Raw genomic sequence first — 134,248 nt, 5'->3', positions numbered from 1 at the left:
TGTAAACTGTTGGAGTTGTAGAGCCAGCTGCAAATTCGTTGCGCGCTTCGAATACAAGCATCATGCTCCGGCCACTTCCCTATGTCCTTCAGCATAAGGTTGATGGTATGGGCAAGGCAAGGCTGCCATGCAATGGTAGGGAACTCATGACATATAATTTTGCAGGCTTTTTTATAGTTCGAACCATTATCCGTGACAAGCTGAATCACATTGTGAGGCTCCACTTTCATGACCACTGCTCGTATCTCCTGCACAACATTGCCAATGTGATATGCGTATGGTCCTATATTTTATGCCAAGGTGAGAACAATGCTTCGATACATGGACATACCTTCAACAAGTATTGATGGTCCTGTATTTTGTCGGACGCATTGATGGACTTCAAGAAATACATGGTGCCACCGCTATACACCAAGAAATTAATGACCGAGTTACGCATAGGCCCCGTCCACGAATCACACATGATCGTGACTCCACATTCATCCCACTCGTTCTTCCACTTCTCTATCTCTTTCTCTATCTCCTTCACATTTTCATCCAAATATTTTCCATCTATCTCCCTCCCTGATGGTATTTTGATTCCAACACCTGCGGTCATAGAAGAGAAAGCATTAAGATCACAATGAAGGATATGTAATGTAGCTCAAAATATACATTGTTACCTTGTTTCTGGGTCTCCACGATCGCAGCTTTAAAGTATGGGTCATCGACTTTCCGGCCGGGAATACCGACAGCATGGCACGCCTTCGCCCATGCCCTCCCTAGAAGCTCTCTTGATGTCCTCCCCTTGACAGTCCATGGGCCGGTATCAATCCTTTGCTGCCGTGGACCACTGCTCAACCCTAGATGGTAGTCCCTAACCCTCTCGGGGACTTGTGACTGGCTCCTTCTGAACATCGAAGGCAGCGGTCCACCACTGCCTCCAACACCACCACCCGATCCGCCACCCCTATCATATCGTGGCCCAGCTTGCTGCATAAATTCATACTCTTGGCGGGACTGGTGTAAGGCCGCTTGTAGTTCTGCATCCTCGTCGAGCCCCTGGCCTTCCTCTTTCTCTAGATCAATGTGCGGCCTCCTTGCAGATTGGTCCCTCAGGAGCTTTTCTCGGGCCCTTGCTTTAGCTCTAGCCTTGTTCCTGTCCAACTGCTCACTAAAGAAGGCCTTAACTTCGGCTGGAACCGGAAGGGCAGTCCTTCACATCTTTCCCCCTATGTGCCAAATGCTCTTTGAACCTTGTTGCTCCTCCCCCACTCTTCTCCTCCCTGCAATACTTGCATTTGAAACCACCCCTGATCTTTTGGCCATGCTCCCACACTAGGTCTGGCATTGTCCTACAATTACAGAAAAATAGTAAGGTGTAAGTTCATGAATAACACATGAAGTAGCAACTCATGTTCTTTTTGATGAATACCTACTAACAACCCATGAATATCACATAAACTAACAATTCATTAAAACTACCAATTCATACATTGAGACTAACATGAAAAAATTCATACATATCAACTAACTGATTTTTTCTATGCTTTCTATGTCACTTGGTCTCTAGAATCTCAAATCAACTAACTTAGATCGACATCAACAAGCATCAACATAAAAAAAACCTTCTCATACCCTTAGTTCCCGGAGCCGAGGCGAAATCCGGTCGGTTTCACCGGTTTCCGCCGAACCGCACCGAAATCCGCCCGGATTACGGATCCATTCCGACAGCGTCCTCCAGGGAACGGTATCCGCTACACCACCGCCCGGATTTCGCACGCCTTTCCGCCGAAATTTCGGTGCGGGGAGGCGAAAATCGCGCCGGCGGCGGAGGGGGACCAGAGAGGGAGAACGTGGTGGGAAAAAGAGCTCGGGCGACCGTCACCCCTCACGCTGACGAGCAGATAAGTATACCTTGTTAACGGGTTAACGGGTCCACTCATCGTTAACGGGTCCGAACTCATTTAGTGATTTTAACCAATCAAATCAACTTATATTTGAACGATTTCAAGTGATAGTCGCTCAAAAATGCACCTAGTTTTTTTATCATAATTTTTTCATATTTTTTTTACAAATTTTTTTGAATTTTGAATTTTGAAACGAAATTCACCGAAAAGTAGCGAAATTTCTCTTCCCGGTAACTAGCGGAAACGGAATTTTTTCCGGAATTTCGCCAAAATTCCGCCGAAATTGTGAACCTTGGGTCACGGTCGACCGTAGAATCAAGACTGGGACATATATGCATGATTGCAGTTATAGCAGGCCGGTAGGCCTTGGATCTCCATGCCCCTTGGTTGGGCCGTCGACAGCCGGACACGTGAAGACGCTCATGGACAGTCGGCTGCCTGCCTGCCCCCAATTCGCACAGTTGGTAGAGACGGACTGACCAGGAAAGGGCCGGGTGGCAGCCAGAGCAGCTGATGCACCGCACCTGCACCTGCACCTCCACATGCACGCACGATTCAGCATCGCGTCCAACCCCACCGCATTATCCATTCTTAATTATATCCACCGCCGTACGATATTTATTTTTTTAGGCAAGTACGACACTCACACTGTCTCTCTGATGACTCGCACTGATCTAGTACTAGCAGCAGTCAGCTCATCTCATCTCCTTCCTAATAAGACTACTACGTACGTATCTGCTACTGTACTAGCTAGGAGTAATATATAATCCATCCACCAGTGCAGGCTCTGGCTCTCCCTCCCTCTCTTGGATGATCTAGTATAAATCAGGCGGCGCAGGCAGCAGGCCAGCAGCAAGCAAGCCACTCTACTTGTAGCTAGCTAGCTAGCTAAGAAGAGAAGGAAGAAGAAGATTGCTCCTCTATCTAATGAGCATGAGCATGATGAGATGCCGGTGCCAGCAGCAGCAGGCGACGACTGTCGTCCTGCTCCTCCTGGCCGTGAGCGCGAGCGCGAGCGCGAGGCCTCTGACTCTGACGACTCTGGGTAGTGCTAGTGCCAACGCCAACGCCAACGCTAACGCCAACGCCACCAACGGCCTGTCCGTCTACTTCCACCTCGACTCCTGCCCGCAGCTGGAGACCATCGTCCGCTCCCACGTCGACGCCGCTCTCCGCCAGAACGTCCGCCTCACCGCCGGCCTCCTCCGCGTCTTCTTCCACGACTGCTTCCCGCAGGGATGCGACGCCTCCATCCTCCTCGACAACGGCGAGCGCAACCTCCCGCCCAACGTCGGCCTCCAGCAGGAGGTGCTGCAGCTCATCGAGGACGCCCGGGCCAAGGTGCACGCCCAGTGCGGCGCCACCGTCTCCTGCGCCGACATCACCGTCCCTCGCCACGCGCGACGCCGTCAACCTCCGCCGGCGGCCCCGCCTTCACGGTGCCCCTCGGCCGCCTCGACAGCCTGGCGCCCCCCGCCTCCGACAACGACGTCTTCAAGCTCCCGCCCCGCCGCCCACCGCCACCGTCGACGACCTCCTCACCGCCTTCACCAACGCCGGCCTCTCCGACCCGGCCGACCTCGTCTCGCTCTCCGGCGCCCACACCGTCGGCAAGGCGCGCTGCAGCTCCTTCGGCGCCGTGTCCGGGCCCGCAGGCGACGACGTCACCAGGTGCATCACGGAGACCTGCTCGGCGGCCGGCAGCGCCGACCGGCTGCGCGACCTCGATTTTCTGACGCCCACCGTGTTCGACAACCTCTACTTCGTCGAGCTGACGCTCAAGAAGAACCAGGGGGTGATGCTGCCGTCGGACCAGGCGCTGGTCACCGACTCGCGCACCAGCTGGCTCGTCCAGGGCTTCGCCGACAACCACTGGTGGTTCTTCGACCAGTTCAAGACCTCCATGGTGAAGATGAGCCAGCTCAAGGGGCCCCAGGGGAACGTCGGCGAGGTCCGCCGCAACTGCTTCAGGCGCAACGCCGCCGCCGGCGACGAGGGCCTGATGCTGACCGCATCTGCCTGATCCGATCCCTGCTACTTGTACTGTTTCTTGTGTGTTTTATTTATGCATCCACGTATAACGACGACCACGACGACAGTAGTACTTACTCCATAAGACAGATGATCGAATAAGGAGTACTCCTAATTCATAATTAAGATTTGGGTGGCCGTGCACCACGTGGTGGCAGATCTCGACTACCTCGTAGCTTGCTAGCTAGTCGATCGATCACCATGATATGATATGCATGCATGTCGGCATCGATCAACATCATCTCTCATTTTAATTATATCTTGAAATAATAATTAATATGGATCGGTCACCATACCTTGTAAAAGCTACTGTACTTTTTTCGTCATCAATATATAATCAACTATACATAATAACGGGGCAAGTGTCCCAGTCCCAGTCCCAGGATCGATAGATCCATTTTTTTGCGACGGTGTTTTAGCATGTTTTTCATTAAAAAAACAGTTACAGACATAAATTTGATGCGGCCAAACAAAACTTGACCAACACAAGAGCACAAAAAACTAAAAAACACAAGAGCACAAAAAACTAAAAATAGAGAAACACTAAAAAACGCACATACAAGCGAAAACCTACACAAAAATCACAGCCAGCATCGATAGATCCATCATATTCATATATATCGACGATCTATATATATCTCCAAAAGGTAAAGCAGCTTAGTCGATTCCTGACTTTTCTTTTTCGTTTTTATATAAAAACCGCATGCACAGCACAGGGACCTTGACTTTTTCATTCTGAGAGCAATGCAAAGTATGGCTATGGTGCCGCCGAGACTGATGAGTGCCTCCTCCATGACCAAAGCAGCTGTCAAGAATCTCAAGATCAAATTTATACAAAATAATTTGATCAAACAATTTCAAATTTGATCATATTTATATAAAATAATATTAATGTTTATGTTTCTAGATAAATTAAATATGAAAAATGTATTACATGACTAAATTCTAATGATATTTATTTTTAAACATATATAAATGTTAGTATTTTTTTATGAATTCGATTCGATCAAACTGTTTGTGTCGGGTACCATAACTATGGGGCACCCTAACCCTGGGCTAAAACACGCGCAAAACATAATTCGAAACCCGGGCCGGATCCTTCCCGAACTCGGACGCACAAAGCCTCTTTAGGTACGGAAAGCCCAAGACGCGCTTGGCCCACGGTCCAGCACCACGATCCGGCCTCTCTAAGGCCTCGCTGACCGAAGACGAAATCTCCGCCTCGCTCGAGGGTCGCCCGTCGGGACCCTTCGATGAGAGGACAGACTCCGCCTCGCTCGAGGCTCCCTCGGCTGAGCCCTCCACGAGGTCTCGGTGTGGGGGAAATCTCCGCCTCGTTCGAGACCACCTTCGGCGGGCGGAAGCTGCGGCTCAATCACCCCGCTGGACGGGACGCATTTACTCGCCAACCACTCCGCGGCGGGGGGCGGGTGGCGGACGGTGTCAGGTGACGTCAGCTGGCGTTGCCCATCATGCCACACAGCGGACGTGACCGGCGTCTCATCAGCCTGCACCCGCCACTGCGCCGCTATTCCCGGCGCGGGGCGGGACTGTGGAACTCTGTGCGGACTTGTCTGACACCCCCCGCCACTGTGCCGCCTACCCCTTATACTTTTCCTCTTCACACTACTTTCAGAGGGCATGAGCGGCGACCCTCGAACGCAGTACGGCTCTTGACCAGGGCAAGACTTGGGCGGCGGCACCCACGACGCCTCACCTCATCCGACGTGGGATTCTGCGCACTTCTACAGCCATCACCACGCCGATTGACTGGCGCCACAGGACAAGGATGCGCTCCGGGCATGGGCGGGAGGATTCGCAAGGACGATGGCCACGACCTGCGCCATGCCCCACTGCGCTCGGCGACAGGGAGGACCAACTGTTCTCCTCCGGACCAGGGGGGAGAAGTAGACGCCCTCACTGATCCCCATGCATGTAACCCTACTTCCTTGAGTCTATAAAAGGAGGAAGGGGGAACGGATCGAACAAAGACGACGAGAGCTCACACTCATTCCTACACACTCACACCCCACCCGATATTGGCACTTGCCTCAATCAAACCCCTACGCACCAAGGGATTTGGGAGCTTTCCTCCCTCTCTTGCCATAGCTTGTACCCCCTACTACGAGCACTTAGGTGCGAGTAATACAGTGCATGCCCCTCTGCTGGACGTACGGTCTCGTCGGCCGGAACCAGGATAAACCCGGTGTTATTATGTTTCTTCTTGCACCAACCATCTGGAGCAGGGGCGCGCAGCATACTCACTAGTTGGTGCTAGACCGCGAGGTCCGGACACCGACAGTTTGATTCGAGGAGGAGGGAGAGAGAGAGTTGTATTAATTCTTTTTAGGACAGAGGGAGGAGTAGTATGTGAAAGCTGCATTTACAGACAGTAGAAACAGCATGCATGGATTGGATTGGAACAAGAGAAGAATGCAAGGCAAGTGGGACTAGATATTTGGATGCGTGAACCGGATTATTAGGCCACATGCGTATGGAACGGAAGATGCGCGGAAATATGCCTGCCATATGCCAACCGCGCGCGAATCCAAAGCAGCACATGCATGCATCCATAAAAATCAATCAACTTTTTACAGACTGCCGCTGTCCATTTTGCTTTTGCTTTTGCTTTGCTCATTGGTAGATGATCAAATAAATTAAACGTACACATGGATGCATGCATGCCAGCCAGCCACAGCCGGCCATGTAGATGAATGAACACAAAGAGTACGCGATCTTGACTTTTGTCGGGCCAGGTAGGCAATCCTAGCTCCTCTTTGTAGTACTTCTTTAGTAGTAGTGCTAGTACAGTAGTAGGAACGCATGCAGAGACGACTGACCCGCGGGTACAGTCCAAGTCAAGATTAAGTAACAACCACATGCATGTGCTGCTGCTGCCTGCTCCTACTACTAAGCACTTTGTTTTGTCATGATCAGGTGCGAGTGGCCGGGCACGCATCATCCAAGTTGCATTATATAAATATTGGTGGAAACCCATGCAGGAAATAATAAAGATCATATCGATCGATCGAGCATTTCCGGGGATGCATGGGGAAGAAATTAAGGAAGGAAGGTTCAATGCAAGGAACGAATTGAAGTTAATTACGTATTAGTAGCAACTTGCCAACTTGTGGATCAATCAAATCGGACACAAGTCAGACCGATGATGCCTAGGCCCCATGGACAGACTCAGACTACTCTTCGATCTACTATGTATGTTACATGGTGTGTATGTAAGGGGAAGGAAGGAAAGAAGGAAGGAAGGTTGAGTGCATCCAAGAAAGTTACTCTAGCTATATGCATGCATGACAGTGACGTATTACCAACTTGTGGATCGATCAAATCAGACAAAGTCAGACCGATGATGTCTACTCCATATATGTCGTAGGCCGCCATGGAGGCATGGGCCCATCATTATCAAATCACTACTAGAAAAAGAGTCATTCATCCGTGGCGTTAGTACCGGCTGCATTTTCAACCGGTACTAACATATGATTTTAGTACCGGTCGTATAAAATAGTGCCTCAGGGAGTATTTAGTACCGGCTAAGAGTACGAAACACAGATCCTCCGACAACGTCTAGATTTTTTGGAGACAATTTAGTACCGGTTGGTGGCTCCAACCGGTACTAAATTGCATAGATTGAATTTAGTACCGGCTGGAGCCACCAGCCGGTACATAAATTCTCAAATTAGTACCCGTTGGAGAGGCAACCCGGTACTAATATCAACCACGCCGACACTCCACACATTTATCTCCTCCTCTCCCACTAGCCTTATCCACACCGGCCGGCTCCTTCCTCCCACCCTCCTCTCTCACTACCGAAGGGGGCAGCGCGAGGGGGCCTTCCCCAGCGGCCGCCGGCGCGCAGGGGGGAGCAGAGGCCTTCCCCGGCCGCCGTCGGTGCGTGGGTGGCCTAGAGGCTGCGGCACCGCCGGCCACCACTGGTGTGCGGGCGGCGCGGAGCGCGCCGACCACCAAGGGAGCGGGCTGCCGGCGTGCGGGGGCCATCCCTAGCCCCCAAGGAATAGGAGGCGCGGAAGGCTTCTCCGGCAGCCATCGGAGTGCGGGTAGCGCGGAGGCCGCTGGCGGGGTGCGGCACCGCCGGCCACCGGCTGCGCGCGGGTGGCACGGAGGCCACCGGCGCCCAAGGGATCCGGGCCGCCGACGTGCAGGGGCCTTCCCCGGCCTCCAGGAGCAGGGGGCGGCGCGAGGCCACGCGGAGGCCACGGGCGCCCAAGGGAGCCGGGCCGCCGACACGCTGGGGCCTTCCCGGCCTCCAGGGAGCAGGGGGCGGCGCAAGGGAGCCTTCCCGGCGGTCGCCGGTGCGCGCGGTGCGCGGAGGCCGACCTCGGCCGCCGCCGGCCAGCGGGGGAGCGGAGGCTGCCGCCCACCAAGCGCGCACAGGAAGCTCCATGTGATTATGCGATTGTGAATGTTTTGATTGTTGTGAAACTCTGACTATGTGAAATCTATGATTGTGGTTCATGTATTCTTGTGAAATCCATAACTAGTTCATATGAAATCTGTAACTATTTCATGTGATTATGATTTTTTTGTGATTCATGTGATTGTGAATGCGATCTGATTGTGAATGAAGTGGTAGCTGGTGCTGTGTGGAAAAGAAAAGAAAAGAAAGTGAGAAAAGAAAAGGTAAAGAAAAAATAGCTACGCGTGACGTAACAAGCAATTTAGTACCGGTCGATAACGCCGACCGGTACTAAACACTCCATTTAGTACCGGTCGCTCCGACCGGTACTAAATGTTAGCCTATTTAGTACCGACAGGCCGGCACCGGGTGAGGAACCGGTACTAACTATGGTTTCCCGCCCGTTACTAGTGTGGAGTTTTCTAGCAGTGTATCCTCTAGAAGTAGAATTGATATGTAACGTAACGGCCTACAAATAACGCACTACGCCTTGGTTTCTCTTCATTCATCGGCCCGTCTTGTTCTTTCTTGATCGATCCATCTCTCTGCTGCTAGCTGCAAGCAAGCCAGCAGCTAGGCAGCAGAATTAATAATAGTCATGTCCAGCTTCAGCTCCAGCTCCAGCAGCACAGCGGCGGCGGCCGTCCTCCTCCTTGCCGTCTCATTGGCTGCCGCCGTGACCGTGAACGAGCCCATCGCCGACGGCCTCTCCTGGAGCTTCTACGACTCGTCCTGCCCCTCAGTGGAGGGCACCGTGCGCTGGCACGTCGCCGAGGCGCTCCGCCGCGACATGGGCATCGCCGCCGGACTCATCAGAATCTTCTTCCACGACTGCTTCCCGCAGGTATAGCTAGCTAGGTTTATTTGGTTGTTCATGATCGTGCGTGCATGATGGCCATCGCCATGCCACTAATTGATCATAATTAACGTGCGTGAGCAGGGCTGCGACGCGTCCGTCCTCCTGTCTGGGTCCAAGAGCGAGCAGCTTGAGATCCCCAACCAGACGCTGCGCCCCGAGGCCCTGAAGCTCATCGACGACATCCGCGCCGCCCTCCACCGTGCCTGCGGCCCCAAGGTGTCGTGCTCCGACATCACCACGCTCGCCACCAGGGACGCCGTAGTCGCCACCGGCGGCCCCTACTTCGACGTGCCTCTGGGCCGCCGCGACGGGTTCTCGCCGGCGTCGAGCGACCTCGTCGGCACCCTACCGGCCCCCTTCTTCGACGTGCCGACGCTGATGGAAGCGTTCAAGAACCGGAGCCTGGACACGGCGGACCTGGTGGCGCTCTCCGGCGCGCACACCGTGGGGCGCGGCCACTGCGCCTCCTTCAGCGACCGCCTCCCGCCCAACGTCGACGACACCATCGACCCGGCATTCCGGGAGAAGCTGACGGCCAAGTGCGCCAATGACCCCAACGCCACGCAGGTGCTGGACGTGCGCACGCCCAACGCCTTCGACAACAAGTACTACTTCGACCTGATCGCGAAGCAAGGTCTGTTCAAGTCGGACCAGGGGCTCATGGACCACCCGGCCACCAAGCGCATGGCCACGCGCTTCTCCCTCAACCAGGGCGCCTTCTTCGACCAGTTCGCCAGGTCCATGGTCAAGATGAGCCAGATGGACGTGCTCACCGGCAACAAGGGGGAGATCCGCCACCTCAACTGCGCCGTGCCCAACGCCGCCGCCGCCTCATCACCAGGAGTACTAGTCCTCCGCACCGACCAACAAGACGACGGGCTAGCGGCCGATGCCTAGCTGATTATTGCCTATTTTGGTTTATATTATTGTTAGTATATATAATATTAACAAGGTGTTTGTTATGTCATTGTTGCAAGCAATAAGGATGTGAGGAGCATCATCTAGTGCAGTGCAGTGCATGGCCTGGGTCATGGCTCACAGACACTAGCAGGTAGTAGGGCAAGAAGGGAGGGAGGGAGGTTTGGGTGATGGGCATATGCAGTCATATGTCCTGAACAACGTCTTTATAATAGTATTTTGGGTTGAAGATGCTGCAGGTCTGCTTGTTCTGAATATACAACTTTACTATTTTACAGCATCTCCAGCAGTTTGTCAAATCGAGTTGTCATCTTTGATTTTTGGCAAAAACGTTAAAAATACTCCTCCAACAGTTTGGCAAAAGACTTGGTAATTTTTGGCAACTTGGGAAAAACCAGCCTCCAGCGCGTAAATATACGCGCGCGGCGCGCGGTTGGCATCGTGGTTTCTAGTCAGGTGGGAGGGTGAAAAAAGAAATAAATAACAGAGAAGGGTTCCTGATGTAAGTTAGATCTGAATTTGGCAAGTGAATTATGCCAAACTATTGGAGATAAGCTCTTTTTTTACTTGGCATATCTTTTTAGAAGTTGGCAAAACACAAAATATGCCAAGTAAAATATGACAAACTCTTGGAGATGCTCTTAGTTACTCTACTAGTTCTACTAGGTGTGTTCTACTAGTTAGTTAGAGCAAGGTTAATAATACAACCAGTTGTTGGCTGTAAGAATTTTTATAACCTATCTTTCAGCCAAATAATATAGTAGTTTATTCCTTCATCATTAATATAAGGCTTACACGTCCCTCTCACAAGATTTCTTGGTTCTTCTGTCCAAGCTGGCCGCAAGCTTGCAGCTCACCTCTCCTCTCCTCCACCTCAGCATTTAATCTTCTTACATTGTTATAATATATACTTGCTCTTACACTAGACAAGGGCACCATGCTGGCATGGCGTCGCATTACATGCAACTTGCTCTCATCTGAACGAGAGCCCAAATAGCTTCCCAAACAGCATGCGTAGTTGCCGAACGGATTGTACTTGCTTGTACAAGACGGATGATGGTGGCGTTGGAGAAATGCACAGTATGTAAGTTGTGCCTCAACACCCATTAGCCATCAGCATGGTCATTAATACAGCTGAGGAATGTTGAGTAATCTATTCTGTCTGTGATGAGTGAATTTTCAACCGTGCGGTATGATCGTGCGCTTGGTCTTTGGATGACAGGTACACGGGCGTCGAGTGTCGACGGAGAGTTGCCGTGGAGGAGCTCGGGCCGGGTGACAGTTGTGGCGTCCACTCCTGGATCGAGGACGCAAGCGGCGACGGAAGACGGGTTTCTTGGTTTGCGCCACAAAACCAAGGAGGCGGACGGCGGTTGAAGATGCCAAATCGTGGAGGCACGGGCGTCGGTCTCGGGACTGACGGAGGCGACGGGCGTCGACGGCGTCTAGGACCTCAGCGTAGGTGCGTCGTTACAGAATAGTAGTTGTGCACAAAAGTAAGGTTTAACGAGAAGTAAATGCTGGAAGTGCTGGAATGAAATAGATACTTAGATGCCTCCTAACTTATAACAGATAAATAGGGCATACAGACTATCTATCCTATTCCTTAGCGCATCAAGCGTCAACTTTTCGAAAAACCCAAAAATTTTGCAGTTAAGCACTCAAGTAATCACCCCCAGTGCAATTAGCTCTGATGCCAGCTGTCACAGAACAGTCCAAATAATACCGATCAAGTGCACTAATTACCCATTTCACTTAATCCTCCGATACTGCACTTCACCAGTACACCCAGACTGCCTGCTATAACCAGGATCGATTACACGGGAACTCTCGCCAAAAGACGAGCACAGGTGATTACAAGCAACAAAAGTTTTCAAACTTAACTTACAACCAGAGTTAAACAAAAGTCTCCAAATTAATTTACAATAAAATTTTATAAGCCAGGGTTACATATCGTATAAAGAGTTCAAACGCAGCGGAAAAATATAATCAGTTTGAAACAAGCTTCAAAGTACAGTACGGTAGATAACGTCGATGATGAAAGAAAAGCTTCACATCTTGCCCACTGATGTGAGGCTCACTTGCCTGCACTTCACGGAGAAGGCGGAACCCACTCGACCGTCCAACCTGGAGGAAGAGGCTGACCAATCCAGGATGCACCGATTTCCTCGAAGTCTTCCGGCATACAGCCTGCTCAGAAGGGTTACAACCAAACCCTGAGTACTCTAATACTCAGCAAGACTTACCCGACTATTGGTATATATTTAGCCGACTCCTAAATATGCACGGCTTTTGGCTCTGGAGTTCTTTTACTGAAAAGCCACTAGTACTGGATCCTTACTTTCAATATTTTAGCTCCACTTAGTTTGATAAATAACACTAGATTTGCCTAAATAGCTAATACACACATGGTTATTCATATTATCTTTTCCAGAACATAACCATACATCCACCTTTCATCTTTCTGTCTTTTCAATCCTTACTACGATGCGACGTATTGACCAAGGCTCTCATATCCGCGAGTCACGGCGAATCGATCCGATTTAACCTTGCAAGGTGGACCTAACTCACACGCCAAGTGCGACCCCGGCGGGTCACACCGAGCAACTGTTCCCACGATTACCCTGAAGCCTGAATCAAGCCCGCCAGCACCCGGATGATGAGCCCCGCACGTGCGAACACCCGGTGAACCCGTGGGCCACTTCACCATCCGTCATCCCTACCCAGCACCGCAGGTCGAGACTCAGATTCCAACGCAATTTAGGTAATTAGCTTACCGGTTTCGACTACCTCCTACTCCCAGCATGCGGTTAGTACTGTTCAATCCTCAGTCAAAGGGCCAACAACGGAACGGTCCTCAATCGACACAGGCGGAGACTCAACTTTCCTTTAATCAACAACCATGTCCAACTTTTCCTCCGCCCGGTCTCCAATTTTCCTTCTCATTGCATTATTTCTCATAACACTGCCTGAAGCAACAACCCTATATCTCGCAGGTGACAGGAAATCACCCGTCTTCTACCGAGTTTACTTAAGCATAGCGGTGCTAGCGATAACTGCACTAGTAAAGACACTAGGTATTCAAGATTATGCATCTATGGTTCCAATCAATTCCTTGAACGTAAATGCACAATACTTTAAATATAACATGGAATAATTAAAATAAGGGATATGCTCCGGGGCTTGCCTTGCAAGTCAGCGGGGTTAGCGACTTCTTCGGAAGTGGGTTCGACGGCGTTCTCCTGCTACTCTCCCGCTTGCGGCTCCTGGATTGGTTCAGCGACCAACTTGCAGACGGCTTCGCTCGCGGTGTCTTGATTTGCTTCGGTAGGCGGAGCTTCGACTTGGGAATCGGGCTCGTGCTCCATCACGATCACCTCCTCCTCCCCGGTGGGTCCCTCGGGCGGTAACTCGATATATTCGAAGCTGACGTCCGCGACTTCGGATTCTAGTCGTAATGAAATGCAATGTTAGTGCATGAATGCAAACATTTGAAAGAATTGAATTGAAATTTTAAACCCCTATAATGTTTGTAATTCAACAATAAACACAGTTGAAAACTTCTTTCTCAATTTACTTCTAATTAAATATGTCTAAACAAGTCTTTAAATTTTAATTGAGATTATTTGATTCATTTTACTTAAGAAAACAAAACCTAAATTGCTTATTTATTAAACAGAGAATAATTTAAGAAATCTAACAAAATTTATTTCATAATTTTTGGAGAAGAAAACAATTTTTAACACTAAAAACAAAATTAAAACAATATTTAACACAAAATCCCCTTCTCTTTCTTTCCTTTTCAACCAGGCCCTTCCTTTTGCACTTAACCCCCTCCACTTTTACTTTCTTCTTCACTCCGGTCCTCCCCTGTTTTTGGGGCTGGGCATGCGCGCAGGGCAGAGCCCTCGGCAGCTCGCCAGCGGCGGCCGGCCACCAGGCGCGCCCCGGAACCTCCTACTCCCCGCGACCAAAACCATCAAGAAACTCCCTCACTTCCCTTGCCTACAGCCGCCTGCCATGGCCGGCACCGAGCTCAAGCTCGGGCGGCGGTGGCCGGCCACTCACGGCCCTCCCCGGCCAAATACCCCAAGCCGAGGAGCACCCCCTATACGCGGTGAAGCTACCCCAGCCAACTATTGGGCCCTGGAGGCGCCGGAGCAAGGGGCTCCGCGGCGACCCCTGGCGGCCGCGCCCGCCCACGACGGCGCGCGCGTTCCGGCCACCCACAACCACAATCAGGCCAGCACGTGATTTCTACACCTTCTACGACCTCTAGAACACCTCCTAGGAAACTCAAACACGACCCAAAACCACGGGAACTTAGAGCATACCGGTGACCTAGGAATTCTGCGCGACGGCGAACAGAACGGGGATGGCGGCGGCGCTGCAACGGCTGTGGTCGATGGCGAAGGCTAGGAGCACTCAAAATCTATCAAGGGGAAGCTGATGATGCGGCGTGTGCGAGGAATCGAATCAAGAACGCTTGAGGGCGACGAAATAGGCGAGGAACAGAGAGCTCGGGTTGGGGAAAAAATGAACGGGAGGATGACGATGAACCGCTGTCTGAGCAGTATTTATTCCAACTCTTATCGCCTCTGAATTCTCCAGTTCTCCACCTCATGCCTGCCTGTTCGCTGCTGGCTCAAGTTTGAATCGACGCGTGTCTTGGCTAAATTTACTGCCGCCAGGTTCACTGGACCTGAGGAACTCGAGCTCTGTTATGTCCCTGTCTCGAATCAAGGAGAAAAACGAGGTCGAACACAGCTAAACGATTTTACCACGCGAACTCTATTAACGCTAATGATGAGCTTAAGTCCATAATTATCGGGTTAAGCACATGATTAGCATCGCAATTAGCACAGGGGTGTTACAGAGGAGGTGACAGGCGTCGGGCGGCGTCTAGGGCCATTAGAAGGCCGAGGCGGGAACGGCGTCTAGGGCCACGGCGTGGAGGCGGGAATCTTCCCGCGCGTGAAGTTTTGGCGGTTTTCTCAAAACCGGCCACCTACCCGGGTTTCGCGGACCCTCCAAAACCGCGGACCGGATCTTCGTCAACGTGGAGGCATCGCAGGGAAGACTTCGGGTCGAAGAAAGAAACTCCACCGTTGATTGAGGACATGTACAGGGCTGCTGCAGACCCGACCGGTCTGACCGGTCCCTTGGACCGGTCTGGCCGCGGCAGCCGGGTATTTAAGTCGCCCCTTCTCCAGGTCATGGTGGTAGAGTCTCTTGAGTCCTTTTTGGTTTTTTCCTTCCCCTTCCCCCTGCTCCAGGTTAGGGCCAAGGTCTCCAACGCAAAGGAAGGTTAGATTATAGCTAATCTCTCCAATCTAGAGGGTGGATGATGGTGTGGTCGGCTCTAACCTTTGTATAGGTGAATTCCTTCCGTGATTTATGAATGAAATTGATTTGAGATTCACCCATGTGTGCTGAGTTTTTCGTCCTCCCCTTCCCTTTGTGTTTTGGACTTGATTTCTCCTCTTTTGATGTGTTTCGTGTTTGGATTAGTCAAGTTCTTCGATTCGTGGTTTGATGGACTCGTTGTGACGATTCTAATCTATCTAGCCTAGTGCCAATCCCGCTGGAATCTCGAGTTCTCACGAATTTGAATTTTTGGGTTCTTGAGAAAACCCCACCCCTTTTGATCTTATCCCGAAATTCTCTTGCTATGAAGATCTTTAGGGTGAGATCTCTTGTAGATATGTTCACGGGGTAGGTACGAAGCTTTCCTCCAAGTTTCGTTGGATTTGGACTTCGTTTGCTCAAGATTTGCCGTTTGAAGCTTTGTTTGCGATCTGTCTGGGTGCAACCGGCCTGACCGGTCTCTGAAACCGGTCTGGGTTTTTGAACTCCAGCCCGACCGGTCTGACTGGTCGGAGAGAGCGGTCTGACCGGTCCAAGTCTGCCAGGTCTGCAGATTTTTTCGTTCGCTTCCGTGGTTTCTCTCGCACGTTCTAGGGGTGTTTTGTGTTGGTTTAGTTCTTCCATAGCTATTCCAAACTTCACCTAGAACTCTTGAGGGCTTGTGGTGATTTTGGGATATAGGCCGACGGATCAATTTTGAGAGAAATTTTGATCGGCTTCCTTTCACCCCTCTCTGGTCGCCGGTTTCGGTCACACCAATATTATTGGGAGCAACTGAGAGTAAGTACTACTAATAAGCTAGCCCTTGATCTTGATGGATTGGACGAAGACGACGACAACAACAGCAACGACATAGAAAAGGATGAGCTTGGTTTTATTTATAGCTCGATCTGCCACGGGCCCTTCCTCCCATAATCTCTCCAGCCAGGAGGCCTAGCTGGATTGGATCCAGCAGCGCAGGTGTGTGTTACTGGGCTTGCTTGGGCCTCTGAAGAATGGACTCGGACTCGACAACTAATGGCCTGATTGGTTTGCTGGTTCAGTTTGGCCGAGCACTGCTTCCTCGATACCCCAAGTCCGGATTCTTCCTTGCAGCCAAAATGCTTCTCACAAAGCAAACGTATCTTGTTTACAGTTTACCATTTTACTACACACTTCAACTACTTTATCTGCCTTTCTTTCTGAATGCAAAATGCAGAAATGTACAGGTGCACACTAGGAAACGAACGTACCAGCAGAATTCAGAAGTTGTGAGATTAGATTCTCAGTTCAACTTGTTGGCAGCGCATGCCATGAAGGCTGCAAGAGCCAGGGAGCCACAAGGGACACAAACTTTTAAAAAATAGGAGCACAAGGACATTTTGCCTATTGACCAAGAAACATGCGGCGTGCATGATACTGCACTAGCCTACAAAAAACAAGGGGTCGATACCAAAAACATGCACATTGACCAGCTCACATGGCCAACTTCTTTGAACAATTCTAGAACCCTTGAATACTTAAAAATCGTCACACTGGGACTCCACGAGAATTTATGCAGAGTTGACTCAGCCAAAGGCTAATCCAAAGATCGAGTGATAAAATGAAGCAACCTGGCAAAAATATAAACTTAAAGGTCACAACTCCATCTAAACAACCTATGTGGCCACTGAAATTGTCTTACTGACATCTCTAATATGGAAAGCATTTTTGAAGAACAGTTCTATATAATATAATATGTACAAAACTTTGGTATGGAAAACAGCAAAGTATGGCACCAAATGCTCTGCTGAAACACAGCATCATTTCACAAAAAAAAAGGTACGATAAGTATCCAAGATACTATCAAAATTTGACTCCATGACCAAGTAAGATTAGGTTGGCTCATACAGCTCATTGCAACTGCCACCATCATGAAATATGATGAAACAACTAGAAGTAGTATAAAGTTCTTTACTCTGAACTAAGAATGTCAGTCAGCTAGCTTCTACGGTTCTACCCCTCAACTCAATATTGACAACCTTGTCATGGACAGAGCATGCAGTTCAAATGCCCATCTGAAATTAGAAGTCTACAAAAGCCACAAGGATGGAGAAAAGAATGAAGACAATGGTATAGAGTAAGCCAACAAAAGTAAAGGCGAAGTGATCAATGAAATGCTGTTCCTATGGTTTGCAGGTAGTATAAATTTGTAGCGCACAAAAAGAGGGGATCATATTTGCAGCATCGCTTCAGAATGTCTCAGCAGGTCCATTTGGGCAGTTTAGAACACACATGCGCTTCAGTGTTCCACATAAACATTACTAATAATTAATTACTAATAACCATGAACATAAACCAATCCCTGAAGCGACTGACATTACCACCAATTCAGCCCAGATGAAAAGAATGGAACAAATATTACTACGAAGCACTGCCAAGTAAGGATTCACAATCTACAAAGGTTAAAATGAAATAAAAAAAGAGAGAAAGAAACCGATTTATCCAAAGGCCACGCACGCCTCTATGCAGACATATGCATAGTAGCTGCTAAGAAAAGCTACCTCATTTCGATCAGTGAAGCCGTGACAGTTGACACGATTTTCCATCAAGGGGAAGCGGCATCACTCTGTGCCATGGGGCCTGCTCAAGCAGTCGAGGATTTCTGTGCGGGTGCGCACAATCCGGTGGAACATGTCCCTGACCTGGCGCTCAAGAGGGTCGAGGCCGTCCTTGAGCGATCGGCACAGCTGCACCAGCTCCTGCGCGGCCTCTTGCAGCTGAGCATCCTTGTCCTCGGGTAATGGGAAGTCGGCGGTGTCAGTGACGTCCATGAGGTGCCTGGAGCAGAGGTCAATCTGGTGGATCTCCTTGAGCAGGCCGCACGAGTGCTTGCGGTCCTTGTTCTTGGACTCGTCGATGATGCGGTCGTAGAGCGCGGTGACGGGTGCAGACCAGGGGAAGGTCCTGGGCACCGAGAAATGCACCTGGAGGCCGCGGTCCTGGCAGGGGATTGCGGCGACAAGCGCAAAGGCGACGATGAAGAGGACGGCGCCCATGGCGTAGACAGCGGAAGCCAGGCCTCCTGTGGCGGCGATGTCGTGCGGGCGGGGCACCGGTAGGCCCCCGCCGATGGCCTGCAGCTGGCGCGCGGCGGACCAGGCCCGCGAGACGCTCCAGGACAAGGACCTGAGATGGGAGGCGGAGCCTGAGCCTGAGCTGCCGCCGCTGCTGGTCCGGCGGTGGTGTCCCGGGGGCTGGGGGCGGGCGTCCTTGGTGGCGCGTCCGAAGGAGCGGTTGTGATGGCCGACGACGCCCCCGGCGGTGTCGTCGAGCATGAGGATGGTGAGGTCGGTGAGCGCCTTTCGGGCGCGGCGGATCTGGGCCTCCCCTGGCGGCGCGGCGGGGGCGGAGAGGACGGCGGCGGCGATGGCGAGGTGGTTGCGGCACTGGCGGAGGAGGTCGAGGCCGTCGCGGACGGCGTTGCAGAGGTCGAGCGCCTTGACGGCGCGGTCGAAGAAGTCGGCGAGGAGGCGGTCGAGCGGGGGGCGGGCGGCGGCGGCGGCCCCGGGGCCGAAGAGGAGGGCGCGGAAGTCGTCGAGGCAGAGGAGGAAGGCGTCGAGGAGGAGGGTGGTCCAGGCGAGGGAGAGGAGGTCGGGGTCGTCGGCGAGGAGGTCGGTGAGGAGGTCGGCGGCGCGGCGCTGGAAGGCGTCGGCGGCGTCGAGGTCGGAGTCTCCGGCGGCGTGGATCTGGTTGTGGTCGCGGCGGAGGGAGCGGCGGAAGGAGGAGGAATCGGTGGGCGGCATTGTGGCTCGGCTGCTGGGGATTCTGCTGGTGGATGGAGCTGGAGCCTGGAGGGGAGGGCCGCGGGTTTGTGTAGGAAGGCTTTGCTTCGCGTAGCGAAATGGCAGGCAGGCGAGGCGGAGGCGGAGGCGGAGGCGAGGAAAGTTTGTCTGTCCGCCTGGCTGCTCTGCTCTCAACTCTCCTGACAGACAGACAGTAAATTGCTGGCTCCACCCTGGCCTCGCCTGTCTCCTTGCTGGCCCTCTTCCCTTTTACTAGTACTACCATATTAAGGCCCTGCTTAGTTCTGTTTTCCAAAAATTTTGGAAATGGAATCTTGACATTTAGAAGTACTAAATAAAATTTATTTATAAAATTTTTTACACGGATGGGTTCTAAATCGCGAGACGAATCTAATGAGTCTAATTAATCCATCATGAGAGATTATTTACTGTAGCACGATGTTATCCAATTATGACATAATTAGGCTTAAAAGATTCGTCTCGAAATTACACCCGGGGTTATGGAATGAGTTTTGTCAGTTATTCACACTTAAGATTTCTAATTAGTGGTCAAACATTCAAAATTAATGTAACGCTGGAAATTTTTTGGAACTTTAAGGGGAACTAAACACGGCCTAATAGTACTTCTTTGACATATAATTTACTTTGTTCGACTGGTCATGGTGGTGGCTGACGGCTGACGCTACTATTGACTGATTGCAGCGAACGGAATGCATTTGGTATTAGATGAACTAATAATACCATAATTTTCAAAATGATAAAGCCTAGGTTTTTTGGAAAGCCAGCATTATATTGAACTAATTTAACTGATTGTATGGCCCGGATAAACCCCAAAGCCTCATCGACCCAAACACAACCCCTATACTGATCAGCTACTTTAGCAGTTACATGAGCTGCATGATACAAGTCCCGGACTCAATGTGTTTTTAGTCTTGAATAATAACTCCAAATATACCCTTCCTGATATTACTAGTAGGATACTCTCTCCATTTTTATTTACATGTCGTATTATATTTGTTTTAAGTCAAATTTGACTAATTTTAATCAAATCTATAGAAAAATATAGCAACAAATATGACATCCAACTTATGCACTATCAACGTATACATATAAGTTTGGTTAAAATTTGCCACGTTTGATTTAAGATAAACTTAATATGATATGTAAATAAAAAGAGAGAGAGTTGAGAGTACATGGCTGCATGGTGGGGTGGGCCACGACACGCTCAAGCAAAATTATGGACAATAGGTCAAAGTCACGTGACACTACAACATTGATTGATTGGGTGTGTAACCAAGCGCGAATACAGCACGTGCCATGCCAGCTACTACTGGATGGAGCCCGACAAGGCATCAACATCAACACCAAGTGAGTATCCAAGCTTAAGCCAAATTTCGGTCACCTGCCTGATTTTTTTTTGTTTTGTTTATTCGTTTTATTTTATTTGAACCCAATGGGATATTCAGATGTTTTTTTTGTTTATATATGCATCTGGCATTGCCAGGATAGGCTGCTGCAGCCTGCTGCGGAGGGTCCATCAGGATTGAGATTACAATTAAGGAGGCTGCTACGTGCACTGGACCCATGGGCTGGCAGCCATTCTTCTTGTTGCTCGCTTAGTTGCTTGCTTACGCAAGGCAACCACCATCCAATCCAACTCCTTATCACCCCAGCTCACCACATCTGTCGCTGTATCAACTTGTTACAACTATCATATCATGGCCTAGCACTAATCTAGGGTCTTGTTTAGATGCATCCAAAATTTTAAAACTTTTTTAAATTTTGGAACTAAACAGGCCTTTGTAAAATTTTGGATGTAAAGATTTGGTTCCATAGTACCTCCACGCAGCTCAATCATTCCAAACACCAACCAAATTTTCAGATTTTCCCAGCGCAAAGGCACTACATATATACAAAGTCATTTTCAGGCTTCACAAAGCACACCTCACCAAACAAGACAGACTTGAATGCTCTGCTTATCACATACTACAGACACTAAACACTCTCACACTGCTACCTCCTGCTCTAATTGCTACCCTTCCTTCCTACCCATCTCATCTTCTATTCACAGGCCAGCTTCGTGTCAAAGCTGGTCAAACATATGGCGAAGGCCTGGAAAGCTGACAGCGGGTACCGGTAGTCCATGGTGAACATATCCCTTGCAACTTTGCCGAACTGCAAGATCACCGTGTCGTGGCTTGACGGACCCGACGCCGCCTGGGGCTGCGCCGAAGCCCCTGCTGAAGCTGGCGAAGCTATCAGCTGGAAGTTCTTGACTGATGCCACCGTCACGCGCCCACGGAAGTTGAGGCACCAGCATTGCAGCTGCTCGTGCCACCTCGGCGCCTTGTTGCGCAGAACCAGGGGCCTCTCCCTCTCCTTGTCTGCATCGTCACCTCCTCCACCGCACTCGGAGTACCGACAGCTGCTCAAGTCCATGGAGCTATCTGCGATGGAGTATTTGGACAAGGAACTTGCTGTGCTGCCCAAGGACTCGTCGAATAACCTCGGAAGGAGCTCTTTCGGTTGCCCTGGCACAACACCGCCAGCCTCTACAGCTGACTCTGGGATGGAATGCATAGTGCATAGCATCCGCCTTGGCCCCCGGGTGCCAAGCACATTCAGCTCATAGTTCACCTGTCCGATGGGGTAGCTACCCACTGGAACTTTTGGTGAGACTTTCCTGGAAGAGAACCGACGGCTAGGGGGCCGTTCCTGTGAGCAGAGCCTCCCAGCGTTGAATGGAGGCAGTGTGTCATAAATGATGAATTTGGTTCCAAGGAAATTTGACCTGCGCGCCATAATTTAAATTATGTCAGGTTTCAATTGGCGACCAAATTCATCCAGATCACATAGATCATGGCTAAGGAAAAATTCACCTCAGCTTCCCAATGTATCCAGTACTCGATCGTGAGAAATTTTTTGAATCCATAGAAATGGCATAGTCCGTGTGCGTCGTCCTCCGGCTCCTTTTGGCAGCTAGTAGGAACTTCCCGTTCTCATCAAGCACAGCTACAAGATCCAGCACAAATTATCAGTGTGTTGCATCCCTAGTACCATCTGATGAAACCATTCTATTTTGTTCTTCATATAGTATCAGAATGTAACTTAAAATCTTTCCGCCAAATATTTCTTTTACACCATTGTCACTGTGAATGAAAGCAGACACAAGCAACCAGAGGGAAAACTCAGTAGATCATTTTGCATGTAATTGACCGGAGCAGCATAACTTTTAGCTGAAAGAAAAAAAATTAGATACTGGAATGGAAAAGATATGCATGAATACTTGATCCAGGGAGATTGGCCAAGCTGGAACAGCACCATTTAAGAGGTGAAGCATTACGATTTGGTCATCAACATACCAAACTATGTTCACATGAACCACATCATTTCAGAATCCACAAGTGGAACTGTGGAAGGCACAAGAGCAATAGTCCCAACATGACTAGTGTAGAAAGTGAAAGAAGCCTAATTCTATTAAACTATTCATTGATTGATTTATACTGAACCATTAATTTAGATGCTTTACTCTGCTTCTAATCAATTCTAGTCACCCCCTGAATTTTCCAGTTCAGAACAGACAAATGTGTAGCTGAAATTTTCCATCATACTGAAAATGACCCATGGTTCTCCTTCAAGCACAAAATCGAAAATCGATGGTACGGACAGGAGTTTCAACAAACAAACAAAAGACTGTTGACTTCAATTTTCTAATGTGAAGACAAAAGCTTGACATTTACCAGAGCTAAGGCACAAGTAGAGACGGTACGTCAGTTTTGATTTGTCCCTTTTTATGAAACATTGGATCACTCCATCTCGTGGTCCAGGCTGAGCAAGAAAAAATCAAAGAAGCAAATTACAGATGAAAAGGCATATCTCAAAACTATTATCAAACCTAAATAAAATACTTAAATTCAAAGTTTCCTTGTTAATTAAGCAATAAATCTGAATAGCTATAGTTAAGGCCTTACTAATATTAGGCTATACGAGAGAATTTTATGAAAGGCAATGTGCATTCAGAGATACTGAAGCTACTCATTACCTGCTTAAGTGATACTGGAAATGTGAGCTTTGCGCAAATTTCTGGACTTGTCACTATATCCTTACACATGTCCCTCCAGGTTGTACAAACAGAGGCACAAGAAACAACATCCTTACGGGATGGCCAGCTACTCTCATCTTCCTCCAACCTTTTCATCACATCGCGGAGTAACTCAGGAGGAAGGCTAGCCCATCTGCTTTGCTGAATTACCATAGGCCCGTCTTGCAGGTCACTTCCAAGAGACTTCCCTCTGTGATGAATTCTCACCTCAAAGTTACGCCTCGATATATAACCAAAGCTTTCTCTTACATCACGAACCATACTCCGAAAAGACATCTCCGGATAAGGGAAACGTCTGAAATAACAAGAGACACTTAATGCCCACGAAAAGAAATGCACAAGTTGAAACTCACAAGTAGTGTGTTTATCACAATCTCCTAAAATAAGCACACAAGTAGTGCTGTAAACACTACACTGCACGAAAGAGCATAGGTTATACATTCCCTTACATTCTTTCCTACACGTGCAGAGGCAATCAAAAAGTCAAAGTCGCCACCTTCATAAATATTGGCATGTACTGCCCTTAGATTCAGTGATAACCTAGTGAAATTGGTGAGCGTCACCAACAATCATGTGATGTCTCACTCTGGAGTATTCCATACCAACTTGAATAATCTAGAAGTTTGCCTATGGTCGTTGGACTATCATACAATTATGAGTTGTTCTTGTCGTGTACTTCATACAAAGATCACCATTGGGATTTGAGGGCACAACCTCTACGATGGGGAAAGGCCAACATAACACTTTTATATTAGACCTAGCTATAGAAAACAACCACGGTCAGAAAAATTAACCCTTTCTTTTATTTGGTTCCAAGCCTTAATTTGCAAGCTGTGGATTAAGCAGTATGTTATATAGGCCTCGTGTTAGTACGCATATGTTCAGGACACAGATAGGTAAGGTGAGGACCTTGCTAGAGTCTGAGGAACGGTGTATAAAAAATGTTTTTTTTCAAGCCTACATAGTATCTGGTAAAGGAGACAGCTTTGGCCAAATCAAGCAACGAAACGCAGGGAACAAAAGTGTCAATCCAGCAATCAGCACCGTAGGGGGGGAAAAGGGATCTGCGGAAGACCAACTGAGCCTTAAGGGCTGGAATTCGTCCAGCGTTTCCTGCGGCTAGCGGATAATTTAGGCGTAAATAAAATCAAAGGTTTAGTGCAAGGGTGTGAGAGAGTTTTCTTACCACCGACACGCAAAACCGAGTGGCCAGTGGGCAGCGGCGCAAATCGGAAACCTCCTGAAAAAGATCCGGCTGCTCTCCAAACAAGAAGCTCAAAAGATGCGGTCTTGGAACCGGGAACGAGAAGGAAGAACACTTGCAATTGCTGGATCGCGAGAAGGGAAACTGATCTATCCCTCTGCGCATGCGCGTGTGGTGATGGCTTTATTAGTAGTTGGGCCTTGGGGTGCGCGTGATGGTGGGTGGGCAACGCGAGTGGGATGCCAGAATCGGGGCCTTGTTTAGTTGCGTAAAGATTTGGGTGTAAAATACTGTAGCACTTTTGTTTGTATTTGATAATTATTGTCCCGCCATGGGTTAACTAGGCTCAAAAGATTCGTCTCGCAATTACAATCTAATTGTGTAATTAGTTATTTTATTTAGCTACATTTAATACTTCATGCATGCGTTGAAATATTCGATGTGATGGGGAATCTTGTAAAGTTTTGGAATTTTGAAGGGAACTAAACAGAGCCCGGATTTAAGGGGAGGGGAGGGGAGGGGAGATGAGGAAGAAGAGATGGGTGAGGTGAGGACAAAATCGCGTGAAGAAAGAGGAGGGGCCCCGCCACGCCGGAGAGACCGCATTTGGGTGTGTTTAGTTCCTACCAAATTTCCAAATTTTCCATCACATCCATCACATCTCCTATCACTTCAAAACATTAAATATAGCAAATAACCCATACATGAAGTACTAAATGTAGTTAAATAAAAAAACTAATTGCATAGTTTTGATGTACGTTGCGAGACGAATCTTTTGAGCCTAGTTAGGTCATGGTAGGATAATATTTACCACAAACAAACGAAAAGTGCTATAGTGACTAATGTGACTTTTTCTCCCCTTTTCCCCTCGTCTAAACACAGCCTTTGTCCTCTGCCCACTTTTTTCCAGCTCTCCTTTCACGGTCCGGCTTGTCTGACTTGCTGAAGCAAAGGCAGCAAAAACTACAGTAAATTGTGTCTGACTTGCTGAAGTAAGTATGCTCATTAGATTCATCTCGTGATTTACAGCTCATTCATGGAAAAAATTTTGTAAATAGATTTCATTTAGTACTCCATACATGTGTCAAAATATTCGATGTGATTTTTTTTACATTTACGGAGTTTACGAGTAAAGATCTGTTTGGTCTCAGTTTGTTTTCAGGTTTCATAGAGATCACTTTTTTTACCCTACTTAATTCAGTCTAATCCCCATTTTCTTTTTCTAATTCAGTCGTTACGGAAAGGAAAGAAACTGGAGCAACGTACCCCCTGACTAAAGTGGGGCAAAACAGCTGATCCATCATCACTGTACTGTACGAGTATCCGATGAGTGATGGTAGGGGTACAGTACATGTATGACTCTCGGCATACAGGCTGCTGCTACGAGTCTGAGGATGACATGACATCGATTGTGAATGACAATCTTTTTGATACAGTTGGACAGACATCCCATTTAGGGGTGTTTAGTTGGTGAAAAAATTTGGATTTGGCTACTGTAATATATTTTGTTGTTATTTAACAATTAATGTCTAATTATGTATTAATTAGCATCATTAGATTCATCTTGTATGAATCAGTTATACTATGTAATTAGTTATTTTTTCAACTACATTTAATACTCCATGTATGTGTCCGAAAATTCGATGTGACGGGTACTGCGCAAACATTTTGGGAACTAAATGCAGCCTTACATGTAGGAAAAAAAGAGAGGAAAATTTGCATTTGGATGACTTTTAATATGGCAAGAGCAGCAAGCAGAGCAATACGATACACGGCCGCTACAGAAAACAAAAGAGATTCCGCTTTCCAGTAAAGTGCTCCATGCACTTTGCAGAGCATAATCCGACGTGGAGAGCATTGCACACACAGCGGGGAGAGCTAGGGATGTCGATCCGATAAATATCTGGAAAGCGCATGGCTGCCCAAGCACCATGATGAATCCTGCCTGCCCTTCTGAATCCCAACAATTTGCCCTGAAACTCTTAATTCCACCACGTACTCGAGTCCATCTTGAATGAAATCATGTCGCTCATGATGAGACCATGACAACGGCCTTGGCAGTTTTCCTACCGGTCCATCCAGAATTCCAAAGATAAAACGGTGAAATTCAGAAATTATTGTTTGCCGATGGAGAGAGAGTGGAGCTTTAAGCAATGAATTCAGGACTTCATTCGTGTTCCTGCAGGGGTGTCATTTCATTTGGTTCCCAGAGGAGATCATTATTCGCATCTGACGGCAATATAATTGCAGCAGTGAAGGCATGTGGTTTTGTGTAAGGGTTTTTGTGTGTGTAAAAGACACTCTCAAAACATTGATTTGTCCGCTGCACATTCTATTCCTTGATATAGTATGTAAGGCACCTTGAGTTATAAATTTTGTACGCTGCACATTGAATCCATTAAACAACTCATTTGCAGTATTGGAAGTGAGAGAATGAGACCTACAAAAATTAAAATGCCCCTGGCTTCAATGACTCAGTTAGCTCCTCCACTGGGACTCCTTGGAGGCCTTATCCATTCGCAGGAACGGCCGCCGCCGCCCTTCACCTGGGGGCCTGCGTGCACAGTTCGCTGCCGACTGCGCCGCCCCACGGCGTCGGCGGCCGGCCTCCACGTGCATCTGCCAAGGCGCCGGCCTTCGCGCGGAGCCCGCGCGCGTCCGCGACGGCACCGCCCGCGCCTGCGCCGACGTCCGCCCGCGACTGCGTCGCCCACGGCCGCCCGTTCGCCCGCGAGGAGGCTGCGACTGCGCCGCCCACGGCCGCCTGCCCGTCCACCCATGAGGAGGCTGCGACCTCGCCGCCGTCGCGCGGAGCCTCCGGCCTTACTCCCGCGAGTCCGCGACCCCTCCGCCCGCCAGTCCGCGACAGTACCACAAGGAGGCCGCGACCGCACTGCCGTCCGCCTGTGCCCGCCTGCGCCTGCTCCTCGAGGCCGGCGGCGCGTGCGGGAGGAAGGACGCCGCCACCGCGCTCTACGCACTCTGCGGCGGGGCGCGCGAGAACCGGGGGCGCGCCGTCGAGGCCGGCGTCGTGCGGCCGCTGCTCGACCTCATGGCCAACCCGGAGTCCGGCATGGTGGACAAGGCCGCGTACGTGCTCCACTCCCTCGTGGGCTCCAGCGAAGGCCGCTCCGCCGCCGTCAAGGAGGGCGGCATCCACGTCCTCGTCGAGATGGTCGAGGCCGGCACCTCGCGGCAGAAGGAGATCGCCACGCTCTCCCTCCTGCAGATCTGCGACGACAACGCCGCCTACCGCACCATGGCCACTCGTGAGGGCGCCATCCCGCCCCTCGTCGCTCTCTCCCAATCGTCCTCCGCCCGCCCCAAGCTCCGGGCCAAGGTACACACCCACATTCCCGCATCAACAAAATGGAACCCCCAGATCATCTCGCCCACTCGAGCTCAGGCCAATACTACGGCCCGCAAACTAATCCGTTTTCCAATTTCATCAGGCGGAGTCGCTGATCGAGATGCTGCGGCAGCCGCGGAGCCCAAGCCTCCGCGTGAGGCCATCGGCGGCGGTCGTTGCGGTGGAGTGACGTCTTCCCCTTCGCAATCGGGCGATCCCACCCCCACCTTGGTCGTTCGAATGTTGTCAGCTTCCTTCCTCCGCTTCTTCTTTGGTGAGACGAGCCGGTGTCGGCCGGCGCGCGCGTGTAAATAGCAGGCAACGTGCTTGCATCCGCCATCGAATTTACGTTTCCTCAAGCGAAATGTCCTCCGAAGAGTCTAGCCTCTCTGTAATTGCCTTTCCTTTCTTTGCCAAAGTTTCCACTTCCCAGCCTCGTTGCTTCCTCGCCGCCGGTGGGTGCGTGCCGCGAAGCTGCAAAAAGGAGCTTCGTGTTCGCGCGTATCCTTCCCGTGCGTCTTGGATCGTGCTAGTCTCAGTGTGTGACGTGTGCGTGCTGCGTCAACAACGAATCAGAAAAGTTGGCTGGTCTCCGATCCTGTGATGGGTGCGAGTGACTCGGGCGAGACTATTTCAACAAGTCGGAATGCTCTTTTAGACAGCAACAGGCATTTTAGTCTTTTTAGAATATTTTCTCTCACCTTCCAGATTGCAAATGAGTAGTTTAATAGGACCAATGTGCAGCGCACAAAATTTACAATTCACGGTGGGCTGCAGACTATTTCAACAAGTAGAGTGTGAAGCGCACAAAATAGTATTTTCGGAGTGTCCTGTAGACAAAAAAAAAACCTTTGTGTAACTATCAGCTATTCGTATAAGCTGAACAGGTACACCAATGCATTCATTTCATTTCAATGGTTCGAATGTTAGCTCATGACAATGACAAGTGACAGCAATCCACCTTGCGATTACGAATCCTGATATTTTTCAGTGGGGGATGCAATTCCTGATTTGTGACTTTTTTGCGAACGTGACTGAGCACATATTTCATTAAGAAGAGGAAAAAAACGATACAAAGAGCCCGTCCACGAACCGCAGTTCATGACCCAAGGCCGAGCAGGAGTACAGAAGCGGTTCTACACAGCTACAAGCGTGCGACCATGGTAACGACCAAAATGAGCTAAATTCTGGAACCCACAACGAGAGAGAAAAGGCGTCAGTGAACTAAAACCAGCCTGAACCCAGGCTAAAGCCTCCTCAAAAGCCCTGGTAACTACCTCCTCTACCGAATGGGCGACATGATCGAAAGTTCTTTGGTTACGCTCTTTCCAGATGATCCAAAAGGTTAAGATTGCCAAGGAATCAAAACACCGGCGATCAACCTTGTTAAAACGTTTGCGACCCGCTTGCCACCAATCAGCGAAGTCGACGTACGGCTGATGAGGGGTCACTGCATGCCAGTTAGCTCGCAAGAGAATTTTGTACCAGACCTGTCGCGAGAAAGAGCAACCAACCAGGAGGTGCGAAATGGTTTCGGAGTCCTGGCAGCAGAGAACGCAGGTATCATCCTGCTGAAGATTGCGCCGTTTGCGCCTCTCGGCCGTCCAACATCGATCATGAATGGCCAGCCAACCAAAGAATTTGCACTTCCCTGGAGCCCTCGCCTTCCATAGGATTTTGGCACCTGCAATTGAATGTTGAACAATGAAAAAGGCTCGGTACGCGGAGGCAGTAGTGAAGATATGGTCCGCGGTCCATTTCCAATAGGAAGTGATCGGGCGTGTTGGGCTGTAGGTTCGTGGACTCGACCAAGTCCCAGATCAACAGATAGTCCAGGATGACTTGTACTGTCAGAGCGCCGGTGATGTCCCGCACCCAGGATCGCTGTGAGCAGCCTGCTGCCACAGACCTGCAACGGCGCGCTTGTGAGCCCACCGCATTGTGGAGGCAAGGTGCGAGCTCAGCAATGGAGTGACCCTGCAACCACCGGTCCTGCCAAAAAAGTGCCCGGGTGCCGTCACCCACCTGGACCGAAATGGAAGCTTCAAACATGGCAGAGACGATGTACTCATGCTTAACCGGCAGGTGCGACCATGGCCTGGAGTTATCAGTTTTTTGAAGCCACATCCAACGCATGCGGAGAGCGTAGCCAAAGATTTTTAGGTCCACAACACCCAGGCCGCCGAGCTCGGGTGGGCGACACACTTTCGGCCAGGCAACTGAGCAAGAACCCCCTTTTGCCGAGGAGTTGCCAGTCCAGAGGAAAGACCGTCTTAGCTTGTCGATGCATTTGATAGCCCAGGGCGAAATCTCAATGGCCAGTGCCGTGTGAACCGGTCTAGCGGATAATTTTGATTGAGTAAAATGCAATGTGGATCCTTAAACTAGTCGATCTGTTCTGTTTAGGTCCATGAACTTCAAAAATACATTTTTAGGTCCACGATCTATTCAAGCGTGTCACTTGAGGTCCAAAACACCTCTGACCAGCGTTAACTGCCTACGTGGACCGCCACGTCCGATCAAACGTGGCCACTGGTCGCCATGCGTGCCTCGCCGCCCTGCTGAGCCGCTCGCCGCTGTGCCGGTGTCCTGCCCAGCTCCCCCTCCGGCGGACCCCAGCTCCCCTCCCTCCTGCTCCGGCGGACCTCGGCTCCCCTCCCTCCTCTCCTCTCTCCCCACGCGACGCGCGCAGGAGAGCAGCGCACGGCGTGCGCGTGGGAGGCGCGCGGAGCAGGGCCTGGCCGCCTAGCTGCGCGAGCCAGGAGGGGCGCGAGAGGGAGGCCCAGGAGAGTGGCGCGAGGCGGCGCGGGCCTGCAGCAGGGGAGCGGCGTGCGCAAGGAGCAGGAGAGGCACGGCCGAGGCGCTGCGGACCCTCTCCGGAAGAGCTCGCCGCCGCGACGACGTCCTCATCGGCGTTGGTGTCCAGCGTGCGGGTTTGCCGTCCGCGCTCTCCAGCCCGTCCTCAGGGTCCTCTTCGATGCCGCCCGCCGCGCAGCGCCCTGCCGCCTGGTCCGGGTCCGAGCCGAGCTTGGGGAAGTCATCAAGGACGAGCGCAACGGCGAGGCCGCCCGCCCCGGGAGTGCCACCGTGGCCCCCCGCTCCGGGAAGCAGTGCCACCGTGGCCTCCGCGGTCGCGCGCTCCACCTCGTCGGTCTTCAACGCGTCCGGGTCCCCGACGAGCTTGGTGGCGCGGTCGCTCCACCTGCGCCACCCGCGTCGAGGTCGATGCCGTGGAGCTCGTCGTCCGCGGCGTTGGCCTTGTCGCCGGGCTCCACCGCCATGGCGCCGTGCCCCCCCCCCCGCCCCGGGAGCGCGCGCAGCACCGGGCCCGTTCTCGGTGTCCTCCTCCCCGTCGCCGAAGAAGGAGGCAATGCCCACCGCGCCGCGCCCTGTCCCCTGGTTCGTGTCCGAGCCGAGCTTGGTGAACGCGTCTACGACAAGTGCAGCGGCGAGGCCCCCTGCCGCACCGGACTCGCCCTTGTCATCCCCCTCCGCCGCACGCGCACACGGACCCCAGGTGGTGGCTGCGACTCTAGGCTCGGGCGGCACAGACTCCTCATTGGGCAGCAGCTTCCTCCCCTTTTCCCTCTCCCTCGTGCGCGGCCGTGGCACGGCGGCGGTGACCTACTGTGCGCAGGGCCATTGCGGCGAGCTGCTGTGCGCGGTGGCCATGGCGGCAACGGCCGGATCCGTGTAGGGCCATGGCGGTGGTGGCCGGTTCCGCGCGGGGCCATGGCGGTGCACCGCGTGGCTCCTCCGCCTCCACGCTGGCTGCCCCCGCCCTGGCCGCCCGCAGCGCCGCGCCGGCCGCTCGTCGCGCCGCCACCGCGCCGGCTGCCCACCCCGCCTCGCACAGACCGGCCGGCGAGTTGGAGCATGAAGGGGAGAAGGAGGCGAGCCAGCGGAACCAGCATGGCAACCAGTGGCCACGTTTGATCGGACGTGGCGGTCCACGTAGGCAGTCAACGCTGGTCAGAGGCGTTTTGGACCTCAAGTGACACATTTGAATAGATCGTGGACTTAAAAATGCATTTTCGAAGTTCATGGACTTAAACAGAACAAGCCAACTAGTTTAAGGACCTCCAGTGCATTTTACTCATTTTGCTTTGATCAGAACAGCACGGCCCACTTTGTTGATCAGATATGCTTTCCAAGTAGGAAGACAATTGGCGACCTTGTCAACCAGTGGCTGCATGTCAGATTTCTTCAGCCACGAAATTGCCAGGGGAATGCCAAGATACTTGACCGGGAAAGGGGCCAGCTTCCCAGGGAAAAAACGGTATAGGTTTACCGTGTCATTCAGGTTGCAGTGCGAGATGAGGCACTTATTTCCATTTGTTCTTAAACCAGAAGCTTGCCCAAAAATTTCCAGGACGACCCTGGTAATTATCAAGTCTTGCTGCTTGGGAGCCACAAAAATGAGCATGTCATCAGCGTATAAGAATGCCCTTTCTTTCACCTTGCAGTCCAATGAGCCCAGCAAACCTGAGTTCTCGGCCATCCGTATCAAGGCATTGAGCGATTCCATTGCAATGACAAACAAAAGTGGCGAGAGTGGGTCGCCTGCCGCAAGCCCCGAGCATGGCAAATCCGACGACCAGGAGCACCGTTGAGGATGATTCTTGTGCTGGCTGAGGAGAAGAGCATCGACATCCAGTTAATCCAGCGACGGGAGAAGCCCATGTGGTCAAGCAATTGAAATAGAAACGACCAGCTGACTGTATCGAAGGTCTTTGCTATGTCAATTTTCAAAAGTGCAGAAGGTCTTTTGTTCCGGCGCAATAGCTTCGCTGAAAGTTGGACTGCACGAAAATTCTCGTGGATAATACGACCTGACTGAAAGAGTGGTGCTTCAGTGCCCATGTCTCATTCTCCCAAATAGGAAGATACTAAGTAGATAACTAGCATATATTAGCATTCATGGTGTTGTTACTCCTACTACTTGCATAGAGTTGTTGTGTGCTTGAGTTGAGTTGGCGTGGTATAGCGCGAGTTGATGTCCCAATCCGGTTGGTGTTTGCTAACTGTAGTTTTGTAGTGGTAGCCGTAAATTGTAGTTGTAGATTGTACAGTTTTTAGAGCCAGTTTACATATAAACAAGGTCAATCCTCTTCTCTTTTCAAATAAAACTGCTAGTATATATGCACTCAGGTTTTTACTTCCTCCACCTTTTACTAGCCTTTGTAGTAGCTCTGTGGGTTTTTACTTCGGTTTTGCGCAGGAAGGAGATAGAGATGATAGCCACGAGGCAGGTCATGCCTCTGCCGAAGGGCAAATGCAACGCAGGAACATAGCAGAAAGGCGGCTGTGCCAGCAGCAGCTGAGTGTGTGTTTACATCAGATTAAAAGGGCTACATAGATCATAGATGGAGGATAAGAAAGCAAAAGACATTACAACGCCACAAAGGCAACCTTTTGACACATCCATCTGACTGACGATAATATCTTTGGCAGATATTTTCTATCCCGGTTGCACATGCTTAACGGACGACGGTCAATAATCATATGGTCAACACGGCATAATACAATCACTTACTTAAATGCAAAACGAAATTAGGGCATCATATAGCACCTTGTTTTAGTTCGATGGTTAAGACAAGCAGCTATAAAAGATCACAAAGATTGATCAGGAACATATATACAGCAGTGTCACTGCTATAAAAGGGAGAGGCAGAGCATCACCCAACTGCTGGTTGTTGCATCAAACCAAACTGTCCAAACAAATCAAATGTGGTTGTTGTTGTCGAGTGCAGATAGGTTGCCTCTCGCTCTCATGTATTAATCATGCTTTTTTTCTCTTTATTGGAAAAGAAGTTGTGTTTTGACCTGTTACAGTTTTTTTAGTGAACTTATAAAGCCTAAGTTTGCACAAGCAAGATTAATGCTGGCAATCACCAAAGAAATTGTTTCATGAGTGCTGCTGCCGCTACAAAGTTGGACACGATTGTGATCTGTGGAAAGCACACTGAAGAAAGTTAACACGAGTGATCCAGAGCGAAGATGGCCCTACAGATAACATTGAAAAGGCGATGATCCTCTTCACCACCCCAACATGCACTGCATTCTTATCACCACTTAAATAAAGATCTTTTGTGCCAGCATGCGCGCGCGCGCGAGAAGCATATCGAAATATATAATAGCCAGCTTTCTTTGATGGCCCACGATTGCTATGCTTGTTAAGTGTATAGTTCGTTGGAGTATCCAATGATTATGAATGAATAATTACCAAAGAAGACGCGATCGAGATGACATCCTGCAATCTAAGTGCCGAGAATATCTAATACTCCTATATGTTTGTGTAGGGAACGAATAATATAATGGTTCCTTTTGATTTGTTCATCTTACTTTCTTGCGCATACTAGTACACTAGTGACAGTGTTTATTTAAAGAAATTGTATTACTTTAGTTCGGCCGGGCAAAAGCAAAGTCATGTTCTTTTTAACCTATTATAATTGATTTCAGTAGAATCAGATGCCGACACATTTTTGGATTCATTAATAATGTTCCACGCACGAGAGGAACACCTTATTTACCAGATATATATAACTAAAGGATCAATTAGATCTGTGCCATTGTAATTATAACATATTTGAAACGCGCCACTACTACTTCTTGAGTAACTACGCCCGTGCCATTACAATTTACCCGCTATTGAGAATACACATTATGTATGTTGGACACCGGGTCGGGCCCCAGCTGCAGGCGTATATGGGCTGGGGCGCCCCTTCCCCCACAGTATTTCTATATGGACGATTTTGCCCCAGCGAGTGGATAAACCACCCCTAGCTCTACCTCCATTCACGCTTCTTCTACCCCACCCTCCATCTGCCTTTAAGCTCCCCCACGTGGTGGCAGGGACACCTCCATACACCTGCTGGGTCCAGCCCTATGTCCAGCGTACATAATGAATAGTAGGTAAATTGTAACAGGACAGGTGTAGTTACTCGAGAAGTAGTGATGCGCTTCAAATACGGTAGAATTATAATGGCACAGATTCAATTAACTATTTTTTTGTCTAGAAGGTCTGCTGAAGTGTATCTTTTTTATTTAACCATCTAAACTTATGATAGGGTGCTATTTAGAAGGTCTCCTGGAATTGCTCTTATCGGCTATATATATGGCTAACCGTGGGTAGTACTTGCATGAATAGTTTAACGAAGTGAAATAGGGAATGCATGCATGTTTGATTTTGAGTGTGAAAATGACACTGAAGTTACATTGTTTCACATTTGGATCAAACATTGCTGTCGGTTCAAGTGAATGAAAATGACAGCGAGCTTTATCCTTATCGCGGGGTATCAAGATTGCACAGCTAGCAGCTAGCTGACATAGCTCCTGATAAGCACTAGCCGGCCGGTTGAGTGTTTACTCTTCCGGATAAACAACAAGCAATGAAGCAGTTGAATTTGTGGATACTCCTCCGAGGAGGAGGGTGGCTGAATGAACAGTACACGCTGGTTTTTACTGTTCCGGCTGGATAGGTGGAAGGAAGGTTTTTTTTTTACGAATTGACGGAAGGAAGGCCGGCTTATGCCCCAGCCGTTCATCTGCACGTGGGCTGCCGAACGGCTGGCTGTCCAGCCGTTCCATTCCCAGCCCAGACAGCCCGTTCGAGCTCTCTAGAGAAAACTCAAGCTCTACTAATTAGACACGTCAAGTGTTTCGCCCGGCCAAAATTCAAGCCGAAGCCTCTCCTTTAATCTTCTCTGCCACTGTAAAAGAAAGCACTTTTGTACTGCTAAAAATACGTGCACTACGCTCATTCCAAATCTCCCAGCGAATGACAAGTGATTTTAAACCTTTGCGCGAAACTCCTCTTATCACAACCATCTCTGACCACCACTCGCGGACCGAATTTGTGCATGTCTAGTTTGTCAGGTGCAGAGACGGCTCCCCAAGCCAAAAGGATAAGGCGGCCAAATGCGCCTGGTGAACCTGCAATCGACAAAAAGGTGATTTCCTGTCTCCGGACAGCTACGGCAAAGTGAACAGGTTGGGTTATGTGGTCAGCCCCTTGCGCTCAGTCTATCTGCCATCCAAATTTTATCTTGTACCGCTAGCCATCTAAAGAATTTGCATTTTGGTGGTGCCCAGGCCGACCAGATGATATGGTTGAAGTTGGTGCTCATTGCCCCCTGGAACTGTGCGTGGTAGGCGGAGCTTGTTGAAAACTGGCCAGACTCGTTAAATTTCCAACAAATTATTTCTTGGATGTGCGGTGTGAGGTTCACCCTTTGGTCTGTTTTCCAGGCCTGCACAAATTCTATGATGAGCTGCACGGAGAAGGATGAGTGTAACAGGTCAAAATCCTTTATCCAAGTATTTCTAGCCAGTGCTTCATATAGCGTTCTGTTTTTTCTTTCTTGGAGATAGTGTATACAGAGATGGTGCCATATCCCTTAGGCTCCGTTTGGATGTCGATATTGGAGGGTGTGGCATTGAATTGGGTTCAATATCAAATCAGTCATGGTATTGAAATGAACCACAATTCCAATTCTGTTGTTTGGATTAGCTGAAATTAGCTTTTGGAATCTTAGGAAGCAGTCCAATTTCAATTCCTGTTCGGAAGACAAAAGGGTGAAATTGAAACTTGTGTAGCCAGAAAGAGAAGATGGGGGCACCGGCCGGGAGGAAGAAGGGGGCGCCGGCGCTGAGGAAGAACAGAGGGCGCGCCAACCGCGGCCCCACCGCCGCGAGGGAGCCTGACTTCCCGCGCCGCCGCTACCGCTGCCGCTGCGAGGGGGGCCGTATCTGCGCCGCTGCCGCGAGGGGGGCCGGACCTGCGTCGCCGCCGCCGTACGAACCCCACCCCGGCGAACCTCCGCCGCCGACGCCGACGTACGAGCCCCATCCCCAAACCTGCGCCGCCCCCGCTCGTTGATGGGAGGGGCCGTTGCTGGGGAAGGGAAGGAGGGAGGAAGGGGCCGGCGTGCGGGGAGAAAGGCGCTCGAGAGGAGAGGGAGGGAGGGGACAGGCGCGCAGGGTGAGCCGGGGACCTCATGACCAATTCAGCGCAAAACCGAGGGGAAGCGCTCGGTATTGTGAGCTAGGGAGTGCGGGAGCGGGGAATACCAATCGGTATTGCGTTGCGTTCCCACCTCCCAATGTCCTGGACATCCAAACAATGGAATTAGAGGGTACTCAATGCCAATGCCTGATTATGAGTCTCAATACTGACATCCAAACGCAGCCTTAGATGTATGCCCTGCATCCAAGCACTATTCTAAAAGGCTATTTTCTTCCCATACTCAATTTTGACGAATGCCCCGCATCCAAGCATTATACCATATTGATGTATCTGCTGAGAAATCTAGCTGGATGGGACGACGACAACAATGATTGCTCTCTGTCGTTGTGTGTGTGTTGTGTGTGTGTGTGGGGGGGGGGGGGGGGGGGGTACTAGAAATAGATCAGGAAGTGTCATGCATGCTGGGTGACTGGGTCAGAAACCGTACGTTGACATACTAGGCAAGAAGTAAACGGAAACTGCAAATACACAGATGGATTATGTGGTCTTCAGAGCACGTCGATCCATCGTCTCGCTCTGTCGTCATGCATGCATGCTGCGCTGCGTCAGTTGATGACTATACTGGAGTTTTGTTCTTTTTTTTTTAGGGCAACCCCCTTTTGTTCTTTGATAAGGAATAATAATAACAGTAAAAAATTTAGTTGCCACAAGTTTTTTTTTTAGCAACCATACCTGTATTAGTAAAAAAAAAAGTTGCCACAAGCTGGGTGCGTGCGTGACGCTTAATTACCGTATAGGCAGGCCCCAGCCCAAGTTAGTCACAAATATTGAGGGTAATGAAGGCTGCCATGAGCAACAACAATCTATATATCAGGCCCACATACTAGTATTCCTCTAACGGGCCGAATAGCGTGCACGTCAGCCTGCCTACTCAGGGTCCGTCCCGATAACTCTCATTTCATTCCATCTCTGCTGCTTGCATTGCTATGTGACTCATCACTGAATCAGCAGCAGATCATGCATGCGTGTCATACAAAATCAATTCAATTCATTGTGAATTAGTATTTGTGATTTGTTTGTGAATAGAATAGACATCGTCTGGAGTATCATGCATTCTATCTGGTTCATCCCATCCATCCCCTACCTTACCTCGCTCGATCCAGCGGTCTTGCCAATATAGGAGTACTTAACTTGCTAATTGATGAGTATCCGTTCCGCGGGCAACTAGCTAGCTAGGCTAGTTGATGATCGGTATCGATGGGCGGCAAGCTGCAGGTGGTGCCGTGGTGGGCAGCTCGGCGACCTTGGCTAGGTCGTCGAGGTCGGCGGCCTGCTTGTGGTTGGCGTCGCGCCCCTTGCCCCAGAGCACGGCGTAGAGCCCCGCGACGATGAGCACGGCGCCGAGCGCGCTGCCGAGGTGCAGGCGCTCGGCGAGGAGCAGCGAGCTGAGCACGGCCACCAGCAGCAGCATGAGCGGGTTGAAGACGGAGGCGAAGACAGGGCCGCGGCGCTTGACGCACCAGGAGAGCACCACCAGCATGACGCCCGAGGCGAGGACGCCCGAGTAGACGACGCAGAGGAGCCTGACGTCGAGGCCGAGGCGCCACCGCCGCGCGCTGTCCATGCCCCGGTCGTAGCTGCAGAGCGCGAAGGCGACGGACTGCAGGGTGCTCATGGCGCACATAATGGCGGTGCTCGAGTAGGGGAAGGGGTACTCTTTGCTGAGCTTGGCCTGGAGGATGAGCCACAGGGCATAGAAGCAGCAGCTGCTGATGCAGAGCAGCGAGCCCACGACGCGGTTGGTGGCGGCGGCCGGGTGCGGGTGCGGGTGCAGGCTCAGGTGCAGCCCATTAGTGTTGAAGGGCAAGGGCGGCGTGATGTCGGCGCCCTTGTACAAGGTGAGCAGCATGGCCCCGGCGACGCCGAGCAAGGTGCCGGCGAGCTTGGCCTGGCCGGACATGGTGCGGATGGCGAGGCGCTCGTAGCGGAAGATGAGGGCGAGGAGGAAGGTGACGGCGGGGATGAGGTTGGTGGTGGCGGTGGCGAACGTCGCGCTCGTCAGCTTCATGCCGGCGATGTACAGGTTCTGCGTCAGCGAGCCCCTGCATATGCATTGCATTGCATTGCATTGCATGCATTAAGACTCTTAGAGCAGAGCATTGCATCATTAATTGAAGGAATTAACTGATGATGAAACTCTCTCCTCTCTAGCTACTAATTAATAATTAAGCAAGTAGATCAGATGCCGGCCGGCCGCCAACCTGCACCTGCTTTAGCTTTGCTTAATTTCCCCGGAAAGGAAAAGAATATAATATAATAGTGGTTTGGCTGCTGCCTGCCAAACTAACTCAACTAGGAGGGAGAGGGAGAGGGAGAGGGAGTATCTATCTATCAGGGGAAAGGCCGGGGAAACCCACCCGGTGAGGCCGCAGATGAAAGACAGCACCACCACTCTCCACGTCAACTTGGTTCGGTTCCTCCTGATGATCATCAGGAACAAAATAATAAATCATTTTTTAAGAAAAAAGAGCCCACGTACGTACGCACGCAGCGGCACCTACCTCTCGATGAAATATGCAAGCGGCGCTAGGAAGGCGGAGGCGAAGAGGTAGCGGTAGGCGACGAGCACCCTCATGTCCATGCCGTCGGACACGGCGAGCTTGTACAAGATGTTGACGCCGGCGAAGACCACCTGCACCGCCACCATCGCCGCCACCGCCTTGGCCACATCATCATCGCCGCCGCCGCCGCCCATTATTATATTAATAATTAGCTAGCTAGCTAGCTAGATTGCCAACAAATATATAATCGATCGGAGGAGGTGCCGTGATGGTGATGAATGGGTCGTTGGGACACTAGCTAGTATATATAGGAAGCAGGCAGGCAGGCAGCTAGCTGGGAGAGACAGGCAGAGAGAGAATAATGCATTGGTCAGCGTATGCATCTGCTAAGCTAGCATGGCAGCAAAGAGCGACATGGACACAATACAAAGAATTTGCACGTGCACGTCCGTACGTTCTCTCTAGCGTACCCGTAACAACTTGTATATATGCCACTGCATGCAGTGCAACTCTGAAGGAACATGCCACACTTGGAAGGCCAATCACCAAACTAGCTAGCTAGTAGCTTACAATGCAATGCAACCTCTCTAAATTAAACAAAAGATGCATTTGCGTATTCTAATGGCAAATCTGGCCATCGATTCTATACGTGGATCATGCATGGTCGTCTTTAACTCTACTCTTTTCTTTTTCTTTTTCTTTTTTTTAAAAAAAGAGAGAACACCGTACCATCTGCTGCATGCATCCATGTCCGTCCATCTCGCCACTAAAATTTGAAAATCCGGCCGGACAGGCTGCTTTTCAATGTCACTTTGGACGACCTCTCTTTCTGAGTCTCTACAATAATGCGTACTATATATATGTGTGTCCTAATATATATATGCGTGTAAACACTTGTTGCATGTTTTATTTGTGAACCGGATTGAATGGATTATTTTTTACATATATAGACTAGTAGAGGATCTAGTAACTAATAGGCTTTTACCCCCGGCCCACGTGTAAATAATGCCAATTACTCTACAACGGTATATATTATATAATAAAAGTTTATGAAAGTGTACATCTCTTTATTTGGCTCCTTATTCTCTCCATCGTCGTAGCTAATTCCGGCCAGCTATATATAATCACCGCACCAAAAGTTTCTTTCGCATGCATTTACTAATCAGCAGTCGTCATCCTGTTGGTGCTATATATGATATGATGGATCTAGTGCCGGCCAGTTCGTTCCCTGCAAGTTCCTAACTAATTCAACTGCATGAATTGCTACTCTGTTTGTACTTTGCTAGGTGTCCATTTCCAGTTTAATTCAACTCTTGTGTACCTTTCATTTGGGTCTCTTTCCTTTCCATTCCACTCGATCGATCAGATCCCAATTCCCATAAGCCCCAGCCCCAGGTATTTGAATCATCTATCATGCATGAACAGCGAAAAGGAACAGATAGATGTATCATGTCTGCCTCTTATTAACTCTAGTCGTGCATGGTAGACAACTACTACTCACATAATCCATGGATCAATCTGTAGAAATAAAGGAAGGCGCTCGCTGGCTGCTTTTTTTCTTTTTGTAGAATGGAATAAACGATGTGAGCCATGATGATTAAGCTTTGAAAGGCCATGGAATACGTACCGAGGCGTGCATCTGTGTCAACTTAAAGAAAGGAAAGTGTCAGACACAAATTAAAATCAAACATGGATCAATCTGTAGTGGAAACATTTCATCATGAAACAGGAAAAAGGTTGTGCATACAAGGAACAGATATATACCCTGTTTGGAACATTGGGACTTTATAGTACTACTCCACTATGAATAAAATTATATGCCACATGCATGCATACCGATGGAACAAAAATCTTGAAAGTAAAACAAAAATCTTATTTATTCCACAAGGATTGCAGATTTATTATTAACATGTGGACCACCATGATGCTGCTTGTTGTATAGCACGAGCTGTGCAGCAATAATAATACTTTTATAGCTTGTGCTACCTAATTTAATTTAATTTAATTTCCTGCAATACGTACGATATGTGATTCTTCTCTTTAGCTTTAGCACTTTGAAAGCTATAGCAAAGCAAACTGTTGAAGCAGTGATATGTAGGGGCTTGGAGCTGATGAGTATATATACTACTAGCTCCCCCCGGGAAAAGGAAAAAAAAAAGCAGAGCGTTTCTACTTATATTTGTTTATTATTTTCTCTCTCTTAATTTTGAGTGAGCTGGCTATGTTGACATGAGATACTCACAAACGCACACATACTCATCCCTATGAATTCTCAAACACAAATCATACTCGTATGAACATCTTTGAAGGCTGAGCTGTCAAATCTTTAAAATTGACAAAGTCACCATAGGTATCTTGCTATCAACGGGCACGTCACCTACCATTAAAAAGTACAACGATGTTAAATCCTAGAATATGTACTTCCATGGGGAGTCGAATCCAGGATCTGAGATGCAATTTGAGGCTCATGTAATCACTATGCTATAGGCCCTTTCGTCGATTGTATCCAACCTCTGACTCTTGTTGGTTTCCTTTTCATTTGGAATAGCTTCATTCAGTGGTCACAATGATCAGAACAGGAGAGCAGAGGTAGGTGCAAGGTTGAGTGGTGCGGCATGGACAACAGGAGAGGAGATGAAACAACACTACCGTTCATGTTTCGCTTTTGCTGTGCCAGGGTCAAACACCTTGCGTTGCGAGCTGAGCTTGATCGCAACAACAGCAGGCTAGCTAGCTAGGTCGAGATGATGCTTGCTTTGTGACCCATGTGCCGGATTGAATTGAATTTAGATTTTGTTTGTTTGAGATGCACTTTTCTGAAAAGTTGTTGTTAGCTTTTCTTCCGAAAAAAGCTAGAAATAAGTCCATTTTATCCTCCGAACTTGTCAAGAAATTCGGATTACCCCCTCAACTACGAAACCAGAAATGGAATGTCCTCCAACTCTTAAAATCGAGTAAATAACCCCCCAGGATGGTTTTGTAGGTGGTTTTCGCTGACGTGGCGCTAGGCCCCACATGTCATTCCTTCCCCTCTCCTCTCCCCTACTCTGGTTAGCCACCGCCGCCGCCCTTTCTCCGCCGTCGCCTCCCTCCCTCCCTCCGCCACGGTGCGCCACCACTACCCGCCCGCGCCTCCCTCCCTCCCTCAGCCCCGCCACGCCGCCGCCGCTGCCTGGTAGCGCGCCTTGATCTGCTCCGCCCCACCGCGCCCCGCTGAGCCGCTCCGCTGCTGCCCACCCGCACGCCGTTGAGTTGCTCCTCCCGCTGCGCCATGCTCCGCTGCTGCCTAGCGCTGCGCCATGCTCTGCTGCTGCCTGGCGCCGCGCCCTGCTCTGCTCCGCCCCGCCCCGCCCCGCTAAGCCGCTCCGCTGCCCCCAGTGCCGCCCGCCGGGGCTCCTCCCGTTGCCCGCAGCCCGCCGGGGCCCCTCCCGTTGCCCGCAGCCCGCCGGGGCCCCTCCCAGCGCCGCCCACCGTGGCCCCTCCCGCGAGGAGCGGCCACGGCGGCGCGCGCAGGCTTGCAAGAAGGAGGAGAGGCGGCACGTGGCCGGCACAGGGAGCAGCGGCGGGGCTACCTTGCGGCGACGCTGCAGGGAGGGAGGCAGGGGAGGAGAGAGAGAGAGGAGAGGATGATAGGTGGGGCCAGCGAGCTGACATGTGAGGCCCACCTGCCACGTTAGCGAAAACCACCTACGAAACCAGCCAGGGGGGTTATTTACCTGGTTTTAAGAGTTAAAGAACCTTTCTTTCCTGGTTTCGTAGTTGAGGGGGATAATCCGGATTCCTTGACAAGGTCGGAGTTGGGGTAAAATGGACTTATTCCAAAAAGCTAATAATAGCTTCTAGATGATGCTTTTAGCTTTATGGAATTAAAAAGGCTACAAAAAGTTAAGAAAACTGAACTTTGCAGATTTATATGTAAACTCAGTTGTTGTAAGTTTTTTTATTTTCTGAAAGCCGCATGAGAAGTTACATGTAAACTGAACTTTCACAGGATGTACACTCAACTTCTTCTTCGTTTACCTGCATCGTTTACATATCATCATCGATCAAAGCAAAATGATCGAGGAGACAGCAGGGAAACAGATCGGAGGAGCTCGAGCTCCATGCCTACTCCATGCAATGCAAGGCAATGGATCGACGTGATGGATAATGGATTATCAGGTCAGGGCACGAGCTCCATCCATCGGGCGGCGCTAATTAGCGCGCGCCACGAGGAGTACCGGCGCTCGATTTCAGACAGCAGGTAATTTTCAATTTAAAAAAAGTTTCTCTCTCTATAATTTTCTACATTTAGAAAGTTACTTGCAACACATGTATGTATAACTTTTTTCAACACAGCTATTAGATGATAATTTTGCAGCACAACTTTTATGATACTTATAACTTTTACGCATAAATTTTTCCAACCAACTTATAGGACAATTTTTTAACACGACACTACAAATTTTACGCATATTTTTTTAGCCTCCTTACTAAATGATAATTTTGAACATAACTTCCACGAAACTTCTCGGACTACAACTTTGATGCATAAGTTCATCATACAGCTTGTAAAAATAAAACTTGTCGATATAAGTTTTCAACACAACTTCTATGAAAAGATAATCAAGATGATTTTTTACGTACAAGTTCATCATACAACTTGTAAGTACAATGTTCGATATAATTTTTTAGTACAATATTTCTAAAATCTTTGTCAAGAGAATTTACACATAGTAGAAAGTAAAGGAAGAAACCTGAAAAGAAAAATAGAAAGAATGATAGCCGCTGCCATTTACGGGACACGGTGGGAAAAAAATAGAAAAGAAAAAGAGAACAAAACATTACATGGGCTGTCACGTCGTTGGGCAGGACAAGGACAGCCGCGTCGCGCGCCGGCTGCAGCGTCGCGCGCCACGAAGCGCTGTAACACGCGATTGCTGTTTTGGATTTGCGCCATCGATCCCGTGATCCCTAGCTTTTTTTTCCCTCGCCCACCTTTCTTTCTTTCTCTGCCAGTTTGGGGAAAACAGTCTCTGGACTCTGGGAAGATTCCTATCGATCTGGCCTGTCTCGTGGACAAGAGAAGAAGAAGAAGCACTTGTTCGATTCCAACTTTCCAAGGCCATCCATCCACGGTTCCACTTCCACTTACCTTCGATTTTTTTCCTTCCTTCCTTTCTTTCCCATCCATGAGCTGAACCAATTAGGCACATGCTTCCTTTGCTTTTTTTTTAATCTGCTGCTAGCACTACCAGTGAATATTTCTAAAGAGATAGCTTTAGATAGGAGCGCTTGGAGACTAGCTATCAATGTGCCTGAACCTTGAACTTATTTCTTTCTGGTTTCATCTCTAGCCTACCCCAACTTGCTTGGGAAAAAAAGCTATGTTGTTGTTGTTGTTGTTGTTGTTGTAATCTGCTGCTAGCACTACCAGTACCAATACTGGTGCAGTCTGGTTTATATATACTCCTCCATCCAGAAAAAATAAGTCATCCTTGAAATTTTAGAACAAATTAACATGAAGATAAAATAATTATGTTTATCCCTATTTATTATTCATATTTAACATAATTGATTTTTATATGCATATATACTTTCTAAATTGAGTAAGATGACTTGTTTCACGGGACATTTTGAATCCTGACTTACTTTTTGCGATGGGACCATGCGTCATGCGTGGTCACGACAGATTCATCATCCTAAGGCTATCTCCAACAATGAAGACCCAAAAGCGAGACCCATTCCATGTTTTAGGTCATGCACAGTAAATGGGTTCCACCCCAAAATCTCGGCATCTCCAACAGCGAACGCAAAATTCTCTCCTCCATGGGGGAGCTCGGCCCCGGCGGCATGGGGGAGCTCGGCCCCGGCGCCATGGGGGAGCTCGGCCCGGCGCCATGGGGGAGCTCGACCCCGGCCGCCATGGGGGAGCTCAATACTGGCCGCCTCGCGGTCAGCGGCGACGACGGCCATAGCGAGCTCGGCCCCGGCGGCCTGGGCGAGCTCGGCGGCGGCGGCCAGGAGGATCTCGACCTTGGCGCAGCCATGGAGGGAGCTCGACCCCAGCGGCCTGGGGGAGCGGCGACGGCATAGACGAGCTCGGCCCCGGCGGTCTGGAGGAGCTCGACCTTGGCACGGCCATGGGGGGAGCTCGACCCCGGCCGCCATGGGGGAGCTCAACCCCGGCCGGCAGCAGCTCCCAGCCTCGCGGTTGGCGGCGGCGACGGCCATGGCGAGCTCGGCCCCGGCGGCCTGGGCGAGCTCGACCTTGGCGCGGACATGGGGAGCTCGACCCCGGCGCCATGGGGGAGCTCAACCCCGGCGGCCTGGGGGAACGGCAACGGCGCGGACGAGCGACTGCAGCGGCGGCGGCGCGGACAAGCGGCGGCGCGGACGAGCGACGACAGCGGCGGCGGCACGGCATAGAAGATGGGTCGAGGAGAGAGATAGAGCTATTCTTGGGTTGCCAACACCATCGGACCCAAAATGGGTTTTTAGTTTGGGTCCTCTGTTGGAGGCTCATTTTTTCCCCAAATTCACTATGCATGACCCATATATGGGTTTGGGTCTCATGATAGGTCCTCTGTTGGAGATAGTCTAACTTGTTAGTTGATGAAATATCTACGAATGAATGATATCTAGTATGTACCATGCGTCATGCGTGGTCACGACAGATTCATCATATTTTGAGCCAATGGATAATAAAAAAATATATTTGTTCAGATGATGGAAGAAGGAAATCAAATGGCTGGAAAAATAGATTTTTTTCAGAGAGGGGGGTGGGGGGAGGAGGAAAATTCAAAATTAGATATGCTGCTGGATGTATAACTAGTATAATAATAGTGTGGACTCATCTGGGCCTAAAGGTAAAGACAGCGATGCAATGCATCTGGGCCTCAACAAGAGCGGGTTTTTCTTTTTTATATTTAAAAAAAATTAAAATTTCAAAAATATATGTCGGTTTTGGAAAATTTCAAAAATATACCCCGGTCGCCCTATGGGAGGCGACAGGGCTCAAATGTAATTTTTTTCTTCAAATTTGCAACGAAGTCCCTGGAGAAAAAAAAAGAGGGGGGCCTGTCGCCCCCCAACGGGCGACAGGCCCCTGTCGCCCACCCCAGGGGCGACAGGGTCCCATGTGTCAACACTGCAAATTGGAACAATTGCTTCCGTTCTTTTTTTTTCGAAAATATTATTCAGAAATAGCATAGTTCAATCAAACCCACTTAAACACTGGCCACCATTCGCCGCCATTCTTGAGCCTAAAAATTCAGAAAAAAAGAGAGGGGTGAGGAGAAGAAAAGCGGCGAAGCTCTGCCGAATTGCGTACTCCTGATCTACAGGTAACTTAAAAGCACACATGAAATTAATATAACGATAAAAAATAAGAACTAAGAAATGCATTACGTAATGTGAACCACCAAATTTTACATCATAATACAACGATAATGAAACACACATCACACATGCAGTGGCATGTCAGAACCCGTTGCAAACTACGGTAAACAGATTCCGGACTAACCTAACATGCCTTAGGTAATTTAAAAAAACAGAATAAACACAATGATGCAGCATGTCACTAGCACTAGGGTAGTCCTAGTAGCCGTACCCCCACGTAGCAAACTGCGTTGAGACTTCTCCGCAGTATCCACCCATTGCATGTGGTGCAGGCGGTGGTGCCGGAGGCGCATGGCCCTTCTTCTTGTGACAAGGGCAGTTGCAGTAAAGAATAGTGCATGGTTCATCCTGTGAACCGGCTGCATTGCTGGTATCATCAACTTCGTCGTCTTTGTTACCCTCGCTCACTTCCTCATAATGGTTCACCTTACATTCCAGATCAAAGATCTTTATCTGGAGGTACTCGATGAACTCCTGAACAGAATCAATTGGTGCAGGATCTACCCACCTAGTAAAACCACAGTTTTCTGGAGCATCGGAAGACTGCAAAACAAATTCCATGTAAGGTGTCTCATTGAAGATAAAGAAATGAAACAACCAAGTATTACCCATGCGTGTGGACATTTAAAGAAACGCCGACCGCCATCCATCCCGTCGGTGCACATCTGCACTAAGCAGTCCTCACCATGTCTGCATTTTGGCCACGGTTCTCTACGGTTATCGTATTGTCGAAGAGTAGTTTCATTGGTAAATTCACTCTTGTGCTGTGGCGGAAACTCAAACACTGGTTCCGGAAAAGAATCAGGTCCAAGAGGCCCCTCCCATATTATGGGGTCTCCCTTTCTTCCCCCTTTTCCTTTCCCAAAACCATAGTAATTCTTCCCGCTAGATCCACCTCCAGACATTGGGTATACAATGAGGTTTGATGTTTGAGTTGTGCTGGGAGTTCACAAACTTGGGAGTATTTATAGGCGCACAAAGGTCTGATACCCGGAGTGTGGAGTGTAAATGCACCTAAAAAACCTACATGACAACACAGTGAAGAGGCTAACTGACCTAACACTGAAAAGGCTAGATTCGATTCTCGAAATGACTACTCGATGCATATCTGTGCATGCAGACTCACAGCACTGCATTACTGCCGCTCGGTCGATCGCGCCTAGATGCCGCCTTCCCCACTACACGCCACAGACCTTCGCTGTAGAATGACAGGTCCATCGTCCTCGCCAGAGAGACTGCTTTGAAGGTGAGCTGGTGTGGTTGCCGTGTTGTCACATCTTTTTGAAATGTTGGAAGAGCACTGCTATTGGGTTGTCGTCTTTTGTCACGTATGTCTGGGCAAAGAATGCGACATTTGGGAAACCCGTGATCGCCGTGCTGAGCAGTGGCAACCTGTGATCTCGTACTCGCAGCTAGATACACTATGGTTCCTATTTTGAGCTATTCGAGCTTTTTAGCAGCATATCCTGATGTATTTCTTAGTTCTTAATTCTTATCGTTATATTAATGTGTGTTTTTTAGTATTCTAGTGACATGAAAAGCTCCGAAAATATTATGGAAAAGTTCAAAGATTTCATAGACTGCCGGCTACAACTGCAAATTAATGGTAAAGGCTACAACACACAAAGTTAAACTCTCAACTTAAAACATAAACAACTAATTGTAGTGGCATGTGCACGCGACAAGATAATTTCTAATTGCATCTAAACCTACCATGCCTTATGGAATGTAAAATGCCGGGATTACATGGTACTACTCTACTGAGTGCACCTAGGACATTTGCCCTTCCTAATTGCTTCGGGCCCGGCTTCCTTCGCACGGCGTGCCCTCTCTCGCTTTCTCTCCATGTCAGCTTCACGTTCGGCAGCCGCCTTACGATCCACCTCCTCCATCCTCTTGCGGATCTCTTCTTGCTCTTTGTTGCGCTTCTCCTCTTGCTGCTCCTCGTGCTTCATTCGGCGCCAACGTTCTGCAGCCCATCTTGCTTTTTGTTCCACAATGTCCTTTGCCTGCTGCGACTGCACGGTGTCGAACCACTGCATAAAATCACAAAGAGGCGGAGGAGACTTTGTCCAACACAACTTAGAATCATAACTCAATGTTAGGTCATATAGAAAAATAGCGTATGTTGTCCTGCTACCTTGGCCCGGTCTTTGCCATATCGTTTAGGTGGATCATATTCGTAGTTCTCACACATAAAGAACCGCATGCCGTAGTCATCTCATAAAACCTCAGATTGCATGAACTTGCATAACGAACCGCAAAAGCACATTGGCACATCAATTCCTTTGGGTACGGTGGCTTTACACTTGCTCCACGGAATGTAGGTTGATCCTGACGAAGACATTGGCGCTATAGTGTGGTGCGCCAAATAACAAACCATAATTTAAGCAATGCACATATCGTATACCAAATCGATGCGTGAAAATATAGGTACTGTTATAATTCTATTGTCTTATACTGCAATATCAATAAGGTACTATCATAATTCTATTCTAATGTATAATTATTTTATTTGAAAAAGTCTGTAATAGTACTCAAATTGTAATACTAAACCAGTGTTCTAAAGCACCAAATCTAATTCAGCTAATCTGCTAATTAAATTAAATTGTTATACAATATCAACGAATTTATACGAAAGTTACCGGTAGATCACAAGTGCGGAATTCGGCAGAGCTTCGCCGCTTCCCTTCTTCTCACCCCTCTCTTTTTTCTAGATTTTTTTGGATTTTTTGAGGTCAAATGAGAGGAGGGAATGAGAGGGAGGCCTTATATAGGCGGCCTGACCCGGTCGCCCGTGGGGGGGGGGGGGCGACAGGCCCCCCTGTCGCCCGCAGGAGGGGCAACCGGCCCCCCTGGCGGGCCCACTGGCTTGTCGCCCCCCCAACGGGCGACAGGCCCCCCTTTTTTTTTTCTCCATGGACTTCGTTGCAAATTTGAAGAAAAAAAATTACATTTGAGCCCTGTCGCCCCCATAGGGCGACCGGGGTATATTTTTGAAATTTTCCAAAACCGACATATATTTTTGAAATTTTAATTTTTTTAAATATAAAAAAGAAAAAACCGCTCAACAAGATGACTCGGGCCTCACATCAATCCAACCCAACCACTCTCCCCGGCTTGGCCGCGGCTCCATCGATTCCACCACCACTGTCGTCTGACTCCTCTCCTGCTCGTCGGTTGCGGAGATTCCCCTCCCCTCCCCTCCCCTCCGTCCTCCGTCCCAAACAACCAACCAAGAGCGGCGCCGGCGACAGAAAATGAAGAAGATGCGGACTCCCGCGATGCGCGCTGCCTAAAAATTTCTTCTCCGTGGAGATGGAGGCCGCCTATGCACTTTCCCTGGCGCTGCCGGCGACAAGAGAAAGACACCGCCTTTATTGAGTGAGAGGACAAGAGATCCTATTCCTAATCCTCCTTCTCCGTCTCCGATCGCTTCTGCGTGCGGGCAAGGCGAGGCGAGGTGAGGTCAGGCCAGGGGAGATCAGCATAGCGAGATTCGCTCGCCGGCCGCCACAGACGGGCAGGACATGCAGGCCGCCGCCCCACGGACGATGAAGACCCTGCCCGTCCTAAGGAATCACCTCTGCGACCCCACGCGCCTCGCCGGCGCCTCCTCGTCCTTCCACTCCACGCCCGCCTCCTTCGCCAAGTGGAAGGACAAATGGGACTGTCCCAAGGTCCGTCCTTCCTGATTCCTCTTGCTCCAGATTCCTGATTTAGTTACTTAATTGCGAAAATGATAAGGATGCCATATAGCACGATTGATTGTTATGAATTGGGATTTCTTCACTCATCTCATCACGTGCCAAATGCGCGCCAAAGCAGCAACTAGTTGAAAACTGGTACATACAACTGCTGCTCACATATGCTTATTCCGCCAGACCAAGTAGTTTGGATTTCCAAACCAAGCATCGGCACAGGATGCTTGCAAACATAACTCAGCATCACAAGTGGTCAGATTCCAAATCACCAACTACCTGCGTCATGATTGATCATGGTTAGTTGCTTTTACTATGTATATTAACTACGTATTCAACTGTGAACCTCCGCTCTTTAGTCTTTACATATCTTCATTCACTTTACACATTCAACTTGTTATCACCATGATATCATTCGCTGTTACCCACTGCTGGGACTCTGTGAAATAAAATAGGGTGACACATATCATCAACTAATTAAAATTGTTAGGACGATGCATACCACTTTATGACACTCTTTTCCGTACCATGATACATTCCTTCGTAGATATTTCCCCCCTGTTAGTCTTTGATAGGATGTTGCATATCATTAGCTAACTAAACTTTTTCCTCCTTTTTCTCATTCTGCACAAGTAGTTTACAAGCTGACATGAATTTCCTGACGCCAAAAATACTTTGCAGAGCGAAAAAGGAGCGCGAAAGGCATCCAGGGTATGTTTTGACGCCTTCCTCTGTTGAGATTTATAAGCTTTGAACCCTCTGCAATCTGTCATCTTATAACAGTTGGACCACAATATAACTTGATGTCTTATGCAAGAAAATTACTAGTATTTACAGTACCAATGCTGGATAACTAAAGGACGGTGGGCTATAAGGAATGGAACTAAATGTAGTATTTTATCAACTAGACCTTGGCCTTAGGATTACTCTATGCTCATACAATATACTGGATGGAACATATAGTTAGATTTATGGTTAGCTCGCATACTTGTGGTTTATAGATCATATTGTATTCCACATGCTTCAATACGTGCTGTAGCTGGAGAGTTTAGCATCTAATTAGTCCTTTGTTGTTGTATTTGACGTAAACATGACCATCATTTTCTATGTACATGGGAAATGAGAGGGTGGTGCGGCTCCAGTTCCTAAAAAGGGAAAATTTCCCTTTTCTACCACAGATTTTACACATAATGAGCTTGTATAGCTGCCACAATATGATCTTGTCAAAAAAAAAAGTGAGCAAACTGGGGCATTGATCTTGGTTGATTTAGTTGTGTACAACATGCCTTTTGTTTTATGGCACTGTAGCATGAACATTTTTAATCGACTAAAACAAATTATAATCTTATAGTAATTGCGGAAACAGCTTATTGCTTATGCTGTCAATGATATCCATATATTTATCTTATGCATTTAGGTGATTCTTCTGACCAATAACTTGTCAAATTTGACCAGAATTATGAGAGGTATGTTGTTCGGCAAAAGCGAGCAGAAGGAAAGAAGGCACTAAAAGATTATCTTCTGTATGGAAAGTCCTCACCTCATATACAGGTGAATTTTTCTACTTCACTTTTGTCAGTTGAACTGTTTCTTTTTAGGGGGTTAAGCACCCGTTTTCTCTTTTTCTTCAAATGGCTCATTAAGGCAATAGTGTGTGTATGTAAGGAAATAAGTTGGCAAAAGAAGGAAATATCATCATCGTTTATGACATCTGAAATCTGTAATATACATGTGTTCCCTCCAGGATGGAAGCACAGGAAGCTTTGCTAATTCTCATGAAATTCCAAGGTTCAAAACCTTTAGGAAAGGACCTCAGTGTCACTGGTCGTCGGAACCTCGACAAGGAGTACACAATCACAGAAAGAGTAGGTTATTCAACAAAGTGGATGCATACTATAGCCCTGAAACTTTACTTCCTTGGGAGTTATTCATGTGTTTTTTTTATCATTTCTGAATTATTTTGTGCTACTAATGTGTAGCAAAGTCATGAGTCTTGCATGATCTGCATGTTATTTTTGTAGCTCCTACATCTTTTTCTCTGCTTTTATATGCATATTTGTGTGCGATCTATTAACACGGAAACGATCCAACTAGTCAATGCAATTGCATTCTCTGTTTCATGTTGATATGGTAACTTATGATGCCGCTAACTAGCAACGGCCTGTTTCTGTTATGGCAGCAGGCTACCGCGGGCCTCCCTTTTGGGCTCTACTCAGCCCATACAGGCCCAGCCTGCTGCCATAACACTACTCCCCTCCTTTCGATAGCTTGCCCACGAGCTGCATGCTAACTTGACTCGACACAAAGCTAATACTGAGAAACAAACCTTTTACATCTCGGCTTGATTTTATTTGTGATGGAAAAAAAATACTAATCTGCTTCCATGTGATCATCGCATCCTTCCCCTCTCTCCATGCGAAGAACAAAAATCCAAGGCTTCCCTGGATCCCACGGAAGTAGCAGCTTTGCAATGGACTGCACACGGGTTAAAGGTGTCACGAAGCAGCAGCAGCAGCGCAACAGCCCATACAGCAAACAACGCCCAACTGCTGGCATCCTATGGGCTGGCGCTGTGGGGAGGAACCAGTCCACCAGCCCATAAGGCATGTCCAACATGCACAAAGCAGCCCACCACAGGCCTACTCCTCTAACCTGCTCCTCTGGGCAGCTCATGAGATAGCCGCCGCCGCCGCGAGCGTGTACGTCCGGAGCAAGGATGGCACCCAATCCTTGTCGTCCATCGGCGGCTGAGAAGAGGTGGACAGAGGATGAGGACGAGGGCACCGCCAACGCGGACGTTGTGGCAGAAGCCTCCGCCTTGGCCTTGGCCCTCCGATGCGGCGGCACGTAGCGTTGAACAGCGGCGAAGGAACAGGACGAGGATGCCGCAGCGGCGATCTCTGCCTTGGCCGCCAATGGTGTTGTTGCCGCCCCCGCCACTAGTGCAGAGACGACCGTAGGGGCAGCCACGAACAAGGTACTAGCGGTCACGTCGACAGACAGCGCGCCGCCGCCGATGTCCGCCGCCGCCGGTGCAGCAAATTGTGCAGCAATGTGGAACTGCGCTAGCACCGCTGCGGCTATTGGCGATGTTGTTGAGGAAGGGCGGTGCAGCAGACGGGGCGCCGTTGATGATGTAGCCGCCGGCCAGCGTCGCCCGCCTAAGCAGCGACCCCACTTTCTTCGCTTGCTGAAATTTCTCCAGGCGCGCAAGGCGCTCCTCGTAGGAATCCAGCTTCTCGTTGATGATGGAGAGTTGCGTGAGGGCGTAGTCGATCTTGGCGGATATGGCGGAGAGGGTCGCAGGATCGATGCTAGGGCCGGTCATGGTGTATGACGATGCCCCTGCGCTGGATCTCTGATACCAATTTGGTATGGCGATGCTTGGGAGGTGGAATGCGCAGGGGAGAAACAAGCAAAAGAGAGGATTGAGAAGATGAACGAATAGGGTAGCGGGATGCAGGACGAGGACTGCCCTTGTCACCGGCGGCAAGGTGCGCCAGAGCGACCGAGGAACAGACCCAGTCCGGGACTCTATTCCTTCGATGATTTCCCTAGTTACAATCTAGGCTACCTTTATAGATCAGGTGCCACAAACGAGATCTCCAATTCCTAAACAAATCTCCAACAGATAACTAAAAGAAAGGAAACGACTCCTACTTGCTAACTCGTGTCGAGGGGTATCAGAGATCTGCTTGTTAACAACAGTTCTCCCGCACAACCCACTCCCAAGCATCGCCATACCAAATTGGTATCAGAGATCCAGTGCAGGGGCATCGTCATACACTATGACCGGCCCTAGCATCGATCCTGCGACCCTCTCCATATCCGCCAAGATTGACTACGCCCTCACGCAACTCTCCATCATCAACGAGAAGCTGGATTCCCACGAGGAGCGCCTGAGCGCCTGGAGAAATTCCAGCAAGCGAAGAAAGTGGGGTCGTTGCTCAGGCGGGTGACGCTGGCCGGCGGCTACATCATCAACGACGCACTGTCTGCTGCACCGCCGTCCTCAACAACATCATCGCTGGCACCGCTACGGTGCCAGCGCAGTTCCACACTGCTACACCATTTGCTGCATCGACGGCGCCATCACCGACAAAGACGGCGTCGGCTACAGTTTTGCCGATCCCACCTCCTGCACCTTTATCACCGCAGAAAGTAGGGGCAGCAGCGACATCCGCCGCTGCCTTGGTTGCCTTCAGCCGCCCCATCATCTCCGTGAAGACCCTGGAGGGCAACATCGACGCCGCCAGCCATGCCAACAGCAAGGTGATCACCCACGACACCAAGCTAGCCGGCGGGATCCGCAGCGGGAACGAGGTGCCCGCTACCGGCGTCAAGGCCGCTAGTGGCGGCGATCTCGGGGAAGCTAGGGCCGTGGACCTCGGCGCCCGGTCGGCCCTCGCTGTGCCGCTGCTCGGCCCATGCCCGCAACATCTGTTCGAGAGGGGCGTCGATTGCCTTCGCCTGCTGCAGACGACAGCCTGTTGGCTGCGCTCGAGCTACTCCATCAGTCGACTCCCACCCACCCTCGACGCGCCGCTCGTCCACAGCGTCATCTCCGGCGCCGCCACCGCCGAGAGATGCGCCGACCTCGTGCTCCAGTTCGACGCATCAGCCCATAAGGAGCCAACAGCTGGGCTTTTTTGCTGTGCACTTTTGTTGTGTGGGCTGCTGCTTCTCGTGGGCAGAGGCCCTTCTGCAGACACTTATACAACTGTTTACGTGGGATCTAGGAGGGATGTGCACACTGCTGGTTCAGCCTTTCAAGTTATTCACGTGGAAGGAGGCAAATACCCAGTGGTCATGGCGGAGGAGATCAAGATAATTTGCTATTTCTTTTAGTCACCATAATAAAAAGCCGAGATGTAAAATGCTTGTTTCTTGGTGTTAGCTTTGTGTCGAGTCAAGTTAGCATGCAGCTCGTGGGCGAGCTGCTTCGAAAGGAGGGGAGTAGTGTTATGGCAGCAAGTTAGGCCTGTATGGGCTGAGTAGAGCCCAAAAGGGAGGCCTGTGGTACTGTTCACGGGGATACAGTACTCGTGAACAGTACCCCATGGGTGATTAGGGTTTAGCTAGGGCGCCTAGTCTATAAAGGTGGCCTGAGTGCTAGGGTTAGAGTTATCGAAGAAGAATAGAACCAGCCTTAGGCGGCCTGTTCTTCAGCGATCTGGCCGGGTTTCCTGCCCGGCCATGCGTTCCGGTCTTTCTGATCTAGTCAATCCATAACAGTTTCCTTCCCTCCCTAAGATAATGATTGTATACCTTGGATTTGTCACTTCCTGTTGGGTATTGGATCATAAAAGGTCGCACTTAGCAAGGACTTCTCTTTTGCAGGTAAAAAGGACAAGGCGAGGTTCTGCAACTTCTTCCATGAAGACCACTATGTGCACCCAGACGAAATCTTTGAGGCCATCTTTGGCACACATCATGGTTTTACTTGGTCCCATATATCATGGGAGGATTTTCACTTCAGAAACAGATCGTTCAGATTTAGATGGAGTGGTGGTGAATCACACAGAGAGAGAATTCCAAGTGACGACGAAGATGAAAGCGAGGAGGACAGCAGGGAAACAACCAGTGTTGGTTCACATGCCCACAGGGTCATCCTTGGATTACCACCATGTGGTCCACTAACTCTAGAAGATGTTAAAACTGCGTAAGTTGTCCTGTTGTTACAGTTCTTCAAATTGTTGCTTGTTTGCTGTTATTGCTATTTTGTATGCATACATGTACAAGATATGCCCCACACTATGGTTCACCTGAATTACCGTTGTGTTGTACAGCTTCCGGGCATCTGCTCTGCGGTGGCACCCTGATAGGCACCCAGGGTCTTCACAGGTGTGTATCCAATGCAGTTTTGCTGAAATTTAACAGCAGAAGCTGGATGTAGTCACTGTGTGTGTGTTCGTTGTCTGTTGGCAAATAGATATGGAAAGGCACAGATAATAACAAGGGTATGCCACATGTTTACCTTGTGTGCGCAGGCTGTGGCCGAGGAGAAGTTTAAGCTCTGCGTGAATGCGTACAATTCACTCTGCAGCGTCCTCAAGGCTGCTTAGTGCTGCCCCCTCCTGCTATTTATTATCTGCTTCGCAAAGCGCAGGCTGTTGCTTTGTTTCAGTTTTCTTTATTAATTTGAGATGCACACATTAGTTCCGACATGGAAGGATGGAGCACTGTTGTACACTAGTGTCAATTGTAACAGCATTTGATTCCTTCATTTGTTTTATCAATTCAGTTTTTTTTTTCCAGAAAGAGGGAATAAAAGCAACTTGTCAGACGATCTGCATATGGTTGTCTATACTGTGTGTGTTTGCTTCTGAAACTGGTGGCTGCTGCTACATCTGGTATTCTGATGTTCAGTCTTGAGTGTTCGTGATGATTTTTTTTTTGTTTGTGCGTGTTATCCTTACGAGGGGCTATGCTGATCTTGTCCGAGTCAGTTCTAATTTTATCGGATGTCTCGAAGAGACAGTGTTCGTGATGATTAGGCCGGCAGAAAGAGAGGCTGCTCGGTGTGGCCGCCATCATCAGCGATTCAGTGCTCGGTGTGGCCTGGAGTTGCTTTGCACCATGACATGATTGACACCATCACCTTCCAAAAGCCCAAAAGCAAAATCTACAGGAAAGAATGAGAGGGATATGCCTCAAATAAACTTGTTACATTGATGACTGCTGCTTTGCAATCTGCCTTGCAATTTGCAGTGAAGTGAAGAGCATCATCATCATCTTAACTAGTACAGTAATCGAGAATGGTACATACCACCTAACTAATCGTCCAGCTGCTGCCCGCGAGAGTGCATACTAATAATACGGGCAGCAGTGAAGTGATAACCTCGCAGTCGCAGCTAAATTAAATTAAACAACAAAAAAAAAACTAGTGCTACTAGAAGCAGAGGATTGCGGCGGTTGCGGCGACGGAGAAGGCGAATGTGGCGACGAGGAAGGCGAAGTGGATGGCCCAGCTTCGCCTGAACTTGGCGAGGTAGGTCTCGGGCGGCTCCTGGTAGGGCACCTCGACGTCGGCGGCGGGCACGACCTCCCCGGCGGACTTGAGCATCCTGAGCCTGTCGGCTGCGAGGGCGAGGGTGAGCTTGTGGCAGCGGCGCTGGTAGCGGAAGCCGTTGAGGCAGCGGAGGTGGTGCGCGACGGCGGCGTACAAGGCGAGGTGCGCGAGGGAGAGGAGGCCGGCAGGCGCCCAGAGGTGGCGGCACTGGAGGCGCGCGGGCGGGGAGCCGGCGACGGCGGAGAGGACGAGCGCGAGGAAGAGGAAGAAGGCGAGGAAGAGGCGCCAGAGCTCCTGCTTCTGGGCGTCGGCGGCGCGCTTCTTCTCGACCGTCTTGTCGAAGTGGAGCTGCACCACGGTGCCGAGCGCCTGCGCCGCCGACTCGCGGGTGACCACGTCCACCACGCCCGACCCGGACCCGGCGGCGGCGCTGGCAATGTAGGCCGCCTCGCCGACCCGGGCGCCGCCGTACCCGTAGTGCAGATCCATCGCCGACCTTGCTGCCGCAGCTAGCCTTGCAGGGGATCGGAGGAATTGAAGCAAGGAGAGAGATGAGAATGGTGGTATGGGTGCTAGTTTGGCTGCCCTGCCGGCCCCCTACCACTGCACTGCACCTGGAGAGAGATGTGAGATGAGATCTCATCGATCATCGTCAGGACAAGCTAGATTTTGGCCTGCTTGCTCGCTACTAAATTAAATGGAGTAAAAATGCCTCATGTCATGAGTGACCAGAATCTAATCTAATCTAATCCGAGTGAAATTAGCATTAGTTTGTTCATCGCCTCGCATGGGACAAATGCAAATCAGCAAGCAGTCAGTGAAGACTGGAGAGCAGTAATACAAGTTGTGCTAATAAGCTGGCCTGCAGCGGGCACGTGGGGAGGGCGCATCTTCTGTTTCGTACCATGCCTTGTCCGCAGGGGGCTCCTTGTTAATTTTTTTTATCTTTAATCAAATTGCAGCCCATAATTCGTTTCAGCGTCACCGCCATCCTGCAAAATTCAACAGGCAAGCAGCACCGTCGGTAGGTCAGACGCGACGCGCAGTGGACAGAGAGGCCCTCCTGCCCCTTCTTTTCGCTCTCTTTCTATTCCGTTTCTCTTCTGAGTAAATTTCTTCGATGCCATTGAAATTTATACTCATCCCTTTGATGCCATCAAAATTTACATCATCCCTTTATTATTACTAAAATTTTACATCGATCTCATCAGTGCTATTCCGTTAGTGTGCTGTTAGAAAGACGCTAACCCACCGCAGGATTGGACCCAACCCACCTCAGGAGCAGAAAGTAAACGCTACAGAGCCACTGCAATAACTAATAGAGTTCATTGCCCGTGGACGCGCCAATGCAAAACGGAAAAAAAAAAGCCCGCCACAAGGATGTCGAATGAAAAAACGAGCACCAACTCAATATTGACAATCATTTAGACTCCCAAGTTTCAAAGCTTCCGGGGTTGCGCTTTCCCATCGCAACTAATAATTAGCAAGAAAATAAACATCAAGGCCAAGAGAAAGGTAACTGCAGACCAAACTGTAAAGTAATTAGGACCATGTACTACAATCAAATATGACTGATTATAGCGTGATATAATTAGATCAGTGTTTTATAGCTTAGTTGGACAGCGTTAGTAAGGTCAACACGTCACATAGAAAAAATAAAATAGTTTATACCGTGATATAATTTGCAGTTGCCTTGTGGAAGATGGATAGAATTGCTGTTGTCCGCATCTTATCCTATGGCCCATGATGGGCCCAGGGCGGGGGGATGAAATACGAAGCCCGCGGCCCGAAAATCCATAGCCTGGAAAGTTGGCCCTGGGCCAAGCTATGCATCAAATTGACTCGCACAGCATTTTGCTGTCGGTGCTACTACTCTAGTATTGTTGAATTGATTGCAAAGCTGACAAATTAAAGACAGACAGAGAGTTGAAAATGAAGTGTTTATCAAATTGACTCTGTTGCAACCTTTAATGTTGCATGCACTGATTAGCTAGCTAAACCTCGCTCTACCATTAGTCAAGGATATAGAGTACTCATCGATATATATACTTAGGCAAACCCCAACCCATAGTGTCTATAAGTGGTGTCTAAAGAAAAAAGAGAGTAAGAAATTACTCATAGACACTACCTCCCCAATACACAGTTTCTATGATAAATGAAGAAAATAAATCACATCCAATCCTCTCATCCCTTCTCTTTCCTTGCCACATCTAATCACTCTTCTCTTTTTTTTGGTTCTCATGTATGCAAGCACATACACGAGTGTGTGTGTATATATATATATATATATATATATATATATATATATATATATATATATATATATGAATATGATGATGATCACCGATCATCGGGTTGTTGTTGTTGAGTTTGCTGGTGGTGGTGGCGGCGGGACGATAATGATACTAGTGCGGCTGCCTGTGTAGTACGTGGTGAGTTGTTGTGGGCAGCCGCAGGTCGCCGACGACCTTGGCGTCGTCGGCGACCTGCTGGTTGGCCTCGCGCCCCTTGCCCTCGCCGAGGACGGCCACGAGCAGCAGCATGAGCGGGTTGAAGACGGAGGCGAACATAGGGCCGCGGCGCTCGACGCACCAGAAGAGCACGACGAGCATGACGCCGGAGGCGAGGACGCCGGCGTAGACGATGGAGAGCAGCCTGACGTCCCAGCGGAGGCGCCACTGCGCGACGTCCCTGTCGAAGCAGAGCGCGAAGTCGGAGGACTGCAGCGCCGTGCTGGAGTAGGGGAAGGGGTACTCTTTGCTGAGCTTGGTCTGGATGAAGAGCCACAGCGCGTAGAAGAAGAAGCTGCCGATGCACAGCAGAGAGCCCATGGCGTAGTCGTTGTTGCTGGTCTGGTGCTGGTGCTGGTGGGTCGCCGCCGGCGCCGCCACCAGGAGCAGGAGGTTCATGCGGCTGTGCCAGGGCGTGATGTCCACGCCCTTGTAGAAGGTGAGCAGCATGGTCCCGGCGACGCCGAGGAAAGTGCCCGCGACCTTGGCTTGCCCCGACAGGGTGCGGATGGCGAGGCGCTCGTAGCGGAAGAGCCGGCAACCCGGCCGGCCTATCTTATAAATATAATAATAATATTTATTAAATTACATATTACATAGTAGGAGTAGTAGTAGTAAACCAAAAGACTAATTAATAATATATATCGTACCCCGTGAGGCCGCAAATAAAAGACAGCACCAACACTCTCCGCGTCAGCTCTGTTCGGTTCTTCCTGAAAAATCCACGATCGAAAAAGATGCTAGTAGAGGCTGGAGATTAATTAATTAATTATTGATGAAGGCAGAGGCGAACATGTAGCGGTAGGCGACGAGTACCCTCAAATCCATCCCGTCGCTCACTGCCAGCTTGTACAAGATATTCAGGCCGGCGAAGACCACCTGAAACGACACCATCCCTACCACGGGCTTGAGGCTGACCACCAAATCGCCGGCGGCCATTGCATGCCCGCCGGCCAATGCCCGGCCGCCGCCGCGCGTGAGACTGGAATGGAATGGAATGGAATGGATCGTCGGGGCCGGCCGGAGAGACAAGCAAGGGGCCGGGTCTAGGGGTTTTGGCCGTCGATCGAGACGCCGGCCGCCCGGATCTCGATCAGTCAGTCCAGACGCAGGATTTATATAGATTAGAGATTGCAAGGAAGATCAGATTCAGAGGAGGGGTTTGTTTGCATTGGTTGGTTATTATTAGGGTTAATTGGAGATATACTATTACAACTTTCAGGAGTTGAAAATATGCTATTACAATTCACCATATTGGAGATATACCATCAGGATGCCTCTTTCCCCTCATGAGGCCCACCCGCAGGGTACAGTTTATCGTATTTTTCCTGTATGGACGTGTATACCCCTCCATCCAAATCCATCTGCTCCGTGCGTCGCGACCCCGGGGGCGGGGCGGCGGCGGGGATCGCGACGCAGAAGTCGCGACGCCCAGGTCGTGGCCGCCGCTCCGGGTCGTGGCGCTGATAATGGCGACGATGGCGCTGCCCAGCACGGCGCCGAAGCCGAGGCCGAGCGCCAGCAGCGACACATCTTAGGGAACTCGGAGTAGTAGAACTCGATCTGCCCGATGAGGTTCAGCGCCTCGGCGAGCCCCGTTAGGCAGTGCTGCGGCACCAGACGCATGGCCGACATTGGCATCGGGGGCCCGTGCGCGGGTCGGCGTCGATGAGGTCCTCGGCGATGGCGGCGGCGCAGCGGAGGCTCTCGGTGCGCTCGGCCACGGCCATGGCCACGGCGAATAGCACCAGGCCGGCGCCCATCCGCTGGCGCAGGCTGAGCCCCCGCGCGTGGCCCGTGAGCCGGGACAGGGGCCGCACCAGCGCGCGGTCGTACACGGCCACCCAGACGGTGAGCGTCAGGATGCTGAAGACGCCGAAGGTGGCCGCGGGGATCTCCCGGCCGCCCACCTTCCGCTGCATCGTCTTGGCCTGCAGCGTCGGGAACATCTGCTGCCTGACGATCACGCCGGGCAGGATCCCCGTCGACCATATCGGGAGCACGTGGATGACGGCCTTGGTGTCCTCCACTTGCTGCCCCGTGCACAGCCTCCACGGGTCGCACGCCGCCCCGTCGACGCTCAGCTCCTTGCCGAGGTTCCTAAGCACGCAGGCCCGGTTCAAGTACCTGCGCCATGAGCACACACAGCCATATTAATTCACGCCATGCTTCACAATTAGCATCACGAAGAAGAATTCAGAATTGTGCAATAGTGTACCGTACCTTTAGCTTGTTGGTGGAAGTCCTGGGCTTGGCGCCGGCCTTGTTGTGGAAGCTCGAGGCGTCGGCCGTCTCCGGCGGCATGGGCTCGTGGCGGTTCTTGTAGCTGGCGACGAGCACCTGCACGAGGCCGAGGATGGCGCTCCTGTCGGCCGCCGCCTTCAGGTAGAAGGGCGAGCCGAGGAGGAAGAGCGTGAGCGCGGTGACCATGAGCACGACGGGCACGGAGAAGCCGACGACCCAGCCCCAGGCTTGCTGGATGTAGACGATGACGGTGGGCGCGAACTCGATGAAGGTCGAACACGATGTAGACGATGACGTGTAGTACCATGGTCTGCAGCGTCCCCCGCCGCCGCCGCCGCCCCTGGGGTCGCGACGCACGGAACAGATGGATTTGGATGGGGGTATACACGTCCATAAGGGGGAAATATGGTGAATTGTAATAGCATATTTCCAACTCTTGAAAGTTGTAATGGTATATCTCCAATTAACCCTTATTATTATGGCCTGCCCACCACAACAACTCTCCTATTCCTATAGAAGTATAGAAGAAGAAGAAGAGCCTGCCCTGAAGATACAATACAATATGGGCCGAGGAGGGTTCTGATAGGCCGTGGTTGGCCGGCTGTGCAACAAGGCACTTTTTTTTTTTGAAAGGACAAACAAGGCACTTGCTTCGGCGGGAGGCACAGTGGGAGCTTGAGGCAGTAGCAAGATTCGGAGCCGCGACGGGAGATATGCGGCCTCGGGAGCTGGTGACGCCGGCAGTCAGCGGGAGCTCGCGGTGCCGAAGGGAGATTTGCAGCCGCTAGAGCTCGAGGCGGCCGAGGCGGCCGGCGCCCGGCGGGAGCTCGCGGTTGGAGACGGGGCAGGCTGGTGGAAGCGCGAGGTGGCCGCGGCGGGAGATGAGCGGTCGGTGGGAGCTTGCGACTGCAGACCGGGGTAGGCTAGCGGGAGGTCGTGGCTGGACCCGAGGTGGCCGCGGTGGGAGCTAGTGGCTGCCGCTTGGCCAGTGCAAGCTCGTGTCTAGAGCCCATGGCAAGCCGGTGGGAGCTCGTGGCCGCAGAGGATGACAACGCCGCTGCTCGCCCAAGCCTGCAGCTGATCCACGTGGGGAAGAAGAGGATGAGAAGGAGAGAGAATAGGGGTGAAGAAAATAATAAATAGGAAGAATTGAGAAAAAAAAACAAGGGTAGTATGGTCATTTCGTTCTTTTAGGTTACCATGAGGAGCCGTTTTGCCAAACGTTTTCTAAAACGGCTTCAGCTTCACCAAAAAAATCACTCCACCAGAAAAGCTGAAGCTGTTTTTGGAGGAGCCGGAACTTTGCTAAACAGACCCCAACTCTTCTAGAGAGAGAAGAAGATACAATATGGGTGGGCCGAGGGTTCTGGCAGGCCGTGGTGTGCCGGCCGTGCGACAAACAAGGCACTTTTTTTTTGAAAGGACAAACAAGACACTTGGTTCTACACACAACGAACAAGGAAAAATCTAACCGAAGACCTGTCCCGCTACAGCATCATCGCGCGACTCGTCCAGCCCAGCAGGCCGCCAGCCTTTTTTCCCATGCAAGCTGCACATTATTAATTAGTTCCACGCGAAAACTTTATTGGGTTACATATTATGGTATGCTGTGTATGCGGCCCACTCACGTCTAGACCTGGGCATCCTCCGGGCCGGGTCGGATTCGGGTCGGGCCAAAAAAAGCCCGGTGTTTTTTCTAGCGGCCCGTGCCCGACCCGACCCGGTGGCCGGGCCGTAAAATTGAGCCCGCACCCGACCCGACAGACAGTCGGGTCGGGTCGGGTTCGGGTCGGGTCGGGTCGGGCCGGGCCTATGTAAAATGTCGGGTTCCTTCGGATTTTTCGGGTTTCGGGTCAAAAATTTTAGCCCGTGCCCGGCCCGTCAGTCATACCGGGTCAAAAATTTTGACCCGAGCCCGCCCATCAAACTCTTTGGGTCGGGTCGGGCTATTTTCGGGCGGGTTGGGTCGGGTCCGTCGGGTCGGGCAGCCCATGCCCAGGTCTACTCACGTCCTCCCCCTTCTCCCTCTTGCATGCTTTTTTATTGAATGATACTTTGTATAAAAATATTTTTATCTCCTTCATATTACCTCCATTTCGAAAACCGATTACACTATTGTGTTCTATGCGATAAGATGAACAAAACTAGATCACACTTGTATATATTTTGACAATATTTGTAAATTGCTAGCAACTTATGTGACGGTTTGCTCGCTTTCTGTAACAACTTATGTTTATATTGGCTTAATGTAGTAACAACTTGTGTGCATAACATCTTTTATTTTGTGTCAACTTCTATGTATGAGTGTAAGATATATTTTATTTGAAGTAATTTATATTTTATTTGTGTGACAACTCATGTGTATAATAGATTATATTTTTGGCAATTTTTGTTTAAATGTATGACAACTTTTATTTTTTACAAAAATTTGTATAACCTATGGGTATGACAACTTACTCATTTTTAATTACTTAGTGTGTGATATCTTATATTTGTGACAACTTATGTATATGATAGATTTTATTTTTGTGACAACTTATGATTATAACAGATTATGCTTTTGTGGCAACTTCATTTTTTAACAATTTATAAATATTTTTTATGGTAACATTTATCTTGTATGTGTGGCAACTTATATATTTATATTGTAGCAACTCATCCGATAATATCAAACTCAAACTTAAATATAAGTTGCTACTAGTGCAAAAACATCTTCAAAATATATGCAAGTGAGATCTAGTTTTGTTGGTCTCATCACGTAGAACACAACGGTGTAATCGGTATTCAAAACGGAGAATATATAAAAAAAGATAAAATATTTTTTATAAATAAATTGCATGTTAAAAAAGGCGCACGGGCATGCTATACGTGGATGGAAGAGAGCAAGCACGGCTTGAAAAAACGCGCAGGGTGGAGAGGGATGTGTACAGGCGATTCGGTACAAATAGATCGGTACAAACAGGAGGAGAAGGAGAAGGAGAAGGAAGGTCGGAAGGGGTCGCGCGTTAACTGTGTCCAACAAACAAACACCGTCCCACCGCCGTCCGCCCGTCCCCCGCACGCCACTTCTTCGCCTCTCTCCGTCTCGGCGACGACCGCCACTTCTTCGTCGGGCGATCAGCAGCATTCGATTCCGACAGGGGTACGTGGACGCCCGCCCCTTCCCTTCCCTTCCCTTCCCTTCCTGCTGCGCGAAATCGAGCACCCAAACCCTAACGTATGGTATTTGTATTCGGATTTCACCATGATTTTACCCTATAGCGCTTCGATTTTTTTTCTTTGCGAAAAAAAAATATTATTCAGACTGCCTCGGGGAAGGAAGAGTATTTCCTTAGGGATTCCATTCTCTTAGACTCGCTGCACTTGATGATTTGCGCTGCCGCCCGCCACCGCGACCAGATCGGGCTCAGACCCTCCACTCATCCACTGGTTTGCTCCCTTTTTTAACCCCCCACCCGAAGATAGATAACAAGATCCATCCCTCTGCGTTACTTGCTGATTGATGAACGGTAGACCTTTTACTCATTTCGTGGCTGCTGATGGTATCATAGTATTCACTATACCAATTATTTCTAGCAAGTCCTGGGGTTTGATTTCCTCACTTCTCACTGGAAATGGTGGATTGTTATATGTTTCTCAGTGGAACCAGATGATATGGACCTTGTGCTGCCTGCACACATCTTTTCATTTCTGGCTCCTTTCCAGTGCAGGATGAGTGATGAGGACAAGACTGCTGCTGCTGCTGCTGAGCAGCCGAAGCGAGCCCCTAAGCTCAATGAAAGGATCCTCTCTTCTTTGTCCAGGAGATCCGTAGCTGCTCATCCATGGCATGATCTTGAGATCGGTGCGCGGCTCAACTATCCTTTTCTACCGTTCCTAGAACCTTCATCAAGTAAGCAGCATATGCTAAACGAATTTGGTTATGCAGGTCCTGGGGCTCCCGCTGTCTTCAATGTTGTAAGTATCATCATTGCCCCCCTACTCTACATGTTTGGCAAATTAGATGCTTGCTGTAGATTGTCTTCATAAGACTCGACTATTATCGACTGTTCCATCATGGAAGGAGATAAGAGAATGGGATGTGTAGATTGTATGACTGCCCAAATTTAAAGGCATCTCACCCCAACCCTAAAAGCATACAAGGTTGTATCAATTCCAGTCAAGATGCAATTCAGTCATTGCAAATCTTGCAGCTTGGCAGGATTAATCTTGTTCCACGTTTATTTGTATCCTAATGTAGGAGCTGCATCTTTCTACCTGTTATATTTATTTTGAGCTGTATTGCAGCTAGAAGTGACATTCCGGTCAAATTGCCATCAATGGCTAGACCCAGAGTCACCTAAGGAATTTCCTCCCTCTTTTTTGTTTGATAAGCCAATATTGGATTTTCTAGCCTTCTTTTTTTTTTTGAAGGGAAAACTGTGGAGGAGTTCTCCACAGCACTTCAGTTTTCATTAAAAGAGTTAGGGGGTTAGTACAAGAGTTCGAAATACTTACAAAGGAGAGAGGAGGAAGGGGAAGAGCCTATACAAAGGATTTTCTAGCCTTCAATAAGGACTGGTTCCTCTAACATCACCCCAAGCACCTATTTAATTATTTAATTGCACATTTTTGCGTTGCCAACCATTTGATGCTCCTACATAATGTACACGAATATTTTGGCAATAATTTGATTGCTGGTAAAAAAATGCTTCATTTTGTTATGATTATGATGTTTAACATTGCTATTTAGTTCCAGAGAGTGACTGGAAATCTATACATCACCATGCAGGTCGTTGAGATCACAAAGGGAAGCAAAGTTAAATATGAGCTTGACAAGAAAACTGGATTGATTAAGGTCTGTTCTCAAAGTTGCGTGCATCTTGATCATCAGTTTCTATCTCAAGAGCTGTATGGCTTAATTTCTATTTCTTGTTCTTGTGCAATGGATGACAATCATCATCCACCATCAATTTGAACGTTTGTTATTGCACAACATTAATTTGTCAGACTTATTAAGTCTTCCACTTATGAAATGTGAGAGTTTATTTTGCATTTTTGTCCTGAAATCATATTGTAATTTACCTATTGTGCTACAACCTGACAGGTTGATCGAGTCCTGTACTCATCAGTTGTATACCCTCACAATTACGGATTCATTCCTAGGACTCTTTGTGAGGACAACGACCCAATGGATGTTTTGGTCCTGATGCAGGTTACTCTTCCTTTTTCCACTTTTCCGTGTCATGTACTCATGCGAAGACATTTGGGAGGAATGTAGAGTGTTCAGTATTACTATGTCCTCTCTCTAGGGACAAAAAATTTGTTAGTGCTCTGGCTTTCACATTCTCAGACTGCTCAGCTGCTCTTTAATTGTGTCATTAGTTATTTGTAACTGAATTATATGGTACCATATAAGCAGTGTCATGATCTTGTGATGATTATTTGTTCTTTTTCTTATTGTGCCAAGCATGGAGAAGTTACATAGATTATAGCATGCAGAATTAAATTGTTATGATTGTGTGTTCTTATCTCCTACAGGAGCCTGTTATTCCGGGTTCATTCCTCCGGGCAAGAGCAATTGGCCTTATGCCTATGATTGACCAGGTATTTCATGTTACATTCTCTTTGAGGTAAATGGAAAATGAAGAGCTTTTCAATTTTTCTTCTTCTAAATATGGATATCTGTTGGGTGTTGTCAGGGTGAAAAGGATGACAAGATAATTGCTGTCTGTGCTGATGATCCGGAATACCGTCACTACAATGACATCAGTGAGCTGTCTCCTCACCGCCTGCAAGAGATCAAGCGCTTCTTTGAAGATTGTATCCTGTATAAAGTATAATTCACTACTGCTTTCTTACTATATGCTCTAGTATATTTTGCATGATCACATTCACAGGTACAAGCTTCCTTAGCAGTATTATTCAGACAAGAAAAATGAGAACAAAGAGGTTGCTGTTGATGCATTCTTGCCTGCGACCACTGCTCGAGATGCCATTCAGTACTCCATGTAAGCTCAATTGGACATTAAACCTTTGCTGCGCTGTTACACAAGTGCATTTCTTTTTGGTGCTAGCTGAGTATGAAAATGCTTTGTAACTTTCAGTAACACATATTTCTTGACTTGATTGCAGGGATCTCTATGCACAGTATATTTTGCAAAGCTTGAGGCAGTAAAATGCCAGCAACTATTTATTGTGGTGTCTTCGATTGTGTGTGATTTTAAGTGGACGCTTGAATTGTGTGCGACCATTACAATTGAATGATGTTACTAGCTGTGATTTCCTTCTGCTTTTCCCGGGACTTGTATAACTTTGTCATTAAATTATGAATAAGCGGAGTTCGTACGTTTACCTTGCTCACCCAAGCTAGGTAGCCATATGCAGGATGTTTAATGTTGCCGTTGTTTTTTCTTTTATGGATCGCTAGCATTGTTTGTTGTTGCAGGGCTTTGTCTTCATTATTGCGGGGAGTCAGGTGATCGTCTTTTGAACCATGCGTGTGGTTGGAGATGAAGAAGTCCACCTTCAAGAACCGCCCAACAACATGATGGGATTGTTGCGGATTGAGATGCCATGGGTGATCTTGGATGGCTTGAGTTCTTGTTCAAAGTGAGGCGGATTAGTGGCAGAAGGCCGGTAGTGGTCTAGTCGGGCAGTAGCGGCGATCGTCGGGAAGGACGTCCGGTCTGCTTGGGGCACCTACGTCTAGTGGTGTGGCGATGAGCTGGCCGGGATTATTCCACAATACGCCCGCGATAGATGATGGTCCATGGAAATATTTATTTGCTGCACCAAGCGATGAGTAAGGAGGACATAATTGCTAGCAATATAAGTTGGACTGAATTTACTGGTGGCGTTTTTTTTTCAAACATTCTAATGACTATCTTTTAATCCGAGTATCTATTTCATTTGATGATCTTTCTGGAATCTGTGTTTAAGTAGTCTCCACACCTATCATTCCAAGTGATATCACTAGAGCATAAAAGGTTTGCCGTGTAACACTCATTGTTTACTTCCGTACCAAGCATTGTATCATCTCACTCAAAAATAGATATTTCACCGGCCCAGCTACATGAAGCAATCACATTTGGTATTATAGGGTGGTATACAACATCAGTGCAGGCTTCTTTGAATGCTTCTATTTTCCATAAAAGCCTTGCTGATTTATAATCAAAAAAGTAAATGGATCCATCTGATGAACCGGATGCAAGTTCTCTTCCATTTAGAGAAAAATTGCACTTAATCGGGAAACCCCAAACTCCATGTCCTTCAAACCGCATATACTTGTTCAGCTTGAAGGGTGGCCTTGATGAAAAAATCGCAATGTAGTTCCCGTTCGATTGTACAACAAAAGAAGCTTCATGCGGGTGGTATCTTACACATGGGCATGTGAATGCTTCAGTATAAACCTGTGAATACAATGGTGATTTATGTTAGCTTCCATTCTGCTGGTAGGATCCAGTTCCTATTTTTGAACAATATATTCCCTGAACTAACAATTGTTTGACTATCTGATTTGAGATCAGTCATTATGGGCCTGTACCTTTTTAGTTCACAGAGAACAATGCACCTTCACTATTTCTGAATCATTGTATTAGAGTGTGCAGAATATGTTCTGTCCATGCTCCAGCCCCAGTGTTGCAGCATGTCAGAATATGTTCTCATGAATATGCGGAATCTCTATATAGCTCTATGTATCAATGCAGAATATCCAAGTAAAAATTGCATAGATAACTGCTATTCTCTAATTTATAGCAAAAAAAAACTAACTTGTTTTTCAAACTAAGGTTTTATTTTATACCTTTTTTAACATGTGTACACACACATTGATGAAGGCAGATAGTGTGACACATGCGAGCCACATCCACCTAAAGAGTAATATAATTATAAACCTATTACCTGATTGGATAAAGGAACTTGTCGCAGGACATCCCAGACAATTATAGTGTTCTCACTAATATTGCTTCTGGTTGTGTCTGTTGAAGAGATAAATTGTCTCCCATCAGCACTGAATTCGATGTCAAGGATGGTCCCAAGACTTCTATGAAATTCTTTTGTTACCAAACCACTTCGAATATCCCATAGCCTAAGAGAACCATTCGACCCACCAGATAGGAAGAGATTGGGGTTACTTGGGTTGAACTTGATAACCTCCACAGCTTGATCTTCCTTGAATACTTTGATTACCTTTCCTTCCACAACATCAATTAGCTGTACGGAACAATCAAGCCCTCCAGAAAGTAAAGAGAGGCTATGAGGGGACCACCTCACATCCTTTACAGCAGCAGTGTGATGCTTCAAAACACGAGCAGTAGTATTCCCTTTGTCCCATACGTTCCATACGTGGACTGTATGATCCATTCCAGCAGAAGTGAGTAGATGTGCTGCCCCCATAAAAAAAATGAGCATCTTCTGACTAGGTAAAATTTACCATTGATAAAGACTATGCAAAATCATCCTAGGAATAGTGTATGTCTAAAAGTAATATCTCAATCAACCAACCACCAAAATTTGAAGCTGGTGATTCCCTATCAACTCATCTCATTAATTGATACTTACTATCAGATCGTCGCATGTGCCACACTGTTAGTTGATAGTGTAGCATAAAGACAAAAAGGAACTGAACTTATATCTTTTGAGTTAAGCAACAAGGCATCAAAATATTTATTTATTTCGAAAAACCAAGCTTGTTCATGGTTCCTGTTAATAATAACACACAAATAATTATTGCAGTTTCTGTGGGTTCTGTGGTTGTAGAATGAGCTCTTTTTATTGATGCTCTACCGCATTTATAATCTCCTTCCCTTGTTATTCTTTAAGGAAACATCAAGTTACAAATGAATGTAGATATCAACACATCTTAACATTTCAAAAGAAGTCAAATTTACTAACAATTTTTTATTCACCACGTATCTGCCCCACCCATGTCAAACTTCCTCAGATAATTTCTCCTGTTTGTTGTCCAAGACTACTAGACTAGACAAAGCAGTGCAGTAAGATTTCCATCAGAACCTATTATCACTGTAAAGAAAAAAACATACCAATGGCTGGTATGTCACAAAAGTATGGATGAAAGTTCTCATCGAGGATTTTTTAAAAAAAAATTAGGAACAATCTATTTGGATTTTTTAATTCCACAGAGATATTGCCAAATATGATATTTCATAAGCATCCACAGTCAGCATTAAATTAGCAAGGGACATAAATTGTAAGAACTTCCACAACAGTCCAAAATCCAATATGAAGAGCAAGGGGTTAGTATTTAGTAGAGGTGACATATGACATATCTTGGCTCACACAAGATTAGAATTGCATAATGGTCACTTAATCCTAATGACCTTCTTAGTGAACAACATTACCATGGACCAATGCATTTCATAGCATCATTATCTGTATAGTGAGTTACTTGGCTCAATGCTAATCTACTATGACTAGTAGCCAGATTATAGGGAACATTGAGGATGCCATCCAAAAAAATGTCAAATATGCAGGACCGGAGCTGCCCATTGGCCTTGGGGTCACAAGATCCCGATAAAATTTTGTAAATCCTATAGAAATCTACTGTTTATTAGTTTTTTTTTACCCCATTGCATAAACATGGCGACCTCGGTAACATTTGTGGCTGGCTTCACCCCTGCAAATATGTTAGCCCAGAAGTACATGATCATTTGGTGAAAGACACTGAAACTTTTAATGCTGTTGTTTTCTTGTATTTTTTTTAAAAAAAAGGTCCCATGCCTGAAATTGATAGATAATATTTTGCCATTTCATATCACTAACGTTGGTAAAAAAAATCAATACCAGGGCAGCAGCACAGCACCTGCTTTGTTTTCTAGTTATTATAAGAGATCTCCCCATTTCCCCCATGTTGGTTACCCCATTTTCTTGACTATAACCAACTTATTGTATACCTGTTAGCATACCCCAAATTCGCAATGGCTGGTGTGATAACCATTGCAGTGCACAATGTCTCCATTTTCCTGATATCCCAATACACAACTCCAGGTCTAATACCATACGCATTTTGATAATGTAAGTCAAACAGAACAGCAAAGAGGCGGTATCATGTAAGAACAATTACTGACCATGAGTTGGCGACCAAGCTATACAATTTATAGCCTTTGTGTGACCGTTCAAAGAAACCGAGAGCTTTGAAGGCAAACTTTTGCTAGATCCAGGCTTTGGTTGGCATCGCAAGGAATGCAAAATGTCAGCTCGCAGATTTGAATCAGTGATGGAGCCAACTGCAACAAGATGTTACAGTGAAGATTAAGAAAGGGCTGTTCAAGCCAAAGAAAAACCTGAAGTATAGAAGCATCACTCTTATAAACTAGTTACTCGTGAAATCATCATGATAACATTAAGAGTGGACTCTTGAGACGAAGCATTTTGGCTTTCTCGCACAGCATGGGTAACACAAGCTTTTTATTTGCCTTTATCCAAGGTCTGAACAATTCCTCCAAAAATTTCAAACCATTTGAGACTAAATCCATTCTAGAATGCAATACATTATTATTAAATCGATTTATCTCAAAACCAATCAAACAAAAATATTCTAAACTCAACCAGCGGTTTGGTGAAGCTGCACACATGAGTGTTTTGCCATGTGAGAATTCGAATCCCAGGACGAATTTTATATTAGGATAAATCAGTGTAGACGTATGGAAAGCAATTTTCGCTTCCAACCAGCTGCTAAGGGGGCCCAAAATGCTCACCTGACGAATCGACCTCTGCTGTTGTCTGCGGAGGAAGGTGCGATGCGGCGTCCACGGGTGCACGAGATGCAGCCAGGAGGGCGCACTCCCTCTTGGAGACGTACCTGCCGCTGGCTGAAGACGTCGGCGGCGGCGCTGCTTTGGCCTGTAGGGGCGGCTGCGGGAAGGACGAGGGTGGAGGGAGGTATGGTTGGTATTCCCACCGCGGCCGCTTCACGGGAGGTGGTGCGAAGGACGTGAGCGCGGTGGCGACTGGCGGGGAGGAGGGCGGCTCGTCGTCCTCCTCGTCGGAGGTAGCGCCGCCGTACGCAGCGGAGAGGAGATCCATCGGCAGTCGGAGGTCTGGGGGCCGACCCAACCTGATAAACGACCGGCCTTTTTTTAACAGGAGAAATTTTGATTTTCGACCCTCCCTTTAAGGAATTTTGATCTCTTTTATTTATACGTTGACCTTTTGCAGTAACTCCCTCAAGCCATGTAGTACTACTACTTCCATCAACAAAACAATTTTCATTACCTACCCACCCTAAGTAAAAATCGAAGCTACAGTAATTTTTTTAAAATATATACTATGTTTATTATAGTTAATTCGGTATTATTTAATTTTTGTAGTGATTATATATATCATTATTGCGCACGTGTTTTTCGATGTTTGAATTTTTATTTGCATTTATATAAGTAATATAACACTTTTTTTGTGAGGCCAACCTCATATCAAATTGTAAAATAAACACGACACAGAGGACAACTGGAAGCCTTAATGGTTAATATATATATTAGGAGCCTAGGGCTTCCAATAACAAATGAAAGCCCCCAACCAATCAGCTCCCCCAACTAACCCACGCCAGACCCGTTAGGCCCAGCTCAAGTCCAGAAGTATATAATTGCACCCACCCCACCCCCAACACAAATCTCCCTCCCCTCCCCAACTCGCAGGCGCGCGGCCGTCGCACCACCTGCAACCAAGGTTTTAAATAACCGGCTATAGCTGCCGCTATAGCCGGATTTAGCTTTTTGAGAGCATAAATGTTAGGAGAAAGTCCATTTGGCGCTAAGCAGAATAGCCCGCTATAGCCAGCTAAATCAGCTAAATTACCATCTCTTAGCCCGCTAAATTTTGACTGGAGATCGAAACTGTGAACTCATTTCTTCGTCGGTCTGTCATTTGTGTTAGACTTATGGTTGTTGCATCATCTGAACTTTGTGTTAGATTTGTGAAAGCATGAAGTTAAAGTTCTATGTTGTTTCTCTACATGATGAATTGATGATATACTGAATATTCTGAAACTATGAACTTGATTTGCAAAATAGTTAAATGGGTTAGCTAAGGCTATAGGCGGATATAGTCTTCTCTTAGCCTTTGAAAAGATAACCGGACCTGCAGGATATTTAAAACCTTGCGTGCAACCCCACCCCGTGGCGCGCCGACCCCCTACCTCCAGCCCCGGCGACGGCTTGCATCGGTGGGAGGCGCTGCCTCGAGGCGAGCAGCGTTGGTGGCAAGCGGTGGCGGCGGTGCGGCCTGCACGGGGCGGTCCCGGCCGGCGCGGTCGCGCATAGTACACGGGGCACGCGATCCACCCATCCTCCTTGAATTAGGCAAGCTGCTCATCCCCGGATCGAGGAGCAGTAGGGCGCGCAGAGGCCACCTGCAGGGGGCTGCCGCACGGAAGAGTGGCCGTGAGGAGCAGGGGGGCAGAGGAGGCCGCTGCGTCCTGCTGCAGCACGGGGAGGCGGCGGCCGGCCAGCAGCTGCGACGGAGGCGGTTTGCCGATTAGCGCCTGTCCAAGAAGCAAGCACATGACAGGAGGAGAGACCATGGCGCTCGAGCTCCCCATGGATGATAGAACAACCTTTGCATGTCAGGTGTTCGACCATATGCCATTTAGGCAGCAGCTCGTCATACCATGGATTGCTTTCTTGTTGGTTTATGTGCGGAAGAAATATTGTTTCCAGCTCGTGCATCCTCCCTGTTTCCTTTCTATAATTTTTGTTTCAAAACACTGATTCTTACTTCCTATGCTTCTATATATAGGATTCTACGCTCGGTGGAGTTGCTAATGATAGTGAGCAGATGGGAGGAGGTGCCGGCGGTTCACCCCGACGACCTGGCAAGGCAGATCCGGCGGCGGCTGGGGCGCGCGGGCCCGGCAGGGCGGCAGTCGGCTTGCGTCGGCGCGCGAGGGACGCTGCGTCCCAGCGAGGCGCTCGGCCGGCGGAGGCACGGGTCCGGCAGCAGCTGGGCACGCAGGACCGGAAGGGCGATGGCTTGCTTCGGCACGGGGGCGACGCGGCGGCCCGGCGAGGCGCTCGGCGGCGGAGGTGCGGATCCGGCGGTGGCTGCTGTAGGAGGCGGTGGCGGCGCGGATCCGGGGCCACCATCGACAAGGTCACCAACGATGACAAAACTCTTCCGCGGCAATACAGTGCCCCTCCAGGTGATATTTTTTTACATCTTCGTGATGCTGAGCTAATTAGCTGGAGCCAGGAACCGATCTGTGCATGATTAGTTGAGGAGGGAGATTTGGTGGATTCAAATTGCAGATCTTTTGCGAAAAAAAAACCCTTACCTATATCACTTTGATTATGCTTCATTTCACACTGTCATATCATTCTATGACTTGTAGCATAGGATTCTAAACTGACGCTGGTGGCCATATGTTTAGGATTCTATGACTTGGTGGACACAATTTCATTTGATTACATGCTTTTAATCCTTTTTTTTTATTTTTGACGTGGTGAACTGGTGTCCCTGCAGGGATTCCCGGATCGATCCTGCTGCCTAATGCCTGTTCTGACTGACGAGCTTGACTCATTGCTATAGACAATAAGCAGGCCGCCAGCAGATCCGAAGCTAAGGCAGCAGCAGGCTCACGGGCTATCAGATCCGAAGCTAAGGCAGCAGCAGGCTCACGGGCTCCATGGAAAGCGACAGGCTTGCGAACAGGATGGTGACCTTGGGCACGCAACGGGACTGCACGGGGGTCATCCGGATTCTATTTTAGAGGATAAAAAACTGATGTTTCTATGGCTATGAGCGTGTGTTTCTATGCCTGAATGAGTTAATGGTTACATATCAGAGAACCAGAAACTAATGTTTCTATGGCTATGTTTGTGAGCTTTTATGTTTACGTTTCTATGCTTTCTAGTATAGATTTCTATACATGCTAAACTGTGTTTTCGGATATTTATGCAAGGCATTGTTTCTGTGCTTACATGCATAATATTCTATGGAAGGCATGTTAGTTGCATCGATCATATGTACCTGTTGTTTAATCATAGACGCTTTTCTATGATTTGTCACCACTGCCTTCTACGATTGTCACTACTGCATTCTATGATCGTCATTGGTGAATTTACAATTATGTTGTATGAGCTTTATGATTGATGCCGTTGTGCATGATTTTTTTGAATGTGTTGCATAGCCTCTGTATACTAGTTTTTATGATCTGCTACTTTTGATTCCTATGAGCAAATTAGATTAGAAATTCAAATTTCTCATCCCCTAGCTGTTATGTCTGAGTATATGCACCTTGCTGCCTTCTATGACATGTCTTATACAACATGTATCGCTGTTATCACCGTCGTTTATGATCTGTACCGCTGTCTTCTATGACATGTCTTATCTCTAAATACGATTCTTGCACCAAACCGGGCGAAACCATCGTGCCACGTCGCCCGCTAATCCTCTAGCCGTTGGATCTCGTGAAGTCGTAATATCAACCGTTCGATCCGGGTGGGCGTGGTCCTCACGCCCGTTAACCCACAGATCCGCGGCGCTCGCGAATCGTCGCGAACCCGCTCAGCCGTCTCCGCTTGCCTCTCCGCCTGCCTCGCCGCCCGCCGCCCTTCCCCAACCGCGTCGCCTGCGCCTCCCTCCGCTTGCAACAACCGCTGTTGTCCTCCCTGCCAGGCAACCCACCGATGTCATCTTCCTGGCGCCGACTCCTTTCCCGCGGTGGCCACTAGCCCGCGCGAGGCCAGGCCGTGGCTTGTAGCGGCGCCCGCGAACCAGCGGAGGGCAGGTCCAGGCGATGCGGCCACCGCCGCCGCCGCCTCCATCGTTTTCTCCTCCCTCGACAACTCCTCTGCCGGCGTTGCCTCGGCCTCAGCCTCGTCCGAGCCGACGCCCGGGCGGTGCCACCTAATCCTCAAGTGATGGGCGCGCGCGTGCACTATCCTCGAAGACCACGGCGGCGGCGGCGGCGGCTCGCTCTGGGAGGCGCTCCCCGCCATCGCTGTCGTCGGTGGGCAGGTACGTGCTGCCGCAGCCTTCTACCTCTGCATACAGATCCACTCGTCCCCTCCCTAGATCTAGCCAGCGCTCTCACTCACTATTTGTTTGCCTTTTTTAACATGACTCCAGAGTTCCGGGAAGTCATTGGTGCTCGAGAGCATAGTGGGGAGGGACTTCCTGCCTCGTGGATCTGGTAATGCTGTGGCTGGATCGCGTGCGTGCTCTTTCATTTCAATCTAATGCTCCGCAGGAGGACGGCGGGAGAGATGAGTAGCACCACGGCAGCCTTGACATCCAATCCCAGCTCCACCTCCGCCATGGCTCCCGTGGAGAGGAAAGCGACGGAAAAGAGCAACATGGCCACCGCCTCTGTCGATGGAGACGACTGCATAGGTGCGCCTCTATCCACACTCAGACTGAATCAGCTCTGATTTATGTTTATTTGTGAGCTATGTCCGCACCATGATCAGATAGCGGCAGCAGGGCTGTATGGTTCAACAATTCCATCTCCGTGCTCATGGCTATCAGGAGCCTCTCAACCCCGAAATCCAATCAGCTGTGAGAGCTAGCAACCCTCTTTCCTACCCTTTGCTTTGCTGTTAAATGTCGTATTCTGTCTTTGGTACTGGCTAATTGTCATGGTTATCCTGCTACTACTGAGAGATCATTGATTTGCTACCAATTTTATTTTCACCCATCCCTGTTTCTTAATACCTTGATCTGCGCTACCGGGAGTAGTTTCAACTACTTTGCTTGTTGTTCAGCAAAATAATCTACGTTCTAGAGTAATATGTTGGGATCAGGGGATCCGATCAACAAGAACTCAAGACTAGAACGAGAATAACAGGACTAGAGTGATTAACTGGTTAGCGATAATGATTCCACTTCCTCCAAATAGTTAAATCCCATGCTATTTATAGCCTTGGGGGATGAGCCTGATTACATCAAGTGCCCATTACAGCTGTTACAACCTAATCTCTAAATACTATTCCTGCATCAAATCTGTTAGCGGGATCACGCCTGCAACGAGGGCGCCTGCCCTGTGCATCGGTGATGGGTTCAATCGTCTCGCACATTTACATACTGCATCTACCACGGTATTGACACCTATGATGACTGACATATACAAGCTTTCTCGCTAAGGACGCATGGACAATCAATATACGTCCATGACGGGCCTTTCGGGGGCGCTAACGGAGCATTCTGAGCACATAGTGTTAAAACCGAGTGTGCAATGGGCTAGGAGTTAGGACCGTTCAGTCTTGTTGAATGGAATTCTGGAAACTTTTCTGTGCTAGCAAAATCGCAGGAATCCTCCCATATAACCAGATAAGCATCTGTTAGATCTTTGTTGTCGCTGAAGTTTCCTGTGGTCCATCACCCATTGATTGGCTTCTAAACCTTGCCAAATGCCAGGTTTACGACTATATGACTTTCATGCATTCCAGTTCAATACAGTAGAACTGCTTTTGCATTTAAGCCGATTTCAGCTTTCTGAAGTGTGATGACCTGCTTGCGCATATACCTTTTCCTTGTTGAAATTATAGCTTCCTTGTTCCTGCATATTATTTCCTTGTTAAACCTGCCTTGCCTAAAACTTCAGCTTCTTGTTGCAAGTATCTTTAGCCTGCGAGTCTCCGGACGACTGCTTCCCGGTTGGAGAAGGTGATTGCTGGTCAAAAGAACCGAAGAAGCTCAAGTTCGCCTGGTAGTCTTGGGCCGTTGAAAATTGACCCTTCGCTTTGGCCCTTCAGCTGGTTGGCTTCGCTCGATGTCACACACTAGTTGGCCTTCGCCCGGCGACCAGCCCCCAACATAGTACTATCATTAGCCGTTGACAAAGAACTATTGTTTTGCACTATATACATTACCATCAATAATAATAATTTCTCAAGGAATTGTAGACTATGAGAGGACTTGCATACATACAATCTTTTTGACTAAATGTTTCTCAGGGCTTTTAAAACAAAATTACCCTGAGTTTGGTTTCCATGGGGACTTGCCTCAAGGAGACATGCCTACTCAGATGCCTCTGCACTACAAAAGCACAGTGCCTTTCCTAAAATACTCGACAGGTACACATTTCTCACAGGTAGTTTTCTTTTTTACCTAAGCCTTTTTAGCTTTGCTCACACAACTCAAATGTCTGTCAACTGCGGGAATTGCATAGAGCAAGTATTATAATGTGTACTGTCAAAGCCATAAAAGAAATGTGTACTGCAGGTATTATAATGATCTGGTTTTGAAGCCTTTTAACATACATGCCATGACTGTCATTGAAAATGAATACGCTCCTATGATTATTATCTGAACTACATAGTCCACAGTAGATTCCAAAACTAGACCCTTGACATGCATGACATGAACATGAATTACATGACTTTAAAGGTTTGACCAAGTTAGAGAACATCATAATACACTACTCATCTGCATAGTACTAAGTTACTACACTGGACCTCTTTTGATCAAAGTTACTGCATGGTTGAGCTTCTGGACATTCTATGCATGAACTGTGAGCATATAGCTTTCACCATACATAAGAAAAGCTACATAATAATTGTCTTTCATAAGAAATGGGAATATGCCAATTTTCACATCAAAAGGATATGCCTGTGGTTGCATTACTCCATAATAATTTCCTAATCAGCATGCTTAAAGCAGATTATACGGAATTCATAGAGCAAAAGCTGGATCTTATGTCTACTGTCCTTTTTTTTCTTTCCCTCACAAGGTACTCCAGAGGTTTGCAGATACTGCAATTCAAGCAAATCTAGTATTAAACTTCGTCTTCTCAAGAGCTCTGCATTAGGTCAATCTGCAAAAAGGAAACTTTCTGTTATACTCACATATACACATACTACATGAAGCTGCCAAATTAGATAGTAGAGATATAATACAAACATAATGGATACATCCAAAGATTTTGAGCTAAGCAGCTCGGCCTTTCTCAAGAGTTGACAACTTTAATTTAGCCTTCAGTGACATGCTACATCATGCTAAGTAGTATTTCTTTGGTATTCCACACATAGAGGATTTCAGCCATTTTTTATGGCAGGTCAAGGAAAAAGAAAAAACATCTTCGTTCCCCTCAATTAAGCTCCAGACCAGCTTGTGATTGGTGCGTGAAAACATTAAATAACTAAATGCACATAGAGTGGATTTAGTAGCTATTCGGGATTTTTTTTGACAATTTACAGCATGTGGCCTGCAACACTCCTACGAGAAAACAGGATATCCATAACCATAGCTTCTGTTCGTTTTGTTTACAAAAAGAATTTTACTCCACCGGAAAGATCAAGTATATAAACAGCAATGGGCTCCAAACCCCCTAATTAACTACACTACCCTATAGACATGTTTATGTGAAGCAAAAATGGTGTCTGCCAAGGAGACATCTAGACGGCCAACCAGGAAGATTGAGTTAAAAAAAAACAGCGACCCAATAAATGTACTCGACGGCTCGTCCACTGGTCACATGCGGCAACGCCGCATCCATTTCTAGTATAACCTGAATCACTATCTCCTATGACATATATAGAGTATAAACTGCCTCTTATGACCTGTATCACCGCTGCCTTCTATGACCTATAGAACCTTCTATGACTCGTATCCCTGCCTTATATGACATATATCGTACAAACTGCTATCTATGACCTTCCATGACCTGAATTGCTGCATTCTATGACTTGTACGATAGTGTGATTTCTATGGGTCAAGAAGATTCGAAGATCAAATTCTACGACTACTCTGGGGTATATGTCCGGATACTCCGGACTATCCTGCTATCTCTTTTTGTCCTTGGAATTATTTGATTAATTGACTTAATAGGCTATAGGCCCAATTAATCTAACAAATTTGTGCCTCTGCACATATGTTTTTATGACTGCACGCATATGTTTCTATGCCATGTTTCTAGGACATATGTTTTTATGACTGCACGCATATGTTTCTATGCCATGTTTCTAGGACATATGCATTTATGACTAACTATGAGTATCTATGATGGCTAGATTCAAATTTCAAATTTTTGCTCTACGGAGCTGTATGACAGTGTTATATATCTAAACTTTCTATGGCCTATATTGTTGTCTTCTATGACATGTATCGATGCCCTTTTATGACTCTGTATAGAGTATAAAATTTTAAATTTTTGCTCTATGGAGCTGTATGACAGTGTTATATGTATAAACCTTCTATGGCCTATATTTGTTGTCTTCTATGACATGTATTGATGCCCTTCTATGACCCTGTATAGAATATAAAATGATTTGCATCATCACTGGCTTCTATGACCTGTCCTCTATGACCTGTGTCGCTGCCTTTCTATGACATGTATTCCTGCCTTCTACGACACTGTATAGAGTACAAAATGAACAACGTAAAACACGCTTGGCTCGGATCGGCAACCCGGATACTACAGCTGTATGTCCGGACATCCGATCGACAACCTGAATACTCCGGATATATGTCCGGACAAATGGATCTACGACTATAAATACAGATATATTTTTTCAACAAAATATTCAAAATGGATTTCATATGATGCAGAAAAATACTAGTAAATTAGTAGTGAAAACCGTTTGTGAAGCGAATGTCCGAGTGAATAGTTATTGTAAAAAAACTAGCATGAAAAAACTTTTATTTTGAATTATGTAACGCGCTGCTCTCTCCACTGCGCGAGGTGCAGGTGGTGGCGTGGGAGTACCTTTTATTTGAATCACGGGTGGGCGCGCGGGGGGCGTGGGGCCCTGGTTGCCCAGGGCGCGCGGGGGGCACATGTCCGGCAATGTGTGTGTGTGTGTGTATATATATATATATGTTATCCCCCTATTTGCATTCCTTGCACGCAATACTGATGCATGTGTTGTAATTCAAAGTCCAAAACAGTATATGAAAGTGACTTTGAAATGGTAGCCAAATTAATGAAGAGAGGAGAAAAAAATTCAAGTATTCATACACTATACATTTGTATCAATACGAGACTCTCCATCTATAAATATGAGGTCCCTTTCATCGGTTGTAATTTACTGAAAGTGAAAAAAATATCAATAAGAACTCTCTTCCTCTCCATTCTGTATCCCTACTATTCTGTGCTTGTGTTTGTGTCCAACAAAAGAACTTGATTTCTAATAGCATGCACACCGACAGTGAATTTTGCCTTTTTTGCACCCAACCTATGCTTGGATGTAGATGAGGAAGAATAAAGAAGGGTTGGGGAAGAGTCGCTTTGATAAAAAAATATACTTGATGTTATTTGATTTTTTTTACAAATTTTAGTATTTTCTATTAGAATATTTAATAGCATTGATAAAATTATGACTATTGCCATTTTTGAAACCAAATGTTCTAATAAAAGATTCAGAAAATGACCAGATAAAAATCGCATTGAGCACATATAGCTCTTAGCTAGGGAAAGCAAAGGGTCGTGTTTCACTGGAAAAGGTTTTTCCTGATAACATTATCCTAAAAGAGATTCTACAAACAAGTTTTCTGAAAACTTGCTGAATATATATAGGTTTTATGGCAAAATAAAAGCTAGAAAAACCTTTTTAAAATAAACATTTAGGAAAACACGCCCGGGGGAGGGGGGGGGGGTTATAGTAAATATAATAGAAAAAAACTTGGACTAATAAGCTATGAGGTAGCGAAAGCGAAGTAAAGATGGGTGATGATTGATTAGGCCTGAAAAAGGTTGCTTTTGTCAATGGCCAATGGAGTAATCCATCTAGTGGCGAGTGGAGCCAGCAGATGGCCCGGGACAAGGAATTCATGTATTATCCGCATCTATATCTCATATCTTTGCTTTGTCAGCACTCACTTGATATATATATATATATATATATATATATATATATATATATATATATATATATATATATATATATATATATATATATGTATATATATATGTATATATATGAAGTGAGAAATTATATTGATTAATCAGTAAACTTGAAAGGTACATGCATTATTATTCCATAGTCGCGCGCGTCTTAGACTAGTCTTGCTTGGAGCTCATCAGCCGGCCATCAGTACAAGCATGCATGGTAAATCTATATATAATTCAGCAGTAGCAGCTAGAGAATTTAATTTGAGGCCAGGATTACAGGCGTCATATATAGATAAATGCATGCAACAACTATAGCTAGCTAGGGATGATCATCGTCGTCTATCGCTGTGATACACAGCTAGTTAGGTAGCTCTATCTCATGGTTATTAGGAGATGGTGGTGGTGGTGGTGGTTAGGAGATGCACGTAGGAAGCAAGCAACAACACGAAGATCGGAAGAGCTAGTATGAGCTAGCCAGACAAACCGACCAACTAACCGATCAGCTAGCTAGCTAGTAGCAGGCAGGCAGGCAGGCACACGCCAAGAGCGCGTACGAAGCGAAGCGTGTTGGAAAGGACGATCCACGGACGATAGATCATCATCATCATCATATGCCTGTGGCTTTGAAGAGCCTCATGAACCCGAAGGTGGCTCCCATGGCGGCCCAGCCGCCGAGCACCACCCGCGCGCACGACCTCGCCACGGGGGCGCGGCCCAGCACGGCGCCGGCGCAGCCGAAGGCGGCGAGCGTGGCGGTGGCGAGCGCGATGACCACGCCGATACGCAGCCTGTAGTCGCGGATGAAGCCCGCGGCGAGCAGCGGCACGAGCGCGCCGACGGAGAAGGCGAGCGCGGACGCGGCGGCGGCCTGCACGGGGCTGGGGAGCACCTTGTTATTGTCCTTGTTGCCGTCGCGGTCGAGCTGCGCCGCCGCCAGCTCGACGTCGCGCTGGGAGCACACAGACACGAACTCGCCGATGGCCATGCTGCAGGCGCCCGCCAGGAGGCCCGCGAAGCCCGAGATGACCATGGCGCGCGCGTCCGCCTTGATGGCGCCCACGCCCAGCATCAGAGACGCCGTGGACACCAGGCCGTCGTTGGCGCCCAGCACGGCGGCGCGCAGCCAGTTGGCGCGCTGCGACAGGTCATCGTCGTCCACTACTAGGCCGCACGAGAGGGCACGCGGCGGGTTCTCGGCGTCCACCACGCCGGCCAGCTTGCTGCTGGTAACGTTGTTGTTCATGGCCGCCATGGATTGGATTGGATTGAACTGTGAACTGATCGATAGTAGTAGGAGGAGGAGTGAGCTGAGTGATGTATCGTCAAAGCAAGCTAAGACTAGTATATATGCAGTGTGGCGGACACACGCTAGCTCGTGCCGCGTTTTATAGAAGACGAAGAAGAAGCAAGATGGTCTCGATCGATCTCAGGGGTATGCATGTTATATTGTTTTATTTGTTGCGTGCGGGCAATGCAGTCGATCGCTGCTCGGTATGCAGTAGTGGGGGATCCACTGCGCGCTGCATCTTTAATTTTGGTGGAAAAGCTGCTGCCGTCTTTTTTCTTCTCCCCCCAGCTAGCTCTTCTCTGACCTCTGGTATCGCTCTCTCATCTCATCGGTGTGCCAAGCACACTCACTAGTAATAAAGCTAGCTAGCTAGCTACCCGGCCTTCCTTTTTGCACGCAGCTGCTTGTGGTTGCCGATTGCAATCCACGACGACGGCCATTTATAGAGGGAGTGCAAAATTATTTCTGTTGGGATTCTTTCAGATTATATATTCTCCCTCGCAGAATATTGTTGAATCAGCCAAAATCAGCTGGTATTGTAGAGAGAGGGAGCAGCAGCAGCAGCAGCAGCAGCAGAGGTACGGTAATCCAATAATGAATCCAAGTTCTCGTCGATTCGGGCATGCCATTGACAGACAGACAATTCCGATCCACCGCCTGATATATGGATGGAGATGAACCACTGCACTGCACGCACCACATCTGAAAGAATTATAGTATTTGTGATGTTTGTTTGTACGAGCCATATAAGGAACGAACACACCAAGTATATGTATAGCTAACAACGGTTCTCCTTTTGACCTAAATTCTTGTCGCCATCTAGGGTAGCTGCTAGCTAGTCTAATGGAGTACTTGTAAGGGTGCACTAGCTAGCAAAGCTATAGCTGGAGAGACGTCAAGAACAGAAGAATCATGCCATTACCAAGAATGGCCAAAAAGCTTGTCGTCCGCATATATGGATGCATATGTTCCTCCATTTCTGTCCGTAAACTAAAGTGATCGATGAGTAAACATCTATTGCTTTCAATATATATAAGCAGATGAAATCTCTTTATTTATTTCCCCCAAATTAAATTAATTGAAGGATCGATGGATCCGGCCATGTTCTTAGAGCAACTCCAGCGGAGAGACTAAATTTGAGCCCCTATATTGGTTTTAGGAGCCAGCCTATAAAAATTTAGGGGCTTCAAACTCCAGCAGGGTGACTAAATTTAGAGGGCCTCCAGTTCTAGGGACTCTGGACCAAAATTTAGTGGCCTCCCCAAAATGGGGGCTCGTATAGAGGCCCGGTTGGAGATGTTTTTTCTACCGGGAGACTAAAACAAGAGATAGAGTCCCATTTAAGGGCCCGGCTGGAGTTGCTCTTATTATCTCTCTCGATGAAATTAACCAAAACGAGCGAGATAGCATGCCGCTCGATGGCTGTTCCTGTTTGGAATGCCATATATATCGATGCTCTATATATGCCCGCAGCATGCGCATCAACTCGAAAACATACATACTCCTCCATGCATGCATCGTTGTGGCTTCTTGTCATCAAGACCGAATCCACCAGCTGGCAGATGCGTACCAAGAAATTAAAAATAATTGACAACAAGAAGGCTAATTATATAAGGGGGGAAAAAGAAGCAGCAATAACAATAACAATTATATATTGATCATGCAATGCAATGCAATGCAATGCAAGCATCCCGGCCCTCTCGCGGTCGCGGTTACTGTTTCCTTTTTGTTTCTTTTCTTTGGAATCCAAAAATTGAAAAGAAAAATGAGGGAAAGAGACAGGATGACAAGGGAGGGAGACACACAGACACACAGCATCGACTATCCATCTCACGGCTTTTGCATCGCTTTGCTTTGGTAAAATAAAAAAAGCAGACGACCCAGACCACGGATCGGAGTAGCTGCCGTGACGGATGATATATATATATATATATATATATATATATATATATATATATATATATATATATATATATATATATATATATATGGATTATTGCGAGAAGAGGAACAAGGGGAAAGAAAAAGTAGGTCAAGAATTTAGGTCCGAGGCGGGGCGGGCGGCGATGATACGATCGATCTCCATTCTCCACCATGGTGGATGTGGATGGGATCCATTTCCATGGTGTAGCAGAGAAGGTGAAGGCATGCTGCATGCAGCAGCAGGTGGCCGTCGAGGCAGCAGCACTGTGTGCCTGCTGTCGGGTCGGCCGCGGCCGGGCGGGGACGGAGCCGAGGGCAGGGCAGCTACTGTACTGAGTGAGTGCTGAATCGGCAGGCACCTGCCTAGCTGCCTGCTGGCCTCGTCAACCAAAAGAATCTACTATCTGGGAGCAGCTAGCTAGCCAGCTGCTGGACAAAAGTGCAAACAATAAAGCTTACAGTTGCAGGGAGCAATCAGATGCTATCCGGGAGCAATAAGCAGCAGCAGCAGCAGCGAACAAAACAAATAATAATGGATGATCGGATTGGAGGGAGTGCGCGATAAGCAAGCAAAGCATGCGCTCCACGCCTCCACACGAAAGCCACCACCCTAATCATTCTTTATCTTATCGTCGCCTCCACCTCGATCTTTTCCAATCTTCTATTGACGTACTAATCTGTTGCTGCCCTCGCTTTGTTTTTTACATACTCTCTCACGTGCTATTTGGTTCTAGCGACTTATTTTTAATCTCTGCCACATCAAAAGAAATCTTACTATGCAGGAGTATCAAATAAAATTTATTTATAAATTTTTTTGACGGATGAGTGCTAATTGATGAGACGGATCTAATGATCCTAATTAATCCATGATTTGCTATAGTAATGCTACAGTAACAATTCACAAATTATAAATTAGTATACCTTATTAGATTTGTCTTGCAGTTTAGCCCTAGGGTTCTGCAATTAATTTTGTAATTAGACTTCATTAATATTTCTAAATATTAAGATTCATTTTGATGCGACATAGTTTAAAATTTAGTCTCTAAGCCAAACAACCAGTCTCTGCACGCAGTGGACCGCCGGCCTCGTCGCTGTCTGTCTTCTTCATCCCTTGCTTCGGTGGCTGATGGTTACCGCTGTTTCTGGTCCGGTGGGCAAGCTTCTTCTGAAATATTATTACAAGCTTCTTATTCATTCAGTTGAGGTGATTGATGATTTGAAAAGGCAAAGAAAAAGGATTATTCCAGCCCAACAGAAGAATAAAAAAAGCCCATAGGCCTGCCTTAATTGAGGCCGAGGCCCACGGTTCGGATCTGTTCTGGACCGTGGGTCCCGCCCACCACACAGCTGGAGCCGGAGGAGCCAACGCGCCGCCCAGCTCAGCTGTCTACGGGGTGGCCATGTAGGATAGGAGTAATAATAATAATCAGGTACCCAAGGCGGCAGACAGCTGGGTCCTCGGTCAGATTCTTGCCCCATTTGCCAGCCAGCCAAAGTCCCACACCACACCCGGGGTCACTGACATCTTGGCACACCGCAAGGGAGGCGAATCGATCCCTGCTTCTTCTTCTGCTCCTCCCCACAACCCAACCAGGCAATCAATCCCCTCCGCCATGGCCGCCGCCGGCTCCGACCCCGCCGCCGACTCGCAGCCCCCGCCCCCGATCCACCACCTTCCGCCCGACGCCCTCCACAACGTCCTGCTACGCCTCCACCTGCGCGACGCCGTCGCCTGCCGCCCCGTCTCGCGCCTCTTCCACGACACCCTCTCCGCGCAGTTCCTCGCGCTGCTCCCCACCCTGCGCCTCCTCCTCCTCCGCCACCCGCGCCCCGAAGGCGGAGGATGCCTCCACGCCTTCGACCCCGCGCGCCGCCACTGGCTCCGCCTCCCCTTCGCCCACTTCCTCCCCTACCACTCCTTCTCCCCCGTCGCCTCCTCCACCTCCCTCCTCTACCTCTGGCTCGACACCTCCACATCCGCCCCCTCGCCCCTCCTCCCCTCCTCCTCCTCCTCCTCCACCTCGCCCAAATCGCTCGCCGTCTGCAACCCCTTCGCCGCCACCTACCGCCTCCTGCCCCCGCTCGGATCCGCCTGGGCGCGCCACGGCACCGTCCTCGCCGGCCCCGCCGGCACCGTCCTCGTCCTCACCGAGCTCGCCGCGCTCTCCTACACGCCCTCCGGATCCGCCAAGTGGATGAAGCATCCCCTCTCGCTCCCCTCCAAGCCCCGGAGCCCCATACTCGCCTCCGCCGCAGCAGCCGTCTTCGCCCTCTGCGACGTCGGCACCCCCTGGCGCAGCCAGTGGAAACTCTTCTCCTGCCCGCTCGCCATGCTCACCGGCGGCTGGGCGCCCGTCGAGCGCGCCGCCTGGGGAGACGTCTTCGAGATCCTCAAGCGCCCCCGCCTCCTTGCCGGGGCCGGCGGCCGCCGAGTCCTAATGATCGGCGGCCTCAGGTCCTCCTTCGCCATGGACGCCCCGTGCTCCACGGTGCTGATCCTCCGACTAGATCTGGCCACCATGGAGTGGGACGAAGCTGGCCGCATGCCGCCCAACATGTACCGCTGCTTCACTGGACTCTGCGAGGCTGCTTCGCAGGCCAACAGCGCAATGCCCACCGCAGCGGCTGTTGGCAACAACAAGGTCAAGGTCTTTGGAGGCCATGGCAAGGTGTGGTTCGCTGGAAAGCGGGTGCGTGGGAAGCTTGCAATGTGGGAGGAGGATGAGACCGGGGGCAGCGGTGGCAAGTGGGACTGGGTGGATGCTGTTCCTGGTTATGGCGATGGTGTATACCGTGGATTTGTGTTCGATGGTGGCTTTACAGCGATTCCTTGATGCTGATGGAAACTCCTGTATCCTAGTCCGGTGCGTGACTAAATGACCAAGTTAAGATTTTCATTTCATATGGGACATCTATCCATTGCGTGTTTGGGAACTGATATGTCCCCGAATTTCCTTTTATTTACAATGTTTAGCATCATGAAATGTTGTACTTGATTAATGGAAAATGAACCTTAAGTTGTTTGTTTTGGACATTGAAATGCTGTAGAGCGATCCCCATTTCCTTGATGAAATGTTTCTTGATCAAGTTGGAATTTCTAGTGTTTGGTTGCCATTCTGCTTGCTTGTACGCATGTTGGTAACATTATCATAATTACCTTTACGTCAGTGCTGTTATTGGATGTTTCCTTTTCCTTCGGATTGTAATTCGGTCACCCATGTGCCTTTAAGTAACCAAACTGATCGGCATTGTGATTTACTGGGTGTCGGTGCTGTTGATACTTTGTTCTAGGGTTTGCAATGGTCTTATCCTACCAGTCTACCACTTCCATCGTGCATCATAGAGTACCGTCAATCTGTCATGCACAATTTGTGACTCCTTGCCTGCTAATTCGCCTAGATTGGATGGTTAACTTGTTTAGTACTCAATTGCAGTTACCGCTTATTTGATCACTAGGCCAGGCCATTGATTACCTCTCAGTAAACAAGATGTAGGCACTATAGCTGTTATTTTGATAGTCATTACATGAGTTGGGGAACCACAGGGTAACTAGTGTCTGGATGTAGCGGTGTCCTGGTTTGCACTAAAGTTATTGATGTTATTGGGCTGGCCAAATCATGACCTTATCTACCTCTATTGTCAACCATGTATAGAATTTAGAAGGGATATTAATGAATATGCCACTTTTTATAATATGGTCCTTCTTCACGATTGTGTCACTGATATGTTGGTGCTGCTTCTCTCTACCAGTGGTTCAGGTGGAAAATACTATGCACTTGCAGTGCCCCCCATTAAACATGATTTCTGGTCCACCTTTTGGCACTAGCTAGTATTGTTTGTTATTTCACTATTGCGTCATTAGCCTCTTCAATTTTCTAAAATAACTGATGGTACTATCATGTTATTATCAGCCTATTTCCACTCAGAATTTGATAAAGAAGATTCTTAAAAGTCTTGAAGAGCCATTTTCTTGAAGTTGGGATGTTCTCTTGCAGTCGTTGTAGTGCCCCTAACGTTATTGAAGTAAATTATAAGGTTATATCTTTTTGTCTTAGGGATGTATTACTGGTAATTTAAGCCTATGTGCTGATACTTTAAGTAAACAATTAATGGATCAAAAGCTAACATCTTTTCCAAAAAAAAAAAATCATGTTCTACAAACTCGTGTGTGTACACAGGTATTTGTATCTGATGTTTTTGGATGCCTTTGTGCTGATATTAGCTAACACAATATTGAAAAGTATTTTGACAACTGTTAATGATAATTATTGTCAGCCCTGATTGTCATGAAGTTTGTTATAAGCTGCTTAATGAATCATTAGCTTGAAAATTTGTCTGTTGGAGCGTGTATTCGTTGTAGTGCATATTTATGCTTCGTGATAATATATATACGATCCATGGTTCCATATAACCATAATTAGTGGTGGAAGCAGTTGAAACCTCACATGCCTATGTTAAGCAACCAACCTATATGCAGTTTGTCCTTTGTCACCGTAATAGAAATTACAGATTGTGAGCTTGAAAAATTCACACTTTAGCGGTCGAGGGAGTTGAAACTTTGCATGGTTGTCTCAAACAGTTTAGTTGCAGTTCATACTTTGGCATTCTACTAGAATTCTTTGATTGATTATGAATTTGAAAATTGCATTGCAATACCTCCTGAGGGCTCTTATATCATCATTTTGCCAGTTGATAGATGTCTATAGTTCCATGATATTGGTATTGAGCCAAATATCATCACATTTGGTGGAATTGTGAGAATTAGGCTGTAAGCACCTAACTCTACACTATTTCTCATGGTTGCTGTCAGTTTATTTTTCTGGTGTCCTCTGAAATGCATGTTGATAAAGCTCCTCCAGATCTGGAAAGGATGCCTCAGTTCCTCATTCAGTAGAAATGCTTGATTTTTGGTTGCATGGAGTTTTCTAAGATTTAGAGAAATTGACAGTGGGGCATCTGAGAAAGCTGTCCTGGCCATGTTCCTGTTTTGGATTCTGGAACCGTGATTTCTGTATGTAGCCACACACACAATATTTGTATTATGGCTGGCCACTGCATTGCATGCATTCTCCCAAGGGTGGCCTTGTTTTGGTATTTGGTACTAAGCAAGCACCCAAATCATTCCAGAAGCTGGGGGAGGCCTGTATTGGCCACGAAGATGAGTGGTGCCGCACGTAATAATAATAATAATAATATAAATGGAAATGACTTGGCATGGGATTCTTTCTGATCAGCAGCCTGTTAAAGTTGGTGGAGTGGAGTGGAGCTATACAATAGCCAAACAGAATAAAATGAAAGTAGTGGTGTGGAGTCACACGATAGAGTGGAGTGGAGTTTTTTTCTTTTTGAGGTGGAGAGCTTCCAAACAGACTCTAAATCAGAGCGGAGCGTAAGCAATGTGTTCCAACCATGGTTTTTTTTCCGACCGGTCCGACGAAACCGCCGCCATCTGGTTCCGGTAAACCGGACCGGTTTGACCGGTTACCGAAAAACCGGCCAAATTCAAATTTCAAGCCAAAATGACAGTTCAACTGGTTTCCACCGGTTAGCCAACCGGTTAGGCCGGTAAACCGGTCTGGTTTGAGTGGTAACCGGTCGGTTTGAGTGGTAACCGGCCAAATTCAAAAATTTTTCTTTTTTGTTTAAATTCAAATGCCCGCAAAGTATACTAAATGAATGAATATTTGAAAAAATTTGACACCATTAGATTTGTCGCAACTTGAAGTATTTTTAGAATTTTTTTGGAATTTTTTCATTTTTTTGAATTCAAATTTGAATTTTAATTTTGGGCCGGTTTGAAACCGGCCGGTACCTCGGTAAAAAAAAATCCTGGTTCCAACTCGGCTTAAACCAAAGGCTACTAGTAGTTGTTTAAGAGGACTCTCTCTCTCTCTCAATAATAATTACTATTATTCAGTGATGACTAGCTTTCTAATTGGGAGCCGTCGGTGGCACGACGTGGTCGCTTTCTCTGATTAACATTGCCAAAGTAACCACTCTGTCACACTAGGTAGGCGATCGATCAACAACTTGCTGCTTGTAATCAATCAAATCAATCAATGTGCCGCTCTTATTAACCTCTTTCTTATTGTAAATACGGGCGGGCATCGAGTCCTCCACTCCACTCGAGTCTCGCACTGCCGAGGAGGAAAGGAACGACGAGCTTGGCCGCCGCTCCGTCGTCGGGCACAGCCAACTGCCAAGTCTGTCCACACTTGTGGTTGTGCCCGAGGGCCTACAACCTGAACCAGGAGCCGTGGAAACCGAGGGGGCACCTGCATCGCCAGCCGGCCGGCCGGCCGGCGACGTCACCGGCAAGTACCAAACAGCATGCCCCCACCGCCCGCCTCTCTATAACTACGGTGCCACGGCTCGGAATCCCCCGCCCGCCCATTTCGCCGTCGCCATCGGACTCTGTCCCTCCGCCGCCGCCGCCGCCGCCGCATTCTTAAATCCTAGCCCTTGGTGCCGGACGTCTAGCTCTACACGATGGAAGACGATGACATCGAGGAGAGCTCCTGGCCATCCGCCGCCACTGCAAACCGAGGAGGCTCATCGGGCGGTGGGTACACTGACATCCGGAAGGAGATCTTGGACCGTCTCATGGCCAAGGGAATCGAGGAGGTCGTCTCAGACCCATCGGCCTTCAGCGAACAGCTCCACTGGCACTTCGAGCGCCTGCCGGCGAGGTCAGCGCGTCATCTCATCTCTCTTAGCTTCTCTCTCTCTCTCTCTCTCTCTCTCTCTCTCTCTCTCTCTCTCTCTCTCTCTCTCTCTCCTCACCTGCATCTGCATGCTTGGTACGGTTGACTTCCATTTCCCAGCAATTATATTAGCAGCTACTCCATCGATTTGGACGTCGACAAGCCGGAGGACGTGCTGCTGCACTGCAGGATTCTCGACGAGTGCGCCAACAACCCCGACAAGCGCCCCATCTTCCATGTCCGCTTCTTGAAGAGGAGGTGCAGGCTTTAACCCATATGAGTATTTTACGGTGTTATGTCTTACCTGCTATGCTAAAAGGTACGTCAATATGCATACTATATAACTGCACAGACAAACTGAATTTAGGGGATCTGAACCAAATGAAAGGATGATGGAGGACCTGAGTTTGGAGACAAGAAATGTTGTGGATGACTCTGAGGACAGTTCTGCGAGGTATTTCTCTACTTCAGAGTCATTGCAACCATAGTTCAGTGGGAAGAGTTGCTGAATGATACCTTTTGTAGTCACCATCACTGCAGTGTTCAAGTGTCATGTGATCTGATTGTTATAATTTGATTGATCATGAACACAAACTTCTAGGTTATCAATTATCAATTCAGACCTGTAAAATGATTGGCCTTTTTTCCTCGCCCACTTTTATATTTTACTTCTCTGTTCTATTTCTGACCAGTTTGGAAGACTGCTGTATTTGGAACCTCCCTTTGGGGGAATATTTTACTTCTTCGTGCTATTTCCCACCAGTTTGGCAAGTGCTGTATTTCGAATTTCCCTTTTGGAAACCATCCTCTTAAATTGCTTGAGATATGTTTTTATGGTGTCTGGTTCCTGACACCGCCACAATTGACATTCAAATATCCACAGGAGGGACATAGTGATTCATGAAATTATTGTTTCTTCCATTGCCAAGCCAAAGCTCCTAGCTGAGGTAAGACTTAGAACAACAATCCATGTTCTATGTGATTTTCGTTTAGGCTTCAGATGAATGACCTTCCATATTACTTAGGTGTAAATTTTGTTCACGCTGTTGTTTTGTAGTTATCTGCTTTGCTGTCTGCAGTTGGACTGAACATTCGTGAAGCTCATGTTTTCTCAACAACGGATGGCTTTTGTCTGGGTGCATTTGTTGTTGATGGCTGGGGTATAGAGGTAAACATAGTTCATGGTTGTGTAGTGCAATCTATTCCTAATTATGATCAACCTAGGCATTAACATCTTGACTTACAAAATTTGAAGACATTTTCACTTTGCAAACCACATTTTCTTTGAAGACCTATATTAGAAAGAATGTGTAATTACTTCTTGTCATTTCATTCTCATAGATGTAATCCTAACAACATGATCATGCATGATAATGGCATGTCCAACCTCAATGACCGTAATTAATACCAAAGGTGTTACAATGAATCAGGCATATTTTAAATACACGGGTTTCTTGAGTGAAAACACTGTGAAATGCTGATTGCAGGAGACGGATGATTTGCTACAGAAACTCAAGGAGACAACAGCACGCAGTCATGTATTCTGCTTTCTTTCTCCATTAGTTTTGCATGGATATTTAAAATTTGCTGGTGCCTTCCTGGTTAGGATGTATCCACATGCTTGTAAATTAACTTTTCAAGTCAATACACTGTTTCTATACTTCTACTCTGATTTATAAGACCAAAGGATGAACCCATTAGCTTAATATTTTCTTTACAGACTTTGAATCCCATGTGTTATGTAGGCATCATTATCGAACCCAACAAATTCTGCTAGAGAAGATTGGTGATTCGGATGTTGACAGAAGTTTGCTGTTGCAGATTAGGGAGACGATTGCATCTGGATCTTCCGGAGACTTGTAAGAACAAAGTAACACTTTGCAACGAGTACTACGATATATGAAGCCAATTGTCTGGAGCAATATCAGCAACTGAACTTCCAGTGTCAATTTCTTGCCCTTTATATGCATTACCTATTAAGGAAATGGTTTGATATGGGAACACCCTGAATAAACATAAGCCGCTGCATTTTAAAAAAATAATATTTTGATTATATATACATGGTAAGACCTGAAGATAGTTCAGCAATGAAGAGGTTGTGTATGTGCTCTGTCTGCAGATTCTGAGAAACTTATCATGGTATATATGAATGCCACAATAAAGTTCCTTAGAGCCGACCATGTTAAGGGACTCTTCAAAAGTGGAGTTCTTACAAGAAATAATGATCTGAAGTAAGCATTCATACTAAATCAATGTGGTACATAATAACATACGGAATCATTTAATTCCAAATTGACAGTGAAGCATCTCAGAAAGCTGTCAAGCCAATAATTCATAGTTTCATTCACAGTTGCAAGAGTCTCCAGCAATTTTTTTGATCTCAGAAATTTAATTTGCTTGTGCAATCGTCATTTTTTAATGTGAAAGTCCTCATAGGCATATCTTGCCCAGGATGATGGTCAACTATCTTAAACTTGTGACAATCGGAGCAGATCTCTTTGAGCTGTGATCGTTTTCTTTGTCTGTATGGCTATCTTCCCTTATTTTTAGTACTGTTTTGCTTGCTCACTGCTCAACTTGTTGCAAGAATACTGCGGTTGGGTTGCATGGACATGTCCTACTCCTATCACTCTCATCTTGACCTATCCATGTATCTGCTACTATGAAATAGTAACCCTATGTAAGCACGTGCTGCATTGCGTGATAAACAAGTAAGTCTTGCAGCAAGCTCTTCTGTCAGCAAAAAAAAAAAGGGTTCAAAGTCATTGCTGTGTTGCTATCATGATTCTTATCATTTTCAATAGTGTAGATTTTCCTTGCCTGATGTTCGTGATGAATGGAAGTGTAGCCTGAGGCATGGGAACCTTGACTTATAAAAATAACCAATATTACCGTTCACTTGTGATCGATGTCCTATATACCATCTGAGCCAGTAACTATGAGCATTATATCATTTTTTGTTTGTTTATGAATCAGGTGTCAAATGAATGATGTTTGTGATTTGAGCTTTGTTACAATGATTGTGAAGTACCAATGAATACTTTTTGATACTTTTACCTTGAATTTTTGTGACCGTTGATCTATAGAAAGTATTTACAAATATTAAATTAAATTAGTATCCGGTCTCACTTTTTTTTGGTACTCGGTCCCATATTTTTGTACCACCAAATACTTTAGTCTAGATACTTTAGATACTTAAAGGTACATCCTATCTTGACCACCGTACGATTCTATCAGATTGATGACTTTTATTTTTTTCAATCATTTTTTTAAGAAACAGGAGGGGTAAACCCCCTTACTGATTATATATAAAATAGAAGGAACAAAGCGGGCACAATCACAAAAAGTTCAGGAAACAAAGAAAGAGACAAAGAAAATAAAACAAATTGCTCTAACCATGAAGACATAGAAGTTTTAATCCTAATTTTTGCTCTTAGGATAACTAAGGCAAATTCCTTCTTGAAATGAAGAAGACTTGAAGCAGCTGTGGGTTGAATTCCTCTAAAAATCAGGTCATTCCTTTGCATCCAAATACTTTTCTCGAACACACATCCAAATACACCAGCACATCAGAATGATGATCTCCATGAAGAAAGGTACATTCAGCTGAAGTTTAATCTGTTCAAGGGTGGAGAAGGGATCATCTTGTCCTACCTGGATGCCTAAAGTAGCCCAGCAGGATTGTGCAAAAGGACAATGGATGAAGAGATGCTCTGAAGATTCTTCAACTTGGTTTGCACAGCACACACAGTACTATAGTCAGGAAGTATCATGTTACGTCTTTTAAGTAGAGCTCTTGTGCTAAGACAATCTTTCGACAGAAGCCAGAAAAAAAAAACCTGTGCTTATTTTGACATGTCGAATTCCAGAGCCACTTAAATGCTGCATGAATCATTCTGTGTCCCGTGAGATGGGTGTAAGCCTTTGACGAGGAGAAGAAAGGAGTACCCCAAATGTATGACCAGACATCATTTTCAGTGGAGGCTTGCACATTACTTAAATCTTCAGCTAGAGCAGTCAGCTGTTGGAAGGCAATATTAGACAAGGGCAGGAGAAAGAGATCAGCTGGCATCATTTTTCTCAATCGTTGTAAAAATTCTCTTGTGATTCATGTTATGAATTGGGTGTCAACTGAATGATTTTATACGATCTTGGTTACCTGGTGCCTGAAGACGGCTGTTTATGCCCGTAGTGCCAAACAGACCTATGAGCGACCAAGCACTTCCGTTGTGATTGCTTGGTATGTATTTATTTTTTTTAAAATGAAATGGTCTATACAGTACGGATGAGTAGTTTTATTTGGACTTGACTGGGTTGGAAACAAAAGGAGCTTATAGATTAATATATACTAACTCATTGAGAATTTCGTATGTGCTGACGCCATTGCCTGAGCTTTGTCTGCCACTCTACGCATAACGCATGTGCTGCGTGCGGGTTTTTTTTTTTGATAAATGTGCGTGCGTTGTTTGTGCATAATCTTTGGCTGGCATGACATTATTATAAATAAATAAATGGATTTAGCAGAATATCTACCACCTACTGCATTTCATTGATCGAAGCTGTAAGCTAGCATTACGGAGACGGTACAAAAGAACAGAACCTGGCTTGCACATAGGTCATGTTCCTGTTCTGTTTTGGACCGTGATTCTGTATGTAGCCGGTAGCGCTGGTATTATATATGGCTGGTCTCCCAAGTGTACGTGGTCTTGTGTTTTGATAGAGTATTTGGGCCTTGTTTAGTTTGCGAAATTTTTTGATTTTAAGACTATAGCACTGTCGTTATTATTTGACAATTAATGTTCAATTATGAACTAATTATGCTTAAAAAATCCGTCTCGTCGTTTACAGTTAAACTGTGTAATGAGTTATTTCTTTCAACTATATTTAATGCTCTATACATATGTCCGAAGATTCGATGTGATGAATAATGTAGAAATTTTTTTGGGTGGTAAGACTCAGCACCACAATATTATATTTCCAGAAGCTGTGAGTCCTGTATTGGCCAGGTGAGTGATGCCGCACGTAATACTAATCTAAATGGAAATGACTCGGCACGGGATTCTTTCTGATCAGCAGCTGCTCATGTCTGATTTACCCACTTGATTCCTCTCCACCTAGCTAATCATTCAATCCAATCCCCCATTGGACATCCTAGGTGGCTGCATCAGCTTTGGACCTTTGGTACCTGCACCTGCCCATTACAAGTACTTTTGAGGAGTTGTTTGGTTCTATGAATTAAATTTTAGTCTGTGTCACATCAAAAAGAATTTTAGTATTTAGAAGTATTAAATAAAAGTTAATTATAAAATTAACTATAGAATCCTGAGGCTAAACTGCCAGACGAATCTAATAAGGTATATTAATTCATGATTAACGGATGATTACTATAGCATCACTGTACCAAATTATAGATTAATTATGCTCATTAGATTCGTCTCGCAAATTAGCACTCAGCTGTCAAAAAAATATAAATAGAATTTATTTGATATTCTAAAATAGTAAAATTCATTTTGATGTGACGGGAACTAAAAAAATCTTGAGAACCAAACAACACCTGAGCCTTGACCGACTCTTCGTTCCTTGTCGCACTGGATGCATGTCACATCTAAAGCTTTCACCTCTCTTTGGTTGCTGCATGCTAGGTACTTTTCTCTCCTTCGTTCACAACTTGGTTAAATTTGCATTGTGAGCCGGCCCTCTCTCTCTCTTCCCCTCGGTGGTGGTGTGGTGGTGATGGCAACAAAGCAAGCTGCTAGACGCCGGCCGCATTGCATTGGTTCTCAAGAGACAAAAAAGCGAGGCACCAAAATAAACCAGAGTGGAGCGCAAGCAATGTGTCCCAACTGGACTCAAACAAAATGTTCTAATAGTTGTTTAAGAGCATCTCCAGCGATAGCCTATAAATCAGATCCTCTAAATGCTAAATGGGGCAGTATCTATTTTACAGGGACTTTGCTTCAACTCTAGCAATAGCTCTCAATTCTAACTATAATAGAGGGCTCCCTAGACACACCCTAGGAAGGAATGGAGGGTGGAGGAGGAGATTTTGAGAAGAAACACTCTCTCTCGATGGCCTTGAGAAGAAACAATTATTATTAAGTGACGATGAGTAGCTTTCTAAATGGGAACCGTCGGTGCCACGACGTCGTTGCTTGCTCTGATTAACATTGCCAAACCACTCTCTCACACTAGTCGATCAACAACTTGCTGCGTGTAATCAGCCAATCTCTGCTCTTAATTAACCTGTTTCTTATTGTAATACGGGCGGGGCGGGCGGGCATAAACAACACTTGAGCCCTCCTCCACTCCACTAGGGGTCTAGGGCTAGAAAACAAGAAGTGGCATCGAGGTTGCTAGGCCCGGCTCTGTTTGGTTCCTAGCAAGTTGTGCCATGGAACTTTGATCGTTAATTATCGGTATTAAATTAAGACAGTTTATAAAACCAATTTCACAATTCTTGCGCTAGAAACCCTGAAGAATTTAATGAGGCATTTGACCGCATGATTAGAGGAAAGTTACTATAGCCAATCATCGATTAATTACTATCATTAGATTCGTGGCAAAAAGTTACGCTAATCTCTGAAAAGATTTTACAAATAGACTTATTTAGTACTCCATACATACGAGATTCTTTTTTCGAAAAATATGCGTGCTACCAAACAAGACCCTAGCCAAGTGACGGTGCATGTCGGAACCTGACCTGACGACAGGCAGACAGCAACCTCCGTGCCTGAATCCCCGCCAATTCAATTCAAGCCCAGAAGAATCGATCAGCAGGCAGCTTCTCCATGGCCTGTAGCGGCCAGCGATGATCCCGTCCCGACCGTCTCTCTGATTGCTTGCATGTCCTGTCCATCTCTCCAGCAGCTTGATGAGCACGGCAGATCGAAAGTTTGGGTGAGGTCAAGCGCGGAATCTCGGGTCCAGACAGTTGCTTGGTGGAATCTCCGGATGCTGTCGCTCGGAATCTCCAGAGAGAACGAAGAAGAGTATCAACTGACATGGACGGCTCGTGCAAAAAAAAAAAAAACTGACACGGACGGCCAGCACCGGCAGGTTAATTTTGAGACGCGGAGTAGACTAGGTCAAAATCTCAGGCGGCAGGTTAATTTGTTCTAACCCTTGACTTTGTGTGCTCTTAATTAACCTAATAATAACTTCTTATGTTTATAACTTACCAATTATAAAAGCCATGGGGTTCAAACAGATTAAACTTTGTACTATCTATCTTGTAGCTTTACAATCATACAAGTCCTGAGGTTCAACCAGATGAGTTTTATAAAGATGAAACTCCTCTCTTATCACATAAAACTCTCTCGTTCTCTCTTCTCGCAATGTCAGCAAAATTGATGACGTGGTATAGAATTTAATGCCATAAAACTTCTCATGAAACTAAAATTGATGATGCGGCATAGAATTTAATGCCATGAAATTTTTATTGAGACTAGTCTAAGTATACGTGTGTCGTGAGTATCTGAGTATACTGTATAATTAACAAGAAATGGAAAGGAGGGCACGATAATGCCAAAACTAAGTACACGAAAGCGGGTCCCACCGATTATATCTTGGTGTCCGTTCAATCTCCGATAGTCGCGCACGGAAAGGCATATGCTCCGGCCATCCTCTCCGGCTAGCCGGAAAGTGGTTTTCGAATTGGACAAGGGCCCCACGCCGGCGGCGGGTCGGAGCCAGAACAAGAAGCATTGATCAATCTCACACACACACAACACAGGAGGCCACTCTGCTCGTCTCCTCGTCTCTGCCTTTTGGCCGGCCGGCGACGTCACCGGCAAGTACCAAACTGCCCCCACCGCTCGATCGCCTCGCCTCGCCTCGCCTCTATAAATACGGGGCCGCCGGCTTCCGCCACAAGATTCTGCCAAAACGATCCCCTCCTCGGCTCGGAATCCGCCGCCCGCCCGTTTCGCCGTCGCCATCGGACTTTCTATCTCGCCGCCGCCGCCGCATCCTCCGCCCCTAAACCCTAGCTGCACTTGCTTTGCTGCTATGACCGAGCCGTAGGCGATGGAGGACGATGGCATCGAGGAGCGCGTGGGCGAGAGCTCCTGGCCTTCCGCCGCCGCCGCCGACCGGGGGGCCTCCTCGGGCGGCGGCGGCGGCTACACTGACATCCGGAAGGAGATCTTCGACCGTCTCATGGCCAAGGGAATCGAGGAGGTCGTCTCAGACCCGTCGGTCTTCCTCCAACAGCTCCACCGGCACTTCGAGAGGCTGCCGGCGAGGTCAGCGCGTCATCTCATCTCTCTTCTCACCTGCATCTGCATGCTTGGTCCGGTTGACTTCCATGTCCCGGCAATTATATTAGCAGCTACTCCATCGATTTGGACGTCGACAAGCCGGAGGACGTGCTGCTGCACCGCAGGATTCTCGACGAGTGCGCCAACAACCCCGACAAGCGCCCCATCTTCCATGCCCGCTTCTTGAAGGTGTGCAGCAGCTCGATCGTGTCTCGAGTTCCTACTTGCTTCTCACTGAAAACCGAAAGCGCGCCAACACAGACTGATGAGCCTCTATATATGTGAGCAGCGCATCGAGGGCCAGGCCCCCCTGGATTCAGAAGACAATAAGCCACAGGAGAGCCCATCCACGAGCGAAAACGGTAATAGTGGGGGCTCCCTCACCTCCACTTTGAGGTACAGTACAGGCTAAAAACCCACGCACTTGGCAGCAGGCAGCAGGCAGCAGTTAAATCCTGCAGGTGCTACCTTTGTCCTTTGGTGCTGCAAGTGAACTCAACCTGCTGCCGTTTCCATCAGCTTTAATTTCTCAAGGAAACAAATTATGTTGTACCTCGTATCAGTATTATTTCACCTACAGTACTGTTATATCTTGCTTGCTAATAGGTATACATATATATATGTGCTTATATACACTGCACAGAGAAGCTGAATTTAGGGGATCTGATGAACTATGTGAAAGGATGCTGGAGGACCTGAGTTTGGAGAGAAGAAAAGTTGTGGATGACTCTGAGGCCAGTTCTGCGAGGTACGTATTTCTCTAGCTACTTCAGAATTAATAACACACATAGCCTCAGACCTGTATCATAAGTCAACGACTCTTGTATTGAATCGCCGCCATCCATCTTGTTAACTTCACGCTTGATCTGAAACATCCACCTCGCTCTATCATAACTTCACCCACAAAAAGCTCATCATGCTCCTGTTTTGATCTAGAAAGCTTGAAAGACACTGAAGGCGAAACTACCTGGTTGAAAAAAAATATGGCTGTATGCCTGATTGGTGTAATCATATAAACATTTCTGCCATGCTTTCCTTTCTTGTGAACAGAGGGGGTCTGCAATCGTAGGTCAATGGGAAGAGTTATTGCTGGAAGCTTCTTCTTTGATGTGAAAGCTACCTTTTGTAGTTATAATCAGTGCAGTGTTCATGTCTAGATGTGTCATGTTCTGTTTGCTAAATTTGGTTGATCATGAGCACAAACTTCTAGGTTATAAATTATGAATTCAACATATTCTTGTAAAATGATCGGTCCTCGCCCGCTTTTATATTTTACTTAGCGAGTGCTGTATTTCGAACTTCCTTTGGAGATCATTCTCTTAAATTGCTTGAGATATGTATATGTATCGTCTGTTTCACGACACTGCCGTAATTGACATTCAAATATCCACAGGAGAGACACAGGGATTCGCCATATTCATGAAGTTATTTTTTCTACCAATGACAAGACAAAGCTCCTCGCTGAGGTAAGACTTAGAACACCAATCCATGTTCTATGTGGTTTCTGTTTAGGCTTCCGATGAATGAACTTCCATATTACTTAGGTGAAAATTTTGTTCGCGCTGTTGTTTTGTAGCTATCTGCTTTGCTGTCTGCAGTTGGACTGAACATTCGTGAAGCTCATGTTTTCTCAACAACCGATGGCTTTTGTCTGGATGTATTTGTGGTTGACGGCTGGCCTACAGAGGTAAACATAGACTATGATTGTTTAGTGCTAGCTTGTTTGTTGATATATTTTTGGAGAATGTTCCTATTTGGATTTTGCAAACTTACAGTGTTCTTTTCTGGAGAGAAAAGAGATTTTGAATTATACAAATAATTGGCTATATTGTCAAGCGGCAGATAATACAAACTATGTGTAACATCCCTAGCTAATCTCAACAAGATGTATATGCGACATCAGAACAAGGCATCCTATTCCTAATAACTTTGTTCACAGAAGGTGAAAAAGGGGAGGAGTACCTCTTAAATAGCCAATAGTTTGCGGAATATGTTAATATTTATGCTAACTCATGAAGTTATGAAATTGAGGGTTTCATGCTACCATATATATTGAATTGGGATTCCCACTCTGCAGGGTAGAGTACCCAATTTGTTTTTCCCCATGTGCTTGATAATTGACATATTAAATTATCTATTCGGCATCTTGTTTATGAATCTGTCGATTTTATTAATGATTCAGGCATCAGTGCTTTATGTTAAATATTTTGTTTGCACGGATCTATTGAGAGAAAACACTGTGTAATGCTGATTGCAGGAGACGGATGATTTGCTACAGAAACTCAAGGAGACAGCAGCATGCCGTCATGTATGCTGCTTTCTTTCTCCACTAGTTTTACATAAATAGTTAAAATTTGCTGGTGCTTTCCTGGTTACTATGTGTCACCGTGATTGTAAATTACCTTTTCAAGTCAATACAGTGTTTTTATACTTCTACCAGCTTTATAAGCCAAAGGAATGAACCCATTAGCTTAATATTTTTCTTACAGACGTGAATCCCATGTGTTATGTAGGCCTCATTGTTGAACCCAACGAATTCTGCAGCCACAGAAAGAATACGAGAGCTGCAGGAGAAGATTGGTGATTCAAATGTCGACAGGAATTTCCTGGAGATTAAGGAGAAGATTGCATCCGGATCTTCCGGAGACTTGTAAGAACAAAGTAACACTTTGCAAAGAGTACTATGATATATGAAACCAATTGTTTGGAGCAATATCAGCAACTGAATTGCTAGTGTTTGTTTCATGCCCTTTGCATGCATTACATATTAAGGAAGTGATTTGATATGGGGACACCCTGAATAAACATAAGCAAGAAGCCGGCTTAATCATGAACTCTAGAGACATCTAGCTTCATTGAAAAAAAATGTATATTTTGACTATATATACACGGCAAGACCTCAAGATAGTTCAGCAATCAAGAGGTTGTGTCTGTGTTCTTGTCTGCAGATTCCGAGGAACTTATCATGGTATGGATGTCGCAATAAAATTTCTTAGAGCCGAACATGTTAATGACTCTTCAAAAGTGGAGTTTTTACAGGAAATAACGATTCTAAAGTAAGCATTCATACTAAATAAATGTGGTACGTAATAACATACCGAATCATTTAATTCCAGATAATTCTAATAGCCTATGTTGTGCCCAGGAGTGTTAATCATGAAAATGTTGTTCGGTTCTACGGGGCATGCACAAAGCAGAAAAAGTATGTCATTGTAACAGGTGATGGTCATATTGGCTCTAATCTTAATTTCTGCTATTTGGATGGGTGTCAGCGTCATTGCTATCTTGAATTTTTCTTATTGAAACAGATTTATTATATTGATACTGAACTTGATTCTATTAGCTGTATATTGTTGTACTATTTTAACTTGTACATTGTGTAATTAGAGTTTTCTGCTAACTGCATGGTTGACTAGCAGTAGCGAAGTTTGATTATGTTATCTTCCGTTGTAGATAGCCGTTGTGTAAATCATCCTTGGCTATATTACAAATAGAAACTTGCACTATTACAAAATCTAATTCTGGTTACATTCTCATATATGAAACATCACATATGAGAATATAAGCCCAAAGATTTTAATCTCAAAGAAGCCCCTGTGGCCTGTGCCATGAATATGCTTATTTAGTTTTTGAGCCAGTTAGACAACTGGATGTAATTTCATCTGTCTAGAGTTTCATTGTCAGACTATTCATCTATCTTGCCAGCTGACATTCATGGGATTATATATATTGGTTCTCCTATTGGTTGTGTCCCTTTCAGAGTATATGCCTGGAGGTAATTTATATGACTTTCTTCACAAGCAAAAAAACAATTTGGATCTCACAATGGTTCTTAGGATTGCTATCGGCATCTCAAAGGGGATGGATTATTTGCACCAAAATAACATCGTCCATAGAGACTTGAAGGCTGCCAATTTGCTGTTGGGTTCTGATCATGTATGAATATTATTTTGAAATCATGCAGTTACTAGTTCATGGTTCATCAAACATTGACAACTGGTCTGTGAAAATAGGTTGTGAAGATTGCAGACTTTGGAGTCTCAAGGAATCCATCTCAAGATGGAGATATGACTGCTGAAACTGGTACCTACAGATGGATGGCGCCTGAGGTGTGTTGATTCCTTCTAGTATGCTCATGAGAAGCTCATCTTACCAGATCAAAAGCATTGCTGTATGGACGTGTTAACTGTTATGTTTTCACATGTTGACATATTCCCCCATTGAGATGTACAAGTTATAGGTGTTGAGGATGATTACTTTTAAGTTTTAATTGTTGCACTTGTCGTCCGAACAACAGTATGCAAAAGCTTTCTTCCGAAAGCAGTTCTTTCTGTGCAAGTAGGGACATTTTGTATCTGCATCCTGCTTATAAGAGTCGCATGTCTTACCAGGTAATAAACCATAAGCCCTATGATCACAGGGCAGATATCTTCAGCTTTGCTATTGTTCTGTGGGAGCTGGTCACTTCAAAGGTAAGTCATGGTGCCATGTCCAGATTTGACTCATCTTGAGTTATATGAGCAACTACCTAGCCTTATTTGTGCTGTACCTGTAGATCCCGTACGAAGATCTGACACCCTTGCAAGCTGCACTTGGAGTGAGGCAGGTAATTTCAAAATGAGCCGGGCCGGTTGCTAGCTAGTGGTAGATGCGGCACAAGGATGAAGGGTCACATCACAATAATAGACTAAGCTTTACTTGCTCCTTGTTTATACAATATCAGGGGATGCGGTTGGAGATCCCCCCATGTGTGCATCCGCAACTGTCTAAAATGATTCAGCAGTGCTGGGATGAAAATCCCAACGTGCGTCCCTCCTTCGCTGAGATCACCGCAGAACTGGAAGACATGTTACAGCATCTGCAGGTAACATTCTTGTTCTCTATGTTGTTAGTAGCTACGCTGGGCAACGGCGAGAAATGAAATGATTTGTGCACTGATGGTGGCCTGATGAAAAACTGAATATTTTTGCAGGCCTCCAAGGGAACCCACCGTCATTCCAAAGCAAAGGTGCACAAGAAAGTACAGAGATAGATAGAATAACCAGGTTCTCAGTAACCTTGTCAAGAATAGCTTGCTTAAAGGAGTTTTAAGTATCATCGCCCATATTATATATATATGAGGCGGCTATTAATATTACGCTACGGTTAGTTGCTACGAAGATGCTGCTAGTATATATAGAATGTTTTTACAAAACATGGAGCGATATGGGGTGTTTGACTTGCCTATATAATCTTTTTTTTGCCCGATGTGTGTTTCTGTTGCTCCCAAAATACAGTAGTACGCATACAGCATGAAAGGGCAAACAAAGACATACCCATGTATATAAGATGGCTTGCAAGCAGCATAAATAGTGTTGTCTACTTGTTTCCCATTTCTACATGAAAAAATATTTGTTTCGATTGTTTTGCATGATGAACCATATGGTTCCTGGATCTTCGACTAGCATTCTTGGCAAATTTCTTTCCATTTCCCTTTCAAAAAAAATCCTTCTATTTCTAAAACTGGAAGTGAAGAGATTTTTATTTCATGATGAGTCATTTGCATTCTTGGGTTTGGCCTGGTTGGCGTTTGCTCTTCTACCACACTTGGATTGGCCACGCTCTCCTTCCTTCGCGTGCTTTCGCGATGGCGACCACCGACACGACGACGACGGAGGCGCCGGCGACGGTGGGCGGCTATGAGCTACTGGAGCGCCTGGGCGGGCGCCCGCCGTCCACGGTCGTGTGGCGCGCGGTCTCACGCTCCACCGGTGCGCCCGTGGCCGTGAAGCAGGTGCGGCTCGCCGGCCTCCCCGCCCGCCTCCGCGACAGCCTCGACTGCGAGGTCCGCTTCCTCGCCGCCGTCAGCCACCCCAACATCATCCGCCTCATCGATGTCATCCAGGTACAACTCCAAATTTTCTTCTACTAGTAGTAGTAGTAGTAGTAGCAGCACGGTACGGTACGGTACCAATTATCAATCGCCGCCCTTCTCCATTTGCATTTGGGTCAGACGCAGAGCTGCCTGTACCTCGTCCTGGAGCTGTGCGAGGGAGGGGACCTGGCGGCCTTCATCCGGCGCAACGGGAGGGTAGACGAGCGCGTGGCCAGGAATTTCATGAAACAAATTGGTAATTCACTTCTCCATCGGTTGCCATGCTATGCATTCAATTCACGACTGGGGATGTGATGTGCCCCTTGTGGCAGGAGCTGGCTTACAAGTGCTGCGCCGGCACCATGTCGTCCACCGGGACTTGAAACCTCAGGTTTCTTTTTCTCATCCTTTTTCTGCTCTCTAACTGAGATGGATCACCAACCTTTTTTTTAGTAACTGTGATTATCCATCCATCCAATGTTGCAGAATATCCTACTGTCTTCTCCGAGCAGCGATGCAGTCCTTAAGATATCTGATTTTGGCCTTGCAAGGTGCTCTCATCAATTTTAGATACCTGCTGAATTAAAAATTTTCGACCGACCACAGTAGTCTTTTGACCTGCAGGGTTCTTCGTCCTGGGGAGTATGCAGACACAGCTTGTGGCTCTTGTTTGTACATGGCCCCAGAAGTGATGCTGTTTCAAAAGTACGATGACAAGGTATGACGGTACGAGGGGCATTTGTGTTCACACGGTCAGTTGGTACCAACATGATAAATCTGAACCTCTAATCTTTCAAAAGCAAAGAAAAAAAAACTGAACCTCTGTTGTGCGCAGGTAGACATGTGGAGTATCGGCGCGATCCTGTTTGAGCTCTTGAACGGCTATCCCCCATTCGAAGGCAGAAGTAATGTGCAGGTGTGGCTGCCCCTCTTTCTGTCTTGTCTGAGTCGTTCATCTACTCTGAATGCAACAATTTATTATGTTTGGGAGCTTAATTTCTGTATATCTTCAGCTACTTCAATGCATAAACAGAAGCGCATCTCTTCCGTTCTCCAAACCTCTGCTGTCCAGCTTGCGTCCCGATTCTGTTGAAATGTGCACGAGACTACTCTGCGCAAATCCAGGTCTGTCACACGTCATCCAAAATTCGTGATAATTTGGTGACAACAGCTTATAATGTGGCACAAATCTTTCAGTGAGGAGGCTGTCCTTCCAAGAATTCTTGGACCACAGCTTCTTCAGAGTATGAATGCCAGCCACGCTGAGAAATGGACGGGAGTTGAGAACCATGTGATGCTGTACTCCTACTGTTTGGTCTTCTGTTGTACTACTTGACGCGGGTGTTGATCTGACTGTAAAGCTTCAGAGAGCTTGTTTCCTCGGGATTATGTACACAGAATGTGAATGTGTGCATTGTGGTCATCTGTATCTGTTCTCTCCCATTTTTTGATCGAGGAGCCCATCAACATCTGAAGATCTCCCTGGTGAAGACCATGTTGCCTGTTGAAGAAGCCTTGTCCGCTCCGCAATAACCAGGCAGAGCCCAGGAAAGGAGCCCCTCCTTGATCCAGTAACCTGGCCTGACTGAAACCCAGCCAGCAGAGGCGAGCTGTTTGCCGTGGCATTTGGCGCGCATCCCACAAATGGAGCGGCGGAAGATGATCGCCGATCTCCTCAGGGCAAGCGCCAAAAGCTCGGCCCTCCGCGGCGGCGTCCAGCTGCACGCCGCCCTAACGAAGCTGGGGTTCGGGTCGGACACCATGCTCAGCAACAACCTGATCGACATGTACGCCAAGTGCGGGAAGCTGGCCATGGCAGCCGAGGTGTTCGACGGAATGCCCGGGAGGAACGTGGTCTCCTGGACTGCCCTCATGGTGGGCTTCCTGCAGCAAGGGGAGGCCAGGGAGTGCCTCAGGCTGCTCGGCGAGATGCGGGCCTCCTCCGAGGCCGCGCCGAATGAGTACACGCTCTCGGCGAGCCTCAAGGCCTGCGGCGTTGCCGGCGACACGAGCGCCGGTGTCCGGATCCATGGAGTCTGCGTCAGGACGGGGTACCAGGAGCACCACGTCGTCGCCAACTCGCTGGTGCTTATGTACTCCAAGGGTGGCAGGATCGGCGACGCACGGCGAGTGTTCGACGGAACCGCCTTCAGGAACCTCATCACCTGGAACGCCATGATCTCCGGGTACGCGCACGCCGGCCGTGGCAGGGACGCGCTGCTCGTGTTCCGGGAGATGCAGTACGGGAGGGAGGAGGAGGCTGACGAGTTCACCTTTGCCAGCTTGCTGAAAGCTTGCAGCGGCCTTGGCGCTGCGCGCCAGGGCGCGCAGGTTCATGCGGCCATGACGGCTAGAGGGTTCTCCGCGGCCTCCAATGCCATCCTCGCCGGCGCGCTGGTGGACCTGTACGCCAAATGCCGGTGCCTGCCGGTGGCAATGCAGGTGTTCGAGAGCTTGGAGAGGAAGAACGCCATCCAGTGGACGGCGGTGGTCGTCGGCCACGCGCAGGAGGGGCAGGTGAGGGAAGCAATGGAGCTGTTCCGGCGGTTCTGGAGCTCCGGCGTCCGAGCTGACGCCCATCTTCTGTCCGGTGTGGTGGGCGTGCTGGCGGATTTTGCGCTGGTGGAGCAGGGCAGGCAAGTTCACTGCTACACTGTCAAGAACCCGGGCGGGCTGGACGTGTCACTGGGCAACTCCATGGTCGACATGTACCTCAAGTGCGGGCTGGTGGACGAGGCGCAACGGCTGTTCCACGAGATGCCGGCGAGGAACGTCGTCTCGTGGACGGCGATGATCAATGGCCTCGGGAAGCATGGACTCGGCCGTGAAGCCATCGGCATGTTCCAACAGATGCGAGCAGATGGCGTGGAGCCTGACGAGGTGGCCTACCTGGCGTTGCTGTCGGCGTGCAGCCACGCCGGCCTTGTCGAGGAGTGCCGGTTCTACTTCTCAAGGATCCTGCAGGAACGCAGGAAAGCAGAGCACTATGCGTGCATGGTCGACCTCCTCGGCCGCGCAGGAGAGCTCAGGGAGGCAAGGGACCTCATCCTGACGATGCCCGTGGCGCCGACCGTCGGCATATGGCAGACGCTCCTGAGCGCGTGCAGGGTGCACAAGGACGTCGCCGTGGGCCGGGAGGCAGGCGACGTCCTCCTCGCCATCGACGGCGACAACCCAGTGAACTACGTCATGCTGTCCAACATCTTGGCGGAGGCCGGCGACTGGCGTGCGTGCCACAAGGTGAGAGACGCCATGAGGCGCAAGGGGCTCAGGAAGCAGGGCGGGTGCAGCTGGGTGGAGCTCGACAAGGAGGTGCACTTCTTCTACGGCGGCGGCGACGACACGCACCCGGAGGCCAGCGACATCCGCCGCGTCCTGAGGGACGTCGAGAGGAGGATGCGGGAGCAGCTGGGGTACAGCGCCGACGCGCAGTTGGCGCTGCACGACGTCGACGAGGAGTCGCGTGTAGAGAGCCTGCGGGTGCACAGCGAGCGGCTCGCCGTCGGGCTGTGGCTTCTGCGCAACAGCGACGGACAGGACAAGGTGATCAGGGTGTACAAGAACCTGCGGGTGTGCGGAGACTGCCATGACTTCTTCAAGGGCTTGTCGGCTGTCCTCAAGAGGGTGTTGGTGGTAAGAGACGCCAACAGGTTCCATCGGTTCGAGCAGGGCGCGTGCTCCTGTAGGGACTACTGGTGACTCGACAGCACTGCGCCCGCCCAAATCTGACATTGTATTCCCTTTCTCTAGTTCTATTTTGATCTGATCAGCGGCAACCAGATGTTCAGTTATTGGGCAATATCCAGCCTCATTTCCCGGCTGGCATGATGGGAACTATCCCCATTTATTGGACGAACAGTCATATACCATACATCATGGACAACAAGCAACAAAGAGAAAAGGAGACCGCCCAATCAATTCAACGGCAGGCAATAAAATCAACAATCCAGATGCTATGGGCTCTTTCAGAAGGCAATAAAAACTGCCAACCTCATTTCACCGGGCTACAGCTATACCAACATGCATCAGTTTATAGCAGCCATCGCCTTTTGTGACTCCACTGTCTTCAAGACTTCCTCCCCCATCCGCTTGCATCCAACCAGTGTCTGTAATTGAGAACGTAAGTTTCCAGAAAAGAGGTAAAACAAAATGAAACGCCATTGGCAGCTTTGCAAACTTGGTACTAGCACGCCAATTTGGCAGTCTAAACAGGCATGGGCCTACCACATTCCTTACATAAGTGCATCGTACAAGAAGATGATTCCTAAGTGAGCACCAAGTACTCGAAATTAAACATACACAATATGAAGCTAACAAGATTTACCCCTTTATAACATCAAAGAAAAGGTAGAAATAAACACTTTCCTTAAAATGATTAAGCAATGCTAAACACTTAGAAGAAATGGAACCATATGATTCATCAATAGTTATGTCACGAATTCATCTTACCGTTCCAGGAGAATATATGTCCCCAGTTCGGAATCCCTGGTTCAGAGTTTCTGTAACTGCAGATTCAATTCTCTTTGCAGCATTTTCTTCTCCAAGGCCATATCGCAGTAGCATTGCTGCACTAAGAATTGTAGCTAATGGATTGGCCTTGTCCTGCACCCAACAAATAACAAGAGGAAGCAAATTCAAACAGAGCTACATAAATTAAGCCAACCCAGTATCAAAAGAATTATTTAAAAAATAGAAGTCATCTTAACCTGCCCAGCAATATCAGGGGCAGAGCCATGAATAGGTTCAAAAAGACCAGGTCCCTGCACAGAAACATAACCACCTCTTGAGCTGTACATCCAAGTTTTTAGCAGAATATTGTAGCTTCCATAAATGATCTCTAGTGGGCTCAAGAGCATTGGAGGAGTCTATTACCGATTCACCAACACTGGCAGATGGAAGCATTCCAATGCTTCCCGTAATCATTGATGCTTCATCAGACAGTATGTCACCGAAAATGTTGTTTGTGACAATTGTGTCAAACTGCAGCGATACAGGAAATTTACTAATTCAGGATGTCAAAAGATCCAACTGACACTTGGCCTGAATGCAACGAATCACACAGGAAAACAGATAATAGCCAGAACACAAACAATCACACAGGAAAACAAACAAACCTGCTTAGGATTCCTAACAAGCTGCATTGCAGCATTATCGACATACATGTGCGAGAGTTCAATGTCAGGGAATTCAGAAGCTAGTGCAGTCACCCTTCTTCTCCAAAGCATGGATGCCTACAATAATATTGGAGCAAAGTGTTATAACTTTCCAATAGGTATTCTAGTGCCAGCGTAATGCTAAAAGCTGATGTACACCAATAAATTCTACAGATCCTTTATACCATGTATCAAAAAGATGGAGATTCAATTCAAATGGAAAAGATCAAGTAACATTCCAACATTTGGGACAAGCAAAATACAGTACCTCCAGGACATTTGCTTTATCAACTGAGCATAGTTTCCCTCTTCTCTTGCGAGCAACCTCAAATGCAACACGTGCGATGCGATCAATCTGGAGATGAAACAGATGGTCACATCATCGCCAAGGATCAAAACTGTACAAAGGAACCTTTCAAAAGAAAATCTATACAAGAATGCATTCTTCAATAAAATATTATCAAATAAAAAAAATCTGTGTACATTATAGATATTCTCCTAGAAATGATATCCTGCCATCTCTAATTAGTTCCACTAAAGGCATGAATGTTAAAAATGGATGGCACTATTTAAAAATATTTGTTAGGAGATAGTGAAGGATTAGGGTGGAGTCACCTCAGAAGCTGAATAAACTTCTGTGTTGAAGCCAGTTTCGTCGCCGTTGTCATTTGTTCCAAAACCCCTAGGTTTGCCAAAGTATATTCCTGCCATGGAGGATTATAAATTATTACTATTGGCAAGCACACGGTTTATCAGAGTGCACTCGCAGATATTGAATTGAAAATGGAATAAACTCTTGGGTCATGTTTGAACAGAATTTGGTCAACATTACCTCCAGTAAGCTCTCTGACAACCATGATGTCAACACCTTCAGCTACCTCTTTCTTCAGAGTAGATGCATCGACTAGCTACGATTTGCAGATCAGTTAAACAACCAAACAGCCACAGTACATATATGTTAAGATGTGGCTTTGGTATACCTGCGGCAGTACCGCGGCTGGACGCAGATTGGCAAACACACGGAGCCCAGCACGGAGCTGGAGCAAGCCTGTCTCAGGCTTGAGGTGCTTCTCATTGTTATCCCACTTATACCTACATCGACAACATGAGAACAGAGTTGGGGAGTTGCGAACAAACAAAATGCACTTGGCTGCTGTCAGTCACCACTGGGACTGCTGCTGAAACAGCCGCCAACTCACCCCCCTATGGCTCCGAGGAGGACGGCATCAGAATCCCTTGCTGCCGCGAGCGTTTCGTCGGGGAGTGGTACGCCGGTGGCATCGAGCGCCGAGCCGCCCATCAGCTTCTCCTGGAACCGGAGCTCGACGCCTGTGCCGAAAGATAAAAAAACAGGGCTCATCGCCCTGCCGATACTAACGGATTTCAAGCTAAGGCATTGGATGTCGACGAAATCAGCTTGCCTTCGAGTGCTACGGCGAGGGAGAGAACGTCCTTGGCGACGGCGACCACCTCCGGCCCGATGCCGTCCCCTGGGAGGAGCGTGATGTTGTAGCTCCTCGCGGCGGCGGAGCACCGGAAGGAAGCCATCTGCCGCGGGCGCAGCGGCGCGCCGGCGGCTCGCCGGCGGGAGAAGGCTAGGGTTTTGAGCGGCGTAGCTTGCAGAGCCGCCGCCATTGCTGCCGCTTCCTAGTTTGGTTGGGCTTAGCCACAATGGTCTACCACTACTACAAGTCAATAAGTGTTTGTTTGATGGGCTATTCGGCCCAGCCCATGTCGGCCCATGTCCATAGTAGTGATTAGTGGGCCCAATTGAGCCGGCAACGAATCAGGCCGGAGCGCGGCGGAGACGGCGGCCAACCAGAGAGAGATGGCTCCGGGGAAGCGAGGAAAGGCCAAAGGGCAGCAGACGCCGCCGCCCGCCGCCGCCGACGCTGGCGGAGGTGGGTTCCCGGGCTGCCTCCGATTGATGCCGCCGTCGACCGTCGCCATCTCGATCCACGCCAAGCCTGGCTCCAAGGTCGCCACCATCACAGGTCAGTTTGCCCCTTGATTAATCTCAGATTCTCCATGCGCAGACGCGGACCCTCAAGGTTGAAGCATGCGTGTGTGTGTGTGTGTGTGTGGATTTTGCAGAGATCGGGGACGAGGCGGTTGGTGTCCAGATCGACGCACCAGCGAGGGATGGCGAGGCCAACGCCGCGCTTGTCGACTTCATCAGCTCGGTGAGCAGTTCGTTGCAGTTGCAAAAACATTAGATCGACTTGAATTGACTGGCGATCCGCGTTATCTGTCGAAACTGGACTGTAGTTGGTACGATTTGATACTATCCAGTGTCCTGGTCTGCAAACTGAGAATTCAAAGCTGTATGATTTGCAGATGCACTTTTATGTCTTTATATATCTGTAGTAACTGATGACTTGTGATCCTCCCTTAATCGTAGTAGAATCTTCTTTTGAAATGCGTTTATAATTTTAGCTCGGATCGGCAGAGTGGATGACTTTAACAACCCCCCTCCCTCTTTCAAACTAAATGTAAATTTGGTAGGTCTGTAATCGAGTTCTCTTACTCAGCACCTACCAGGTTTGGTTGCTATGCACCTGGAGGAAGGCTGTATTGAATTGCGCTCATTTTGGTAAGCCCTTGGTTTTGGGATGGAAAGAAAACTATATTAACACTGATGCTGATTTAGACATGAACAAGTACCATTTTTGTTATCCGTTTCACTGTCAAACTGCAATTCAAGGGTTTAAAGTCATGGACAAACATTATTTGATTTGGAATAGTAGCTCAGTGTGACTATTAAGTTCATGAATAAAAATGCAGAGGGTTAGACTACACCCTTTGATGCTAGTATTAAATTTTCATCTAGAATGGCGACAACCTAGGAACTATGGACCATGCTGTCAATGTTTGGATCATCTAGAGTTTTGTTCCTCTGCCATCTGGCCTATCTTAATACTGAGAATCTGTGTGAAATCTTCAGGTACTTGGGGTGAAGAAAAGAGAAGTATCCATTGGCTCTGGTTCTAAATCAAGGGAAAAGGTTGTGCTTGTACAGGATGCTACTCTTCAAGGTGTCTACGATGCTCTGAACAAGTCCTGTAATTGTTGATGATGCGTGTATGCTAAACCTGATATTACTTGAATGGGCGTGAGCTAAACTAGTGAGTGGCCTTTGTAATAACACATTTGCTCTGTTAAAGTGTATCTTCCTAGTTTCTGGTCCTTGCAAGATTTCCAACCAGATGGACCTAGCAGATTATATAACTGAGGTGGGCCTTTGGTGCTGTTGCGAGTTGCTGGGCCAGAAAAGATTACCAACTTTTGCTAATCGTTTGTGGCAAATTTCCTCCTTTTAATGGAACAAAACAAGGTGTTCCTCGAGACAGGTATCACTGTTTCCATCTCGATCCTGGCAATGAATGAATGAAGCTAAACAATTGCAGTCAAATTGGCATCTCGAGGTGAAATAATAAAATTAGCAAATCATGAAACGCCTTGGACCCGGATAGACGTGTTGGTGGGGCAACATGTGGAGCTAGCGTATTGCACTAAGGGCTTTGGCAACTCTTGGCGATCGATCGGCTCGATGCAATGCAAACTAATGGTCTCTGTTTATTGGATCCCTCTTTTGTTTATTCTATAGGTATCCTGCATCTGTGCTGTTTAACGGCTGGCTGGCTGCGCATTTGTGCCAAAAGATAGGGTGGGCTACAAGAAAAGGAAAAGGCTCAGGCTGTTGCCTATATGCTCATATTTTTTTTTTGCGGTAATGCCTATATGCTCATCATTTGCAGTGCCTAGTGCATGCGGTTGCGGCCAAAGGTAGCTAGTAGTAGAGTAGCTCTCATCAGCATGCAGTGCAGGGCATGGCGAGTTGGCGACCGCGACTGATTGGATGTGATGCTCAGCTCTGGGTGCTTTGTCTTGTACGAATGCGATTTGTTTTGGGCAGATGTTGAGGCTGCCAGCAGCTCTTTATAATTCGTAGTACGTAACAGTGCTGATATATTGGGATTAAAGTTTTCCTTGTAGCACGATTGCTGAGGCATGCCATTATACTGGAGTATTCCATCCGTATTCAGGTAGTACGTACCAGCGGTCAGTCAAACTTGATGGTGCCAATGCCATGGATTATGTATACTCCCTCTGTCCCTTATTAATAGTCGCTTTTAGTTTTCATGCCACAAATTTGACCAGATTTATAGAAAATACGTGCAACATTTGTATCTCCAAATAAATTTATTAAAAACTAGATTTGAAGATTTATCTAATGATATCAATTATGTATCATAAATATTAATATTATTTTATATGCAATTAATCAAAGTCATTTTTCGGAAAGCGAGAACGACAGTTATTTAAGAACGGAGGGAGTACATATTATTAATTCCTTCCATTGTTGTTGATTATATATACGTATTGATAGTCGTGAGCGCGCGCAAGCAAGCACAATGATGCATGATGGACTACTGAATAGTATATATTGTTGATGAGCCTGGGTTAGGGTGGTTACGAGACCCGAAAGCATCGTCCGTCCATGGTTTAACTCTCGATCGCCGCAGTCGGCACCAGGAAAAACAAAAAAGGAAGAGGAGAAGTTGGCTTCTAGGACTAGTACGTACGTATATCTAGGAAAATAGAGAAGAGTAATCTGCAATAACTTGCATGATCGATCAGCGTTGCATTGCGTCTATCCCGGCGGCCGGCGCCATCATGCAGAGAGATGGTTGCTCAACATCGGTCGCGCAGCCGCTTTAGTTCCGGTTATTGGATCAGGGACTATTAGCCCATTCCGTACTAGTACTTATTCATCATATCGATCCAGCATGGCCGAGCTACACGTTTACTTATTCATCAAATTAATTGTGGTGTGTGGCCCCCTATATATCATTATGATGATAATATAATATAGTAACCGCGCGATGGTAAACAAAGCAAATAAGTAATTAACACAATGCAAATTAAAAAGCACCGTTGTTACTGCCACTAAAAAAGATGGTAGCGGACAGTAGTGTGTTAGGTTGATCTCCTTCCTAATAGGCCCAACGGCCTATACCGTCTATGCAATAGAACTAGAGACTTTTGCACTTGATGCAAAGAAAAGAAAGAAATACTACTCGATTTATGCACTGTGTCGATGCTAACAACCAAACATAGTGCAGGTGAGGCATGCATGGGAACTGGGAAGACGACACGACAATTATATTAGGCTCGCATGACCCGGGCGGTTGGGATAATAGAGGACATAGCATGGATGGGATTTGCACGCCCCGATTATTACTAGCTGTATGCTGTTTGCATTGTCAGCACGCAGCAGCAAGCTAAAGGACCAAGGGCTCCATATATGTTCTTGCAGATCCCGAGGCAGGCAGGCAGGCAGCTGACGTTGATTGATCTTATATGTGAATGCGAGACAGAAAAAAGACGAGCACGGGAATCAGGGACGACGCTGGATGCATTCGCATTTGGTGGGCCCAACATTTGGGTTTGGTTTTCTCTAGCAGTAGCACTCGCTGCTCGTGATCCAATGTTTCCTCCTCCTCAGACTTTTAGTTCGTTGTTTTCTATTCTACAAGTGCACACGTTGGTGCAAACCCGGCCTCATATTTTTAGTTATTATTAGAGTATATACTTTTGTGTGTTGTGTTTTCCGGTGGCATGCAGTGCATGTGTGCTTCATCATCTTTCTGTGTCTCCTACCTAGGAGTAGTAGATGGGAAATCCATGCCTGCGATGGCGATGTGAGCAAAAGGCCATGAAGCTGACAAGGATTCGATCGATTTGGTGCTTCTTTTGAGTTGGTGCTCAGCTCAGATCATTATTGGAGCTAGGATACGGACAGGGACGGCTCAACACACAAGGTGGTCATTCATTGTACCTGTGATTCCGTCTTGTTTAAATGGATGGAATGTGGTCTTGTTTTGCCAGTTTGTGGAGGTGGTGAAACAGAGGACGGCAGCGACAAGAAAGGACTATCCAGGACCAGGAGGAAGCACACACACAAAAAAAAACATTCCCTAGCTTGGTTGTGCCGTACTAACAAACCCATCAGCTGCATTCGTTCAGCAACCGACCGGCAAACAAGCAGCAGGGCTGCTTTGCTTTGTCTTGCCTTTCCCCGATCCGTACGCTGCTGTTTGGTAGAGTGGAGTTTTGGTTGGGTTAGTGCTCTGCTTTTCATTTCAGTTGGATGAATTGAATTCCACACCACACGGACCAGCAGTTTTCGCTCTTGTTGCCAATTGCCATTGCCATGTCTAGCTTTGTGCTGCGACATCCATCTTCTTCCTGTTTTTCTCCCCCCAATCCTCCATTCCAACTGCTGATCTGCGTCGGCAGTGTATGTATGATTGCTCAATCACCCACCCCCTCCTTCCACAGAGGGAGAGAGAGAGTTTTACCGCAGCGCACTGTATTGCAGCTTTTTTTACTGCTTTTTTCTACTTTGAAAAGTCTCAATCTGTCAGGCCAACGGGCTCCCCGTCTCTCTCTCTCTCTCTCTCTCTCTCTCTGCTCCTCCGGTGCTTCTGTGTTGCGCTGCCATTGGCGACTAGCCGAGGCGTCAAACAAACAAAACTCGACTCGGGGAGACGGGGGGACACAAAACTCGACCACCTCCGTCTTCCTTCCATTTCATCCCCCGCACGACCGCACCCCTCCACCACCACCAACTGCCCTTTTCCCTCGCCTGCCGGCTCCCCCGCCCCGCCTAGCCGCCAACCACCACCACCCAACCCAGCCGCAGAGCTCTCAAACCTTCTCGCGCGACCGGCGCTCCTTCGGAGGGAGGATTTCATGACAGCCCGCCCAGGACTTCCATGACGACCGGAGGCCGCCGATGGAATGGCAGATCCCGTCGACATCGACAAGGTCAGCTCAGCACCCGCCGCCTCCTCCGTTTTCTTGCCCTTTCTTCTCCCTTCCAAATGCCAATGCGGCCTCTTGCCAAAGCCCGGACCTTTGCTGTGTGGTGTGGATGTGCCGGCCTATACGCACTGCCTGCACCGGAACTCGCTCAAGGCTCTAGTATTTCATGGTAGCTCCCTTCCGACTTCCGACTTCCTCCTCACACCCAAGGCTCAAGCCTGCAATGCCGCCCCATTCCATTTTTTTTTTTTTGATGCGGCCGCCCCATTCCCTTTTCCTCTGGACTGGTCGGCCGACTCCCAACCCAATCGAACTTACGGAGCGGGAGGGGACCGCGGGCACCCGCCTGACAGAACCCGCACGCTGCGCCTGATGACCGGTCAGGGGGGTGGCTGTGATTTTACTCTGAGATTAAAATGAAAAGTTTGATTTCAAGGCTTTGCTAAACTCCTTGCTTGGCTCATGGCTGATATGCCGCCCCTTGTTAAGTCGTTAGGACCAGCCAGCCACCTTCTTCTGTTGTGTCAAACAACTTTCATATACCCTTTGTTTCCTCTGTCCTATATAATGCCTGCCGCCTGCGTTATCTGCAACCGATCCATATTAAAATACTAGGATGTTTTCGGATGATCGAATTACTAATGTTGGGAAATCATATTACTCTGCAGCTTGTCCTTTCCTTGTTACTGTTAATGATATCTCAGAATACAATGAAGAAAACAATGTGATTGCGAAACACTCCCACTAGCTACTCTTGTTTTCAGGGAAGAGGCTAGGAAGACTCCTGGAACTTCCCAATAGCATTGGTGCACTCAGCCAACTCTGTATTAAGAAGCACGCACGTTTCTAGGAAATGTCCTAAAAATATATATGTTATAATGTTCTATCCATAATCTGTGCTGTCTTCACAACTCTCTCTTCTTCCGCATGAATTTTGTAGGCACTTATTGCTCTAAAGAAAGGCACCCAGCTGCTTAAATATGGTCGCAAAGGGAAGCCAAAATTTACTCCCTTCAGACTATCAAATGTAAGTTCTCTGCAGCTGATGGTTCAGATCAATGATGTTGTCTAGAATGCTTTTCTTTTATCCGTCCATATGCATCTATTATTTTTATCACGACGATCTTAGCCTGTTGCCTGAAACTATTGTAGCAGAAATGACACTATTCGTATTTTTTTGTGAATGAGAATTGAGAGAGGTAGATCTCATCATTCAGCTACTACCATACTTGTTAAAATTCCTTCTCTGCTCTACACAGGATGAATCGACTCTTATTTGGGTTTCAAGTAACAAAGAGAAAACTTTGAAATTAGCTTCCGTGTCCAGGATTCTCTCAGGGCAAAGAACGGTAAGGAGGTTTGAGCAATCTTTTATGTTTTATTCCAAGTTTTTTTTTTGAAAAAAGATAATCTGTTAACATGTATTCTTTTCAGCTTGTTTTCCAACGTTTTCTGCTCCCTGAAAAGGATCATTTATCCTTCTCCCTCATATATAATGATGGCAAGCGATCTCTCGATCTGGTATTATAATGAGAATCAATTTAACCTTATCGCTTCTCTTTCCATTCCGATTGTATTGCATAAACTTATGTCCTATCCTGTTTTAAAGATATGCAAGGATAAAGTCGAGGCAGAGGCTTGGTTTACAGGTCTTAATGCCTTGATATCTCCAGGACAGCATGGATCTCAGGCCCAACACATAGATGGAATACGAAATGCTGGTCTTTCTTTTGATGTAAACTCTTATGCTCCAACAAAGTTCACTTCTGTACACATTTTTTCTCATCAATATTTAGTTACTTTGATAGTATATATTTCATATCATTAACTGACTCATTGAATCTATCTTTATGTTCTACTCTTTGTTGACTTAAATGTGGTAAGACTCTTTGTTGCTCAAATTTCTCACACACTATTCTCATACTTATATGAAGTATCAAATCATTAGAACTAGCATAATCTCAACAAATGTCTAATCAGTAATCACAGCAGTACTGCGGTTTCCATGACTATCCAGTGGAGCTTTTCTTTCATGTTCCTTTGACCTCATCACACCTTTAATTGTTGAGGTTCTTGGGAATTAGCCTGTTTTTGTAGGTGACATTATAAGCTATTACTAGAGTTTGACACACAAAGCACGATGGCAAGTTAGTATCAGTTTGTAGGCATTCTTCTGGTTCCCAGCACATTGCTGATAATGCATCATGTTATTTTTCTACTAGATGTGGTCTGTGTGTTATTACTTATTATACTGTTCAAATAGACAAATCACAGCTCTTAAATTTTTGAACGCTAGAATTCTTATCATTTTCGTTTCTATTGGTTGCAGTGTGCAAGAGAAAGTAGCCTAAGCAGTAGCTCTACTTTTACGTCGGATTCCTTTGAGAATAAGTTGAGCTCTGCAAACTCTACAAAGGATCGTTCTTCAGGAGAATATACGTATTCAGAAAGGACTGATGTGTCAGATATGCAAGTGAAAAGTGTTACTTCTTCAGACATTCGAATCAGTGTTTCCAGTGCCCTTAGCACATCCAGCCATGGATCTGGAGGTGAAGATTCTGAATCATTTGGTGATATTTATGTATGGGGAGAGGTCATCTGTGATAACACTTCAAAATCAGGGTTGGATAGAAGTCCCTGTTCTCCTGGCGCAACTACTGATGTTCTTGTACCAAAGCCCCTAGAGTCAAATGTAATGCTTGACGTCAGCTATATTGCTTGCGGTGTGAAACATGCTGCCCTTGTTACAAGACAGGCAGAGGTATTTACATGGGGAGAAGAATGCAGCGGGCGTCTTGGTCATGGGGTTGGAACAAATGTTTTCCAGCCACGTCTTGTTGAGTCACTATCTATCTGCAACATTGAACAAATCGCTTGTGGTGAATTCCATACTTGTGCTGTCACTGCAACTGGTGACCTCTACACTTGGGGAGATGGTACACACAATGCTGGGCTGCTTGGTCATGGTAGCAATGTGAGCCACTGGATCCCAAAAAGAGTCTCAGGTCCACTGGATGGTCTTCAGGTATCAACTGTATCTTGTGGCACATGGCATACAGCCTTGATAACTAGTTCTGGGCAGTTATACACATTTGGTGATGGCACATTTGGAGTCTTGGGTCATGGAAACCGAGAATCGTGCTCATATCCAAAGGAAGTGGAATCTTTGAAGGGTTTGAGGACAATTTCTGTTTCCTGTGGTGTCTGGCATACTGCTGCTGTTGTTGAGGTTATCATTTCACAGTCAAATGCTTCATCTGGGAAGCTGTTCACCTGGGGGGATGGAGACAAATATCGTCTTGGGCATGGTGATAGGTCCTCAAAACTGAAACCAACTTGTGTGCCTTCATTGATAGATTACAACTTTCATAGGGCTGCATGTGGTCATACTCTTACAATTGGGCTGACAACTTCAGGGCACATGTTTACTGTGGGAAGTTCTGTGTATGGACAGCTTGGTAATCCAAATAATGATGGAAGGTATCCCCGCCTGGTAGAAGAAAAACTTGGGGGTGGTGGTGTTGTGGAGGTTGCTTGTGGATCGTACCATGTTGCAGTATTGACAAATGCAGGTGAAGTTTACACATGGGGTAAGGGTGCAAATGGAAGATTGGGTCATGGTGATATTGCGGATCGTAAAGTGCCTACACTTGTTGAGGCTTTGAGGGATAGGTCTGTAAAACGTGTTGCTTGTGGATCAAGCTTTACAGCTGCAATTTGTCAACATAAATGGGTGTCTGGGATGGAGCAGTCTCAGTGCTCAGCATGTAGACAGCCATTTGGTTTCACTCGGAAAAGGCACAACTGCTACAATTGTGGCTTAGTACACTGCCATTCGTGTAGTTCAAAAAAAGCTTTAAGAGCAGCACTGTCTCCTAATCCCGGGAAGCCATACCGTGTATGTGATTCATGTTATGTGAAATTAAGTAAAGTTTTGGATACGGGTGTCGGTTATAGCAGAAATACAAATCCCCGTTTACCTGGTGATACAAAGGCTGAGAAAATTGACACAAAGGCAACCAAAGTTGCACCGTCCAATAGTTCAGATATGATTAGGAATTTAGATGTAAAGGCAGCTAAGCAGACGAAGAAGTCTGACTACTCTTCACATGTTCCAGCAGCATTGCAGCTGAAAGACATTCCTTTCATCAGTGCACCTGACCTGCACAACTCGTTTACAATGGCTAATCAATACCCTTATGACTCCAGATCTACTTTACCATTTTTGAGGATGCCATATCTGAACTATTCCAGCTCCTTGGCCTCAGAAAGCTTGGAGAGCCTTCGGGATGCAAATGAACTTCTGAAGCAAGAGGTTCAAAAACTACAAGCAGAGGTATGCTTCTTCTATACTTCTGTAGTGACTAAAAACATCAAGTGAGAATACTTATACTTGTTCTTGGATCAGGTTAATAGCTTGAGACAGGAACGTGAACAGCAAGATGCTGAGCTGCAGAAATCACAGGCAAAAACCCATGAAGCGATGACCCTTGCTACTGAGGAAGCATCCAAATTGAAGACTGCCAAAGATGTCATAAAATCACTAACAGCACAGGTAAGATTTTTCATTGAATCTTGTTCAATATTATCAATCTTAGAGCTGGAGTTAGCACCATTTTCTTCTGCTATTTATCTGGCACCATATGAGTGCAATGGTAACAACTGTTGGAAGACAGGCAGATGCAGCTTATCTGCTTATGTGACCCATTTGGATTTTGTAGATCCCCAGGTCTGCATCGAGGCAATGGAATTTTTAATGTTTAGCAGTTTAATGATATATATTTTGTTTGGTCTTGTTTGTTTTACAGTTCTGGAAGCTGTTGATACAAATAATTTGTCATGTTTCCTCTTTCTTCTTTTGTCAGCTAAAAGAAATGTCTGAAAGGCTTCCTCCAGGAGCATGTGATGTGAAGAACGGACGCATAATTGGTGCTTTACCGTCTGAGATTGGGAGAGAGAACCAGATTAGATATGACCCAGGCAGCATTCTGTATCCCCAAACTCCCAATTCAGTTGCATCTACTCGGTTTGGTGGATTACCTGCCCAAGTTCTTCAAGCAAACGACTACAATGAAATGGTCATAGTTCCACAGGAAGCCTTCGGTGAACACCTCAATGGCTTCAGAGAGGTCTCCTCTGTGCAGCAGAGAACCAATGGAGGGACTATTGGGTATCATCATAGACCAGGTGATCATGACTGGAAGGAAACAGACAGGTTCCAGATAAATCTAAACAACTTCACGATGAGAAGTTCTGGTTCCCCCAATAATCAAGTTGAAGCAGAGTGGATAGAGCAGTATGAACCTGGAGTTTACCTGACTCTAGTTTCTCTCCGTGATGGGACCAAAGAGCTGAAACGAGTAAGGTTCAGGTAAGACACATTACTCAGTCAGAACAAGTGTGTTTTTTCCCCTTGAATAACCACATATATTATTAGGTGGTATGCATTATTTGGTAGTCCGTAGTTGTATTCATCCTTTTACAACATAGTTTTCTGATATGGAAGCGTTGTTTGCAGCCGGAGGAGGTTTGGAGAACACCAAGCAGAATCATGGTGGAATGACAACCGCGAAAAAGTGTACGACAAGTACAATGTCTGTGGAGCGGATCGGCTTTCTTCTATAATGACAACTTAATGTAAGCCGGCATGAAGAACCGAGACGCGCCAGCTTGTTTTTGGAGTGTGCTGCATCGGCTTATGTAGCTTGTTTATGTTCTGTCATCTACCTCTTCGCGCCCTTGTTGTATAGAGGAAATGATGTGTAACATTAACATGATGGGAGCAAGTAGTCGTTGCTCCTTTGACCAAGATACATACTTGTATGTATATTTCGGTTTAATGGATGAGAGAAAGGTCCATCATCTTATTGCGGCCTCTTATGTTGGACGTCATGTATTGGTGCTGGAGTTATTCCTCTGTGAAATGGACCTAGAGAGCCCAATTGGGAGCTCCGGAGCTCCAGGTCGACGAGTGTTTATCTGAAAGATGGTGCTACTGTCATCAGAATCCAGTTCATTGGTAATCTGAATTGCTGGATGTTAGTACGTGGACAGTCTGCGTCAGCTGGAATATGCTCCTTAATCCTTATCGCGAGGAAAGCTGCAGGAGGTGGGTTTGACAAAGGACGAATCAGAATCACACCAGGATAATCTTGCAAAAGTGATGACGCACTCGACCACTGACTGAAGAGGAGAATGCTCAAGAATCGCCCATCTGTGTGATCATCTGATAAGCTTGGAATTTCCCTTTTTCTGATCGGTGACGCGGGGAGTCACATGGTATAGGAGGATATCGCATCCGGCGGCCAAAGCTGACGCGACTCCTTCTCGGAGTCGGAGCACCCCGACATGATCGAAAATGTTATCTGAATATGCTCAGAACAGCTACTAGCAGTAGTAAAGCTTATGTTTATCTGGTGATGAGGATGACGATTCCTTGATTGATACTTTGGTAATGCTCTTATTCTTATCTGCACTGCTGGACCTCACCTCACAGTCGGCGCTATAATCTGATACTGGTTGTCTTGGTCGGTCGGATAAAACTCCAGCACACTCTCGGCATCACTCGGGAATTATATTGGATCAGCATTTCATCAGAATGCCCTTGTATTTTTTTTCCTATCAGATTGAGGTCTCCTTCGGGACCGACAGGAATCGATCTCTCGTCTCCTTGTGGTGGACGAGAGCAAGCGCGCGGCCGGACTCATTCCGTCGGTGGTGGAGCCTCCCGCCGGGCTGGTTTGTTGTATGAGGCTCGCCGGTCCGTCGGAGCAGAGGATGGCAGCAGCATTGGAGCATTGGAGCAGAGGATGGCAGCAGCATTGGCCCAGGGTTTTGAAGTTGGTTTTGTGAATTGATTTTATTTAACACCTTAATTAATGGTCAAAATTAATAAAATTTCTAGTCCAGACTTTTCTAGTCTAAACCAAACAGGCCCCAAAATAGAATGCAGCTCTCATGTGCTGTGGTTGTGCGCGACACGTACGCCTTGCCTGCACGGAACCGGTTTTGACAGAGCAGCAGCAGGCAGCAGCAGAGGCTAGAGCTTAGAGCTGCAGCGCATGCCTTGCCTACCTAACCTTTTCTCATGATGAGTTAAAAAAAACTTTGTATGATCACGCACGCCCCATCGTCGTCCCTGACTGGATGTCTGGGTGTCAGCAACGACGGAGGGAGGGGAAAGGGCAGCGAGAGGCGAGCGAGACCAATCGTATCGGACCATTCAAGAATTTCAGACTTGACAGATACAGAAAACCATGGAGGCCCTCCGTCTCCCTCCACCCGATTCTCTTCCATTCAATGCAGGTGGCAGCTCCCGTCGCGTCGTCGTCGTCTCGTGCGTGCGGGCGGGCGGGCGTGGCCGTACTATCTAGGCCTGCTGCTGTGTGGTCATAAGCTGCCTAGGTCTCGATTCATCAGGTACCATACAGAAGAGACCGCAGACAAGCAGCAGCACTCATCTACCGCAGACAACCCCCTACGAACAGTCAGAGATGCAAATCCAAACGTTGACCTCTACACTGTGTGGCCTCTCCAAGCAACGAACGAGCTGTCACAACACCCACTCCGATCCCTCCCCCACCATACCACTGCACTGCACTGCGGCAGTCAATCGATTCACACCGCCGGCCGTCTGCAAGCGAGCGAGCTTTAACACTATCATCATCATCTATCATCAGATAGTGCGTACGTGAAAAAGCCAAGTCTTGTCCCAGCTAGGTGCAAGTTGGTCGACGAACGAACAAAATGGATCGCAGGGAGGGGACAAGAAATGCAATTATATTTGTTCTGGACATCATCATGTATGTTTGTATATCTGTCTTTTAAGGGATTATTCACCGGTAGCACTATTATATGTCGTCGTCTCATGCAATATGTATGTGAAGTATGTATTCATACTAGGATATATATGATGATATATATGTTAGGTATGTGACCATATATATACATAGAGTATATGGACATATTTATTTTATACACTAATACTAATATATAATCATAACATATTTAAAAAATAGAGCTGCTTTTGAAATTTTTTATGTATATATCTTTGAAGTATCTTAGAATAATTAAATATATGAATATACTCAAAGTAATAAATGAGTATGCAGACATACACACGATAGTATACTGATAACGAGAGTAGCTCTACGCAAGTGTAGAAAAAAGTGATGACCATTGTTACATTTCACTATGCAGCAAGCCAGATAGCTAGCGATAGGCGATAGCTACTTGATTAATCTATTATCTTATTATTTGACCAACAAACGGAGCCTCCACGTTCGCTCTCAAGGTCTAGAAATTCCCATGTTAATTGGAGAAAAATAGAAAAATAAAAATTACCCACCACTGGCATTACGATAAAAATTAGCCTAAAATACTCCTGTGTCTAATTAAAAAAAACCACCAATACCATTATGAAAAATTAAATATAAAATACCATTTAGCTATGTATCAGTTACAAATATATACTATTAATAAAAACTAAAGCTAACAACAATCAATCAAAATGAAATGAAAATAAGAATAATTATCTGCATAATATTATTAATGCTCAACAAATCAAATTGTTATTATAGGTAGATCATAGTTGAATTGTTTTAATCAACAATAAGATATAATTCGATAATGAATAGGATGATGTATGGTAAAACAATAGTATAATCTTTAATTAAGGATTAAGAATACAACGAAATGCAAATTTTTAAATTTTCAATACTAGCCCCGCAAATGCGCGGGCTATACACCTAGTCTATTATTTTATTATTTGGCCAAAAAACGGATCCTCCATGTTCGCTCTCAGGGTCTAGAAATTTCCACATTATTCTGAGAAAAAAGAAAAATTTTAATTACCCACCACTGCCATTACGAAAAAAAGTCTAAAATACCCATATACATATTTATAAATTACCCACCAATACCATTAAAATATATTTCTATTTATAAATATAATTCTATCCATCCTTTTGCATATCAAACTACATATCGTGCATGCCTCTAGGGTTCTAGCGACGAAAACAATTAACATATTTTACCACACACATATCTTATTATATCACCAAAATTCCAAATGGACCTTCATGATTATATTATTATTAGTCAAAATAAACAAGATAATCCTAGGCTTTGCACTATATTAGTCAAAATAATAAAGATAATCCTAGGATCACAGAGTTGGAGGCTAAGAGCAAGGGTAAGCGCCGCGCCGCAAGGTTCTTCATCTTTCATGGAGTCTAGAGACCGTCCATCATCTACTGCATACTGGTGATTTTTGACTTGCATATCCGCAGGCCCAATGCAAGCACAGGGCCACTGCACGTCCAACCTAAACCTTTTGCGCAAATCCTTCTGTGGAGGGTTCTTGACATTACTCCAAAGATTTGTTGCCAACATTGTTACAAGACATTACTGCACCTTACAATTAATACCACAAGCTCAGAAAAAACTTAACACCACAAGCAGATCAAGAATCAGGACAATATCGATCGGACCATGATTGGTATAGTAAGCTCATCAGACTTGAACATGAACATATATTGCTGAAATTCTAAATGAAATCTTGTGCTCTGCACTATGGAGATTTGTTGGCTTTCAAAAAGTAAGAAACTTGGATCGATTGTTCCACAACAGAAACTAGACCATGGAGGCATGATGCTATGCAACAGACAGAATTAAACATAGTAGCAACAGACGACCAAGAGAATCATAAAGTAGAGAAGCTAGCAAAAGAACAACTGAGTAAGTTGAATTGGGCAGTGGGTATCAATACTACAAGGGTTGGCAAATAAGAAACATATTACTACTACTAGCGAATGGTAGTAGCTAAGATCGAGGAGATAGGCAGTCATAATAGGGTTAGTGTTGTGTGCTTGCTATACGGTCACATCACTGACAACGAAAAATATAGGTAAAAGGAGGCACCACTGCACTAGCAACAAAGAAGCATTCTTAATTACTGAAGCAAATAGCATGTGATGAGAAATTTTAAATTTATAAATAAAAATTAAATAAAAATATATAATATATTTAGAATATCAATACTAACCACGTAAATAGGAGAGTCGAGTTGATGCAGCAGAGCCCATCGTCCCCCCCCCCCTCCTCTGTCGTCCCATCAGACCCAGACCACCGTACCATAGGACACATCCCACCACTGAACCCCAGCTGGCCGGCCTCCGTGTATATATAGCACGCCAGTGCACATCTCTCCATCTCCCTCCACTATTTCCCAGCAGCATCCATCTCTCTGCGGCCCTTCTGCTGGCAGGGCAGCAGAGAAATGATGAGTAGTGGCTCCCTCAGGCGCACCGCAGCCACCGTGGTCTTCCTCTTCCTCTCGCCGCCGCCATGCTGGGAGCAGCCGCTCCCTGCGTCGACGGCGCACGAAGAAGCATGCAGCAGACGACGAGGCGGAGCGGCGACGTCGTCGTCAGGGCGGGGGCGGGGGCGGGGGCGGCGCCGGCGATGAGGCTCTACGGCGGCGGCTACCTTCCACGGCCCAGGGTGATCCCGCCCTCCGGGCCCTCGGAGGGGCACAACGCCGTCGGCCCGGAGGACGACCAGCCTTAATTGAATGATCCTTCATGCATCATCATCGACCGCCAGCAGCCATGGCTTGCAGCTAGCGCCGTACGTGCATCATCAAGGTTATTAACGCCATGCATATACAGCACTAGTACTTACTGCATGCACGTATATAATATGTATATACGGTTGCTGCGCTTCATTCACTTTTTTGGTTTTCTTTTAATAATCATATATACACTACTACTCGTTCATCTCTACACTAGTAGCTAGTCATCTCTTCTTGATCTGAGAGATGGCTGCTACTTACGGATCTAGATTGTATGTATAATCCGATTGCTAGCTCTTGAAACTAACCATCTAGCTATATGTGATCGAGTATGCTAGCTGCTTAATTAAGTGACAAAGGATTTGAGCAATCTTTTGCACTGTATGTGCTTGCTCCTCTCTCTCTCTCTCTCTCTCTCTCTCTCTCTCTCTCTCTCTCTCTCTCTCTCTCTCTCTCTCTCTCTCTCTCAGTGTCGCCCTTGCTTTGGTCTGTCTCGATCGTCGGTCTAGCCATGAGATCTCGAAAAGGGCATATAATTAAGAGGAGATGGAGAGGATGAAGTAGCTAGTGTCACCTCCAAGGGGGGGATGTTGTGCAGCAAAAGGTTTGCAGAATGAATGCTGAAACATTGTACATCCATCATCGATCGGTCGATATCTTCATTCGTCGTCGTCTACAACAAAATGCAACTAATTAAATCGCCTGCAGCAGCAAATCGATCAATTGCTCTGTTTTGTTCGGTTTTCATTGACATTGCGCATTTAATTTGCTTCGTGTTAATCAGTAGTATATATAGTGGGGAAAAAAGATTATCTCGATCATCAAACGGGCCTGATGATCGATCGAGGAAAAGGATGCATGCGCCCTGTACTACTGTACGTCCCTGTGTGTGGCTGTTGATCCATGGCCTGAAATTGAAATATGCAGTACGCACACATGTATGGAGGCAGGGGCCCCGCCCGCCCTGGCCTTTTCCTGCAGAGAAACACAATGCATTGCATGCGGCAGCAGTGCTAGCTAGAGAGAGGAAGGCACTAGAAAAACAAAGGAGAAGAAGAAGGATGAACATGCATCATGATGCCATCCAAGTATGGCACACAGTACATGCAAGACTAGTGAGGTTGGGTGCACACAGTACAAAGGAGAAGAGGGGGGCGATGCATACAGTATGTTTGAGTGAGTGAGGACGATCGATCGATGGGAAAAGACTAGCTCGTGGCACGTACGGCAGCCGGCCATGCATCACCCCTACCACCCTAGCTATAGCTGCTGCCGCCGCTGATGAGGTCACAGAGGGCCGGGGATGGGGAGGGAGCAGGCAGCGGCGACATGCATGGTGTATCCTAAGAGCAAGAGCAAGGATACTAGTCCTCGCCCGCGGCCGGCGGATAGAAGCGCCATGTCATCCGTCCATTCGTTTTTTGTTCTTTCGAACCATGCCCATTTAATGGGCATCAGACTATTGGACCAATAGCAGCAGCACCATTTGTATTTGCCCGCATAAAGCCGGCGTCCTGCAAAGCGCCCGCTACGTTCTCTCTCTCTTGCTTCTCACTCTTCCACGTAAGTATTTCGCCGGCCACTCTCAAATCACTATACCTGCTCTAATCCTGCTGCATTCAGCATGCCGATATATAACCGGCTGCTTATTTCTCCTTTGGGCCTTGTTTAGTTGTCTTCAAAATTTAAAATTTCAACGCATGCATGAAGTATTAAATGTAGCTAAACTAAAAAAATTAATTACACATTTTGTTTATAATTTACGAGACGAATCTTTTGAGCCTAATTAACTCATGACGGGGTAATAATTATCAAATACAAATAAAAGTGTTACAGTATTTTGCACCCAAAAGTTTACACATGGGCCTCGTTTAACTAGTCGAGTTGAAGAATATCTGATCCTTGATCCACTTGTGCTCGTGTGCCATCGCATAGCAGTATAGCACGCACGCCAGTTAATAACCTTGCCCACATCATATCTAACCTGCTGGTGGGCAACAACCTGTACTGTGCTATTAGTATTAGTATGTACATCTAGTAGGCCTGCTGGGCAGCTGTATAATTATGCATGCATGTAGAGAGAGGCGTACAGTACTACACAGCTCATATATAGCTTTGTGTCTTTTGTTAGTATAGTGTAATAATCCAACTAACGCTGCAAGTTATGAAACTGAAGCAACCCCTGAAATTAGGATTATATTCTTCTTTGTGTCGGCGTGTGAACCCTGCTACCTTTAATCTGGCAGCTGGTAGGAGTACATACATATTATAGGAGTATATAGTAGCACCAAGGATCAGCGTACGTACGTGTTGAGGATGGATGGAATCCCATTCGGCCATTCCATTCCCAGGGCATTCAATTCTTTGACTTGTACACAGCGTTCAGTGTACAGTACTATGTGCGTGTCCAGCAGCGGTGTCCGATCCTTTATTTACTAGCGTACCTGCCTCTCGCTCGTCGGCTCGCCGGACCTCAACTCACCGATCTTCTTCTACTACAACCATTAAGTTTAATTTCCTCGTTGGGGCACTCAGGTGTGGAGGCCACCGGTCCTGGTTCCAGCGTTGCTCGACCCAGGATTTCCATCGGGTACTGTAGCGTGTGTGGGGTGTGTGTTTGTGTGTAGTGGGGTGAGCGCCACAGTATAGCGCGTTTCGAGACTACTCGGATAGCCTCGTCTGCGCTTTGAGTCCGGTCAACGTGGACCCGAAATTTTACATGACTCCCAGTGCTCCAGGGTGTTTTCAAAAAAATATAATAATTTCTTCGTTGGATCATCAGCTAGCTAGCTAGGTGGAGAATCAATGAAGGTACGGTGCCACCGAGAATGAAACCAAATGCAGTCGTCGTTTCAACTCATCGCGTCCTGGACTCTGCTTCCACTGTTTCAACTGGATCGGATCAATCATGAGCAGAATGCCTTGCATTGTGAGGAAGGCCCAACCGTACGTCCAAGCAATTAAAAGCATTTTAGGCAGCATATCCTCGCTCTATCCATTGGTATTTATTATTAGACAATGAATTAATCAACTTGTACTTACATGTAATAAGATTATGGAACTCATCACGTACGGCGGGAGAGATCGATCGATCATCAAAATAATAAACTCATCTCAGCTAGCTAGCTAGCTCGATCGTGTCGTGTGTACCAATCAAATCAAGTGCTACTCCTACATGCATGATTGTACTTCTCTTTATAGATAGGGAACAATACTACTAGCTAGTCGATGCATGATTAGTTACTGCTGGTTGACGAAGAGATCCCCCTGATATTGATAGCACGCGCCAAGAGACGACGGCACAAGGAGTACTGGATTTGCCGCCGCAGCTGATGGACCATCAGCAGCCGCCACCATCTGCCTCTGCCTCTGATGATCGTATTCGTATAGGAACGCCGCGGGGCTTATGAGCTGATCGTCACTGATGAAGAAGCCGAGGCTTGTAACGACGCTGGGTTCAGGCAGAGACGAGGCCGCCGGGGCAGCCGCCGCTACTGTCGTCGTCGACCACAGGGGCAAGGACGGCAGGAGCTGTGGCGGTGGCGGTACAAGCAGGGATGCTGCTGCTGCTGATGACAACGACGATGGAGCCCCGGTGAGGCGCTGCACGACGGACTTGAACTCGCTGGGTTGCGCGTGCACGACTTTGGGTGACTCCACGTAGATGATCACCGGCCGCCGCTTCTTGCCCAGTTGGTCCGCCTTGGTGGTGACCTTGAGCGTCGCCGGTCGGGGGCCCTGCAGCCCGTGGTGGCGCTGCATCGCCGCCGCTGAGTGGCTGTGGCTCGGCATCGTCGCGGCTGGTGTGCGTGCTGCTGGTGAGGTGAACGTAATAGCTGCTAGCAGAGCGGTAAAGAGACGGCGGTGTCTGGTAAGGATTTGTGGAGCAGCATCCCTGGATATATAGATAGATGCCCGGTCGGCTGGGCTGGTGTGGGGACTTGGTATCCATTCATTCATTATTCAGGTGTTGGTGTGCGCCTAGTTCTGATGATCAAGTCAGAAGAGATGGTACGGTGGCGCTTAACAAGTCAAGGAGCAGTATTTAGTGTGATGCAAGCAGAATCCAAGGAAAGTGAAGAGTGAAGAGAAAGCAGCAGGGCCCAGTCAGAGCCTGTACCAGTTGAAGTCATTCCTGCGTCGCCTACTCGATCCATCGCATTCGCATCGATGATCAATCAATTGAATGAATCTCCTACTACTTTACTTACTGCAAATAAAGCTGCTTAATATATATAATGCGGCATGCATGAGACGGGACGGCGTCAAAACCGCAACATGCATGGATGCATTGGCTGGGTCGTATCGTATTGGTAGCTAGTACATAACTCTGATCCACTCGATATGCATGATAGATTGATGAATTAATGCTATATACAGTAGTAGTATCTTTTATTTGGGCCAAACAGACATGCAGAGATGGAGGCAGGCAACAACAAATTAGCTACTAGATCAGTAGAGTGTGTAGATGGAGCCGTAGTTTGATTATTTTAGCATCGTTTGGCGAGGTCAACAGGTTGGCTGATCCGATATATAGGAGTATTTATTTATTATATATATAATGGCAACCACTCTGTGATGAACCAACAATAGGCCAGACAGATAGGGCTCT

The 134,248-nt window shown here is 47.3% G+C and overlaps 20 protein-coding genes, 2 long non-coding RNA genes and 3 pseudogenes across 45 annotated transcripts in view; 13 read left to right on the top strand and 12 right to left on the bottom strand.

Moving 5' to 3' along the window:
- LOC120640404 overlaps window positions 1-1,177 on the bottom strand; it is a 1,532-nt gene extending 355 nt beyond the window's left edge. The window contains exons 1-3 of the mRNA XM_039916231.1: window positions 663-1,177; window positions 332-588; window positions 1-248 (exon numbers count right to left, since the gene is read on the bottom strand). The exon at window positions 1-248 is cut by the window's left edge and continues 355 nt beyond it. Of these exons, the coding sequence (XP_039772165.1) occupies window positions 1-248; window positions 332-588; window positions 663-978 (821 nt within the window). The 5' untranslated portion in view covers window positions 979-1,177. The remainder of the gene's footprint in view (window positions 249-331; window positions 589-662) is intronic.
- Window positions 1,178-2,619: 1,442 nt separating this feature from the next.
- On the top strand, window positions 2,620-4,215 carry LOC120642198 (annotated as a pseudogene). Its single transcript, XR_005662532.1, has one exon. The product of XR_005662532.1 is annotated as a cationic peroxidase SPC4-like (transcript).
- A 4,541-nt stretch (window positions 4,216-8,756) lies between these two features.
- On the top strand, window positions 8,757-10,400 carry LOC120642197 (cationic peroxidase SPC4-like). The gene is made up of 2 exons (XM_039918642.1): window positions 8,757-9,193; window positions 9,290-10,400. Exons 1-2 carry the CDS (start codon window positions 8,948-8,950, stop codon window positions 10,103-10,105), a joined length of 1,062 nt encoding a protein of 353 aa, XP_039774576.1. The 5' UTR covers window positions 8,757-8,947; the 3' UTR covers window positions 10,106-10,400.
- A 2,813-nt stretch (window positions 10,401-13,213) lies between these two features.
- Window positions 13,214-14,802, bottom strand: LOC120643170. The gene is made up of 2 exons (XR_005662864.1): window positions 14,461-14,802; window positions 13,214-13,574 (listed from the first exon to the last, which is right to left on the bottom strand). It is a non-coding gene; the product is annotated as an uncharacterized LOC120643170 (long non-coding RNA).
- A 2,950-nt stretch (window positions 14,803-17,752) lies between these two features.
- On the bottom strand, window positions 17,753-19,458 carry LOC120642196 (protein ROH1-like). The gene has a single exon (XM_039918641.1). It carries the CDS (start codon window positions 19,255-19,257, stop codon window positions 18,076-18,078), a length of 1,182 nt encoding a protein of 393 aa, XP_039774575.1. The 5' UTR covers window positions 19,258-19,458; the 3' UTR covers window positions 17,753-18,075.
- A 1,653-nt stretch (window positions 19,459-21,111) lies between these two features.
- On the bottom strand, window positions 21,112-24,809 carry LOC120642195 (tubby-like F-box protein 7). 2 transcript variants are annotated; one of them, XM_039918639.1, is made up of 5 exons: window positions 24,546-24,809; window positions 23,300-23,654; window positions 22,998-23,085; window positions 22,137-22,406; window positions 21,112-22,048 (listed from the first exon to the last, which is right to left on the bottom strand). In XM_039918639.1, the coding sequence occupies exons 4-5, from the start codon at window positions 22,187-22,189 to the stop codon at window positions 21,319-21,321; spliced, it is 783 nt and encodes a 260-aa protein (XP_039774573.1). In that variant the 5' UTR covers window positions 22,190-22,406; window positions 22,998-23,085; window positions 23,300-23,654; window positions 24,546-24,809; the 3' UTR covers window positions 21,112-21,318. The 2 variants fall into 2 exon arrangements, with proteins under 2 accessions (XP_039774573.1, XP_039774572.1); XM_039918638.1 differs by having other exon boundaries at window positions 22,137-22,269.
- A 1,080-nt stretch (window positions 24,810-25,889) lies between these two features.
- LOC120640403 (U-box domain-containing protein 2-like) lies at window positions 25,890-28,102 on the top strand. Its single transcript, XM_039916230.1, has 3 exons — window positions 25,890-25,905; window positions 27,350-27,903; window positions 28,016-28,102. The coding sequence occupies exons 1-3, from the start codon at window positions 25,890-25,892 to the stop codon at window positions 28,100-28,102; spliced, it is 657 nt and encodes a 218-aa protein (XP_039772164.1).
- Window positions 28,103-37,908: 9,806 nt separating this feature from the next.
- On the bottom strand, window positions 37,909-40,172 carry LOC120643169 (WAT1-related protein At1g25270-like). Its single transcript, XM_039919686.1, has 3 exons — window positions 39,442-40,172; window positions 39,298-39,360; window positions 37,909-38,982 (listed from the first exon to the last, which is right to left on the bottom strand). Exons 1-3 carry the CDS (start codon window positions 39,633-39,635, stop codon window positions 38,118-38,120), a joined length of 1,122 nt encoding a protein of 373 aa, XP_039775620.1. The 5' UTR covers window positions 39,636-40,172; the 3' UTR covers window positions 37,909-38,117.
- Window positions 40,173-49,934: 9,762 nt separating this feature from the next.
- On the top strand, window positions 49,935-56,817 carry LOC120642193. Of its 2 annotated transcripts, XM_039918636.1 has the most exons (8): window positions 50,360-50,501; window positions 50,706-50,821; window positions 51,204-51,233; window positions 51,978-52,073; window positions 52,267-52,387; window positions 55,863-56,184; window positions 56,312-56,366; window positions 56,513-56,817. In XM_039918636.1, the coding sequence occupies exons 2-8, from the start codon at window positions 50,819-50,821 to the stop codon at window positions 56,585-56,587; spliced, it is 702 nt and encodes a 233-aa protein (XP_039774570.1). In that variant the 5' UTR covers window positions 50,360-50,501; window positions 50,706-50,818; the 3' UTR covers window positions 56,588-56,817. The 2 variants fall into 2 exon arrangements, with proteins under 2 accessions (XP_039774569.1, XP_039774570.1); XM_039918635.1 differs by lacking the exon at window positions 50,706-50,821 and having other exon boundaries at window positions 49,935-50,501.
- A 331-nt stretch (window positions 56,818-57,148) lies between these two features.
- Window positions 57,149-58,361, bottom strand: LOC120642194. The gene has a single exon (XM_039918637.1). The coding sequence runs from the start codon at window positions 58,021-58,023 to the stop codon at window positions 57,415-57,417; it is 609 nt and encodes a 202-aa protein (XP_039774571.1). The 5' UTR covers window positions 58,024-58,361; the 3' UTR covers window positions 57,149-57,414.
- A 1,578-nt stretch (window positions 58,362-59,939) lies between these two features.
- On the bottom strand, window positions 59,940-60,983 carry LOC120640402 (annotated as a pseudogene).
- Window positions 60,984-61,290: 307 nt separating this feature from the next.
- LOC120640401 lies at window positions 61,291-62,682 on the bottom strand (annotated as a pseudogene).
- Window positions 62,683-65,181: 2,499 nt separating this feature from the next.
- Window positions 65,182-68,647, top strand: LOC120642192 (soluble inorganic pyrophosphatase-like). Of its 5 annotated transcripts, none has more exons than XM_039918631.1 (9): window positions 65,182-65,430; window positions 65,994-66,132; window positions 66,217-66,245; window positions 67,060-67,125; window positions 67,375-67,482; window positions 67,809-67,874; window positions 67,970-68,090; window positions 68,197-68,278; window positions 68,403-68,647. In XM_039918631.1, the coding sequence occupies exons 1-9, from the start codon at window positions 65,209-65,211 to the stop codon at window positions 68,443-68,445; spliced, it is 876 nt and encodes a 291-aa protein (XP_039774565.1). In that variant the 5' UTR covers window positions 65,182-65,208; the 3' UTR covers window positions 68,446-68,647. The 5 variants fall into 5 exon arrangements, with proteins under 5 accessions (XP_039774565.1, XP_039774563.1, XP_039774567.1 ...); XM_039918629.1 differs by having other exon boundaries at window positions 65,182-65,505; XM_039918633.1 differs by having other exon boundaries at window positions 65,266-65,430; window positions 65,999-66,132.
- A 580-nt stretch (window positions 68,648-69,227) lies between these two features.
- On the bottom strand, window positions 69,228-73,366 carry LOC120642191 (WD repeat-containing protein 25-like). Its single transcript, XM_039918628.1, has 4 exons — window positions 72,986-73,366; window positions 72,356-72,514; window positions 70,170-70,654; window positions 69,228-69,679 (listed from the first exon to the last, which is right to left on the bottom strand). The coding sequence occupies exons 1-4, from the start codon at window positions 73,311-73,313 to the stop codon at window positions 69,308-69,310; spliced, it is 1,344 nt and encodes a 447-aa protein (XP_039774562.1). The 5' UTR covers window positions 73,314-73,366; the 3' UTR covers window positions 69,228-69,307.
- Window positions 73,367-74,380: 1,014 nt separating this feature from the next.
- On the top strand, window positions 74,381-76,291 carry LOC120642188. Of its 5 annotated transcripts, none has more exons than XM_039918624.1 (3): window positions 74,381-74,851; window positions 75,021-75,423; window positions 75,810-76,291. In XM_039918624.1, exons 1-3 carry the CDS (start codon window positions 74,826-74,828, stop codon window positions 76,020-76,022), a joined length of 642 nt encoding a protein of 213 aa, XP_039774558.1. In that variant the 5' UTR covers window positions 74,381-74,825; the 3' UTR covers window positions 76,023-76,291. The 5 variants fall into 5 exon arrangements, with proteins under 5 accessions (XP_039774558.1, XP_039774560.1, XP_039774559.1 ...); XM_039918625.1 differs by having other exon boundaries at window positions 74,382-74,846; XM_039918627.1 differs by having other exon boundaries at window positions 74,382-74,851; window positions 75,744-76,291.
- Window positions 76,292-76,613: 322 nt separating this feature from the next.
- Window positions 76,614-79,130, top strand: LOC120642190. The gene is made up of 4 exons (XR_005662531.1): window positions 76,614-77,240; window positions 77,352-77,615; window positions 77,693-77,780; window positions 78,840-79,130. It is a non-coding gene; the product is annotated as an uncharacterized LOC120642190 (long non-coding RNA).
- Window positions 79,131-83,137: 4,007 nt separating this feature from the next.
- Window positions 83,138-84,698, bottom strand: LOC120642187 (vacuolar iron transporter homolog 5-like). Its single transcript, XM_039918622.1, has one exon. The coding sequence runs from the start codon at window positions 84,302-84,304 to the stop codon at window positions 83,660-83,662; it is 645 nt and encodes a 214-aa protein (XP_039774556.1). The 5' UTR covers window positions 84,305-84,698; the 3' UTR covers window positions 83,138-83,659.
- Window positions 84,699-87,805: 3,107 nt separating this feature from the next.
- LOC120642183 (SKP1-interacting partner 15-like) lies at window positions 87,806-89,350 on the top strand. The gene has a single exon (XM_039918609.1). It carries the CDS (start codon window positions 87,877-87,879, stop codon window positions 89,095-89,097), a length of 1,221 nt encoding a protein of 406 aa, XP_039774543.1. The 5' UTR covers window positions 87,806-87,876; the 3' UTR covers window positions 89,098-89,350.
- A 2,801-nt stretch (window positions 89,351-92,151) lies between these two features.
- Window positions 92,152-95,865, top strand: LOC120642184 (serine/threonine-protein kinase STY8-like). 8 transcript variants are annotated; one of them, XM_039918616.1, is made up of 7 exons: window positions 92,165-92,952; window positions 93,088-93,225; window positions 93,335-93,421; window positions 93,851-93,914; window positions 94,025-94,135; window positions 94,455-94,505; window positions 94,789-95,139. In XM_039918616.1, the coding sequence occupies exons 1-7, from the start codon at window positions 92,753-92,755 to the stop codon at window positions 94,828-94,830; spliced, it is 693 nt and encodes a 230-aa protein (XP_039774550.1). In that variant the 5' UTR covers window positions 92,165-92,752; the 3' UTR covers window positions 94,831-95,139. The 8 variants fall into 8 exon arrangements, with proteins under 8 accessions (XP_039774546.1, XP_039774545.1, XP_039774547.1 ...); XM_039918617.1 differs by having other exon boundaries at window positions 92,170-92,952; window positions 93,103-93,225; window positions 94,713-94,887; XM_039918615.1 differs by having other exon boundaries at window positions 92,648-92,952; window positions 93,320-93,421; window positions 94,789-95,865.
- Window positions 95,866-100,827: 4,962 nt separating this feature from the next.
- Window positions 100,828-110,969, top strand: LOC120642181 (putative pentatricopeptide repeat-containing protein At3g15130). 3 transcript variants are annotated; one of them, XM_039918607.1, is made up of 24 exons: window positions 100,828-101,210; window positions 101,297-101,414; window positions 101,515-101,621; window positions 101,869-101,973; window positions 102,619-102,691; window positions 102,802-102,912; window positions 103,483-103,533; window positions 103,739-103,875; window positions 104,174-104,281; window positions 104,371-104,444; window positions 104,931-105,000; window positions 105,062-105,161; window positions 105,239-105,334; window positions 105,617-105,697; window positions 105,781-105,831; window positions 105,949-106,089; window positions 106,198-107,109; window positions 107,218-107,335; window positions 107,412-107,470; window positions 107,566-107,630; window positions 107,704-107,797; window positions 107,915-107,995; window positions 108,093-108,204; window positions 108,277-108,508. In XM_039918607.1, the coding sequence occupies exons 1-17, from the start codon at window positions 100,993-100,995 to the stop codon at window positions 106,255-106,257; spliced, it is 1,701 nt and encodes a 566-aa protein (XP_039774541.1). In that variant the 5' UTR covers window positions 100,828-100,992; the 3' UTR covers window positions 106,258-107,109; window positions 107,218-107,335; window positions 107,412-107,470; window positions 107,566-107,630; window positions 107,704-107,797; window positions 107,915-107,995; window positions 108,093-108,204; window positions 108,277-108,508. The 3 variants fall into 3 exon arrangements, with proteins under 3 accessions (XP_039774541.1, XP_039774540.1, XP_039774539.1); XM_039918606.1 differs by having other exon boundaries at window positions 100,831-101,210; window positions 104,986-105,161; XM_039918605.1 differs by lacking the exons at window positions 100,828-101,210; window positions 101,297-101,414; window positions 101,515-101,621; ... (11 more) ...; window positions 105,781-105,831; window positions 105,949-106,089 and having other exon boundaries at window positions 106,267-107,109; window positions 108,277-110,969.
- Window positions 106,852-107,462, top strand: LOC120640400 (serine/threonine-protein kinase ATG1a-like). The gene is made up of 3 exons (XM_039916229.1): window positions 106,852-107,109; window positions 107,218-107,295; window positions 107,412-107,462. The coding sequence occupies exons 1-3, from the start codon at window positions 106,852-106,854 to the stop codon at window positions 107,460-107,462; spliced, it is 387 nt and encodes a 128-aa protein (XP_039772163.1).
- On the bottom strand, window positions 110,868-113,904 carry LOC120642182 (3-isopropylmalate dehydrogenase, chloroplastic-like). Its single transcript, XM_039918608.1, has 11 exons — window positions 113,654-113,904; window positions 113,432-113,561; window positions 113,213-113,324; window positions 113,065-113,140; window positions 112,848-112,936; window positions 112,501-112,587; window positions 112,194-112,310; window positions 111,952-112,059; window positions 111,786-111,839; window positions 111,529-111,681; window positions 110,868-111,185 (listed from the first exon to the last, which is right to left on the bottom strand). The coding sequence occupies exons 1-11, from the start codon at window positions 113,865-113,867 to the stop codon at window positions 111,105-111,107; spliced, it is 1,221 nt and encodes a 406-aa protein (XP_039774542.1). The 5' UTR covers window positions 113,868-113,904; the 3' UTR covers window positions 110,868-111,104.
- A 79-nt stretch (window positions 113,905-113,983) lies between these two features.
- On the top strand, window positions 113,984-115,480 carry LOC120642186 (UPF0235 protein C15orf40 homolog). Of its 3 annotated transcripts, none has more exons than XM_039918620.1 (4): window positions 113,984-114,226; window positions 114,327-114,415; window positions 114,774-114,825; window positions 115,177-115,480. In XM_039918620.1, the coding sequence occupies exons 1-4, from the start codon at window positions 114,061-114,063 to the stop codon at window positions 115,221-115,223; spliced, it is 354 nt and encodes a 117-aa protein (XP_039774554.1). In that variant the 5' UTR covers window positions 113,984-114,060; the 3' UTR covers window positions 115,224-115,480. The 3 variants fall into 3 exon arrangements, with proteins under 3 accessions (XP_039774554.1, XP_039774555.1, XP_039774553.1); XM_039918621.1 differs by having other exon boundaries at window positions 114,764-114,825; XM_039918619.1 differs by lacking the exon at window positions 114,774-114,825.
- Window positions 115,481-118,422: 2,942 nt separating this feature from the next.
- On the top strand, window positions 118,423-124,950 carry LOC120642180 (PH, RCC1 and FYVE domains-containing protein 1-like). Of its 2 annotated transcripts, none has more exons than XM_039918603.1 (9): window positions 118,423-119,066; window positions 119,828-120,090; window positions 120,323-120,412; window positions 120,498-120,584; window positions 120,673-120,798; window positions 121,393-123,399; window positions 123,472-123,618; window positions 123,929-124,434; window positions 124,582-124,950. In XM_039918603.1, exons 6-9 carry the CDS (start codon window positions 121,531-121,533, stop codon window positions 124,697-124,699), a joined length of 2,640 nt encoding a protein of 879 aa, XP_039774537.1. In that variant the 5' UTR covers window positions 118,423-119,066; window positions 119,828-120,090; window positions 120,323-120,412; window positions 120,498-120,584; window positions 120,673-120,798; window positions 121,393-121,530; the 3' UTR covers window positions 124,700-124,950. The 2 variants fall into 2 exon arrangements, with proteins under 2 accessions (XP_039774537.1, XP_039774536.1); XM_039918602.1 differs by having other exon boundaries at window positions 118,491-119,066; window positions 120,004-120,090.
- Window positions 124,951-132,876: 7,926 nt separating this feature from the next.
- On the bottom strand, window positions 132,877-133,428 carry LOC120640399 (nuclear speckle RNA-binding protein B-like). Its single transcript, XM_039916228.1, has one exon. It carries the CDS (start codon window positions 133,426-133,428, stop codon window positions 132,877-132,879), a length of 552 nt encoding a protein of 183 aa, XP_039772162.1.
- Between the last annotated feature and the right edge of the window lie 820 nt (window positions 133,429-134,248).

Source organism: Panicum virgatum, chromosome 7K, assembly GCF_016808335.1.
Source record: "Panicum virgatum strain AP13 chromosome 7K, P.virgatum_v5, whole genome shotgun sequence".
Classification (NCBI taxonomy): Eukaryota; Viridiplantae; Streptophyta; class Magnoliopsida; order Poales; family Poaceae; genus Panicum; species Panicum virgatum.
The sequence above is the reverse complement of the archived record's forward strand: the minus strand, read 5'-3'. Positions and strand labels throughout refer to the sequence as shown.

Excerpts from the sequence above, each read along its gene's own strand:
- LOC120642197 (XM_039918642.1), top strand. The coding sequence starts at position 8,948 with ATGTCCAGCTTCAGCTCCAGCTCCAGCAGCACAGCGGCGGCGGCCGTC. Across the intron at positions 9,194-9,289 it reads TCCACGACTGCTTCCCGCAG|GGCTGCGACGCGTCCGTCCT; the intron begins GTATAGCTAGCT and ends GTGCGTGAGCAG.
- LOC120642196 (XM_039918641.1), bottom strand. The coding sequence starts at position 19,257 with ATGCCGCCCACCGATTCCTCCTCCTTCCGCCGCTCCCTCCGCCGCGAC.
- LOC120642195 (XM_039918638.1), bottom strand. The coding sequence starts at position 23,635 with ATGTCTTTTCGGAGTATGGTTCGTGATGTAAGAGAAAGCTTTGGTTAT. Across the intron at positions 23,086-23,299 it reads TTCCAGTATCACTTAAGCAG|CCTGGACCACGAGATGGAGT; the intron begins GTAATGAGTAGC and ends TTTCTTGCTCAG. Across the intron at positions 22,270-22,997 it reads CTACTTGTGCCTTAGCTCTG|CTGTGCTTGATGAGAACGGG; the intron begins GTAAATGTCAAG and ends TGGATCTTGTAG.
- LOC120640403 (XM_039916230.1), top strand. Across the intron at positions 27,904-28,015 it reads GCCCCAAGCTCCGGGCCAAG|GCGGAGTCGCTGATCGAGAT; the intron begins GTACACACCCAC and ends CAATTTCATCAG.
- LOC120643169 (XM_039919686.1), bottom strand. The coding sequence starts at position 39,635 with ATGGGCGGCGGCGGCGGCGATGATGATGTGGCCAAGGCGGTGGCGGCG. Across the intron at positions 39,361-39,441 it reads CTTGCATATTTCATCGAGAG|GAGGAACCGAACCAAGTTGA; the intron begins GTAGGTGCCGCT and ends GATGATCATCAG. Across the intron at positions 38,983-39,297 it reads TTCATCTGCGGCCTCACCGG|GGGCTCGCTGACGCAGAACC; the intron begins GTGGGTTTCCCC and ends ATGCATATGCAG.
- LOC120642193 (XM_039918635.1), top strand. The coding sequence starts at position 50,352 with ATGCAGGCCGCCGCCCCACGGACGATGAAGACCCTGCCCGTCCTAAGG. Across the intron at positions 52,074-52,266 it reads AGTCCTCACCTCATATACAG|GATGGAAGCACAGGAAGCTT; the intron begins GTGAATTTTTCT and ends TGTTCCCTCCAG. Across the intron at positions 52,388-55,862 it reads AGTACACAATCACAGAAAGA|GTAAAAAGGACAAGGCGAGG; the intron begins GTAGGTTATTCA and ends TCTCTTTTGCAG.
- LOC120642194 (XM_039918637.1), bottom strand. The coding sequence starts at position 58,023 with ATGGATCTGCACTACGGGTACGGCGGCGCCCGGGTCGGCGAGGCGGCC.
- LOC120642192 (XM_039918629.1), top strand. The coding sequence starts at position 65,209 with ATGTGTACAGGCGATTCGGTACAAATAGATCGGTACAAACAGGAGGAG. Across the intron at positions 67,126-67,374 it reads AGAAAACTGGATTGATTAAG|GTTGATCGAGTCCTGTACTC; the intron begins GTCTGTTCTCAA and ends ACAACCTGACAG. Across the intron at positions 68,091-68,196 it reads CAAGCGCTTCTTTGAAGATT|ACAAGAAAAATGAGAACAAA; the intron begins GTATCCTGTATA and ends AGTATTATTCAG.
- LOC120642191 (XM_039918628.1), bottom strand. The coding sequence starts at position 73,313 with ATGGATCTCCTCTCCGCTGCGTACGGCGGCGCTACCTCCGACGAGGAG. Across the intron at positions 72,515-72,985 it reads AGCAGAGGTCGATTCGTCAG|TTGGCTCCATCACTGATTCA; the intron begins GTGAGCATTTTG and ends ATCTTGTTGCAG. Across the intron at positions 70,655-72,355 it reads AGCTTGGTCGCCAACTCATG|CACATCTACTCACTTCTGCT; the intron begins GTCAGTAATTGT and ends TTATGGGGGCAG.
- LOC120642188 (XM_039918623.1), top strand. The coding sequence starts at position 74,893 with ATGGATTGCTTTCTTGTTGGTTTATGTGCGGAAGAAATATTGTTTCCA. Across the intron at positions 75,424-75,809 it reads GCAATACAGTGCCCCTCCAG|ACAATAAGCAGGCCGCCAGC; the intron begins GTGATATTTTTT and ends TCATTGCTATAG.
- LOC120642187 (XM_039918622.1), bottom strand. The coding sequence starts at position 84,304 with ATGGCGGCCATGAACAACAACGTTACCAGCAGCAAGCTGGCCGGCGTG.
- LOC120642183 (XM_039918609.1), top strand. The coding sequence starts at position 87,877 with ATGGCCGCCGCCGGCTCCGACCCCGCCGCCGACTCGCAGCCCCCGCCC.
- LOC120642184 (XM_039918610.1), top strand. The coding sequence starts at position 92,753 with ATGGAAGACGATGACATCGAGGAGAGCTCCTGGCCATCCGCCGCCACT. Across the intron at positions 92,953-93,087 it reads TTCGAGCGCCTGCCGGCGAG|CAATTATATTAGCAGCTACT; the intron begins GTCAGCGCGTCA and ends TCCATTTCCCAG. Across the intron at positions 94,136-94,454 it reads TTGATGGCTGGGGTATAGAG|GAGACGGATGATTTGCTACA; the intron begins GTAAACATAGTT and ends TGCTGATTGCAG.
- LOC120640400 (XM_039916229.1), top strand. The coding sequence starts at position 106,852 with ATGGCGACCACCGACACGACGACGACGGAGGCGCCGGCGACGGTGGGC. Across the intron at positions 107,110-107,217 it reads GCCTCATCGATGTCATCCAG|ACGCAGAGCTGCCTGTACCT; the intron begins GTACAACTCCAA and ends CATTTGGGTCAG. Across the intron at positions 107,296-107,411 it reads TCATCCGGCGCAACGGGAGG|GAGCTGGCTTACAAGTGCTG; the intron begins GTAGACGAGCGC and ends CCCTTGTGGCAG.
- LOC120642181 (XM_039918605.1), top strand. The coding sequence starts at position 108,724 with ATGGAGCGGCGGAAGATGATCGCCGATCTCCTCAGGGCAAGCGCCAAA.
- LOC120642182 (XM_039918608.1), bottom strand. The coding sequence starts at position 113,867 with ATGGCGGCGGCTCTGCAAGCTACGCCGCTCAAAACCCTAGCCTTCTCC. Across the intron at positions 112,588-112,847 it reads AAGTTTATTCAGCTTCTGAG|ATTGATCGCATCGCACGTGT; the intron begins GTGACTCCACCC and ends TTTCATCTCCAG. Across the intron at positions 111,682-111,785 it reads CCCCTGATATTGCTGGGCAG|GACAAGGCCAATCCATTAGC; the intron begins GTTAAGATGACT and ends TGTTGGGTGCAG.
- LOC120642186 (XM_039918619.1), top strand. The coding sequence starts at position 114,061 with ATGGCTCCGGGGAAGCGAGGAAAGGCCAAAGGGCAGCAGACGCCGCCG. Across the intron at positions 114,227-114,326 it reads CAAGGTCGCCACCATCACAG|AGATCGGGGACGAGGCGGTT; the intron begins GTCAGTTTGCCC and ends TGGATTTTGCAG. Across the intron at positions 114,416-115,176 it reads TTGTCGACTTCATCAGCTCG|GTACTTGGGGTGAAGAAAAG; the intron begins GTGAGCAGTTCG and ends TGAAATCTTCAG.
- LOC120642180 (XM_039918602.1), top strand. The coding sequence starts at position 119,040 with ATGGCAGATCCCGTCGACATCGACAAG. Across the intron at positions 120,413-120,497 it reads TTCTCTCAGGGCAAAGAACG|CTTGTTTTCCAACGTTTTCT; the intron begins GTAAGGAGGTTT and ends TATTCTTTTCAG. Across the intron at positions 123,400-123,471 it reads TTCAAAAACTACAAGCAGAG|GTTAATAGCTTGAGACAGGA; the intron begins GTATGCTTCTTC and ends TTCTTGGATCAG.
- LOC120640399 (XM_039916228.1), bottom strand. The coding sequence starts at position 133,428 with ATGCCGAGCCACAGCCACTCAGCGGCGGCGATGCAGCGCCACCACGGG.